This window comes from Chrysemys picta, chromosome 22, assembly GCF_011386835.1.
Source record: "Chrysemys picta bellii isolate R12L10 chromosome 22, ASM1138683v2, whole genome shotgun sequence".
NCBI classification, from domain to species: domain Eukaryota; kingdom Metazoa; phylum Chordata; order Testudines; family Emydidae; genus Chrysemys; species Chrysemys picta.
In genome coordinates, this window is record NC_088812.1 from 20,487,485 (window position 1) to 20,614,012 (window position 126,528).

Genomic DNA, 126,528 nt, shown 5'->3' on the forward strand with positions numbered 1-126,528 from the left:
TGGTAATTCGTCATGAGGCCAAAACCTCCAAACCCCAGCACCGGAGAGAGTTGGCACATAGGAAATTGGCCTCCGGGAGGCACCGTTCACCATCCCCGGTGCCGATTAAAAAGAAGAGGCCGGTGAGGGAACGATCACCCCACCAGGACCCTAAAGGGCCGGCGCCGTCCACATGTGCTGCGGGACAGGCCATGCCACAGGCTCATCCTGCTACTCCGTTGACTCTCGCCCCGGAGAGGTATGGTCGAGTCCGGACAGGCCGACATCCCCGGACCTCGTTGAGGAAGTGCGCCTCCCATCGATGCCGGAGGCATTCGAGGCAGCCTCTGACCTACTAAGCCTCCCGGTGCCGGCGTCGCCGCACCAGTGGAAAGAGCCTCTGACCATGGCCCGGGCCCCTATACAATCACGGGGCAAGCCGGCTATGTTATCATCGCGGTCCCCACACCGCTCCACCCCAGCGGCACCGGAGCAGAGAGAACGTTCTCCAGCCCAGCGGCACAGCTCCCCAGTGACAGTGGGTACTGCTCCCCCTAGGTCCTCCTATTCGGAGACCTCAGACTTCGAGGAGGAGTCGTACTGCCCCAGTAGATCGAGGAGCAGGCAGTCGACCTCGCGGGCAAGCCTCCAGCCTTATCCACCGCAGTGGCAACAGCAGTGGCAACCGCCCTCCCAGTGGCCGTTCTGGACTCCCTGGGCCTACCATCAGTCCGTGGGACAGGCGTATGGCCCCCGCTCAAGGTCCGCATCGGTCTCATCGACGGCGGTGGCTCCGGCTCAAATGCCTCCACCACCGGCACCGCTGTCTGACAGGATTGTGCCACAACAGAACCCGGAACCGCCTAGTCACACACCGGCACCGGCAGGGACCATGGTTCCGACGCAGCAGGCACCACCCAGCACGCCTCGTCGTTTGGTGTCGACCCCGGTACCGGCCGCGGTGCCGCATCCTGCACCTACACCGGCGACGCAATCAGAGTACCGTGTGCCGCAGGCCCCCACGGGGGCCGCGGGTATAGAGGAAGGCCCTTTGCAGGTGATCTCCTCCTCTTCCTCTTCGGATTAGGCGGTCGCGGGAACTTCAGCGGCACCGGCCCTAGAGGACAACAGGATCCTCCAACAGTTACTTACACGTGCAGCCCAGAGTAGGGTTACCATCCGTCCGGGTTTCCCCGGACATGTCCGGCTTTTTCAGCGTTAAATGGCCGTCCAGGGGGAGATTTCTAATCAAGTAGAAATGTCCGGGATTTCCCCCTTCCCCTCATGCGGAGTGCGGCGCGGCTGATTGGACGCCTGGCCTGATTGAAAGCCGCTCGCAGCCACTAGGGCCTCTAGCAGCCAGAGTCCCTCCCCCTCCCCCGCTCCCTCCTTCCCCACAGAGCAGCGCGGCAGTGTTCGAGTCCACGTGGAGCCTGCATTTCTCTCTCTGCCGGGTGAGCGGAGGGAGCAGGGCGGGCAGGCGGCGGGGGGGGGGGGTGTAGAGGCTGCAGGGGCAGGGCAGGCAGGGGGCGCAGAGGCTGCAGGGCGAGTGGGGAGCAGGGGGCACAGAGGCTGCAGGGGCGGGGGGGTGCAGAGGCTGCAGGGTGAGGAGGAGCAGGGCAGGCAAGGGCATAGAGGCTGCAGGGGCTGCGGGGCGAGTGGGGAGCAGGGAAGCACTTAGCAACCCCCAACCAAGATCAGAGTGGGAGGGAGGAGGGGGAATGCGGGGTGCTCAGAGGAGGGGGCAGGGACTTTGGGGAAGGGGTTGGAATGGGGGCGGAGAAGGGGTGGGGTTGGGGCGGGGCCGGGGTGGAGTTGGGGCGGGGGCGGGACCGGGGCCCCGTGGAGTGTCCTCTTTTTTAAATGTTTGAATATGGTAACCCTAGCCCAGAGCCTCTCGATCCAAGCTGAGGAGATCGAAGTGGATCTGGATCCGGTGGTCGACATCCTGGCCCCATCTGGCCCGTCCAGTGTAGCCCTACCGCTGATAAAAACTATTGCGGACACATCCCGCACCTTGTGGCAGACGCCCCAGCCTCATTAGCCCCCACGGCTAAGAGGACAGAGAGGCGATATTTATTTTGTCCCCTCCAAGGGCCATGAACACCTTTATGCCCACCCTCCCCCGGACTCCCTAGTGGTCGATGCGGCCAACCAAAGGGGGCGTCAGGGTTTCCCAGGGGCTACACCAAAAAACAGGGAGGCCAAGAAGTTGGACCTGTTTGGGAGAAAGGTGTATTCCACAGGGGGGCTGCAGTTGCGTATAGCCAACCAACAGGCTATAGTGAGCTGGTATGGTCACAACACATGCTTGGCACTGTCTAGGTTCACTGAACTCCTTCCTCAGGAATCGCGAACCAAGTTCTCAGCCCTAGTTGAAGAAGGGAAATTAATTACCCAAGTGTCCCTCCAGGCGGATGCAGCCTCTCGTACATTGGCAACTGGGCTGGTCATGAGGCGGGGAGCCTGGCTTCAGGTCTCAGGCCTTCCACATGAGGTCCAACAGACCATCCAGGTCCTCCCCATGTTCTTCTCTGAAAAGACAGATAAGAGGCTGCATAGCCTAAAGGACTCGAGGGCTACCCTTTGATCATTGGGCTTACACACCTCAGTTACCCAACATAGGCAGTTCAGGCCGCCTCAGGCCCCGCGGCCATCCCAACCTCAGAACCGCATGGACGCATTGTGCAGGCGGGCCAAGACTGGCAGAAGGAGGCAGCAACAACAGCCCTCCGGCCCGTCATCTGCCCAACCAAGGCCACCACCGGGGCCTAGGCCCCCATTTTGATGGGATGGTCAGGGACGACCTACCGGTCACAACTCTGGATCCGTCCAACCCTACCGTTTTGTCACGTCTGTCCTCCTTCTATCGTGCTTGGGCCAGAATCACATCGGACATTTGGGTACTCCGCACGGTAGAGAGGGGATATTCTATCCAGTTTTCCTCCATCCCGCCCCACCAGCCCCCCACCCCGTCCCTCTTCAGGGACCCCTCTCACGAGCAACTTCTAATTCAGGAAGTGCAGTCCCTCCTCGCAGCAGGGGCAGTGGAGGAAGTTCCTCAGGAGTTCAGGGGCAGGGGCTTCTATTCCCGCTATTTCCTAATACCGAAAGCGAAAGGGGGCCTCAGACCTATTCTGGACATGCGGCGTCTAAACAAGTTTGTAAAAAAGCTCAAGTTCCGCATGGTCTTCCTATCCTCCATCATACCTTCCATGGATCCAGGAAACTGGTATGCGGCATACTTAAAGGACTTAAAGGACGCATACTTTCATATCGCAATAATCCTTCAGCACAGGCGTTACCTCAGATTCGTAATAGGCAACGCCCATCTTCAGTTTACAGTTCTACCCTTCGGACTGTCAGCAGCCCCAAGGGTCTTCACAAAGTGCATGGCAGTCGTGGCAACCTTCCTGCACAAGCAGGGAATTCAGGTGTTTCTCTACCTGGATGATTGGCTCATCAAGGGCCGTGCCAAGGAACAGGTGGAGGCTCAGGTGGTCTTCATCAGGAAGACTTTTCTCGAGCTCGGCCTCCTACTAAACGAGGCCAAGTCCACACTATCTCCAACCCAAAGAATAGAGTTTATAGGGGCGATTCTGGACTCGACAGACGCCAGAGCGTACCTCCCAGAGACTAGGTTCCAGACCATGTCCAACATTATTCTCGGTCTCCAATGTTACCCTACCACTACAGCAAGAAATTGCCTCAAGTTAATGGGTCACATGGCAGCGTGCACCTATGTGGTGGGCCAAGCCAGGCTCAGACTGCGCCCGCTCCAGTCCTGGTTGGCGAAGGTGTATCGGCTGGCCAGGGACTCCCTAGACTCAGTAGTAATGCTCCCTCGACCGGTGCTGGATTCCCTCCACTGGTGGCTCGACCCACGGGAGGTCTGCGCGGGAGTACCCTTTCTCAGCCCCCAGCCTTTTCTATCCCTGGTAACGGACGCGTTGGATCTGGGGTGGAGAGCGCATCTGGGGAACCTCAGAACCCAAGGTCTTTGGTCACGAGAGGACCTATCTTTACACATCAACGTCAGGGAGCTACGAGCGGTGCGTCTGGAATGCATGACCTTCAAACCCCACCTAGCAGGCAGGTGTATTTCTGTCCTTACGGACAACACACCAGCGATGTTCTATATCAACAAACAGGGTGGTGCACGCTCCTCTCCCCTGTGCCGGGAAGCCCTCGAGTTATGGGACTTTTGTGTACAGAATGCAATTCACCTGACAGCATCCTACCTACCAGGGAAGCAGAACGGGCTGGCGGACACTCTCAGCCGCTTGTTTGACGGTCACGAGTGGTCTATCCGCCGGGATGTAGTACTCTCAATTTTCCAGCTCTGGGACCATCCCCAGATAGACCTGTTTGCCTCGAGAGAGAACAGGAAGTGTCAGCAATTCTGCTCCCTCATGGGACACAGTCCGGGGTCCCTGACGGATGCCTTCCTCCTCTCCTGGGAAGACGGCCTACTTTACGCTTTTCCCCCGATTCCCATGGTTCACAGAGTAATCCTCAAGGCTCGCAGGGATCACGCTTGTGTCATCCTGATAGCGCCAGCCTGGCCGCGCCAACACTGGTACACATTGCTCCTGCACATGTCCATACGGGCGCCCCTCAGGCTGCCCCTGCTCCCAGACTTGATCACACAGGATCGGGGTCGCCTACATCACCCGAACCTAGAGTCGCTCCATCTCCCAGCCTGGATGCTCCATGGCTAAACCCTGTCGAGATGCAATGCTCTCATCAGGTCAGGCAGGTCCTTCTCAGTAGTAGAAAATCCTCCACAAGGACCACGTACATGTCCAAGTGGAAGCGCTTCTCCACCTGGGCCGAACAGCAGGGACAGGCTCCTTTGCTCGCCCCGATCCCTCTCACACTGGACTATTTGCTTCATCTGAGACAACTAGGACTCTCTCCCTCTTTGGTTTGAGTCCACTTGGTGGCTATCTCAGCGTTCCACCCTGGAGCGGGAGGTAGCTCAGTCTTTGCAAACCCATTGGTTGGTCGCTTCCTCAAGGGCCTGGACAGACTGTTCCCGCATACTAGGGTTACCATACGTCCGGATTTTCCCGGACATGTCCGGCTTTTTGGGCTCCAAATCCCCGTCCGGGGGGAAATCCCCAAAAGCCGGACATGTCCGGGAAAATCAGGACATGCGGTGCCCGGCCGGGGGCTCGGGGGCCGGGCCGGCGGAGCGGGGCCGGGCCGGGCCGGGGGCTCCGGGGCCGGGACGGCGGTGCGGTGCCGGGGGCTGGGGGACGGGCCGGCGGTGCCGGGCCGGGCCGGGGGCTCGGGGGACGGGACGGCGGTGCCGGGGGCCGGGCTGGGGACTGGCGGTGCGGTGCCGGGGGTGGGCCGCGCCTCCTCCCCCCACACCCCCCCTTACCTGCTTCAGGCTTCCCGCGACTCAAATGTTCGCGGGAAGCAGGGGAGGGGGCGGAGACTTTGGGGAGGGGGCGGAGTTGGGGCGTGGGCGGGGCTGGGGGCGGGGCCCTGTGGAGTGTCCTCCTTTCGGAGGCACTAAATATGGTAACCCTACCGCATACTCATCAACCAGTCCCGGCTTGGGACCTCAATTTGGTCCTGTCCACCCTCACAGGGCCACCTTTCAAGCCTCTGGCTTCGTGCTCGCTGTTATATCTTTCGTATAAGGTCGCGTTTCTAGTGGCTATCACATCGGCCAGGAGAATCTCGGAGCTCAGAGCACTGTAACGACACAAACAGCTCCCTCTCCTAATTCCCTACTGTGGCCTAGTGCTGCCTGCCGGCAGTCGGGGGAGGAGGGGCGGGGGAGGCGGAGTGCCGAGAACAGCCAAGTGCTGCGGGCAGTCAGAGGAGATTATGCACCCTCCCTTAGCTATGCATACCTTCAGCCTCAGGTTTTCAGGAGAGGGGGAAAAAAAACCAACCGAGAACAGCTGAGTGCTGCCGGCAGTCAGAGGAGCTGGAAAAAACAAACAAAAAAGCCGAGAACAGCCGAGTGCTGCCGGCAGAGAAAAAATAAAATAAAATAAAAAGCAGCGGAGTGCAGCGTCCCGACCGAAGATCGATCGGGACACGGGACAAATACCTAAATATCGGGACGGTCCCGATTTTATCGGGACGTATGAAAGGGCTCCCGGTCTCGTCACAGCGGATCTCCTCTTGGATCAAAACCTGCATCCGAGAATGCTACCATTGAGAACATACCGGCCCCGCCTATCACGCCCCACTCAACAAGAGTGCAGGCCTCCTCCGCTGCGTTCCTGGCACAGGTCCCGATGCAGGAAATTTGCAAAGCGGCCACGTGGTCCTCAATCCACACTTTTACGGCGCACTGTGCCATCACGCGCCAGGCCAGAGATGATGCAGCCTTTGGCCGCGCAGTACTCTAGTCTGCAGTGACCTCCGACCCCACCACCTAGGTTTAGGCTTGTGAGTCACCTGCTTGGAATGGACATGAACAATCACTCAAAGAAGAAAAAACAGTTACTCACCTTTTTGTAACTGTTGTTCTTCGAGATGTGTTGTTCATGTCCCACCCTCCTGTCCCTCTGTCGGAGTGCTGGCAAGAAGGAACTGAGGGGGTGGAGGGTCGGCAGGCCATGAAGTCGTCACTCCAAAGGGCGCCGAAGCTGACCCTACGGGCACTGCTATGGTAAAATCTTCCAGCTGGCGTGCACGCGGCACGCACACACCTGCTTGGAATGGACATGAACAACACATCTCGAAGAACAACAGTTACAAAAACGTGAGTAACCGTTTTTTCCTGGGTGCTGGCTGGTGAGTCTTGCCCACATGCTCAGGGTTTAGCTGATCACCATATTTGGCTGGCTGCTCTCTGTCCACATGCCAGTCCTGCGCTGCCAATAGTTTAACATGCGACTGCTACAAAACTCCCTCCCTTCCTCCCTGTCTCACTTTGTCTCTCTCTCCCCTCCATTTACACTCCGCTTTCCTGTCCCTCCTGCTCCTGTCTCTGAGATTTCTTCACGTGAAAGACCTGCTAGGTACCGACGCCTCTGCCCACTGGGGAGAACCCACCTTTACACGTGGTTTGGTTCTGGATGCAGTGCTGGGAAGAGAAGGGGATTTTCCCCCAGGCAGGAGTGAGTTGATATGAAAATCTGATATGAAAGCTCTAACGTCTGCTCCTCTCTTCCCATCGCTCCAAGTCCCAAGCTTTAACTCCAGTGCTGAGTTCGAGGGAATCAAAGAGACGTGCAGGAATTTCTCTCTGCAGGTACATTTGAACCCATCATTCATTTGTTGGGGATTTTGCCCTCTGTTTTTACCACCAATATGGAAATTCCCAGACAAAAACCTTTGCTGTTGGTATTATGGTGACCCCTGTAAACCCCATCCAAGATCAGGGCAATACTGTGTTTGTTCCTTTCATCGCTGGGACTCGATCCTCCTCATCCTTCTAGGCTCATCCCATCTACATGCGATCAAGTTCAAGTCCTTCTCCATTCCAGTTTGTCTTGAAGCAGTTTCTCGGAAACTCCACAGCTCATCAGATCCTTTTGTATGACAGCCACCCATCTAGTTTGGGGTCTCCCACTCCTCTTATCTTCTGCATCTATGTTTAGCACCTTGTTTCTTGTTTGTTCTTCTGACCTTCTTGTCACACGCCCACACCATCTGAGCCTGGTTCCCTCAACTTTTCTATAATTGGTCCTACTTTCACTCTTGCCCTAATTCGCTCATTTCAAACATGGTCCGTCCTTGTAACTCCAAGCATCCATCTTAACATTTTTCACTTCCTCCGTCTTCAAGAATAGCTCCTGGCTCTTCATCAGTCCTGGCTTTCAGACACATACAAAAGTGCAGGCCTGATCACCGTCTTCTAGATCTTACTTTTCTGTTTGACAGGTGTTCTATCACAGAGAACTCCCTCGCTTCTCTCCCTTTACTCCAGGCCTTTCCCAGTCTGCTGAAAAGTTTGTTGTTGAGTTCATCGTTTTCCTGAGAGGCCATCTAGTCCAGTCCCCTGCACTCATGGCAGGACTAAGTATTATCTAGACCATCCCTGACAGGTGTTTATCCAACCTGCGCTTAAAAATCTCTCAGTGATGGAGATTCCACAAACTCCCTAGGCAATTTATTCCAGTGCTTAACCACTCTGACAGTTAAGAAGTTTTTCCTAATGTCCAACCTAAACCTCCCTTGCTGCAGTTCAAGCCCATTGCTTCTTGTCCTATCCTTAGAGTTAAGAAGAACAATTTTTCTCCCTCCTCCTAGCAACAACCTTTTATCTACTTGGAAACTGTTATCATGTCCCCTCTTAGTCTTCTCTTCTCCAGACTAAACAAACCTAATTTTTTCAATCTTCCCTCATAGCTCATGTTTCTAGATCTTTAATCATTTTTGTTGCTCCCCTCTGGACTTTCTCTAATTTGTCCACATCTCTCCTGAAATGTGGCACCAGAACTGGACACAATACTCCTAATCAGCATGGAGGAGAGCAGAAAAAATATTTCTTGTGTCTTGCTTACAGTACTTCTGCTAGTACATCCCAGAATAATGTTTTTTGTTTTTTTTGACAACAGTGTTACACTGTTCGCTCATATTTAGCTTGTGGTCCACTATGACCCTCAGATCCCTTTCCGCATTCATTTCCCATTTTGTATGTGTGCACCTGATTGTTCCTTCCTAAGTGGAGTACTTTGCATTTGTCCTTCTTGAATTTCATCCTGTTTACTGCAGATCACTTCTCCAGTTTGTCCGAGTCGGCCTCAGTGGATGCCCTTTGTAAAGGGCTCCCCCTCTGAGAGTACTGCCGCCCTCTGACCTGGGAGAGGTTGACACGCCTGATGCCCCCTGGGAACACACGGGACATGGCACCTAAACCCCCGGACTCCTCACTCCCAGGGCTTTTCCTTTCCTGTCCCCAGGAAGTGAGTCTCCATTTCAACACCCTCTGAACAGCAACTCCCTCTGGGACAGCAGAGACGAGGGGGAGGTGGGGTCAGCTGTGATGGTCCTGCTGCAGTGTGTGGAACTGGTCGCACTGCGCTCCGGAGAAGACAACACAGAACGTGATGACAGAGTCTATGGGTGACGGGGGAGGTGTGGCTCTCAGCGCCACCTGCTGGCTGACATGAGATACCGGGTTATACACTGTGCCCCAAATCCACTGTAAGTCTCATTAAAAATGTAGTGGTTTCCTTTGGCGCCCTCTGGTGGTGAAATGTGACATCTATTTCTTCATATCAATTGGGGGTAGCCGTGTTGGGCCTGGTCTACACTACGACTTTAATTCGGATTTATCAGCTTTAATTCGAATTTACCCTGTAACCGTCCTCACAACGACGCTATTTATTTCGATGTAAAGGGCCCTTTAAATCGATTTCTGTACTCCACCCCGACGAGCGGAGTAGCGCCAAAATCGATTTTAACATTTTGAATTAGGGATAGTGTGGCCGCAATTCAATGGTATTGGCCTCCGGGAGCTATCCCACAGTGCATCATTGTGACCTCTCTGGACAGCAATCTAAACTCGGATGCACTGGCCAGGTAGACAGGAAAAGCCCCGCGAACATTTGAATTTCATTTCCTGTTTGCCCAGCGTGGAGAGCACAGGTAACCACAGATAGCTCATCAGCACAGGTAACCATGCAGGCTGATCATCGAAAAAGAGCACCAGCATGGACCGTGAGGGAGGTACTGGATCTGATCGCTGTATGGGGAGAGGATTCAGTGCTTGCAGAACTTCGTTCTAAAAGACGAAATGCAAAAACTTTTGAAAAAATCTCCAAGGGCATGATGGAGAGAGGCCACAATAGGGACTCTGAGCAGTGCCGCGTGAAAGTCAAGGAGCTCAGACAAGCGTATCAAAAAACAAAGGAGGCAAACGGTCGCTCCGGGTCAGAGCCGCGGACATGCCGCTTCTACGCCGAGCTGCATGCAATTCTAGGGGGGGCTGCCACCACTACCCCACCTGTGATCGTGGATTCTGGGTCGGGGATAGTCTCATCAGCGACGCCTGAGGATTCTGCCGATGGGGGAGAGGAGGAGGATGAGCTTGCAGAGAGCACACAGCACTCCGTTCTCCCCAACAGCCAGGATCTTTTTCTCACCCTGACTGAAGTACCCTCCCAAGCCTCCCAAGCCAGTACCCAAGACTCTGACCCCATGGAAGGGACCTCAGGTGAGTTTACCTTTTAAAATATAAAACTTGTTTTAAAAGCAAACGGTTTTTAATGATTACTTTGCCCTGAGGACTTGGGATGCATTCGCGGTCAGTTCAGCTACTGGAAAAGTCTGTTAACGTGTCTGGGGATGGAGCGGAAATCCTCCAGGGACATCTCCATGAAGCTCTCCTGGAGGTACTCCGAAAGCCTTGCCAGAAGGTTTCTGGGCAGTGCATCCTTATTCCCTCCTCCATGGTAGGACACTTGACCACGCCATGCTTGCAGCAAGTAATCTGGTATCATTGCCTGACAAAGCCTGGCAGCGTATGGTCCCGGTGTTTGCTGGCATTCAAGCAACATCCGTTCTTTATCTTGTTGTGTAATCCTCAGGAGAGTGATATCACTCCTGGTAACCTGGTTGAAATACGGGAACTTAATTAAGGGGACAGAGGTGGCCGTTCCTACTGGGCTGTTTGCCTATGGCGGAAAATAAATCCTTCCCTGCAGTTAGCCAAGCGCAGATGGGAAATTGGCCCTGAGTTTTTCGCGTTTGGCTAGCAGGGAACTTCCCTGTTACCAGCCACGTGGTGGGGGGAGGGGTACCGTGATCATCCCAGAGAATTCATGATGGGAGGGGGGCGGCGGGGGGGGTGGTTAGTTTGGTGCCTGCAGGGATCTTCCCTGATACCAGCCACGCGGTGGGGGGGAGGGGTACAGCGATCATCCCAGAGAATTCATGGCGAGAGGGGGGGGGTGGTTAGTTTGTTTTCTGCTGCTGCTGCTGAATGTTAACAGAAAAACCGCAGCACTCTACAGGCTATGCTTGGTATGTGGGAAAGGAGGGCGCAGAAGCTGTAAAACAATGGCTTACCATGGCCGCATGCAAGCCGAATTCTGTTGCCCAGACCTGTGATCTCTAGCAGCAAAGCCACAGGCACTCAGCATTAAGAGGCAAAATGCGACCTTGCACAGAAATCACATGTGCTATGTAATGTGAATAGTGTTGGTCACCGTGAAAGAGTATAAGCATTGTTCTGCAAAATGTAGCTTTTTAAACAATTCTCTCTTTTTTCCCCTCCCTACAGCAGCTGCAAATTCCTCAAACATCCCTCCTCCATCCCGAAGGTTATCACAGATAAGGCGTCGTAAGAAGAGAACGCGAGACGAGATGTTTTCTGAAATTATGGAATCCAGCCGCAGTGACAGAGCTCATCTGAATGAGTGGAAGGAAACAGTTTCAAAGTATAGGAAAGAAGCCAGTGAACGTGAGGACAGGAGGGACCAACGTGAGGACAGGAGGGACGCTCGAGATGAGAGGTGGCGGCAGGAAGACCAGAGGAGCAAGGATGCAACGCTGGGGCTGCTGCGTGAGCAAACAGACATGCTCCGGCGTCTGGTGGAGCTTCAGGAACGGCTGCTGGAAAACAGACTGCCGCTTCAGCCCCTGTTCCACCCTCCCCATGTTCCGTATCCTCCTCACCCAGACGTGTAAGAACACGGGGGGGGGAGGCTCCGTACACCTTCCCATTCCACCCCAGTAGACAGCCCAAGCAAAAGGCTGTCATTTTTTTAACCTTTTCTTTGTGGCTTTTTCCTTCCCAGCAATCCTCCTCCCAAATACCACCTGGGTTCCCTCCCTCTTTTTCTAATCTATTAATAAAGAATAAATGATTTTTAAATGATAGTGACTTTATTTGGTTTGAAAGCAAGCTGGGGGAAGGGGAAGGGTGGGTTCCTTACAGAAAATGAGTCAATAAAGGGGGCGGGTTTTCATGAAGGAGAAACAAACAGATATTTCACACTATAGCCTGGCCAGTCATGAAACTGGTTTTTAAAGCTTCTCTGATGCACAGCGCTTCCTGGTGTGCTCTTCTAATCGCCCTGGTGTCTGGCTGCGCGTAATCAGCAGCCAGGCGATTTGCCTCAGCCTCCCACCCCGCCATAAAGGACTCCCCCTTACTTTCACAGAGATTGTGGAGCACACAGCAAGCAGAAATAACAATGGGGAGATTTCTTTGGCTGAGGTCAGAGCGAGTCAATAATGATCGCCAGCGACCTTTTAAACGGCCAAATGCACATTCTACCACCATTCTGCACTTGCTTAGCCTGTAGTTAAACAGCTCCTGACTCCTGTCCAGGCTGCCTGTGTACGGCTTCATGAGCCATGGCATTAAGGGGTAGGCGGGGTCCCGAAGAATAACTATTGGCATTTCAACATCCCCAACAGTTATTTTCTGGTCCGGAAAGTAAGTCCCTTGCTGCAGCCCTTTAAACAGAGTAGTGTTCCTGAAGACGCGAGCGTCATGAACCCTTCTCGCCCAGCCCGCGTTGATGTTAGTGAAAGGTCCCTTGTGATCCACAAGTGCTTGCAGCACCATTGAAAAGTACCCCTTGCAGTTTATGTACTCGGTGGCTTGGTGCTCCGGTGCCAAGATAGGGATATGGGTTCCGTCTATCGCCCCACCACAGTTAGGGAATCCCATTGCAGCAAAACCATCCACTATAGCCTGCACATTTCCCAGAGTCACTAACTTTCGTAGCAGCACCTGAGTGATTGCTTTGGCTACTTGCATCACAGCAGCCCCCACAGTAGATTTGCCCACTCCAAATTGATTCCCGACTGACCGGTAGCTGTCTGGCGTTGCAAGCTTCCACAGGGCTATCGCCACGCGCTTCTCAACTGTGAGGGCTGCTCTCATCTTGGTATTCTGGCGTTTCAGGGCAGGGGACAGCAAGTCACAAAGTTCCATGAAAGTGCCCTTACGCATGCGAAAGTTCCGCAGCCACTGGGAATCGTCCCACACCTGCAACACTATGCGGTCCCACCAGTCTGTGCTTGTTTCCCTTGCCCAGAATCGGCGTTCCATGGATAGAATCTGCCCCATTAACAACATGATCTCCAAAGCACCGGGGCCCGTGGTTTCACAGAATTCTGTATCCGTGTCCGTGTCCATGTCCTCATCATGCTTGTCGCTGCGCTGCCACCGCCGCTGCCTCCTCGCCTCGTTTTTCTGGTCCTGGCTGAGCATAAACTCCACGAGAACGCGCAAGGTGTTTACAATGTTCATGACTGCTGTCTTGAGCTGAGCGGGCTCCATGCTTGCCGTGGTATGGAGTCTGCAGTGTTCACCCACCCAGGAAAAAAGGCGCGAAAATGGTTGTCTGCCGTCCGTTGCTTTCATGCAGGGAGGGAGGAGGGAGGGAGGAGGTGAGGCTGTACCCAGAACCACCTGCGACGATGTTTTTTGTCCCATCAGGCACTGGGACCTTAACCCACAATCCCAATGGGCGCGGGAGACTGCGGGAACTATGGGATAGCTATGGGATAGCTACCCACAGTGCAACGGTGCAGAAATCGACGCTAGCCCCGGTACTTGGACGCACACCACCGAATTAATGTGCTTAGTGTGGCCGCATACATTTCGACTTTATACAACCTGTTTTTCAAATCCGAATTATATAAATTCGGATTAATCCCGTAGTGTAGACATACCCTTAGTCTGTATCCACAAAAACAACAAGGAGTCTGGTGGCACTTTAAAGACTAACAGATTTATTTGGACATAAGCTTTTGTGGCTAAAAAACCTCACTTCTTCAGATGCATGGAGTGAAAGTTACAGATGCAGGCATTATATAATGACACATGAAGAGAAGGGTGGAGAACTAGTGTTGACAGGGCCAATTCTTCATATCAATGTTCTCAAGAACAACCCCCATGCTGTGCTAGGGGGTGCTGTGCTGCAGGGAGTGGGGGGCTCAGTAAGAGGCACTCTCCTGTCAGTCAGTGCTGACCCTGGAGGGGCTGCCTTTCTGCTGAGCTATAAAAACCGAAGCTCTGACCCCTCATGGTCATTAAAGACCCCTCCAGTCTTGCAGTGCAAATTCTACTGTCCTGGGCAGATTCCTTCCCGATGCCCTCAGGACCAGTCTGCCCCACCCCCATCACATTTATTTTATTTTCCCCCTTCCAGAACACGGCCAGTTTGACCGAATCAAGACCCTGGGCACGGGCTCATTTGGGAGGGCGATGCTGGTGAAACACAGAGAGACTGGGAATCACTATGCCATGAAGATCCTGGATAAACAGAAGGTGAGACGCCGGGGGCTGCCGCAGAGATCTGGCATGAGGCCAGGGAATCCCCAGTGCGGGGGAGAGATTTGGAGCTGAACCCTGTGTGAGTATGCAGGAAAGGGGAGTGTGTGGGAAGCGCAGGGGGTGCTGCGCCAGCAGAGGACGATCTGATGTTGCTATTTCCTTCTCTCTCCCAGGTAGTGAAGCTCAAACAAATTGAGCACACCCTCAACGAGAAACGGATCCTCCAGGCCATCAACTTTCCATTACTCGTCAAACTAGAGTATTCTTTCAAGGTAGGTGTCCTCTGCTTGCCAGCCCGACCCTGGGGTATGTCTCCCCCCCGCCCCCAATCCCCTTGATTTGTTTCCTATTTAAAACCAAAACTGTGCTGAAGGGGGTCGAAGGGCACAGTCTGCGTCTCTTGTATCTTGAGAACAAACATTCCTGGCGTGACGTCTGGGATCAGGTTTGGAGCTAAGAAAAAATCAGTTTGGATCATTCCCCTTTTTAAAAAAAACACACATACCCCCACACAGGAGTACCTGTGGCACCTTAGAGACTAATAAATTTATAAGTCTCTAAGTGCCACAAGTACTCCTGTTCCTTTTGCGAATACAGACTGACAATGCGTGTGACTCTCCGCTGCGGTGCCTCCCGCTGGTTGTCCAGGGAATTAGCTCTTTTCAGCCAGGATCCCCGTCTGCCAGCTGCCGTCTCGCCTGCCACTGGCCCCGTGTCCCTCCTGGACCCTGGTGCCCTTCTAGATGAGGTGCTGCCCCCTGGCAGTACCCCCTTAGTCTGGGTCTCCCCTCCCCAGGGAACCCCCCACCCCCTATCCCTCCCTTGCCTCACTGGCAACTATCAGTCATCATCTAGCCTCTGCTTACTGAGGCAGACTGCAGTCTGTACCACCCATCATCAGCAAGGGGGGGTCAGACCAGCTGACTCTGCCTAGGTCTGGGCTGCCCCTCTGCAGTCCTAGTACCCTTTTGTGGACCTCATCTCGGCCTGCAGCCTGGAGCTCTGCTAGGCTGGAGCTCCCCAGCTCCCTCTGCCCTCGGTACCTGCCTCAGCTTCCCAGGCAGCCAGATCCTTCTCTCTCAATGAAGTTAGAGAGAGTGTGTCTTGGCTGCTGGTCCCAGCCCTCTTATAAGGGCCAGCTGGGCCCGCATTAAGCCAGCCACAGCTGTGGCTGCTTTCTAATCAGCCCAGTCTTTCCCCTGCCACAGCCCACTCCCAGGGCTGTCTTAAGCCGTTCAGGGCAGGAGCAGGGTAACCACCCCGCTACACAGACTAACACGGCTGCTTCTCTGAAATCCCCTTTTCCAGTCTCTTCTGTTCTGCTTTTGACTCTAGGTTTTGAACACTGATACTTCTTCCCCCCCTGCTCAGTTTTGCTTTCGTTCCTAGTCAGTTTCAGTTTCCGGCTCCCTTGCGCTGGCCCTAGGGCATGAGCTCTGGCTTGCAGGGGAGTCTCAGGGGAAGTCCTAACTTCACGCACAATTGGCTTTGTGGAGACTTTGAGACCATCACGTGGGATCACTTCCTCCTGATGGAGTTTCTGTGAAAGCTAAAATTCAGGCCCCAGCGACATAGGTGCTGACTTTTGGGTTTGCAGGTGGGTGCCCTCCCGAGGCCCCCCTCCCAAGGCCCCACCCCTGCTCCACCCCCTCCCTAGGCCCCACCCCTGCTCTGCCCCTTTTCCCGCCTGCCCACTGCTCGCTCCTCTCCGCCCCCTCCTCCAAGCATCTCTGCCAGTTTTGGAGGGAGGCTATTCACATTAGAGAGACAAGGTGGGTGAGGTAATGTATCTTTTATTGGACCAGCTTCTGTTGGTGAGAGACACACGCTTTGGAGCTTTCACAGAACTCTTCTTCAGGAATAAGAACTCTGTGAAAGCTCCAAAACTTCTCTCTCTCTCACCAACAAAAGTTGCTCCAATAAAAGCTATGACCTCACTCACCTTGTCTCTAATTTCCTGGGAACAGGGCTACAACAGCACAGCATACAAAAATGCAGGATTCACATGACCAGCACAGAGTGACCATCACACCAGGGCACTATTTTCAGGATTCATCTTAGGGGGGGCGGCGCCTGTGGGGGTCGGGTCATTCAGCCCCTGCCCCAGGAGGAGAGTCCCCGTTGCTGATTGGCTGGTGGCCAAAAAAACAGCTAAACAGCCCTGCCGCAAAGAGCTGTTTTGGCCACAGCTGATCACCACAGCAGATGGCAGCTGCTCCCTGCTCTGCAAAAAACTGCTGATCGGTCCCCCCGCAGCCCCACCGAACAGCTGATGGGGCCCGCGGGCCCCCACTGGCCTTGTCAACAGTTGACTGCTGCCAGTGGGTGCAGAGCACTCACTAATTTTTCCCGGTGGGCTACACACTGTGTGTAGGGGGGAGAGCAAAGATAGTTGTGCCTTTGAGCTCCACAGCACCCCCTGTGGCTGGCTTGATTAAAGAGGGGCTGGCTCTGAAGGGAGATCTGTCTCCTGTCTGTCAGCCTGAGGTTAATGGGTTGTAGCAATGAACTGTCGTCAGGTTAGAGGAGGCTGCAGGATAAATCGCAGCCCCTGCATCAGGCTCCCTTGAGACATGTGTAGTTAGCGCCTTGAAAGGGATGGGGCTAATAACGGAGCAGGGGTGTGGGGAGCAGTGTCATCCTGGTATCACAGGCGCTAACGGGGGGCCCCCTTGCCAGGGCCGGCTCCAAGCACCAGCTTACCAAGCAGGTGCTTGGGGCGGCCGTTTCTGAGAGGGGCAGCATGTCCAGCTGTTCGGCGGCAATTCGGCGGACGGTCCCTCACTCCTGCTTGGAGCGAAGGACTTCCCGCCGAATTGCCGCCACAGATCGCAATCCCGATCGCGGCTTTTGTTGCTTTGTTTGTTTGGCTGCTTGGGGCGGCCAAAACCCTGGAGCCAGCCCTGCCCCTTGCACTCCATTGCTGCTGCATTTCCTTCTAGGATAACTCCAATCTGTACATGGTGATGGAACACATCCCGGGCAGGGAGATGTTCTCCCACCTATGGCGGATCGGGAGGTCCAGGTGAGCGTTGCCATGGGAGCTGATGTTGGGGACAGTGTCCCTAATGGTTAGAGCTGGTTGACACTTAGACTCCTGGGTTGTCTCCCTGGCTCAGGGAGGACAGTGGGATCTAGCACTTAGAGCAGAGGGACTGGGAGTCGGGACTCCTGGGTCCTATTCCTGCCTCTGCCATTCACTCCTTGTGAGAAGCGGAAGAATCACTCTGTGCCACTGTTTCCACAGCTGTGAATTTGGGATTTAGTTCAGTAGAGAACTAGACCTTTTATCCACTAGCAGCATCTGCAGCGATGCTGGCTTTGATCCTCATGCTGCAGGACGTGACCTGATCCCCAGCTGGGCTGGTCAGGAAGGGATTCCCCATGGGGAGGGCTGCTGAAGTCTTCTGCCAGTACTAGCCACAGTCAGTGGCAGGGATGCCAGGGCTAGATGGAGTCAGGCTGGATGGAGCTGGGGGTCCATGGGTGTGTGTGTTGAGGCTAGGGGGGAGATGCTGGTCTGGGAGGGGCTTGCCCTGGGTTGCCAGGCTGGATGGAGTCAGGGGTCTAGCAATGGGGGTGGGATGTGTGTGCTAGGGCTAGTGGTCTGGCTAGGGCAGATGGGGCCACCAGGCCTAGAAGTGTTGGGGCATCTTGCCTGGGGTTGCCAGGGTAGATGGAGTCAGGGATCTATAAGGAAGGTGAAGGTGGGGGTGGCAGGGGGCTGAGGGTGCTGGGCTGGCTGAGGGGGCGGATCTGGCCCGGGATGCCCACGTTCTCCTCCCACCTCATTGCAGTTAATCTCATGCCCGGTTCTACATTGCTCAGATAATCCTGACTTTTGAGTATCTGCACTCAATGTATCTCATCTACCGAAACCTGAAGCCAAAGAATCTCCTGATAGACCATCAGGGCTACATCAAGGTGACGCTGCTGCCCCTCCCCCACTCCTTCCCTTCCCCATCCCAGCGCTGACTCCTGGCTCCCTGCAGTGATCTGCTCCCTGCCCAAGTCTCTCTCTGCTGCCAACCCCTTCCCAAAGCCAAGACACCCCCAGAAATGTAACACGGCCAGAATACATCAATCATCTGCTCCCTCCCCTTCCCCTCCTGCTGTCACAGCCTCCAGTCTGATCCAGCTTCTCCCCTCTCTGTGTTTTGGCTCCAGGTGATGGATTTTGGTTTTGCCAAGCAGGTGAAAGGCCAAACCTGGACTCTGTGTGGGACCCCGGAATACCTGGCCCCTGAGATTATCCTCGGCAAGGTGAGCTGGGGAGGGCCTGTCCGCTGCCTGATCTCTAGCTGATCCCTGGCCACCAGGTGGTTCCCCCCACCCCCCAAATGTTCGGTGCGTGATCTTGGCCTGCTTTCCACGGGCAGTGTTATAACAATGCTGTGGACTGGTGAGCCCTCGGCGTCCTCATCTACGAGATGGCAGCTGGTTACTCCCCATTCTTCGCGGACCAGCCCATTCAGCTCTACAAGAAGATTGTCTGTGGCAAGGTATTTGGGCTGGTTGAGGGGACACTTCTGTGATTTGGGGGGGGGGGGGTTCGCCAGCTAAAGGGGGGGTGCCAAGTCTCAGTGACTGATCAGAGAGATGCTCACACGCTGCGCCCCCGACATGCTCACATCCTCCCATACTCCCCCAATCCCCAACACCTGGGCATCCTCCCTGTCATGTACCCCATTCCCCCTGCATCCCAACACATAGACCCTCCCTTGCCACATACCCCTGTTCCCCAACACATGGACATCCTCCCCATTGTGTCCCCCACACATGGACCCTCTCTCACCACATACCCCTATTTCCCCAACACGTGGACTCCATCCCCCACCTCACCACCATTGTGCTCCCTGTAACTCTCATGGGGACTCCTGGAACAGGTGCCTTTGGTTTTCTTATACACTGTTGTGAGATGCAAAGCCCTCCACAACCCTGCTACGTTGCAAGACTAAACATTCCTTAAACACATCAGTCATCTCCAGGCACTGGTAGAGCACTCATCGCCATAGTAACCAAGAGCCCATAATATTCCTCTGCCCAACCCAGCGCCTTCTCACCAAGGATCTCCAAGAACTCGTGTTGGACACGGTCAGCTTTAAAGCTAGTGGGGAACTCAACAGGCCTGGGTTCTGTTCCCAGTTCTCCTACCAGCCTGCTCAGTGACCTTGGGCAAGTCACGTCTCCCTGTGCCTCAGTTTCCCCTTATGTAAAATGAGGATAGTGATGCGGCAGCCCTGCTTTGAGATCTGTGGAGGAAAAATGCTCAATAAGAGCTGGGGGGTGGCTGCTAATTAACCATTTCAGCTCCTGTGTCAGTCCTCAGTAGCACCCCCACTTCTCGTCCACTCATTGTCCTGGAGTGTTTTTAAAGGGCTTGTTATTTATTATTAGGTGTTTTATGATAGTGCCTACAAGCCCCAGTCATGGGTCAGGACCACATTGTGCTAGGTGATGTACATATTAGGTGTATTTTGGTAGTGCCTAGGCGCCCCAGGCGTAGCCCAGAACCCCTTGTGCTAGGGACTGTACATTACTAGGTGTATTACAGTAGTGCCTCAGGACCCAGGCATAGCCCAGGACCCCTCTGTGCAAGGGGCTGTACATTATTAGGTGTATCTATGAATCTAGCCACGAGAGCAGGGCAGGTAAAAGCCAGACCTCTGTCTCTCCTCCCTACTGCAGGTCCAGTTCCCATCTCACTTCAGCTCGGACCTGAAGGACCTGCTCCGGAACCTGCTGCAGGTGGACCTCACCAAACGCTTTGGCAACTTCAAGAACGGGGTCAATGACATCAAGACCCACAAGTGGTTTGCTACCACTGATTGGATCGTCGTCTACCAGAGGAAGGTAGAAGGGCGGTGGCGGGTGGCAGCGGGCAGAGGAGAGCCTGGGTAACTTCCACATGCATGCAGCCTCTGTCACCAGGAATTGAACCTGGGATCATCAGTGCCCAGGCCTCTAGGAGCGCATTGTTACTGGGACTCTGTAGCAGGGTGTTGTGGCTGGGTCCAACCACTAGGGGGAGATTTGCTCACCCAGCATTTGTTTGAAGCAGTTGTCTCCAAAGTAGGGGATGCGCACCCCAGGGGGCATGCAAGAGGATCCTTGGGGGTTCACGGCAGGAGGAGTGCATCAGGCAGGAGTCCAAGCGGCTTTTTTTTTTTTGCTTCGGCACGGCAGGGGTGCGCGATCAAAAACGTTTGGAGACCACTGGTTTAAAGTATGGAGCCCTCAGCCACCTATTTGTAACATGGTGGCAAAAGCATGGTCCTGTCCCCACCCCCTGAGGATAACAGCCTACTACTGTTGTTGCTAGCTTATGGCATTATTCTTCTAGCTCAAGTGGGAAAGGGCTGTGCTGAAGGTCCTGATTAAAACCCTACTGATGATGCAAGTGGGGGCTCTTATGGAGATCCAAGGGACTCATGACCCCCTGCCCTTCCCTGATAAAAGGGGGCTTGAGGAGGCGCTGATTCTGCATCCCTGACTTGGTTGTTAAGGGGCCTGATCCTGTATCCCTTAAGAGTGCTGGGGGCCCTGATTCTGGGCTCTAAGCGCGGTCATGGGCTCCCCCTTCCATGATTGCAAACTCTGAGGGTTCTGGCTGGATAGTGGTGGGGGGAGGGGTTGATCCTGGCCTGGTTATAAAGTTGGGGCCTGATCATGCTCCCCTGGCAGACCCAGGAGTGTGTGTGTGGGGGGGTACAAATGTTGACCCCTCACCTCATCCCTAACCCCCCTTCCCCTCCCCTTTCAGGTGGAAGCTCTCTTTATCCATCCTTCCACAGCCCTCAATTCATCCCCCACCCCATCCCTCCATCCACACCTCTCGGTCCATTCCCTCCCCACCCCACCCCTCCATCCACACCTCTCGGTCCATTCCCTCCCCACCCCAGCTCACCTCCGCCTCCTCCCATGAGCGGGCTGCAGCGTCCTGCTTCACGCCGAGCGCTTGCGCTGGGAAACATCTGTTGGGGGGGGAGGAATGCAGCGCTTGGGGAAGAGGCGGGGCCAGGGCGGGGCTTTGGGGAGGGATCCAAAGGGGCAGGGGGGGGCGGGCGCGAGCACCCACCCGCGCCAGCAAAAGTTGGCGCCTGTGGTGGCGGCAGTCGGCCATTGGTGCGCCAGGTTGCCTTGCTCGGCCAATGGGCGCCGGGCTGGGGCGGGGTCCTGAGTCCGAGGAACAACCACAACCACAACCGCCGCCGCCGCCGCCACTGGGGGAGGGGAGGTGATACGATACCGGTCTCGGCGGCTCCAGTCCAGCCTCCCGTGGGCAACGCGGCCGCGGCCACGGCCAAGAAGGGCGGCGAGCTGGAGAGCGGTGAGTGGGGGGTGGGGAGAGCGTGGGGCCTGGCGGGGGGATCGGGGCCGTGGGGGTGGGGAGAGCGCGGGGCCTGGCGGGGGGATCGGGGCCGTGGGGGTGGGGAGAGCGCGGGGCCTGGCGGGGGGATCGGGGCCGTGGGGGTGGGGAGAGCGCGGGGCCTGGCGGGGGGGATCGGGGCCCCCGGGGGGAGCAGGGAGTGGGGAGAGGGCGGGACCCGGCGGGGGGATCGGGACCCCCGGGGGGAGTGGGGAGAGGGCGGGACTCGGCGGGGGGATCGGGACCCCCGGGGGGAGCAGGGAGTGGGGTGAGTGTGGGACCGGGGGGGGAGCCGGGAATGGGAGGCCTGGTGGGGGGATCGGGGGCTCTGGGAGGGATGGAGAGAGTTCGGGGTCGGGGGGGGAGAGCGCGGGGCCTGGGGGGAGGAGTGCGGGGGGGGGAAACAGTAAGTGCGGGGGATCGGGGATCCAGGGGTAGTAGTGGTGAATACGGGACCCGCCCTGCGTTAGGCTGTACTGGGATGGGGAGAGCAGTGTGCCCGGGCCTGGGGGAGCAGGCCTTAGCAGCTCTGGAAAAAGGCCTGGTGAATCCGGGCAGGGTGAGTGTGGAGAGGACAGGCTGTTGTGAGGACACCAACCCCCCCCCCCCCCCTTCACCCTGCCTGGGACACCCAGCAGCTCTGTGCTGGCCTGGCTGCATTCCCCCCCGCCCCGTGAGCCCATAGCCCTAGAGCCTCTTTCCTACCTGTGTACCCCTGCCCCTGTTCCTCCATGCCCCACACTGCTGCACTTTGCTGTTGCCTGCGCCCCCACCCACTGCACTTCATTATGTGTCTGGAGGGGTCTGTCTAGACCAGTGATTCTCAAACTCCAGCTGTTTAGGGAAAGCCCCTGGCAGGCGGGGCTGGTTTGTTTACCTGCCGCGTCCACAGGTTCGGAGGATCGCAGCTCCCAGTGGCCGCGGTTCGCTGCTCCAGGCCAATGGGGGCTGCGGGAAGTGGTGGCCAGTAAGTCCCGTGGCCCGCACCGCTTCCTGCAGCTCCCATTGGCCTGGAGCAGTGAACCGCGGACGTTGGGAGCTGCGATCCGCCAAACCTGCGGACGCAGCAGGTAAACCGGTCCGCCAGGGGCTTTCCCTGAGCAAGCAGTGGCCCGAGTTTGAGAACCACTGATCTAGGATACCCTTCTCCATTCACATTTAAGGTGTCTCTTTCTGGCCCTATGCCCCAGGGGGAGGGGGCAGGTTGGGGCTGTGGGGACCCTAGGGCAGTGGTTTTCAACCTGTGGTCTGCGGAGCACCAGGGGCTAAAATTTCCAAAGGGGCCTGCACCGCCATTCAAAAATGTTTAGGGGTCTGTAAATGAAAAAAGGTTGAGGACCACTGCCCTGGGGTATTGCACCCTGATCTCTCCAACCAGGTGTTGGACGCATTTGCAGGGGTGGTTTTGTTGGGATCCCCCATCTTCCTTCATCTTCCCACTCCTACACATCCCCTCTTAATTGCTGTTTCCCCTCACGCCTCTCTAGCCATAAGCTGAGAACAGTTAGCTGATCCCATCTCCCTTTGCATTGCCTGAGTGCAAGTCCCACTGGTAGCGCTGCCTGCAACTTGTCCTGCTGGTTCAGGGAGCACCAGCCCTAGGGGTCCTGGGTCTCGGCTCCCCAAAACTTGCTAGTAAATTAATGTTTTGCTGATCGGGGGCTGGTGCTGTAAAGGGAGAGGAGCAGGCTGGCAGTATAAAATGGGACCATCCAGTGGTGTCTGTGAGGGGAAGAGGGCGTCTGTTGCGATCAGACCCGGAGCTGCCACCGCACCCAGCAGCGTCTGTCAGTGTTAGGCCCCAGTATGCATAGGCAGGGTGTGGGGGGGTCAGTGGCTGTTCACAAACGGGGGAGGAGGTTGGGGAAGACTGAGGCTCCCAGGTGCAGTGATTTGCCTGAGGTCAAAGAGCAAGTTGGTGGCAGAGGCCAGTCCCAGTTGGCTGCTAGTTCTGCGCCTCTCTAACCCTTGGACCCCACTGCCCTCCTGTGGTTGGGAACAGAACCCAGGAGTTCTGACCCTCTGCCTCACCCCTGCTCTAACCCACTAGACCCACTCTCTGCCCAGCGGTGATTTTTGAATCGTGGTAGCACCATGCTGAGATCGGTCCCAGGTAATGCACAGGTGCAGTGAGAGGCCTCGCTCCCTGAACCTCTCCCTCCTCGCTGGGGTTCAGAGCCCGGCTCCAGCCCGAATGTCTACAGTGCAGTTTTTAGCCCCTGAGCCAGCTGACCTGGACCAGCTGCGGCTGAGCCACACGTCTTTTATTGCAGTGTAGACACACCCTCAGGGAGTCTGGCGGGAGCTGAGATTCAAACCCAGGTCAGGCAGGGTGAGCGCTCTAACCACTGGACCACCCTTCCTCTGCTCAGCCTGCCTTGTGAGGCACAAGCATTTGCCAAAATGTCAGCGAATTGAAAACTGAGCAAAGAGGGTGTTCTGTTGTGCTATTAACCTGTGGAACTCACTGCCACCTGATTGTCATACCATGTTGTGTTTCTGAGAAAGACCAGGATTCAGAACCCAATAAGACATTTAGGTGGACAGAGTGATAATAGTGAGGGGTAAGAAAATTCACCAAGGTGGCTGGAAAGGCTATTTACCTTCTCTCTTCAGAGCATGAGCCGCCCTCTGACAGAGGCAAGGAGGCATCTCCCCTCTGGCAGGTGATCTCATCTCGACAGGGGTCTTGCACCTTCTCCAAAGCAGCTGGTGCTGGCAGCTGTCAGAAGATCCTGGGCTAGATGGACCTTGGGTCTGAGCCAGTCCCTGTGGTTTAAAGACTCTCCATGTAATGAAGGTCGATTAAGCTCTCCCCTGGCTGAGCCGCCCCCTGGGCTGCCTTGCTAACCTGCCTGTGAGCACAGGTGTTCCTGGCTTCCTCCTTGTGACAGCCAAAATAGAAAAGGTGAAGTTGAGAAGCAGAAGGGCTGGGACGAGGCCTGGACGGGTCGGAGTTTCCCCCCCAAGGCAGAGCACGCTGGGATTAGTGTGCGGCGAACGGTGACCTTGGCACGAGCTGGATGCTCCCATCAGCACCCCTGGGCGATGGCCCGCGCCAGGGCTGCTGGGCCACAGTCGGCTGCTCCCTTGGGCCTGGTGGTACTTAAGAAAACAAAGTTAAGCCTTGGAGATACAGGGCCGGCTCCCCGGCTGGTGCAAATCACCCTCGGGCCATTGGAGTCAATGGGGCCAGATCCTCAGCTGGTGTAATGTAGTTTTCAAGTCAATACAGCCATGCGATTCACGCTACCTGCGCCTCTGGCCCATTGATTCGGTGAAAGCACCGTCTGAGCTTTTTATGTTGTTTTATATCCGTTTTCTGTGAGGAACTTGGGCTCCGATCCTGCAAGGACACAGGGGCGTAACTCTCCTCCCATGAGTAACGCTCCACATGTGGCATTAGGGTTTGCAGAGTCAGGGCTGCGGGCAGTGCCACGCTGGATTGCCCAGTATACCACTGTGCACGTGCCAGTCGCCTATCTCCCAGCTGGCTCAGAGGCAGGTGCAGTAACCCCTTAGTGACTTTCTCTGAGTCTAGCCTCTGCCAGTCTGGGATTAGGGGGTTCCTGTGTCCATTGAGATGCCACTGTTGGTGGAGGGGAGTGACTTGCCCGTCTCCCTAACCACGGGCAACCACCGTCCCAAGAGAACTGAGCAGCATCTGCTGAAAATGTCTGTTTCCTGCCACCGCTGCTCAGTTTCGCCTGGCAGCCAAGTCTGCAACAGAAGCCTGGTTCTAACCAGCTCCCAGTGGAGCGGGCGGGCAGTGGTAAGGAGCTGATTGTGGGGTTCTCTGTGCTGTGGCAGACGGGCTGTGGCACTGCCACCTGTGGGCCTCTTTGCACTGGGCTTGGAGGTCAGTTCCCAGGCTGGTTTCTGACCGGTGAGCCTTGTTTTGTTGGGTGTGTGGAGTCAGGCTGCCCCACTAGATCCAGAGCTGGGGATAGAACCCAGGAGTCCTGAATTTCCCTCCTGGTGTTCAGCACTGCTCACCACAGCTGAGAAATGGCTACTGCCTTCCCTGACGCTGCCATGCTCCCCGTGGAGCCCCCTGCATCACGCCAGGCTCTTCTCCTTGGTGTCTGCACAGGGCTGGCAGGGTCCTTCCCGTGGCAAACAAGCTCTCGGCAGCCGCATTATAGTGTGAACCCGGGAGGCATCTACCATGTGACCATGTCTTTCTGCCCGGAGCAGCTTACCCCGCTGAGTGCCTTGCTGTGCTGGTTGCAGGTCTTAGTCTGTAGGGGGCGCTTTGGGATCAGAAACTCCCAAATTTGGAAGTCTGCTGGAGCCTCAGTGTTGGGCTCGCCTGAGGCGCTGCCTCTGGGGTTTGCACAGTGGAATTTTCACTGGGAAATCGGTCCAGTATGCATGGCCAGCTGGCCAATTTTATGGGCTCAGGGTCATACTGGGTGTCCCATTTCTTATACCTCAGAGGTGGCCAGCCCACTCCCCAGACCCTCTCATCTTGCCGGGGGGCACTTTCACTTTTCCATATGGTCATTGTAGTGGGGAGCATGTTCCACAGTCTTGATGACGTAGAAGAGAACTCCCTGCCAGCCACCCCCTTCCTGATAGCTTGGGGACACTACTGCCAGCAGTTGGAGCAGTATGGAGTGGCGGAGGCCCGCACAGGAAGGCTGGTTCCAGGCCATGGAGGGCTTTTTAGGCCATAAGCAACACTAAACATCAGCTGGAGATTTTAGGAGCTGAGATGCAGGGGCAGATCTGGCACGAAGTGACTCTAATTTCTAGGATCATCCAAGCCTTTCATTAGGGATTGAGCAGGGTGTGTGGGGGAAGCTTCTTTCCTAGTGAAGTGTGTTCTGGGCACACGTGGGGGACATGTGGGGAGGCCTTGGGGCCCTCGAGGGGAGCTGGCCTGCAATCCTTGCAGGGTTTGATGCATGTTGGAGGAGGCTGGGGTATGGGGAGGTCTGCGCTACCTGCAATGTCCCTGTTCTGGGGTTAAATGGGGACCTTCCGCAGCTCTCGATGGGACATCTGTATGTAATGGAAAACCCGCCGGGCTCGCTGCTCAGCTGTGTGCTGGCGGGATGGGGAGGGTGCTCTGGCTCAGACCCGTCGAGGGGCTGTCTCAGCCACAGTGTTCATTTGTCTGAGCTCGAGTGTGAGCGGCCCTGCTGCAGTCGAACACGCGAGCTTCTTCATCCTCACTCGTGTGCGTCTCTAGGACTCCTGTGAGCACCTCCCGTGGCTCTTAGAACTGCAGTAAACTGAGCCGCTGGATGGATTTTCCCAGTGACTTCTTGGAGAACTCGTCTGTCCTCTCTGGCCACCTCTGTCCCTCTGGCAGGAGGGAATCGTGGGACGCCATTGGAGGACTAGTGGCACTCGAGGGAGGTTGGCCTGTGTCTACCCTACAGAGCAGTTGTCTTAGCAGCTGACGAGTTGGGCTAACTCGCACTGTCGCCCTTAGCCTCTCTCGGGCCAGCCGATTTGTGGGTGGACTGGAGGCGACTTGAGTTAAGGGCTGCACCTGAGTTAACCGTGCAGTGAAGACCAGCCCTGAGCATGTATCTAAGCTCTCCCCATCTTGGAGCAGTTGCTTTCAGCTGGGCAAACTGGGCCATATTGGGCATAGATCAAAGATGCTTGCATTGAGCAACAGTGCAAGGGCAGTGGGTGTTTGTCTGCCCCCTGGGTGTAGTGTGGGATTAGTATGGAAAAGGCTGCCCATCCTACTCTGGCTCTGCTGGGATGAATTAGGGTCTGTGTGAGCCTTGAGGCGATTGCTGGCATTGGGCAAACTGAGCCACCAGGGCCTCAGGCATGTCCCGAGAGGTCAGAGCGAGTCCCAGGAGGGATCAAACCGGGGACCCCTCCCCTTTGCCTGCACTACACCTTCCCCCTGCACCCTCTCGCTTCCTCTCTGTGAGCAGCTACAGTGTAACAGGGAATGGGAGGGAGTGGGCCTAGGAATTTAGGACAGGAAGTGAAGATGAAGAAATCCCAGTTGAATTGCGGTGGGTATTTCAGGGAGGCAGAATAGAATCACGCCAGGGTTCAACTCTGACTCTTGAGTGAGGAGGAAAGGTTGATGAGATCTCCGGAGATGCAGCGGAGCAGAAAATCACAAAAAGGGTTAAGGGAAAGCGGAGCTTTTGCAGACCTCAGGAGTAAAATAGGTCCGTAGCAGAGGTGCATTAAGTCTCGTTGATGGATAGGGAGATAAAATTAAGGATCTTAAAATGACTAAGAACTGCTGAGCTGGTTTTTCTTTAATGCTGTCGAAGAAGAAATGAGGGAATAAAAAATGTATGGACAATAAGGAAGTGCGTTAGCTTTCTGTCTAAGATCCTTATCTGGCTACGGTTATTATAGTATCCGAGCGCCTCCCAACTGGAAATATATTTATCTTCCAGTCTTTCCAGTGAGGCAAGGAAGTGCTATCATCCCCCTCTGTAGCATGGGGAAATTGAGGCACAGACTAAGTGACTTGCCCAAGGTTAGTCTGGGGCAGAGCAGGGAATTGAGCCAGGATCTCCCAAGTCCCAGGCTAGTGCTCTAACCGTTGCACCAGCCTCCCTCTATGACGCGAAAGATCTGGTTAAATAAAACTTGAGGGGTAAGTGGATGCTAGAGAGAGAAATCGGCTGGCTTGAGTGAAGCACTTGGTTCTTGGAGGGAGTTTGGTTGAAAGGCAGGGGAAGAATGCCAACCTGGCACGGCTCTTCCTGAGGCAGAGAGCAGCGATCGCCCTGTGGCAAACCCGCATCACATGAGATTGCTGCTGCCGTCTCTCTGACAGCAATGGCCTGTCCATCGGTAGGACAAACACAAACACACCGTCTGGAGGGGAGGGGAAAGGATTTTTTTATGCCACTTGCTGCCCCTGCCCCAAACTGCAGCCTGTGAGGTTTGTGTCGCTTCCAAGGGGTGTCTGCTTGCCCCTCGTATCGCTTGGAGTTTCCTCTGCTTTAAAGCTGTCCCCCTCCCAGCCCTGTGCAGGGGCAGATCCCCTGGCCTCGGCCCTCCAGCCCCCATGGGGCCAAGCCCTTATGCCCACCCCACATTGGCTCCCCTGGGCTGCCCACGCCCGTCTATGGAGTCCCAGAGGGCTCAGATCCTGGGTGGCCCCCACCCTCATCCCCCAGCTACTGGCACTGGTGGAGCCAGTCTGCCCCATGCTTGGCAGTGCCGGGGACCCCCTGCAGTGGCAGGCACAGGGCCCGGGTGGACTGGCCCTGCCGAGGAGCCATAGGCCAAGCACAGAGGAGGCCACAGGCTGGGCCAGCAAGATGGAGGCCAGAGGTGAGCCGGGGTGGGGGCCAAGGTCCTGCTGGGGTGGGGAATGGGACACATATGCGGACACAGGGTCTTTCCCCTCTAGGGGGTGCTGGTTATTCCCATGCCCCAGGTCCTGTTCTGCCCCATAGGATATGGGTCACTTCCGTCACTCGTACCCTGTAGTGGCAGATCATAGCTGGCCCGAGGTCCCCTATGGTGCCCCGTTCACCGGCCCGTGGAAAGGGTTTGGGTCTCGGGTCAGTCCAAGTGGCATGGATATCCAGTGTCACCACCCCATTGGCACTGACTGGGCCCGTGGCTGGCAGAGAGACCAAGGATTGGATGGGCCCCTTGGGACCGAGCCCTTATCTGTGCGCGGGGGTGGTGGGATGCCCTCCTACCCCTGTTTTAGGGGGGACCCAGAAGCCTCATTCTCCAGGGGTGGGAGTCAGGCCCCAATCCCAGCACTAAATCCACTAAGTAAGTAAAAGAAGGAAAATTAAGTGGTTTGGATTTAAAAAAATTGGAATTGGTGGTTGCCATGGGAACATGCTTTCATCTCTGTGATGTCCTGGCGTAGCGTTGTGGGAGGAGCCTCCCAGAAAGGGGTGGGGCCTTGACTCTGAATTTCTTGATGGAGGGTGGTGAGTCTTCGAATGAATTTTGCGGCTCGGGATGTGTTGGGGTACATGGCTGGGGATGGGGCAGGAATGGTCTCTTCTTTCCTCCCGTGATTTGAACCGTGATCTTGAGGGCAGTGCCTTCCAATGGGATTGTTAAGCGCCGGTGGTCTGTATTGGGGGTTGGGAAGGTGTGTGTGTGTGTGTGTGTGTGTGTGGACCGATCTAGGGGTTTGTCTGGCTCCCATTAACGTAGGATCTGAGCCCCTCACGGTCATTAACAGACTTGATCCTTGCAGTGAGGCAAGAGAATATTATCCCTATTTCACAGATCTGGACACTGAAGCACCATGCAGGGCGAGGGAAGTGACTATCCCAAGGTCACACAAGGAGCTGTAGGCAGAGCTGGGAATTGAACTTCGGTCTCTTGAGTCACAATCCAGGTCCCATCCTCCCTGGGACTCAACCACCCCCAGCTGCTTCCTCCTCAGGGGTGAGCAGGATGTGAGGGGAAGTGTATGAAATGTGTGGAGTCAGGGGCAGGAACAAGGAACTGACTGATTTGTGGGGGAGGCGGAAGGGAAAAGGGACAAGAGACTGAATTGTCTAGAGGAGATGAGTGCAGCTCTTAGTTATGTTGCCTCCCTGAGGGGTTTGCTTCATGATCTGGTCTCAGTTAGTAAATATCAAAACTGCGGGTTCAAATTCTTTTGTGGCACCTGTGTAACTCTGCTGGGGTGCCTCTATCGCCCTGGTACCTTGGTTGTTACACCAGCGTGACCTGTGGGAGAATTTGTCCCCTGTAACTACTCCAGTGTGAGAATTTTGATTTCTGGGACGGTCTTTTAGTTCTCAGCCTGGGTGATATTATAGCAAACCCCGTCCTGGCAGGGTTTTAACCCAGGATTCTCAGTGTTCAAGTGAGGTCTCTACCATGTCACCTGAAGGGGTGATAGCTTACTAGTGCTACCAGCTAATAGCTGTCATCCTCTATGCGGGCCACATGCTAGATGTGATACCCTTTTCACAAGCATCAGGTTTCAGAGTAGCAGCCGTGTTAGTCTGTATCCGCAAAAAGAACAGGAGTACTTGTGGCACCTTAGAGACTAACAAATTTATTAGAGCATAAGCTTTCGTGGACTACAGCCCACTTCTTCGGATGCATATAGAGTGGAATAAATGCATCCGAAGAAGTGAGCTGTAGTCCACGAAAGCTTATGCTCTAATAAATTTGTTAGTCTCTAAGGTGCCACAAGTACTCCTGTTCTTTTTTCACAAGCATGTTATGCTATTACTTAAGATCATTTTTCCAGCCCCAGTGTAAGAGGATTCTGGCTCCTACGTCTCTTACAACAGGCAGGCTGAGGAAAGTCAAGGGACGCTGTCAACATAAAACTCATATACATGTGTCCTAGTGTCTAAAAATGTTACCGATGTTCACAGTTGATGCTGTTTGGTTAATGTTCTCTTGCATCTGACTGAGCGTGGGACAGGGAAATTCACCTGGCCAGTTGCACAATCTGTTTCTAGCCTCTCACCATCAAACTGTGTCCCATTCTGGTGTCTGTGCTTTAAATCAGATGTGGGGTGAGGAGCAGAGTGGGCTCAGAAAAGATCTACTAGGTCTGAGTGAGAGAGGTAAGAGGCTCAATTTGTTCAGCCTAACAAAGAGAAGGTGGCTTGATCACTATCGATAAATACATTAGGAGAAGATTTCTGATAGCAGGGGCTCTTTCATCTCGTAGATGAAGGCAAGACAATTCATCCTTTGGAAGTTGATGCTTGAGAAATTCAAACTGGAAATAATAAAGAGCAAATTTTTAACAAGGAGTGGAATTGACCATGGGAACTGCTTACCAAGGGATGCAGTGAATCTTCCATCACTTGGAGTCTTTAAATCCAGGCTAGATGTTTCTTTCTAAAAGATCTGCTCTTATTCTACTCCAATTTGTTGGGCTGGATTCAGGTGTGACTGGGTGGAACGCCCTGGCCTGGGTTCTGCAGGAGGTCAGTCTAGAATGATGATGATCATTAAGGCCAGAAGGGATCGCTAAACTCAGTGCACCTATGAATTTTCTCGCTGCAAGGAAAGATTTTTAGAGAGATTTATTTGAAGACCAGTGAAAATTCCCCCTCCCCCCCCAACTTTTCACTGGTTCTGAAAAGTGGCTGGAGTCCTGGCACGGCCCAGGCCCACCTTAACCGATGGTTGGAGCTGTCGGAGCCTGGTCAATGCTCTGGCTCCAGCTGGTTTTAAAACTGGTTAGAATTTTTTGGGTGGGGTAGAGGAGGGGGCATATCCCCGTGTAGACAGGGCTGGGGTTGATTTAGACCTTGAATTTAGGGGCTGTAAAACAAGGCTGTTACATACCCCAAAGTCCCTAGAAATTAAGAAATTCCAAAGAGAACAGTTTGTTTTTTAAACCTTCCCCTGCAAACCAAACAGTGCAGCATTGTGACCTTGCAAGCTGCTTTGGCAGGCAGTGCCACCTAGTGCATAGGGGACTTGGGAGACTTGGGTTCTATTCCCAGTTATGACCTTTGGCAAGTCCCTTCCCCGTGCCTCAGTTTCCCCATCTGTAAAATGGGGCTTGTGATACTGAGCCTCCTTTATGAAGCACTTTGAGAGCTGCGGATGAAAAGTGCTAATTAAAGAGCTCGGTGTTACCTCAGACTTTTGATAGTGTGGGGTTGAGGAGATTCCCATGGGCCCTCTGTTCCCATTGTGCCATCCCATCAAGCAGCTTCTCCTTCATGATCCCCTAATGTCCCGGGGCAGCGACAGCCAACGTGGAAAAATAACCTGAATGTAGCAATTGCCAGACTGGGTCAGCCCTGAGGTCCATGTAGCATCAGCAGTAGAGGCTGCAGAGGAAGGGTAAAGACCCCACAGTAACAGTTGGGGGTGGGGCGGGTTACTTTCCACCGCCATAAGTCTCATCCTGATGTCTAGTAGTTCAGCTTAAACTCTGAAGCACAAGGTTTAATATCCATTCCAGAATTATTGTTGTAATTTAAATTCTAGCCCTGGATAGTCTTTATCTACGTGACTGTCCAGGCTGGTTTTGGTCTCAACTTCATGTGGTGGTGAGTTCCACAGGCTAATTGAAAAGTGTTTCCTCTTATTGGTTTTGAATTCCCTACCTTTTAATTCTATTTGAGTGTCCCTTCGCTCTTGTGGGATGAGACAGGAAGAACAGAAGCTCCTGCGTTCCTTCTGGTTAGTCTTTACCTGGTTAAGAATTGGATGGGTTTGTATTATAGTAGCACGTGATGACTCAATCAGAGGCCCTCAGACACCTACAAAGAGTCTCTGCCCTAAAGAGCTTTGAATCTAAAGAGAGCAGACAGACAATGGAGGGATTCATAGCCCCATTGTATAGACAGGGAGCTGAGGGGAAGTCAGTGTCCAAACTGTGAATGGAACCCAAATCCCCCGAATCCCAGTCCCCTGCCTTTACCACAAGGCCGTCTGTCAAGAGATTCCAAAGCCAGCAGAGACCACCGTATTCGTTTCGTCCGGTGGTTTTCAGCCTGTAGTCGGCAGACTCCTGGGGGTCTGACGACAGTGTCTAAGATTTCCAAGGGGTCTGCACCTCCATTTGAAATTGTTTAGGGTTCTGCAGATAAAAAAGGTTGAAAACCACTGTGCTAGTCTGACTTCCAGCATGGCACAGGCCATAGGACTTGCCTGTTTGACTTAGAGCAGATCTCTTAGAAAAGCATCCACGTTTGTTTTGAAAATTGCCTGTGCTGGAGAATCTGCCCCAGCCCCTGGTAAATGGTGACAGAAAGTTGGCTGTAACGAAGGGAGTGGAGGGTTCTGTGCAGAGCCTAGATCTATATTTCATGCTGTCTCTTGCCCGCCCCCCCCCTCCCCTTGGTGTGTTACAACTTCCCTTCTCCCTGCGTGTTCACAGACCCAGCTGGTTGCTGTTGGGGGAGCAGAAGCAGGGTTAAGGGGGGCAAGATGTGTATATTCTCCACTTGCAACTGCTTGGGTGGGCCTCAGTTGTTCAAAGATCATGAGTCCCTGCGGTGGCTTCTAAAGCGGGGTGGCTTGCCTGCTAGGCCAAAATGAACCTGTCTGGGTTAAATGGCCTGTGCTCCCAGTGGTGCCTCCTTGGGTACACAGGGCTGTTCAGGCAATGAGCATTCAACATTTCCCTGATGCGCCCACTTCTGGGGTGAAGCAGGGATTCCACTGCTGAAATGAACGACTAATGAGCTTCAGGCTGCCAGAGCAGACAAGCCCCTGGTTAGACCGGGTGTACCAAGTGGGGCTCTCACTGGTGCTGCACTATGAGGCTGACTGCCCTGAGGTCACCATCTGTGGCTGGGCCATGGTGCTCTGATTGCTGAGGAGGGCAAAATGCCATCTGCTGGGTCCGTTTGTCCCTCCTGCTGCTGCTCGTTGTTGGCTGCAGGTGGATGATTTTTAATGATCACGCTGGAATATTGTAAACCTTTCGTGCTGCACCTGCGGGACCCACCACCTGAGATGGCAGAAAATTCCCCTGGTCCTGCCAAAGCTGCACCTGCACAAAGTTAACCCTTTGGGCGCCGCTCTCGCCAGCCTGTCGGATTGGCACGTGGAGGGGGGCAGCCCCTCGGGAGTGTGGACTCAGTTACCCCCACCCCGATCAGCCAGTTAATTCCCTCTGCTGGTGCCTTCAGACAGGGCTGGCAATGGAATTGTTCTGACCTGAACACCCTGAGCACCCCGGGTTACATGGAAAGGGGTTTAAGCTCCAGCTCTGGAGGAAGGGCACTGATGGCCTGCTCCAGTCCCTTCCATGGAGAGTGGCTTCCAATCAACCCCCTTTTAGGCCTTATAGTGATGGGGGGGCGAGGGAGGGGTGAAGCTCCAGCACAGGTCCCAGATGGGAGGGGCTGTCTCAAGACCCACCCCCGGGGTGCTGAACGTGCAGCAGCTGGTGCAGACCTTCCCGCCCAGCAGTTTAGCTGATCTGCTCTCGTTGGCTGGTCAACGTCAAGGCTTCCGTTCACCCAGGCACAGCTCAAAGAAGCCGATCCTGTTGCACGCGTGAGCAGCACTGACCTCAGCTGCCCCCAACTGGCTGTATTGACAAAGACCAGATGAGCCGGTAAGATCAGACTCAGCCCCCCAATCCGAGAGTCCTGACTCCTAGTAGCCCCACTCCAACCCACTGCAATGTGAAAGGTGTTTGACAGGTGTCAGTCCAATTCCCCAAGGGAGGGGCCTCCCCATCACAAAACCATCTCCCTCCCATGTGGGAACTGTGTGGGGAGACCCCACCCCCAATCCCATGACGGTAAGGCCTGAAAGGGGCTGGAATGGGAGCCCAGAAACTAATCTGCCCTTACCAGCCTCTCTCTTCAAAAGGGATAGGAGCAGTAACATGGCCTTTCCTCTTATGCAGTGAGTGGGGGCTGGGATGGGGCGTGTGTGTGTGTGTGTGTGTGTGTTTAGAACGGGGGCTGGGAGTCAGGACTCCTGGGTTCTAGTCCTGGCTTGGGGATGCAGCATGGTCTAATGATGAGAATGAACCCAGGAGTCCTGGGATGATTCTGTGACGGGGAGGTCTCTCCCTCTGGGAGTTGGATTGAGACCTGCCAAATTAATTTCACATTGGACTGGGTTTGATCTGCTGCCCTAGAGATGCTGTAGATCACACACACACGCGCACACACACCCCTCCTGAGATGAGGGAGCTGCCAGGCCAGGTTTCATGGGATTCCACCCTCCTGTCCTGCTGCATGGGCCCATGTGCTGAGATTCCCGGGGAGCGCTGGTCTGCGGCGGCTGATGGAGCAGCTGAGAGCAGATGTGGAGCAGGGAGCCGATGCCTTTAAGGGCTTCATGTGAACCTAGCGGCGTGCCCAGCCCTGGCTCTCCCTCCCCCTTTGAGGCTGCTCCCATGGGGCGCTTGCTGAAACAATACCTAGCGCGCTCCTCACCGGAGCAGGCTGAGCCCTGAGCCTGGGAAGGGACAGGAGTGAAACTGGCTGCTTCCCACCCTGCTACTGTCCAGACATTTCTCCCCCCGCGCCTGGTCCGGTCCCATCCCCCGTCCCGTTTCTCCCCCCAGCAAAGGGTCCTGGAGGTCTGGTTGGAAGCCGTGCAGCCATGGGTGAGCCTCGGGTGGCGTAGTTAAGGAGGGTAGCCTGAGTCAGGATCCCGGCAGCCAGGAGCCGAAGTCTGCGTCACCGGGGGTGGCGGCATGGAGCTCAGACCCAGCGACCTTCGTGGGATTGAGGAAGGCTCAGATTTTGACTTCCGGTTCTGGATCCAGCTCTTCCTCTGGGTGAACTTGTTCAGCCGGCTGGTCCATTACCTTCTCCATGCCTTTGGGGGGCTGACACAGTAGCCCCCCTCTTCCGTTGCACCCACAGTGAGCAATTTCCTTTCTGGATTCCCTCCTGCCTGTGGAGTCCCGGTCTCTGCAGACCCCGGCTGTTTGGAAATTGAGACTCGCAAGGAAGGGCCTCCTCCTTCCCCATCCCACCCTCTTGCTTCTCCCCCAGAGCGCTATCCGGCTCTCTCTGGCTTCTGCTGAAAGTGGCTTCCTGCTCCCAAGGTCAAGGAGCGCAGCAGCGCTTGTTTGGTAAAGTAAAGAAATCTCCAGGAGACGAGTCCTGGGTCCCTCCCCTGCTGGCGGTCAGTACCACCTGGAACTGCACGACACGAGAGTCAAGCCCCGTGATGCTTCGAGATCTCCTCCCTGGGGTGCTGCTGCAGAGTGCTGCCGAGGGTTTCCGAATGTGGGTCTCTTTGAACGCCGCTTGGAGAGCCCCCTTGATGCGCTGCAACCCCCTGCTGTTCGTCTCTGCGAGCAGAGCCCCCAGCAGTGGATTTAAGGACCTGCACCCCTCTGACTCAGGCATCACGTGAGCCACAAGCCCACCCCCCGATTTCCTTTGCAGCCCTAATGGCTTGGCCCGGGGGGGCACTGTACTTGTAGAATGGTGTTTTTTCCAGGGGTCTGTCCGCCAATGCATGCAGGATCGGTAGTGAAGCCAGAGGGAGCCTCTCCCACTGCTTTCGGCCAAAGGATTTGAGAGGAGCGGAGAGCCAGGGCGCTGTTTTAAGCCCTGCTGTGTGGGTATTTTCCCCTTGTCACTGGCTATTGTTCTGGCAAACCCGTCCCATCAGCTCTGAAGCAGAATCTGTCCTCCCCTCACCCTCCAGGAAGTGAAACTGACTTGGCTGGCTGCGTAAGTGACTAGACTCCCCTACTCCAGCTCCATTCCCTTCACCAGGGAAGCCAGCTCTCCGGACAGATGTGGGATAGAAGAAACTGTTTCCAAGTCCCTGGATCTTCCCTGCCTCTCGCTCGAGGCGGGGAGGAGTGTGCATGGATGTGACTGGCCGGCCCTGAAGAGTCGCGCGCCGGTCTCTGAGTTGACAGCCACGCTCTGAGGCTGCTGCAGGGCGGGGGAGCTGTTGGATGGAAATTCTCTCTCCCGGTTAGAAGTCAAGAGCAATCAGCTCAAGCCCCCTGTCTCTGTCGGGAGTGGAGGAGTTTTGCTGAGGCTTGGGGCCGTTCCTCTAGTACCTGATCCTGCTGTCTTCTCCGCTGCTGGGAAATGGCTAAGGCTGGAGGATTCCTGGATCGGGGCCAAGCTTCGCGTCGACTCTGGTTGTGAGGGCCGGGGAGAGAGGGAGATAAATAAATGAAGGGAAACATGAGCCATGGAGCAGAAATGACCTGCCCCAACCCCAGTAGGAACAAAGGCGCTAAGATGTCACCGCTTCAGAAGCTGGAGAGTCTGGCTGGGCGGATCTTCTACTGGGGGGCCGCGCAGCAAGACAGCCCATGTGTCCGAGCACACTGCCGCCTGGAATGAGCAGAGTGAGTTGGGATGGGAGCCCTGGGGGTAGGTAGGACCACGTGCAGCCCCAGATCCCGGGGGGTCGGGCTGCTGTGATTCGGTGCTGGGGAAAAGAGATGCAGCATCTGAGTCCTACTAGGGATGCGGGTGGAGGGAGTCTCCTGTGATGCAGGCGCCATTGAAGTTTGTGGTGGCTTCTGTGGGGAGACCACGGATTGAGTCTGGTCTGCCCAGCTCCCCCCCCGGAAAGGTTCCCTTTGGGGCAGGGTCGAGATGAGGGGGAAGCTCACCCAGCAGATGAGGCCTTAGGAGCTCTCGGTTCCCAGTCACCGCTGGCAGCAGCTTGATGTCAAGGGGCTCGTCTTCCTGCCAGTCCTGAGCCATCGGCCGTGTTGCGCCGGCCACGTGAGCCTCTTGCCATGCTGAGCTGATGGTGGTGCCGTGGAGGCACGGGGTGGGACGTGGGCTCTGGAGATGGCAGCTCTTATGTCAGGAGGGCTAAACCCGCCAAGCCGAGTGTGACTTCTCTCCTCGCTGAGGGTCTGCACCAGGGGTCCAAACCAGTTTGTGGGGCATGTGCTGCTCCATTGGCTCTCGATGGTAGCTAATCTCCCCACACACACAACCCCTCTGAAGGGAGAGATTGTCTTTGTTTTGTGATTGGGGGGGGGGGGGGGAACTGATGCGCACAGAGGGGGGTCTGTGTCTAAAGTCTCGCAGGATTGGGGGCGGCGCTGGCTATGGAACCCAGGAGTCCTGGTTCCCAGTCTTCCATACTGGTTTAATGGTTAGAGCAGGTGCCTGGGCGTCAGGACTCCTGGGTTCTGTCCCCAGCTCTGGGAAGGGAGTGGGTCTATGGATTCTTCTCTTCCTCATTACTCCCTCTCTGTCTTTCTTCCCCTCTCTATTCCCACTCTCCCTCCATTCCAAAGGCCAGTCCCTGGTGTGTGGCACCTCCCGTTCCTCCCACTGCGCCTGGGAAGCTGCAGGCCAAACGCCTGGTCCTTGATCGCTGCAGATCTTTGGTGTGGGTGGGAGGCTGGGAGCTTGGATCTCTTTGCCCTGAGTGGGACAAGGACCCACTGGCTCCCCTCCGTGCGATAGTCATGGCTACTTCCCTGTGCTGCTGGGACAGATTTGTGCCCTCTCATGTGTCACTTACACTTCCTCTCTGACATCCTGTCTCACTCTTTCCTTCTCATCCACTTTCACTTCCTCCCTCTTTCATGCTCCCTCTTTCTTTCCCTCATTCCCTCCTTTTATCCCCCCCCTCCCTATTTGCAGCCTGTCAAGTGTTACCTGGACGTTGATCAGCTCGTACTCTTGAATTAACTGCACAGCCGCTTGTGTCAAGGTCACATCCCGACTCGGTGGCCCTGGCCATAGTTTTGGGTGTGTGGGATTCCCATGGGGGATTTGGAAGTCCCCACGCGACGCTAAGTGGCTCTGCCGTCTGTACTGGGGGCTCTGGGATAGCTCGGCGGGGGAGGGGAGGGAGGATGCAGGGATGAGCTATCTCTGACCCGCCCGCCAATCCCAGGCCCTGGGCTGGATGTTCAAACAAGATTGTAACAATAGTGCCTTGGCAGGGTAGCCAGGATTAAAATAGCAGATTGTAAAGCACCTGGTGCCAGCAGCTTCTCTGGCACCTTTAACCCTCTGCTGTCTCGGCCTTCCGAGCGCTGCCTCCAGATCAAGCGGGCCTGGCGTGGGGGGGAAGCCTTGACTTCTTGATAGCCTAGTGAGGGAGGACCACGTGCCACAGTTTGGTAGCACCAGGAGTTGGGACTCCTGGGTTTTCCTCCCTGGCTCTGGGAGGGGAGTGGGGTCTAGTGGTTAGAGCAGAGGGGCTGGGAACCTGGACTCATGGGTTTATTCTCTTGATCTAAGGTACTTCTGAGGGCCCATCACTGTAGCATCTGAGCACCTCAGTCAATGCATTTATCCTTAGAACCTGCCTGTGAGGCAGTGCTATCATCTCCAGTGTACGAATGGGGAAACTGAGGCACAAAGGGACCTCTCCAGGGTCTCATGGCAAGTCAGTGTCAGAGCCAGGTCTAGAACCCAGGTCTCCTGATTCCCAGGCCAGGGTCTGATCCACTGGTTAACGCTGCTTCTGCCCACTTCTCTGACCCAGCAGAGCAAGGCACTGATACCGGGCAAGGCATCAGGGGTTTGCTCTGCTTCACCTTGTGGGCACCGCTGCAGAAGCTCCTGGGTGGAGCATCAGCAGTTAGCAAACCCATGCTGGGTCTGGAAACTGTCAGGAGGGGCCTATGGGGGTGTTGCCTTCTTTGCTAGCTGCTGCCTGTTAAAGGGGACGGACCCTCTGTGTGTTAGTTACACCACAGCCGCCCATCCAGCTGTGATCTGGAGTAACTATTGACTGGCTGGAGGTGAGCAGACTCCTCATAAATCACTGCCCAGTAGCAACCAAATCTCCCTCTGCTGATTCCCACCCACCTCTTTGTCTCAGACATCCAGGCTTTGTATTGTTGCCCTAGGTTAATTTCACACTAGATCAGCAGCCCTGGCTCTCCCAGCCGAGAACCCAGCAGGTCTGCCATCCGTGCGCTGTCTGCCCTGGAGGGACCCTCCCGGTGGCTGGGGTGAGGGGCCCCTGGTGCCAGACTCTGCTTCCTCCTCATCTGAGGCTGCTACTGGACTGGCACTAGGAATCTGGGCAATTCCCACTAGGAACCAGGCCAGCAGCCCCTGCGTGAAACCAGTTGGCATCTCAAAGTGCTGTGGAGTTAGAATAAATTGCTCTGCCGACCTGGAGCCTGATTCCCACCTACGATCTGTGTCACAAAGATGTGCAACCCCCTCGCTCCCCCTACAAGCTGACCCTCCTGGTTTGCGCTCTGTTTACCCGCTGCAGCTAGGTGGTGCTGTGGGGGGGGTCTCACAGGACTCTAGCTGAGAGGAGTTTTAACCATCTGAAACAGAGCTGGCTCCTCTCTGACCTTGGGTAACCGAGACTCTGCTTCTTCGCATTAACCCCTTGCTGCCTGTGATCGCCTCTTTCCTCGCCCGCAGGTGGCAAAGCACGCTGGTCTGTTGCCTTGGTGAAGAGAGCTGAGTCTCCTAATCAGAGGGCAGACTGCTCTTAAAGAGACATGACAAGTTTTAGGCCTAACTTTTGTGATTAGAGAAACCTAATGCACACCAGCTTCTGAGTAGCAGTTTCCAACCTCATGCTTCACCTCAGAGCCTCTGCCTTTCAAAGCAAGTTCAAGTTCTCGGTCCCCATCTTCAAGGCACTCCGTGGCCTGCGCCAAGGGGGATCTAAATGAGCGTACGACTTTGGCAGAAAGATAATGGCTGACAACTCTACTTCTTCTTCGAGTGATTGTTCACGTCCATTACACATTAGGTGTGCACACGTCACGTGCACGGACGTCGGAAACTTTTTCCCTCAGCGGCTCCCGTCGGGCCGGCAGGGTCCCCTCCCTCCCACCAGAGCGGCGCCCCACTCTAGCATATATATAACCCTGCGGGACCGACCCTCCCTCAGTTCCTTTTTACTGGCGTTGGAACAACTCTGTCTCTCTTGAGAGTGTCCCTTAGCGTTAGTAGTTAGTGTTACTCTTAGCAGTTATCAGTTCTTTAGTAGTAGTTAAGCTCCTTTGTTTTAGGTGTTTGGTCAATCCCGACACCGGCCCTGGGCGGCGGGGATGCCGCACACCCAAGGCTTCAAGGCTTGTGCCACGTGCCACAAGCCTATGCCGATAAACGATCCCCACGACTCGTGCCTCCGTTGCCTGGGGGAAGCACACCAAAAAGAGCGCTGCAAGATCTGTAAGGCCTTCAAGCCCAGGACTAAGAAAGAGAGAGACTTTCGCCTTAAGCAGCTGCTCATGGAGGCTGCATTACAGCCCTCCACTTCGATGCATCAGGCGTCAACTTAGGTGCGGAGTGCCCCGGCATCGGTTCGTGATCCGGCACCGGCGGGGCACCCTAAGCCTACGGCACCGACACAGCAGGACCGCCCCCGGCACCGGTCATCTTCGCCGGCAAAATCGAAGGGCCAACCCAAGGCCCGAGGACGCTCCCCACATAAGAGGGTAGCGCCCGCGAAGACCTCGAGTGCGCCTAAGGGCATGGCAGCCCCGGGACAGATCTCGGTGCCAGTGGCTCCAGCGCCGAAAGGCCCATCGAGCCCCGGGATAGGCATATGGAGTGAGGAGGAAGGGCTGGAGGAGCTTTTGGAACAGCCCTCCATCCCGGACACGTTTAAGGCAGCAAAGGATCTCATCGAATTGTCCGCTGAGGGCCCCCTCCAAGCCAAAGATAATCCGCCAAGACTGCCATCCAGAGGCAAGCCGGCAATGGTGCGCCCATCACGGTCACCATCTCAGCACCATTCACAGCGCTGATCCCTGTCGAGCTCCGCCTCGGTGGACTCCCGGCTACCCTTGGTGCAGAGGGCCGCACAGCCGTCAGGCCCCAATAAGCGCCCGGCACCGACCCAGCAGCCCTACTCGAGTAGGCACCGGGACGTGTCAGCCACGCGATTCCCCAAGACCGACCACTCGCAGTCGTTCCCGGTCCCGAGGTCACCGGTACCGGTCCAGGTCCAGGTCGGCAAGACGCTACTCCCAGTCCCAGTCACGGAGGTACTACTCTCCGACCCCGGACCAGCACCGTCCCACGGCACCACCGTGGCCATCCAGGTCACCGTCTGTGGTTTCGGAGGCAGACTCGGGCCAGTCCAGCAGATTTACCTACAGGGCACCGGCCGGTAGGGAACACGAAGCCGCTTGGCACCCACAGTGGGGCCATCCAGGACAATGGCCGTTCTGGACCCCTTGGGCCTACCACCAGCAAGGCCCCCCATCCAGGACCTCGAGATCTGGCCCCTCAGGACACCGGTCCCGCTCCCCGCAGGGGCGCCCCTTCTCTCGCAAGGAGGCCACGGTTTCCAGACCACCGGAGCGAGAAAGAGCCAACTCGGCACCATCTCAGACCCACACTATAGGACAGACCCCAGAGGAGCGCCCAGTCGGTGAGGAGTTGCAGGAAGAGGAGGACGCACAGAAGACCCTAACCTCTTCCTCCTCACCAGATGAAGCCGTGGCGGGCACGACAGTGTCCGGCCCTCCCCCGATTAACCATCGGGCGCACCAGGAACTGCTCTGCCGAGTAGCCCTCAATCTGAGGTTGCAGGCGGAGGAGATGGTAGAGCAGGAGGACCCCATGGTTGACATCCTAAGCCCGGAAGGCCCCTCCAGGATCGCACACCCGCTCATAGAAACAGTACAGTCTAACTATAAGACAGTATGGCAAACACCAGCCTCCAAACACCAGCCTCCAGTGCGCCAACTGCGAAAGGCGTAGAGAGGAAGTACTTCGCCCCCTCCAAGGGGTTCGACTTCCTCTTTTCTCACCCAACACCCTGTTCGCTGGTCGTTTCTGCGGTCAACGAACGAGAGTGGCATGGCCAGCAAGCCCCGGCCCCCAAGGCCAAGGGGGCAAAGTGCTTGGACTTATTTGGTAGGAAGGTCTACTCATCCAGGGGCCTCCAGTTGAGGATCGCTAACCAACAAGCGATTCTGAACAGACACAATTTCAATTCTTGGGCATCAGTCTCCAAGTTTAAGGACTCCCTGCCCCAGGGTTCACAACCCAAGTTCGCTGCCTTAGTGGATGAAGGGAAGGCAGTAGCCAGATCCTCTCTGCAGGTCTCTATTGACTCCGCGGACGCAGCTGCCAGGACAATCGTGTCAGGAGTGGTGATGAGGCACTCAGCATGGCTACAGGCTTCCGGCTTTCCCCCAGAGATGAAAAACACCTTGCAAGACCTCCCGTTCGAGGGGTCAGGCTTGTTCTCAGACCAGACGGATGCCAGATTACATAGCCTCAAAGACTCTCGAGCAACCCTCAAGTCATTGGGAATGCACACCCCAGTGACCCAGAGGAAACCCTTTAAGCCCCAACCACCGCAGAGGCAATACCACCCTCGTCCTAGACAGGAACCATACCGCAGAAGGGGCAGGGATAACAGGTGTAGACGGAACAAAACGCCTAACCAGGGCCAAAGCCAAGGCCAAGGCAAGCCGCAGCCGGGAAATAAGCAAGGGTTTTGAAGCTGCAATCGAGGACAGCGTACCAACCCTTATACCGGATCCTCCCCTACGTTTCAGGGATCGCTTGTCCCATTTTTACCGTGCTTGGTCTTGTATAACATCGGACCGCTGGGTCCTTCGCACGGTGGAGGCGGGATACACCCTTCAGTTCTCCTCGCCCTCTCCCTCCCACCCCCTATCCCCGTCCCTCTTCAGGGACCCCTCTCATGAGCAACTCCTTATGCAGGAGGTGCGGGCCCTCCTCAAAGTAGGAGCAGTGTAAGAGGTCCCTCCGGACCTAAGGGGGAAAGGGTTTTACTCCAGATATTTCCTTATTCCCAAAGCAAAAGGGGGCCTCCGTCCTATCTTGGACCTCCGCAAACTAAACAAATTTTTGGTCAAGGCACGTTTTCGTATGGTCTCCCTTGGCGCAATTATCCCATCCCTGGATCCGGGGGATTGGTATGCTGCCCTCGATATGAAAGATGCGTACTTTCACATCGCCATTCGCCCTGCCCACCGGCGGTTCCTGCGCTTCACCATCAACCAACACCATTTCCAATTTGCGGTCTTATCCTTCGGCCTAGCAATGGCCCCGCAAGTGTTCACGAAATGCATGTCCGTGGTGGCAGCCTTTCTTCGAAAAAGAAAGATGCGGGTATACCCGTACTTGGACGACTGGCTCCTCACGGGCAGGTCAGAGGACGAGGTCCGCTCCCACGTGGCACTGGCGTTACAGGTGTTCTGCAAGCTCGGTTTACTGGTCAATGTACCCAAGTCCTCACTGATCCCCACGCAGAGACTGGATTTCATAGGAGCAGTCCTGGACTCGGTGATGGCACGGGCAAGTCTTCCAGATTCCTGGCCATTCAAAGGGTCATAAGCTCCATCTAACAATTTCCCACGGCCAGATGCTGTATTCAACTCCTGGGGCACATGGCGGCTTGCACACACATAGTCAGACATGCCCGTCTAAGACTCAGACCGTTACAGTTGTGGCTAGCCCAATCGTATCGCCCCAATAGAGACCTCTTGGACCTAGTAGTGACAATCCCAGCTTGGGTGTCGAACTCCCTCCACTGGTGGCTCAATCAGCAGCAAGTTTGCGAAGGGGTCCCTTTCACCACACCACAACCCACCCTGACGTTAGTGACAGATGCGTTGGACCTGGGCTGGGGGGCGCACCTAGGGGACCTGCAGACCCAGGGCTTATGGTCCAGGGAAGAAAAGTTGCTCCACATCAATTTGAAGGAGTTGAGGGCAGTTCGCCTCGCCTGCCATACCTTTCACGCTACCATAGAAGGCCACAGCGTGTCAGTTCTGACGGACAACACTACCGCCATGTTCTACATAAACAAGCAGGGCGGGTCCCGATCCTCTCCCCTCTGTCACGAGGCGCTCCTCCTATGGGACTTCTGTATAGCCCATTCAGTCCAACTACTGGCAGCATATCTCCCAGGGGTCCAAAACGGGTTAGCAGACCACCTCAGCAGGTCGTACCACATACACGAATGGACGCTGAGAAAGGACATCCTGCATTCAATCTTCCAGAGGTGGGGGTTTCCCCAGGTGGATCTCTTCGCCACCAAGGAAAACAGCCAATGCCCTCAGTTTTGTTCATTCCAGAACCTCAGCCCGGGCTCACTGGCAGATGCCTTCACTATTCAGTGGGGCGGGAGCCTGAGTTATGCCTTCCCACCATTCCCGCTCATCCACAGGGTCCTGCTCAAGACCCGCAGAGACAAGGCAACAGTCATCCTCATCGCACCGGCGTGGCCACGCCAGCATTGGTTCACGACCCTGCTGGAACTGTCCTTGACTGCCCCAATTACCCTACCCCTCCATCGCGACCTCGTCACGCAGGACCGGGGTCGCCTACTCCACCCGAACCTACCATCGCTACATCTCACGGCATAGTATCTCTCTGGCTAAACGATACGGAGCATAGGTGCTCCCAGCAGATCCAGCAAATTCTTCTTGGTAGTAGGAAGCCCTCCACAAGAGCGACCTACCTTGCCAAATAGAAGAGATTCTCTCTCTCTCTGGTGCGAGCATAATCTCATACAGCCTCTCCGGGCCTCCATCCCATCAATACTGGACTACTTGCTGCACTTCAAGCATCAAGGGCTCGCCCCCGCCTCAATTAAAGTGCATCTGGCTGCCATATCGGCGTTCCACCCGGGAGAGTTGGGGTTTTTGGTATTCTCCAACCCCACAGTAATTCGATTTCTCAAGGGGCTGGAGAGGGTGTTTCCCTACTCGCACCCGCCGGTCCCTGCATGGAACCTTAATCTGGTCCTAACTAAACTCATGGGACCGCCCTTTGAACCCCTAGCCTCTTGCTCCCTCATGCACCTCTCATGGAAGGTAGTGTTTCTAGTGGCCATCATATCGGCTAGGAGGGTATCGGAATTGAGAGCCCTCACTTCGGAACCCCCTACAGTTTTTTTATAAGGATAAGGTGCAACTGAGGCCACACCCCAAATTCCTTCCTAAGGCGGTCACACAATTTCATATGGGGCAGGACGTTTGTTTACCGGTGTTCTTCCCCAAGCCCCATACGGACCCAAGCCACCGCAGGCTGCATACCCTCGATGTCCGTAGAGCCTTGGCATTCTATCTGGAATGGACCAGGCCATTCCGCAAGTCAACACAACTGTTCATTGCCATTGCGGAGAGAATGAAAGGCCAGCCTATCTCGGCTCAACGCTTGTCAGCATGGATTGTGCTTTGCATCCACGCATGCTATGAGCTCGCCAACATACCAGCCCCGGCGATCAGGGCTCACTCGACTAGGGCCCAAGCATCCTCGGCGGCTTTCTTGGCGCAGGTTCCACTCCAGGAAATCTGTAAAGCGGGCACCTGGTCAAAGAGGATGCGGTGGTTGGCAGGGCTGTGCTTCAATCAATTGTTCCTTGACTCCTATCCTCCTCCAATGGTAAGCTTGTGAGTCACCTAATGTGTAATGGACGTGAACAATCACTCGAAGGAAAAAACGGTTACCTACCTTCTGTAACTGTTGTTCTTCGAGATGTGTTGTTCACGTCCATTACACTTCCCACCCTCCTTCCCCTCTGTCAGAGTCACCGGCAAGAAGGAACCGAGGGAGGGTCGGGCCCCCAGGGTTATATATACGCTAGAGCAGGGCGCCACTCTGGCGGGAGGGAGCCGCCCCTGCCGGCTCGACGGGAGCCGCTGAGGGAAAAAGTTTCCGACGTCTGTGCACGCGATGCACACACACCTAATGTATAATGGACGTGAACAGCACATCTCGAAGAACAATAGTTACAGAAGGTAGGTAACTGTTTTTTCCTTGGTACAATGGCACCTACTTCCATGATGAAGTTCATCTGTGCAGGGTCTGGTTATAGACTGTGGAACTACCTGCCACATGAACCAGGGACCATCTCAAATCCAGACACCTTTCTTTGACCTACCAGAACCTCTCAAACAACAAGACACCCCACTTCTCCTTCCAGGGAGAAGATGAGAGAACAAACCACGTGACAGATGTGCAGTCACATTGCTTAATGCACGACTGGAAGGCATTCAGATACTGGGCTGATAAGAGCAGAATAAGAACCTAGCGAGAACAGAATAGCCTTGTTTTTGAAAGCCTGTTGCAGGATCAGGGCCAAGTCCCTATGAAAAACAACTGTGTTGTACGAAGGCCGGGGTTACAAAATGTAACACCATTTTCCCCCTATTTGGGGGAGGGGGGCTAGTTTGACAAAACTTTTTAAAGGCCCTGCTTTCTTCCCCGAGGGTGGGCTCGATGGCGGGAGACAGTGGCTGGTGAGCCAAGCCTGTTTCTATAAATAATCTGGAGAGAGTAGGAGACAAAGTGAAAGTCGGTCAGACAGACTGAGCCGCGTCTCCTGCGCGTGGCTGGGAGACGCAGATGTGAATTCAGTCCCCCTCTGTGGGGCTCCATGGGAGATTGGGTGTGGGGGCGACAGGGTGAAGGGGTGTGTGGGCAGGGGTAGTTAGCCAGCAAATAGCTGGTCCCTGGAACCCTTTCAGGGCTGCCCTGCCCTATCCTGTGGGGTCAGGGGAATCCTCATAATCTTGGTCTCCTTCCCTCCGGCAGTGAATCAGTCATGTCTGTAGGATGTTGTCCTGCTTTGCTGGTGCATTTCAGGGCCTCGCCTGGCCTATTTCTCAGCCCTTTCTTTAGGGTAGGGACAGGACTGGAGCACGTTGGTGCCAGGTTTCCACAGAAGTGTTGCAATTTAGTGATTCAAGTGGGGGGCTGGGAGCAAGGGCGCCTGGGGTTCTCTCCCCAGCTCTGGGAAGGGAGTGGGTTGTCGGTGAGAGTGGGGCGGCAGGGAGATCTGGAGATCTAGATCTAGGCTTTTAGCTTGTCCCCTCCCTGGCGTCTGAGCACCAGTGATCCCGGGGGAGGAAATTAACTTTATACATCTCTGGTGTGGGGGAGACTTGCCTGTGACAGTGGGGGCAGGGGGGTGAGCTCTGGGTTCAAAGCCACTTCCTGCTGCTGCTCCCTGCTTGGCCTCCTTGCTGCAGCCATTCAAATCCCGTGGGCATCTCTTGCACTATTAAGAGCTGCGGGACTTGTCCCTGTCGGGAGCAGCAGGAAACAGTGAAGATACAAGGGGCTCTCGGTACCAAATATCCCTCCAGATGCTGCAGATTGCTCCAATCCCCCTCCCCCCTCCCATGGTTCTGGGATCTAGCCGCAAGGACAGGGAGCCCGGTTGGCGAAGGAAGGATCACCTGGTTGGATGCCAGAGAACGGGGCACTGGTTGTTCCCAGGATGCTGCTGTGGAGGCTGTGGCTGGTTGTTTTAACCCCTTTGTGGGCAAAGCCCAACTGGGGTTTGTGACTTTGTGTGTGTGTGTGTGTGTGTGTGTGTGTGTGTGGCACCCCCTTATGGGTTGTTGGTGTCATTGGTGGGTGCTGCCTGCATGGTTGAGAAAAGGCTACACACAGGCCTCTGCCCTTTGAGCTAAAGGGGAATCTCCTCCCCCTTCACCCCTTTTCCTGGCAGCACAAGTAGATCCCATATCCTCCCATTAGGGCAATGTGATCCACGCCTCTTAACGTCATTTGACTGGAGGGTTTTATGAGTGTCTCCTTGTGGGGTGCAGGTTGTGTGTTGCGGGCGTGGAACAGGCACCCCCGAGTGGTATGTTCAGCGGGGGGGTAGAGGCACAAGTAGGCCCCCTTTCGTAGGCACTGGAGGCTGCATTACCCCTCCCTAAAGGGGCTGTTCGGTGTGTCCAGGGGCAGGCCTGGGGGTGGGGGTGTTGCGGGAGTGCCCCCACATGGACCTCTCTCTAGCCATTCCCCAGCTGAGCCGCCCTTTGTGGCCAATCAGGCACTGCCATCCTTCTGATATGCTTAAAATCCCCACCCCCTTTGTACCTGCATGCCTCTTTGCTGAGCGGGAGGTGGCAGGGGGGGCTGAAAGGGGAGCTCTGTCCACCAGACTGGGTGCCCACCCCTCCTGGCTCCTCACGCTGCTCCCTTTCTGTTTCCCTTACAATGCAGGAGTTCCTAGCCAAAGCCAAAGAAGACTTCCTCAAGAGATGGGAGAACTCCTCCCAGGTACTGTGCCCCCAACCCAGATCACCTCTCACCCCCCCAATCAAGGCATCTGCAGCCCCAGGCTGATTACTCTGCAGTCACCCCCCCCCCGGATCTCTTTCCCCATCACTGAGCCACCTTGCCACACAGCCTCCGCTGAGGGTCTGGGGTTATTTTTGCTCCTGAGGGGAAGGGCTGAATTGCTCTTTTCCCCTCCCCCAAATCTTCCCTCTGGTAACTGGAGGGCCAAGAACTCTGTAGGTTCAACTCCTCTGCTGGGGAAGGGGGACACTAACCATGTGGGACTCCTGATCCAGCCTCTCTCCCCCTCCCCCATCCTCCTCCCAAGGCCCCAGCATGGTCGTCCAGCCCAGCCCCAGATTGGCTCTCGGGGGGTTGTGTTAACAGGACCCTGTTCAAAGGGCCTCCATTTGCTGCCTGCGCTTGAGCGCAGTGCCTCAGTTTGTAGGTGCCGGAAAAGCTTTTGGGGGTCAGCCCTGGGTCTGTCCCCACTGGAAATGCTGCCTGGGGTGGTTCTGCAGCACTGTCACTTTGCTAGTCCTCCCGCACACCCTCTGTCATTAACTCCATGGCACAGATGGGGAAACTGAGGCCCAGAGGGTCAAGGGTATAGGAAGTTGGTGGCAGAACTAGGAAGCGATCTTTTGACTCCTAATCTCCTGCCCTCTGACCAATACACTTCACTCCCTCTCCTCCCAGATCGAGGGCTCGAACCCAGGAGTCCTGACTCCCATCCCCTCCCCTGCCTCTAACGTTCACCAGCCCCCTCTGAATGGAGTTGGGTTGGTTGCCTGTCTGGAACTGGATTTTGGTTCTGCCCAAGGAGCAGAGAATCCCTTGTCTGTGTCTCATTAAAAACATAGCGGTTTCCTTTGGTGCCCTCTGGTGGTGAAATGTGGCATCTACTTCATATCAATGTTCTCAAGAACACCCCCAGTGCGGTGCTAGGGGGTGCTGTGCTGCAGGGAGTGGGAGGCTCAGTAGGGGGTGCTCTCCCATCACAGTCAGTGCTGACCCTGGAGAGGCTGCATTTCTGGTGAGCTATAAAATCCGAAGCTCTGACCCCTCATGGTCATTAAAGACCCGTCCAGTCTTGCAGTGCAAATCCCACTGTCACAGGCAGGTTCCTTCCTGATGCCCGCAGGACCAGTCTGGCCCCCCCATCAGGTTTGTTTTTCCCCTTCCAGAACATGGCCAGTTTGGATCAGTTTGATCAAATCAAGACCTTGGGCACGGGCTCATTTGGGAGGGCGATGCTGGTGAAACACAGAGACCGGGAATCACTATGCCATGAAGATTCTGGATAAACAGAAGGTGAGATGCTGGGGGCTGCCATGGAGATCTGGCCTGGGGCCGTGGAATCCCCACTGCGGGGGAGGGATTTGGAGCTGAACCCTGTGTGGGGATGCAGGAGAAGGGGAGTGTGTGGGAGGTGCAGGAGGTGCTCTGCCAGCAGAGGAAGATCTGATGTTGCTATTTCCTCTTCTCTCCCAGGTAGTAAAGCTGAAACAAATTGAGCACACCCTTAACGAGAAACACATCCTCCAGGTAGTCAACTTTGAATTCCTCGTCAAGCTAGAGTATTCTTTCAAGATAGGTGTCCTTTGCTTGCCAGCCCGGCCCTGAGTTGTGTCTCTCCTCCCTCCCCCCCTCTCCCCCCAACTCCCACAATCCCCTCGATTCTCTTCTGATTTAAAACCAAAGCTGTGCTGAAGGGGTCAAAGGGCACAGTATGCATCTCTTGACATCTGGGATCAGGTTTGGAGCTAAGAAAAATCAGTTTGGATCATTCTCCTTTTTCAGTCTCTTCTGTTCTGCTTTTGACTCTAGGTTTTGAACAGTGATACTTCTCTCTCCTCCCTCCCCCCCAACCTGTTCAGTTTTGCTTTTGCTCCTAGTCGGTTTCAGTTTCTGGCTCCCTTGCGCTGGCCCTAGGGCATGAGCTCTGGCTTGCGGGGGAATCTCAGAGGAAGTCCTAACTTCACACACAATTGGCTTTGTGGAGACTTTGAAACCATCACGTGGGATCGTTTCCTCCTGATGGAGTTTCTGTGACAGCTAAAATTCAGGCCCCAGCAATGTGGCTTGGACCCTCTTCTCTGAACCTAGATCTTGGGGCCTGTGAGCTACACCCTGTGTGCAGGGGGGAGAGCAAAGATAGTTGTGCCTTTGAGCTCCACAGCACCCTCTGTGGCCGGCCTGATTAAAGAGGGGCTGGCTCTGAAGGGAGACCTGTCTCCTGTCTGTCAGCCTGAGGTTAGTGGGTTGTAGCGACGAAGAGTCGTCAGCTCAGAGGAGGCTGCAGGATAAATTGCAGCCCCTGCGGCAGCCTGGAGGCCAGGGTGATGGGCGTGTTAGGTCTGGTCTATACTACCCGCCTGAATCGGCGGGTAGAAATTGACCTCTCGGGGATCGATTTATCGCGTCCTGTCAGGACGCGACAATCGATCCCCGAATCGGCGCTCTAACTCCACCAGCGGAGGTGGTAGTAAGCGCCGCCGACAAAAAGCGGCAGAAGTCGATTTTGCTGCCGTCCTCACAACGGGGTAAGTCGGCTGCAATATGTCGAATTCAGCTACGCTATTCACGTAGCTGAATTTGCGTATCTTAAATCGACTCCCCGCTGTAGTGTAGATGTACCCTTAGTGACAGGCAGTGCTGGCAGAGTCGTTTTCTTGGGGCCCCTCATAGTTCTAGGGTTAAATAGCTTTGATCTCTGGCCCCTTGTCTGCAGAAGCTGCTACAAAGGAAATGTCACCCCTGCTCCGTGCCATGTAGCTCTCTGGTGACACAGTAGCAGTGGGGCCAGCGGCCTCTGTTACACAGGCTGTCTCGCAGAGCCAGTCAATTCTCCTACGACAGCGTAAAATAAATACCTGAATCCGCGGGTGTAAATGTGGGAGAATTTTGTTGAAATCAATGCGACTGCTCTGGATTTACCCCACTGAGCTAGGAGTCTGGCCTGGTACGTGCTGACTGGGCCCCATCAAGGTACCACTAGGGTGTTGGGGCCTGTTTAGTTGGTAGAGGGTCAGAAAGGTCCATGTCACACAGACCAGAACTGCCTGAGCAGGGAGACCAGGGACGGGCCACGCTGCCAAGTCTGAGCTCCCTTCATCCTCTGAGAGACAGCAGGGTTCAGTCATTGTTCCCCATAGGCTCTAGGGCAGTGGTCTCCAAACTTTTTTGATCGCGCACCCCCTATGGCGCCGAAGCCACACAAAAAAAGAAGCATTCCTCCTGACGCGCACCCCCAAGGATCCTCTTGTGCACCCCCTGGGGTGACCACTGCTCTAGGGCACCCACCTTTACCCTGCTCCTGGGGCTCAAGGCGTAACCCTCTTAAATTAGGCACCTAGCCTCACCGTTCGTGGGCTCAGGGCGTCACCTCACACTCTGCGGGTTTGCAGGGTCTTTTCCCAGGGAAAGAACCTCACACAGAAATATCCTTAACCTCTGTTTATTAACAGTTACTGTCACGGACTCACAGGTCGTGCCCACTCTTGGCCCCGTGCAGTCCCTGGGGAACCCCCTTCAGTGTGACAGCCCTTCTCGGGGGTCCAGTCTCTCTCGGGGGTTAAGCCCTTCCACCTCCTGGAACCACACCTCTCTGAGCCTTAGCACACCTGTCTCTCGCCGTGGGCCCCCTCAGGGAGTCCACTCGCTCTGAACCCCCAGGGCCTCCACTCCCAGAGGGAATAATGCAACCCTGTTCTCTAGACCGGAGTGACTCTCGGCCAGCGTAAAACAGGAGGGTTTATTGAGCGTCTGAACATGGCATAGGAAACTCTCTGGGCCCTCAGGCCTGCCCTCCCTCAGCACAGCACATCCAAGTCTCCCCTGCATCCAGGTGGGCTCTGCCTGCTCTCCCTCTCCAGCCCAGAGCCCCCCTGCTTCCCAGCTGGGCATCTAATATCACCTCCCCCAAGTTCCGCCTCTGTCCTTTGTCTTCTGTCCTGGTAAACATGGTCGCCTGGGTCTCCTCTCCTTTCAGCTGTACTGTGGCTGGAACCGCCTGGTCAGGTCACTGGGGTCCTCTCTTCACGGCCCATTGTCTTCCCACCGGCCAGAACCAGAACTCCCGAGCTGGGACTCCTGGTCACCAGTCGCTGGGGTATCCATTCTCCAGGCCATAGGCTGGGGTCCCAAGTTCTGTCCCTGGTCCTCTGTAACAACAAACTCCCTCTCCTATCACCTCGTTAAACCAGTAATACCCAGGGAAACTGAGTCCCACCCCCTCTACATGCAAACCATTGAAAAACCCAAGAAAACCCCCCACTTCGTCACAGTTACCAGAACAGAATACACACGCTACTCGTACAAAGCCCATCACTCCCAATAAGGCAGATGAATTTTCCCTGCTGGCCAGTCAGGATCAGGTCGTCCTGGTACTCCAGCTTCTGCATGGTGTCATTGGCAGGGTGTTGAGGTCTGGCAGCTCTGGTCTTGGGCTGTGTCCTGGAGTTGGTTCCCAAGAACTTCCTTTGATATCCCAATTTATATAGTGAAACTTGAGTCCTGCTTAGCTCTACCTTAACCAATCAAGTATTACAAAATAATTCTCTGACCAATCCTAACGTAGTGTGAAACAATTCTTTACCCAGTTGTACGCCACCACCTTAGCTGATGTACACCTGGCAAAACTAGTTATGTAACAGAAACAATCAAAGAACCAGACAGATAAACAATAGAGAAGTGGGGACTAACAAGGGAAAAAAATCAAGAAGTAGCGATTTCACACCCACACTGCTGCTAAGTGATTCCTTTGAGCATCCTAAGATCTGTTTCTTTGTCTGGTGATGCTGGGCACTATTAGGACAGGAGCCTTCTTACCAGCCCGGTATTCCATTGTTCTGATATAATTTAGCTGGAATGTGAGGATGTGACTTTCTGCTTCTTGGCTCCTGCTCTCCTAATCCGGCTGCAGAAAAAGGTCTCCGACCGTACAGCATAGGGTGCTCAGCCCATGCCCCACCTGGACCCTCGCTCCAGGGCTAGCTGGAAATTCACCCTGGGCCTGAGGGCAGGGGCAGTGGTCTCCACTGGTGCGTGCGCGGGTGCTGAGTCAGGTAGGGTCTCACTAGTGGAATGGCTTTGTTGGGCTCAGCGGAGTTACTTCGGAGGCTGCTCTTTGACTTTGAAGCCTTGAGGGAGGATGAAGCCAGCCTGGTCAATTTCACACTCTGCTTTTGAGAAGTTTCACTTCCTGCTTCTGCTCCTCTGGGGTGTCTGACCTGGCGGCAGGTTGGGTTTCCTCTTTGATCATAGACGTCGCAGCTGGGAAATCCCTCTTGGGCCTGCCCGTCCCTGTCCCTAGACCAGAGGTGTGGGGAGGGGTTGGATTTCCTAGGGCTCTAGCACTAAATACTCCAAGCAAATAAAACTCGCGACCTCTCATTAATGAGTCTATTCCCCAGCCGCATCTGTGCAGCAACTCCCACTGCAGGTGTGTGCCTGGGATCTTCGGCACCACAGCACAGCCCCTCTGGCCCTTGAGCTAAAAGAGTAACAGCAGCAGCTGGCGGCAATAGTAGGCTGTTATCTCGCAGGCAGCGGGTGCAGTGCATTGTGTGCTATGTGGAAGCCAGGCCAGTGCATCAGGCTCCCTGGAGATGTGTGGAGTTAGCGTCCTGAAAGGGATGGGGCTAATAAAGGAGCAGGGGTGTGGTGAGCAGCTTCATCCCGGTGTTGCAGGCACTGACGAGGGGTTGGAGTGGCTCTGTCCTTTGCACTCCATTGCTGCTGCATTTCCTTGTAGGATAACTCCAATCTGTACATGGTGATGGAATATATCCCAGGCAGGGAGATGTTCTCCCACCTACGGCGGATTGGGAGGTTCAGGTGAGCGTTGCCACGGGAGCCAATGTTGGGGACAGTGTCGCTAATGGTTAGAGCTGGGTGGCGGTTAGACTCCTGGGTTGTATCCCTAGCTCAGGGAGGACAGTGGGATCTAGCACTTAGAGGAGAGGGACTGGGAGTCGGGACTCCTGGGTCCTATTCCTGCCTCTGCCATTCACTCCTTGTGGGAAGGGGGTAGACTCACTCTGTGCCTCAGTTTCCACAGCTGTGAATTTGGGATTTAGTTCAGTAGAGAACTAGACCTTTTATCCACTAGCAGCATCTGCAGCGACGCTGGCTTTGATCCTCATGCTGCAGGGTATGACCTGATCCCCCAACTGGGGCTGGTCAGGAAAGGATTCCCCATGGGGAGGGCTGCTGAGGTCTTCTGCCAGCACTAGCCACAGTCAGGGGCCAGGGATGCCAGGGCTAGATGGAGTCAGGCTGGATGGAACTGGGGGTCCATGGGTGTGTGTGTTGAGGCTAGGGGGGAGATGCTGGTCTGGGAGGGGCTTGCCCCGGGTTGCCAGGCTGGATGGAGTTAGGGGTCTAGCAATGGGGGTGGGATGTGTGTGCAAGGGCTAGTGGTCTGGCTAGGGCAGATGGGGCCACCAGGCCTAGAAGGGTTGGGGCATCTTGCCTGGGGTTGCCAGGGTAGATGAAGTCAGGGATCTATAAGGAAGGTGAAGGGCGGCAGGGGGCTGAGGGTGCTGGGCTGGCTGAGGGGGCGGATCTGGCCCGGGATGCCCACGTTCTCCTCCCACCTCATTGCAGTTAATCTCATGCCCGGTTCTACATTGCTCAGATAATCCTGACTTTTGAGTATCTGCACTCGCTGGATCTCATCTACCGAAACCTGAAGCCAGAGAATCTCCTGATAGACCAGCAGGGCTACATCAAGGTGATGCTGCCACCCCTCCCCCACTCCTTCCCTTCCCCATCCCAGTGCTGGCTCCTGGCTCCATGCAGTGATCTCCTCTCTGCCCAAGTCTCTCTGCTGCCATCCCCTTCCCAAAACCAAGGCACCCCCAGAAACGTAACGTTGCCAGAATACATCAATCATCTGCTCCGCCCCCTTCTCCTCCTGCTGTCACAGCCTCCGGGCTGATCCAGCTTCTTACCTCTCTGTGGTTTGGCTGCAGGTGACTGATTTTGGTTTTGCCAAGCAGGTGAAAGACCGGATCTGGACTCTGTGTGGGGCCCCGGAATACCTGACTCCCGAGATCATCCTCAGCAAGGTGAGCTGGGGAGGGACTGGTGAGCCTAGGATGACCAGATAGCAAATGTCAAAAATCTGGATGGGGGTGGGGAGTAATAGGTGCCTATGTAAGAAAAAGAGCCAAAAATCAGAACTGTCCCTATAAAATCAGGACATCTGGTCACCCTAGCCTGTCCACTGCCTGATCTCTAGCTGATCCCTGGCCACTAGGTGGTTCCTCCCACCCCCCAAGTGTACGGTGCGTGACCCTGGCCTGCTTTCCCCAAGCAGGGTTATAACGAGGCAGTGGACTGGTGGGCCCTGGGCGTCTGGGCATCCTCCCTTTCATGTACCCCATTCCCCCTGCACCCCACACATAGACCCTCCCTCACCACGTACCCCTATTTCCCCAACACATGGACTCCATCCCCCACCCCACCACCATTGTGGTCCCTGTAACTCTCATGGGGACTCCTAGAACAGGTGTCTTTGGTTTTCTTATACACTGTTGTGAGTTGCAAAACCCTCCATAACCTTGCTACGTTGCAAGACTAAACATTCCTTAAACACATCAGTCATCTCCAGGCACTGGTAGAGCACTCATCGCCATAGTAACCAAGAGCCCATAATATTCCTCTGCCCACCCCAGCGTCTTCTTGCCAAGGATCTCCAAGCACTCGTGTTGGACACGGTCAGCTTTAAACCTAGTGGGGTTTAAAAAAACAAAGTTGTGTGGTCTAGTGGGTTCTGTTCCTGGTTCTCCTACCAGCCTGCTGAGTGACCTTAGGCAAGTCACGTCTCTCTGTGCCTCAGTTTCCCCTTATGTAAAATGAGGATAGTGATGCGGCAGCCCTGCTTTGAGATCTGTGAAGGAAAAATGCTCAATAAGAGCTGGGGGGCAGCTGCTAATTAACCATTTCAGCTCCTGTGTCAGTCCTCAGTAGCGCCCCCACTTCTTGTCCACTTGTTGTCCTGGAGTGTTTTTAAAGGGCTTGTTATTTATTATTAGGTGTATTATGATAGTGCCTACAAGCCCCAGTCATGGGTCAGGACCACATTGAGTTAGGTGATGTACATATTACGTGTATTATGGTAGTGCTTAGGTGCCCAGGGGTAGCCCAGGGCCCCCCTGTGCTATGGGACTGTACATTACTAGGTGTATTACGGTAGTGCCTAGGTACCCAGGTGTAGCCCATGATCCCCCTCTGCTAGGGACTGTACATTATTAGGTGTATCTATGAATCTAGCCATGAGGGCAGGGCAGGTAAAAGCCAAACCTCTGTTTCTCCTCCCCACCCTGGGTCCCGTTCCCTTCTCACTTCAGCTCGGACCTGAAGGACCTGCTCCAGAACCTGCTGCAGGTGGACCTCACCAAACACTTTGGCAACCTCAAGAACGGAGTCAATAACATCAAGAACCACGAGTTGTTTGCTACCACTGACTGCATCGCTGTCTACCAGAGGAAGGTAGGAGGGCGGCGGTGGGCAGAGGAGAGCCTGGGTAACTTCCACATGCATGCAGCCTCCGTCAGCAGGAATTGAACCTGGGATCATCAGTGCCCAGGCCTCTAGGAGCGCATTGGTTACTGGGACTCTGTAGCAGGGTGTTGTGGCTGGGTCCAACCACTAGAGGGAGATTTGCTCACCCAGCATTTGTTTAAAGCAGTTGTCTCCAAAGTAGGGGATGCGCACCCCAGGGGGCATGCAAGAGGATCGGATCCTTGGGAGTGCACGGCAGGAGGAGTGCATCAGGCGGGAGTCCAAGCGGCTTTTTTTTTTTTTTTGCTTCGGAACGGCAAAAAAAATTTTTTGCATGCTCAAAAAAATTTTATTGATAGGGGTGTGCGATCAAAAAAGTTTTGAGACCACTGGTTTAAAGTATGGAGCCCTCAGCCACCTGTTTGTAACATGGTGGCAAAAGCATGGTCCTTCCCCACCCCCTGAGGATAACAGCCTACTACTGCTGTTGCTAGCTTATGGCATTTATTCTTCCAGCTCAGATGGGAGAGGGCTGTGCTGAAGGTCCTGATTAAAACCCTACTGATGATGCAAGTGGGGGCTCTTACGGGGATCCAAGGGGCTCATGAGCCCCTGCCCTTCCCTCATTGCTAAGTGAGAGGAGGGGATTCTGGCTAGATAAAAGGGGGCTTGAGGAGATGCTGATCCTGTGTCCCTCATCTGGCTAAGGGTCCTGATCCTGTATCCCTTAAGAGTGCTGGGAGCCCTGATCCTGGGCTCCTAAGCGGGGTCATGGGCTTCCCTTCCATGATTGCAAAGTGTGAGGGTTTCTGGCTGGATTGGGGGGGAGGGCTGATCCTTCTCTGCCTTGTTACAAAGTTGGGGCCTAATCGTGCCCCCCAGCAGATCCAGGAGTGGGGGGGGGGATACAAATTGATCCCTCACCTCATCCCCAACCTCTCCCTCCCCTCCCTTTGCAGTTGGAAGCTCCCTTTATACCAAAGTGCAAAGGCCCCGGCGACACGAGTAACTTCGACTACGAGGAAGAGGCGATCCGGGTCTCGATCACTGAGAAGCGCGCCAAGGAGTTTGCGGAGTTCTAGGACCAGTGTCCCCTGGGAGGGCACAGGCAGGGCGGGGTTGGAGTTGATCAGCAGAAAGACCAGAGTTCCTTGCCTATGTGTCTTATTTTTGTGGGTGGAGGGGTAGGGATTTGCCTGGATCTGGTTTGGGGGTGTACTGGGGTGATCACCCCACTCTGGCCCTGAAAGGGTAAAAGCGGCCCTGGACAGGGCTGCAGCAGGGTAAAAGGGATTAAGAACAGCTGGGGAGGCTGAGTGGGTAGCTGACCACAGCTGTGGCTGACTTAATGAGGGCCCAGCTGGCCCTTATAAGAGGGCAGTGGGCCAGAAGGACAGAGACTCTCTCTAGTCTGTTGAGAGGGAGAGACCTGCTGCTGGGAGCTGAGCAGGTACTTAGGCTGGAGCAGGCCTAGGGGAAGGTCATAGGAGCTGGGGATCTCCGGCCTGGAAACCCCCCCCAGGCTGCAGGCCTAGTGTTAGGCCAAATAGGTACTGGGGTTGCAGGGGCAGCAGGTCCAAACCCTCCTTGCCAATGATGAGTGGCAATTATACTGCAGTCTGCCCCAGTGAATGGGGCCTAGATGATGACTTGCAGTAGCCATATACTGAGGTGAGGTGGGAATAGTGGGTTGGGGGTTCCCTGTGGAGGGGAGATCTAGCGAGACAGTGGGGTACTGCTAGGGGGAAGCCTCCAAGAGAAAGGGGCACTGGGGTCCAGGGGGGGCCCAGTGGCAAGCAGGACATCAGCCTGCAAAGGGTGCACTGACCGCTGGAAAAGCTAATTCCCGAGACGACCAGCAGGAGGCGCCGCAGGGGTGAGTCTCACCTCGCTACGGGGGGAGCAGGAAACCCCTTATTCTAAACCTAAATTCTAAATTCTAACTAAATGATAGTAGAGAAGGGCAGGAGACTAATTTATCCCATTTGCACCCCTGATCTCTTCTCCCCCCCCCCCCCCCCCCACACACACACTTGCACATGCTTCCCCCCCCCACCATCACAAGCCTGCAGCCCCCCCCCCCTCCCCCAAGCAGCTCTCCTCATCCCACCCCCCCCCCCTCACCTGGGGTTTAAACAGATTCCCCCCCACACACACACACACTGCTCCCACTGGTTACTTTCCACCCGCTCACACTGATCTGGTTACCCCCACACTGCTTCTCAATCCACACATGCTGCACCCCCACCATCCTGGCCGGCTTTATTGGTGGCTTTTTAGTTTTTGAGGGGGGTGCGGGGGGCGTATTTTGCCATCAAATCCCGCCCCCCCCCCCCCCCCCCAGATCTTCATGGCTATTTGCAAAGGCTTCTGTGAGCAGGGTGTGGAGCAAAGATGCCTCAACACCCACTGACATGGCAGATCAACATCCTGGCTTCCGGAATAGCTTTGAATCTCCCCACCCCCCAAGGGGGAGACAAAATCCCGGCCCCCCACTTCCACTCTGAAAAGAGGAAGAAGGAGGGAAATCTCATTTTATAAACGTGGGGGTTGGGCTTTTTTATTATTTATTATTAAAAAATAAAGTACATTAAACCTTATTTTCCGTTTGGGGATGTGTGAGGGGGAGGGGGAAGGTTTTAAAAATCCAGGCGTGGGGCTGGGCCGGGCTAACTTACCCTACATCAGCCCCCACCATCCATGGTGACACCTCTCTTCTCCTCCTCCCCCACCAGGAATTCTTACTCTCCAAGCTTTGAATGTGTCCAGGTTTTAGCAAGGAAAAAAGAGAGATCTGTTTTTTTCAGGTAGAAACTGACAGTATTTCTCTCCTCCCCCCCCCCCCCCCCCCTGTGAGGCCGGCGGGGGAAGATCTGGGGGTCGGTTATGGGCTGGAATGGAGGTGCTGGGAGAGGGAATCTCGCTGGTGGGTTTTGGATTTTTAGCTCCCTTTGGAAATAAAATGCTGCCTTTTGAATCTAGGCTGTGAATGTGAGCTGCCCCCAACCCCCACCCCCACCCCTTCTTTGGCCTGTCCTCTTGTGTGTCGGGGTGGGGGTTGCAGGTAGGATCTGGTTCTGGGGCACTTGGTTATTTTCCCCCAGGTCAGTGGGGGCTTATACACTCTTCTCCCTCCCTCCCCCCATAACCTTAAAGGATTTTCTGGTGGGGGGAAGGGTTCCCCTTACCCACAATCCTCCTGGGGCTCCATTCTGCACCTCTGATTTTATGCTGTCGATTTACATTTTAAGATGACAAGGCGGGAGGAGAAACCAGAAAATGGGGAGGAGGCAAGGAACACAGGATACCAACTAGACCCTGATCTCTCTTCCCCCCCTCCCCCACACCTGACTCTGAACTGCCCCCCCCCCCCCCCCCCCCGGGGAGTGACCCCATTCGATCTGTGGTCAGGTTGGAGGGGTGTTAAGCCATGATTAGCCCATCCAATGAGAGATCAGCTGGGAGGGGGGTGCTGATACCTAGCCATGATCCTGCTTTATTTATATTAATCTATTTAATCTATTCATTACTGACCTCGGAACCAAATGTAGGAGTGGGCTGATAAAGTTTGTGGATGACAAAGTTGGGAGGTATTGCCAATTCGGAGAAGGATCGGGATATCCTGCAGGGAGATTTGGATGACCTTGTAAACTGGAGTAATAGTAATAGGATGAAATTTAATAGTGAGAAGTGTAAGGTTATGTATTTAGGGATGACTAACAAGAATTTTAGTTATAAGCTGGGGACGCATCAGTTGGAAGTAACGGAAGAGAAGGACCTCAGAGTCCTGGTTGATCGCAGGATGACTATGAGTCGGCAATGTGACGTGGCCGTGAAAAAAGCTAATGCGGTCTTGGGATGCATTAGGCGAGGTATTTCTAGTAGGGATAAGGAGGTGCTGGTTCCATTATACAAGGCACTGGTGAGACCTCATTTGGAGTACTGTGTGCAGTTCTGGTCTCCCATGTTTAAAAAGGATGAAATCAAAGTGGAACAGGTATAAAGAAGGGCCACTAGGATGATCCGAGGAATGGAAAATCTGTCGTATGAAAGGAGACTTGAGGAGCTCTGTTTGTTTACCTTAACCAAAAGAAGGCTGAGGGGGGATATGATTGCTCTCTTTAAATATATCAGAGGGATAAATACCAGGGAGGGAGAGGAATTATTTCAGCTCAGTACTAATGTGGACACGAGAACAAATGGATATAAACTGGCCGTGGGGAAGTTTAGGCTTGAAATTAGACTAAGGTTTCTAACCATCAGAGGGGTGAAGTTTTGGAACAGCCTTCCGAGGGAAACAGTGGGGGCGAAAGACCTCTCTGGCTTTAAGATTAAGCTTGATAAGTTTATGGAGGGGATGGTTTGATGGGATAAAGTGATTTTAGTCAATAGGTCAATAACATCCCATCGCTGGTAATTAGTAACAATGGTCAATGATGGGATATTAAAAGTTACTACAGAGAACTTTTTCCATAGGGTCTGGCTAGAGAATCTTGCCCGCATGCTCGGGGTTCAGCTGATCGCCATATTTGGGGTCGGGAAGGAATTTTCCTCCAGGGTAGATTGGCAGAGGCCCTGGAGGTTTTTCACCTTCCTCCGCAGCATGGGGCAGGGGTCGCTTGCTGGAGGATTCTCAGCGATTTGAAGTCTTTAAATCATGATTTGGGGACTTCAACAGCTGAGTCAAGGGAGAGAATTATTCCAGGAGTGGGTGGGTCAGCTTTTGTGGCCTGCATCATGCGGGAGGTCAGACTAGATGATCATAATGGTCCCTTCTGACCTTAGAGTCTATGAGTCTATTTGAGAGGGGAGGGGGCTCTTGTTCTATTCATTTACTTTTCCTCCTGTTTGATTCTTTACTTATCCTCCCCGCCCTCCCCCCACCCCCAATGCAGTGCATCAGTGTGGTGGTCCTGTTCTAACCCCCCAGCCTGTCTCACACTGTGTGTATTCACCAGCTGGTTGAATTTCTTGTTTCTCTCCGGGGTGGAGGTGTGTGAGCTTCTTTTGGTTTCATAGATAAATTATATATATATTATAAATACATGAGCACTGTCAGGGGCGGGGGAGCCCTGTGGCTAGTCCTCCCCCTAAAATCCCCCTTTCCCACAAAGAAGCTTGAGAGTCCCATCTAGAGGGTGGGGATCATCTGCCCCGTCCTGGGAAACACGTCTGTGTCCTCCGACAAACCTTGTTTCACTGGAAAAAACAAAACAACCCCCCCCCAGCCCCCATTTCCTCTCTAACAGTGTGCTTTGTTGTAAACATATTTGAAACAATTACCAATAAAGTTTTGTTTAAAAAAATAAAATCAGACTGGCGTGTGGGCTGTTCGGCTCTAGGGGACAGTTGTTGCTGTGATGAGCCAGGAGCTGTTCCTCTCCCCGGAGGCCCAAGGAGTTCAGGGATGTGGCGGGGGTGGGGGGCTGGCGGCTGCCATTAGTGGTACCTGAACTTGCCTTGAGTTGGCAGCCCAAAGGAACAAGTGTCCGCGCTTAAATGGGGAGGTGGCATCTGGTGGATGGATAAACGGGCATCGCAGGCAGCTGGGGAGAAGTTATTTTATCGCTGTGTCTGGCGGGGGGGGGGGGGGGCGGGCGGCGACAGCTGTTGGAATGCCATGGCCAGGTCAGTGGTGCCCACAATTCGAGAAGGAAGGTGAAAAAATTGGAGAAGGGCAGAGAGTTGCCATAAGAATGATTAAATGGGGGGAAACCTGCCTTATCCTGAGACACAAGGAGCCGTGCCGTGCCGTGATCCCTGTCTCGAAGTACCTAGGGGAATAACTCTGTGATAATGGGCCAGTCCCGCTAGCAGACAAAGGTCTAAGGAGAGCCAGTGGCTGGAAGCTGAAACTAGAAACATTCAGACTAGGGAAAAGGGCAGATTTTTAACCGGGGTGTAATTAGCCATTGGAACCATTCACCAAGCATCGTGATGGATTTTTCATCACTGGCGCTGTTTAAATTGAGATGGGAGGTTTTTCTAAACTATCTGTTCCAATTCCAACAGAAGTTGATTCAGGGAAGTCCTGTGGCCTGTGTTACGCAGGTCAGACGAGGTGCTCGCAGTGGTCCTGTCTGAATCGATAATCTAGCCATTTCTGAGGCCAGTGCAGGAGAGTTGAACAGGCAGGCCGACCCCGGTGTGCAGGAATGCAGTGCGCTAGCAGCGGGGGGATTGCCAGAAGCAGAATACTTCCAACTAAATGTGGATATGTGCACACCTTCCTTATTGCAGGGAAACTCCTTCCGTGTGTGAATCTGCTTCCAAAGAGGATCAGGTAATGAGACACCAGCTAATTCCGGGGGGGGAGGGCGGGGAGAGAGAAGAGAGGAAACCCCTGTGAATGAAAGGCAGTTTATCAGGAATAAAATGTAAATGAGCCCTTCTGTACAGCCCCTTGCACAAGGGGGTTCCAAGTGCAATCGGGCTGGAAACAGATTGTGTTTTGTGAAAGAATTGGAGGGTTTCAAATTTGTTCCCATTCTACATTGGAGTGAGTCAAAGCAGGACCTTGAACCTGGGTCTTCTACAGCAGAAGTGAGTACACAAATCACTGGGATACTGGGGGGGGGGGGCTCATTTTGACCTGAGAAACCTTTAATTGAAACCAATCTGTCCTTGAAAAGTTTTGTTGTCTATAAATCCGCATTTTTCTGGCATAAAACTCCTGCCCAGCTCTGCCTCGAGCCGCCACTGCCTGTACAAAGGAGCACGGCTGCAATTTTTTAATGTAACCTTCATATTGTTACTCGTAGCAACCTTTGTGCTTTGGGCACTAGGCTGACACTATTTGTGTGTGGGGATTTTTTTTTTTCCTTAAAGTACCAGTCACCAAATCATGCAAGTTTGATTAAAAGGCAATTAGGGCTTGTCTGCATGGGGAAATTTGACTGGAGTCGCTATGTGCTACTGTAGCTCTTTCAGTTAATTTCCTCAAGTGGAAAAACCCTCCCTGTCTCACCCTCTTCACTGCAGAGGAAAGCTTGAACCAGGTGACCTTTTAAAAGTCCCCATAGCAGGAAGTGAATAAAAACACCCTGCCAGGTAGTTATAAAATCTCATGATTTAGACACCAATCTCAAGACTTGGTTTGAGGCCCATCATTATTTTTTACCAGTTGGGGTTGGCATCACTGCAACTACGGGAGCAAGGCAAATAGCCTTCCTAGTTTGCTCAGTTTACGCTTTGCAGCATTTTCTCTGGTCTCTGTTGCTGTCCGTCTATGGGCAGATCCCCGTTTGTCTGGTGTGGGTCTTGAATGAGTGGGGGGTGCCTAAAAAGGGAAACATGGCTGTAAAAATTGCCAGAGGATTTTGGGTTGGGGGCGGGCATTGGGCCTAAACTACTTCTAGTTCCGTTTTTAAAAATCAGAGATTGCACTTTGACGGTCTTTAATGTGTGTCAGGTATTATCCCCCTCTTACAGCGTGGAGCATACACAGAACCCAGGCGTCCTGGCTTCCAGCCCCTCCCCAAACCACTAGACACCACTCCTCTCCCGCTGCTGGAAATAGAACCCAGGAGTCTGGATTCTTCAAGTCCTTTTCTCCACCCTGTCTACGTCAGCTACATCTCTGCAGACTGTCCCTCTCCACCATTTTGGATGCCTTCCATGATTAGCCCAGCAGGGCAGCTTCAAGCATGGCCACTCCTTAATCCACCCCCCATGTCAGAGGGCATAGGACTGATCATGTGACTGGGTACTATTTCCAGCAATGCCAAGGGACCATGTTCTAGTGGTTAAAGTGGGGTGCATGAGTGTGGGGGTGGGGGTGTGTGCTGGGACTCCTGGGTTCTATTCCCAGCTCTGTGAGGGGATCTACTGAGTAAGGCCAGGGCTGTTGGAGCTGGGAGTCAGGACTCCTGGGTTCTAGTCCTGGCTTTGGGAGGGAAGCGGGCTCTGGGAGTTAGGGTGAGGTGGGACTTGGAAGTCAGGACTTCTGGGTTCTGTGTCACCAACTGTGTGACTTGAGCCCTTCTCTCTGCCTCATTTCCCCATCTATAACGTGTTGATAAACAAGGCTGCTGTTCTCACCCCAGCCCCCAACTTCCTTCATCGTGCCTGGCTGGAGCCTCATACCCCAAGCTGTCCTGCACGGAGCTGTGCCTGGCACCATCCCTCAGGCCACGGGCCATTGGTTGAGGCTGGTAGCCAGATAAGAAACTAGATCCTCAGCTGGCATCAGTCTTTCATCTCTGTTGACTCTAATGGAGTGGTGCCGCTTGACACCAGGTGATGCCAATGGCATGATGTCAATTGGGAATCTAGGCCCCGGCTATCTGAAAGCCAGGTCTGGCTGCCAGGTAGCTCCAGATCTGCAAATCCAAACCAACAGCCATGGGGCTGCACCCTCATGGTGAACAGCTCTGTGGCGTTTTCAGCTGTTGCCGGCCAGCCCTGGAGAGAGGCAAAGCGGCTGATGCCGGTCTGCCAGCTGTGCTGCGAAATCCTGCCACCAGGGGAGTGGGCAAGCAGCAAGGGCCCTGCAAGGGCTTTCAGGCTTTTGCTGCTACAGTCCTGGGCCCTGGCAGCTGTTTGGGACTTGGGCCATGTGTCTCACCAGAAGGGTTCTCTCCCCCCGCCCTTGGGAGTTCAGGCTCCCTGGCTCATTTGAGCCTGTGTGTGACTAACCAGGCTGCAGCCAAGAGAGCTAATGTGAGTTGCTTGTATCTGAGGCTATGGTGGTTCCTCTGCTGGGAGCCAGAATGAATTGCAGCAAGGGGGCCCCTGAAGGAGCAGAATGGGGGGCAGCGGGTAAGAGTTCAATTGCTACCAATACTGTCCCCTGGGGGAGAAAGGCTCCTGTGTCCCATTCCTGTCCCCCACCCACTGGGCACCCCCTAGAGGAATAGAGCACCTCTGTGCTCTGTTCCCCACCCTTCTGAGCCAGCCTTGCTTAGCTGCACCCCTGCTAGATGAACCCAGGGTTACTTCATCTGAGCCCTGGGTTGTTGGGGGGGAGGTATGGAAGCACCCCATGACTCCCCCATACCCTAAAGGGGTGACCAAGCCTCCACCACTGCTGCTCTGCAGTGCCACCACAGCCAGCTGCAAGCAGGGACATGGGCCCAGCTCCCCCGTGTGGGAAGTGGGGTGATGAGGACTAGCTCAGCTCGCCGGGAGGGGGGCAAAGGGGGCAGGGACTGCGGTGCGATGGAGGCAGGTGTGGGGAAGTGAGCAGGAAGGGAATGGGGAAGAGTTTGCTGTCGGTCGGGGTGAGGGGACGTGGTGTGGATGAATGCTGGGGGGGCGTTGAAGAGGGAGATGGGTGAGCAGTGGGGACTGTTGTTGGAGGTCAGAAAGGCAGGGGGTGAGGGGCCGGCCTGGAGGGCGGAGTGCCGGGACACACGCAGGACTCGGAACTCGCCGGCTCCACCTTAAGCGGCCGGGGGAAGGGAGGTTGCGGACAGCGGCGCCTCCTTAAGCCGCGCGAGGGGCTGCGGGTCCCGGGCGGCGGCGCGTGCGGCGGGGAGGGAGGGGCTCGCGCTGCCTGCCTGCCCGGGACCAGCCCGCGCGCCACCGACTCCAGCTGCAGCCGCGGCAGCGCCCGGGGAGCCCGGCCGGGGGATCGCGCCCGGGGGAGGAGTAGCGACCCCGCGCGGGCAGGGGGCGGCGCGCCGAGCCGGTGCAGCGGGGAGCGCCAGAGGCGCCGGGACCGTGCAGCCGCTCCCAGAAGGCCCGCGGAAGGAGCCGGTGCAGCGGACGCAGCCCCCGGGGGAGGGGAGGCAGCGAGGCGGTAGCGGCCCCGGCCGGGCGAACAAGGAGGCGGCGGCGGCATGGCCGGGCCCCCGCCACCCCCGCCGGGGCAGGAGGCGCCCCGCTACCAGGAGTGGATTCTGGACACCATCGACTCGCTGCGCTCCCGCAAGGCGCGGCCGGACCTGGAGCGCATCTGCCGCATGGTGCGGCGGAGACACGGGCCGGAGCCCGAGCGCACCCGGGCCGAGCTAGAGAAGCTGATCCAACAGCGCGCGGTGCTGCGAGTCAGCTACAAAGGCAGCATCTCCTACCGCAACGCCGCCCGCGTCCAGCCGCCCCGCCGGGGGGCCCCGCCGCCGGCCCCGGCCCAGCGCCCCGGGGGCACATCCCGCCCCCACCGCGCTTCCCCGCCCGGAGCGTCCCCCGCCGCGCCCCGCTCCCCGCGGGCACCGGTCCCCGCCGCGCCCCGCTCCCACCGGGCAGCGCCCCGCGCCGAGCCGGCCGCGCCGCCTCGTAGGACCGGCCGGGAGCGGCCGCCGCCCCCTGCGCCCCCGGCCCCAGAAGAGGCGCCCCCCGAGCGCAGCTCCCCGGTCAGCCTGCGGGAGATAGTGCGCTACCTGGGCGGGGATGGGAGCGCGGCCGGGGGCGGACGGGTGACCCGGGGCCGAGTCCAGGGGTTGCTAGAGGAGGAAGTGGCCCGCGGGAGGCTGGAAAGGACCCGCTTCGGCAGCATCGCCCTGGCCCGGGCGGAAAGGGGGCCCCAGGGCCGCGCCCCCCACGCCAGGGCGCACCGGAGCAAGGTGAGCGCGGGGGAAGGGCCTGGGGCAGGTGGCACGAGTGTCGGGGTGGGGGTGAGCGGCGCCCCGACCCCCGGAGGGACAGGCAGGAGTTGGAGGGTGAGTGGTGACCCGGGAGGAGGGGCAGTGGCTGGGGCGGGAAGCCTGGGGCAAGTCGCACGCGAGTACCAGGGTGGGGCGAGGGGGTGCGGTGCCCCGGAGGGGGAGGAGCAGTGTCTGGGGGCGGGGGGAGTGATTGGTGCCCTGGTCTGGGGGGGAGGGGCAGTGTCTGGGGGCGGGGGGAGTGAGTGATGCCCTGGTGGGGGGAGGGGCAATGTCTGGGAGGGGCGGGGGGAGTGAGCGGTTCCCCGTGTGGGAGGGGCTGTGTCTGGGGTGGGGGAGTGAGCGGTGCTCTGGTCCCGGAGGGGGGGGAGGGGCAGTGAGCAGGGGGCAGTGCCCTGGGCCCCAGGGCAGGTTTAGCTCAGAAAAGGGTCGGCTTTGGGTGTTTGGGATAGGACCTGAGTGTGGGGTGGAAAGGGCTGCCCAAGATAATGATGGCTGGGCGGGGGTGGGGTACATAGGAAGGGGCTGCACATGGAGTAAAGGGATCAGGGCTGCTTGGGGCAGGGATGCCTGGGAGTTAGGGGTCAGGCAGTACTCTGGTGCTTGTTTCCAGGGAAGGCACCAATGACTAGGCCCTGGGGCTGCCTCTTTCACTCCTGTACAGGCACATGCCTGGGGAGTCACAGGACATGCAAGGTATCGAGAGGCAGGACTGCCTGGCACACCGTGGGGCATCTGGGGTGGGAGGGACCATGGGTAGTACCAGTCAAAGGAGCTTAGAATGAAAGCAGCTGTGGGAAGCGAGTTGGGTGAGGTCCAGGATTGTTCCAGCTTAGGGTGCGAACGCTGCTGTAGCTTCTGATCTGCTGGGGCCTCCTGTCCCAGCGAGATCCCTGGTGGTGACGCCCACCCTGGCTGCGACGCGTTGGGCTGGACGGTCTGTGTGATGGATGGGTCTGTTCATACAGCCTCCAGGAGTGCTACTCTCACAGCAAAGCATCCAGGAACAACCCACCTGCAAGCAGCTTCCCGGGACGGGCCCAGCCCTGCCGGATAGCCCCCTGGCAACCAATGAGGGGCCGAGCACAGCCTTACGATAAGAACAGCTTTCCTGGGTCAGCCCAGTGTTCCATCTAGTCCAGTAACCTGTCTGAAGGGAACAGGGCAATTAGCGAGTGATCCATCCCTTGTCTGCCGGTCCCAGCTTCTGGCAGTCAGAGGCTTAGGGACACCCAGAGCATAGGGCTGCCTCCTCGACCATCTTGGCTAATAGCCATTGCTGGACCTATCCTCTATGGACTTATCTCATTCTTTTATAAGCCCAGTCACAACATTCCCTGACCACGAGTTCCACAGGTTGGCTGTGTGTTGTGTGAAGTACTTCCTTGGGTTTGTTTTAAAGCTGCTCCCTGTTAATTTCTTTGGGTGACCCTTGGTTCTTGCATTATGTGAAGAAGTCGATAATACTTCTGCATTCACTTTCTCCACACCACTCCTGATTGTATAGACCTCTATCATATCCCCCCTCCCCCTTAGTCTCTTTTCTAAACCGAACCGTCCCGGGTGTTTTAATCTGTCATACAGAAGCTGTTTCAGCCCCCTAATCATTTTTCAGAGGGGTAGCCTTGTTAGTCTGGATCTGTAAAAAGCAACAAACGCAGTGGGTATTCACCCACGAAAGCTTATGCTCCAATACGTCTGTTAGTCTATAAGGTGCCACAGGACTCTTCGTCACTAATCATTTTTGTTGCTCTTCTCCATGCTAAAGAATCTTTTTTGAGATGGGGCAACCAAAACTGCATGCCGTATTCCAGGTGTGGGTGCACCATGGATTCATATAGCGGCGTTGTGATATTTCCTCTCTTACTATCTTTCTCTTTGCTAATGGTTCCTAACATGCTGTTAGTTTTTTGACAGCCCTGCACATTAAGTGGATGTTTTCAGAGAACTATCCACGATGTCTCCAAGATCTTTCTTGAGTGGTAACATCATTTTGTATCTGTACAGTTGGGATTGATTTCCAATGTGTTACTTTACATTTATCAACATTGAATTTCATCTGCCATTTTGTTGCCCAGTCACCCAGTTTTGTGGGATCCCTTTGAAACTCTTTCCAGTCAACTTTGGACCTTGAGTAATTATGTATCATCTGCAAACTTTGCCAGCTCACTGTTTGCCCCCTTTTTCAGATCATTTCTGAATATGTTGAACAGAACGGGTCCCAGTACAGATACGTGGGGGACCCCGCTATTTACCACTCTCCACCGTGAAAACTGACCATCTGATCCTATCCTTTGCTTCCCATCTTTTAACAATCCAGGGCCCCTGATGCAGCCCTGCCAGGCAACCCTAAAATCTCTGCCTGTGTTTTGGGGTGGCTGTGTTCTTTGTGCAGTGCCCAGCCCAGTTCTAACTGGGACCTTTGGGCACTACCATAATATAACTATAATGAGAGCACTCCGCATGGGCCTGGCTGGCAGCCCGGCAATAACAAACCAGGCATCTCTGGCATGGCCTCCTTGTGCAGGCAATGTGCGGGGGGAGGCCGCTGATGAAAGGAGAGACAGATTTTGCTGAAGAACTTGGACTTTCACTCTGTTTTTGCCGCGATGGTTGTAAAAGAACAAAGCGGGGGGAGGTTTATTTTCTATTTAAAAAATATATATTTTTGTTCCTTTTAAAAGCAGAGGGGTGTGGGGGTGTAATTATCTTCTAAATCCTAACGAGCTATTTTAACAGGCTCTGTTAAAACTAAATTGGGAGCTCCTGATTTTGCTTCAGACGTTTTTTGTTGGAGTTAGATTAGCGCCTAGATGCCTCAGCTGAGATGGGCAGGGGGAGTGGGTTCCTTCAGGCTGGGTGCTGCACAGGCCCCCATCTGAGATTAGAGAGCCACCATTGTGCAGAGTGCTGCACAGGCCTGTGGGGGGAGAGAGTTCCTGCCCCTGAGAATTTATAATCTAGACAGACAAAGGAAGGATTATCCCTGGTTTACAGCTGGGGAAACTGAGGCGCAGGGCAGTGACTTGCCCAAGGCCACTTGGCAGGCCAGTTTCAGAGTTGGGACTAGAGCCCAGGTCTCCTGACTCCTAGGCTGGTGCCACATCCACTGGACCATGCTGCCTCTGACCTATTTCTACCCCCAAAGCTCATGTTAAGTCCTTTGTCTACAACAAACTCTTCCCCCAGTCCAGTGCTGCCATGTGTCAAAGTGGTCCTGGAGCTTCTAAGAATGGGTCCAGCTGGACGTGCGCCCGGTAGTCTGCTCCGGCAGAGGGGTTGCCGTGGCAGCTGGCACTCTCCAGGAGGAAGTCTCTTCTGATGAGGTAGTTTGTTAGCCCAGCAGCTTCCTGTTTGAGGGTCGATTTTTATGCTGTCACCATCTCGCTGTAGTTAGATGCTTAGCCCTGTACCCTAAGAGCAGGGCCGGCTCCAGGGTTTTTGCCACCCCAAGTGGCGGGGGGGAGGGGGGAAGCCACGATCGGCGGCAGCTCCAGCGCACCACTTTCTTCTTCGGCGGCAATTCGGCGGCAGGTCCTTCCCTCCAAGAGGGACAGGGACCCACCGCCGAAGAGCCCGACGTGCCGCCCTTTCCCCTTGGCCGCCCCAAGCACCTGCTTGCTCAGCTGGTGCCTGGAGCCGGCCCTGCCTAAGAGTTGCCTAACACTAGAGCAGGCAGAGTGCTAGAGAAGGAAGTATGGGGACTGGAATAGTGGGGGTGGAGAGCTGTGGGGGTTGGGATCAAGGAGCACCTCCAGAGCTGGGGGGGACCCAGATTTGGACTAGCAGGGGGCTGCAGGCAGGATTGAGGGGCATTGGCGGGGCATTGGCAGAGCTGTGGCGGGGGGAACCCCATGGTTGGGATATCAGGGGGCTGTGGATCGAGATTGAGGGGCGTCGGCAGAGCTGATGTAGGTGGGGAGCCCAGGGCTGGGTTACCAGGGGGTCCCGAGTCAGGAAAAGTGGCTAGATGGGGCCCAATGGTGGGTAAAACCAGGAGCCCCAACTGTGCCCAGAAGATGCCCTGTGCAGGGCACAGGGGAGCAGCTTCCTGGGGTCTCTAACTCTGGATTCTTGGTGTCCACAGAAGGCCGGGGAGGAGCCATCGGAGGAGAAGGGGGAGGAGGAAGAGGAGGATGACGAGGCTTCCACCATGTCGGAGGGCTCTGAGGCTCCGGACTACGAGGGGGCGGGCGCCGGGGCTGGGTTGGAGAGTGACGGCAAAGCAGCCCCCGCTGAGCAGAGCCAGATGAACGGGGACTGTAAGGACAGCAGGCGTGGTGGGAAGGACTGTCCCACGGGGGGTGGCCACGCCAGGGACTTGCACCCCCCGGAGGAGCACTCCCCGGACAAGGGCTCCGAGCGCCCCCACCGCGAAGGCAGCGAGAGGCGTCATGCCAAGGCCTGCTCCCCTGGGGAGAGCGCCTGCCAGCAGTTCGGGATGGGCAAGAAGGAAGGGGGCTCCTACGGGCAGCCAGACAGAGCAGGTATTGGAGTGGGGGGACCCCAGGGGCTGGAATTTCTCTTAGGGAAAGGGGGTAAGAGTGAACCAAGGGTCTGTTGGGGTGGGGTGAGGCTGATGAGGTGCAGTGGCTGAGATCACTCGTGAAATGAGTTTGGCAGGTCTCAGCCTTGGGGATGTTGTGAAATTCTGCTCAGCTGGGCTGGCTTACTGCATTTGGGGACAGCTCTGGAACTGGAATATCCAGGGGGCTGCAAGATGGGATTGAAGGGCATTGGGAGAACTGTGGGAAGGGGGAGCCCAGGGCTGGGATAGCAGAGACTTGCAGGTCAGCATTGAGAAGCATCAGCAGAACTTTAGGGGCGGGAGGAAAACCAGGACTATGGGACAAGATTGCGGGGCATCAGTTGGGCTGGAGGAGATAAGGGGAGCCAAGGGCTGCGGTGGGCCAGTTTCCTCATTTTCCATGGGGAGGTGAAAGCCCTGTCTGATTGTGCCATGCCTGACATCTCTCTCTCATTCTCTCCTGCTTGCAGTCTCTCCAGCCGTTGCGGGCGCGGACCCCCCTGTGCCCTTGTCCCCCGGGCGGCCCGGTGTCCAGGCAGCGGATGGGACACTGTTCAGCTGCGTGTAAGTCCTGCGCTCACTGGCTTCTTGCCTGCCCGTCCCCCTCGCTGCCACCAGGGGGTGCTCCTTCTGCCCAGTGCTGGGGCTGGTACTTAATCTGTGAGCCCTGTGTGAGCAGGTCAGACTCTAAGATGTCCCCGTCCCACTGGTTATCAGCCCCCCCCTGCGCGGCTGGGTCCTTAAATCTCCACATGTGACATGTTTCCCTGTTGCTTCCGCCAGCCCCAGCGACTCCTGGCTGCACCAGTGCCCCAACCCCAGTGGGAGCCTTCAGGGCCTGCCACTCCCATGGCAGGGCCGAGGCCCTCCATGCTCTGGCAGCTCCCCCATTCCCTTCCTGCCTCCATTAACCCTTGGCTGCCTGGGGACCCCTGTTGCAGAGAGGGACTGGCTCTCAGCCCCCTCCCCTCGAGATGTCAGGGGACTCCCCCTGGTGCGGGTGTGGGAGGGGATGGGGCCAGGGAGCTCAGGCCTGGTGATGAAGGCAGGTCGGGGACTGTGTCTGCCTGGGAGGTGAGGGTTGTGGCCGGGACCCTGATCACTCTGTTCCCCATCCCCCGCCCAGCTCGGTGAAGAAGGAGAAGCCCTCAGACCCCGTGGAGTGGACAGTGATGGACGTGGTGGATTATTTCACAGAGGCTGGATTTGCAGAGCAGGCATCTGCCTTTCAGGAGCAGGTCAGTGCAGGGCTGATGGATTCTTCCTAAAAGTGTGTGGGAGTGTGGGGGGGCTTGTGGCCCCTCCCCCTTCGTGGCCCCTCCCCTTCCCCCTGAGGACCCACCCCCCAGCCAAGCCAGAAGCTGGAGCCGGGCCGGGGAGCGTGAGCCCCTGGTTTCAGGCCTGGCCTGGGGGTGGCGCCTCGGGGGCTGAAGAGCTGCAGCTGGGCCTTGATAACAGCTGTCTGGGCACGGACCCTCCATTTGCTCTGGGCGGGGGGCCCGGGGGATGGGGACACGGGTCGGGTGCTCCTCTTGGGCCCCCCCACTCTGGGCAGGTGGAGGGGCCCAGGTTCCCCACAGTTGCCCTGGGGCCGCTCTTACCTGGCTGGGCTCTAGCTCCTGGCCTGGTCAGGGGGCAGGGCCTCAGGGAAGAGGAGGGGCAGGGAGCTGGGCCTGTGGTGAAAAGTGGATGGGCCTTGGCCCCTCCTGTTCTGGCACCCCTGGGTCAGTGCTCAGGGGTGGGGGCAGCTGCCATCTCGGAGGCAGGGAGCAATGTGTGGAGAGAACCAGTCCCCTAGAGGAGAAAGGCCCCATGTCCCATTCCCCAGCCCGTTAACCTTTCCTCTGTCACCCCTTGCAGGAGATCGACGGGAAGTCCCTGCTGCTCATGCAGCGCACAGACGTCCTGACCGGGCTGTCCATCCGCCTGGGCCCCGCGCTGAAGATCTACGAGTACCACATCAAGGTGCTGCAGCAAAGCCACTTCGAGGAGGACGAGGTGGATTCCTTCCTGGGCTGAGCAGGGAGAGGAGAGTCGCAGCTGGGGCCGAGCGGGACTGTGCCAGCAGCCACTGCCTCCTGCCGGTCCCCTCCCTGCCTGCTGCACCCCTTCCCCGGGTGCCTTGGGAATCAGCCCTCCCAGCGTCTCTCTGTCTCCATAGAAACAGATGAATGGGGGAGTGTCAATCAGCCTGGGGCTTTTGGTGCAGGGGGGAGGAGATGGAAATGACCCTGGCATCCTAGCTGCGTCCTCCCACCTCTCGTGATTAAGCCCCAAGTGGTTGGGGAGGGGTAGAAAAAACTGTGGTGGGGAGGGAGTGAAGGTGTAGGCTTCGGAGGAGGGGTTTACAGGGGTGTTTTTTAGGGGGAGGGGGGAATCAGTGCCCAACACTGCCCCCTGGCTCCTCCACTGTGTGTTTATTCGCTTGGTTAGTCTCACATCGTAGCATCGTTGGCCATTTCAAGCTGGGGGCAGGTGGGAGAGGTGGATTTTTTGCTCATTTCATGCCCAGGAGATGTCTGAGGACTTTGAGGGCCTCTTTTAGCTCTGCCCCTCCCCCCACCCTCAACTCAGGACATGGCACTCTGGTTTGATCTCCCCTCCCCCTCTCCCCCCCCAACATCTGGTCTCCCTGCCGTCTGGATGGGGTGGGTCAGGGATTTTTGGAGGTGGGTGGGGCACTGGGGGGTGCCCTGCATCAGGGGAAGGTTTTAACAGGGGATCCTTTTTATTCTCTGGTTGGGGTGGGGGGTGGGGTAAATATATATTTTTTTTTTTACACACATCAATGGTTGCTACCCAGAGTCAGTCGCTTTTTAATATCGCACCCTCCCCTCCCCCCACCTTCCTTTTTTTTTTTTAAATAAAAAAAAATCTTAAAAACAAGAGAAACACCAATCGGTTCATATTTCTGGACCCTTTCAGCATGGGAGGGGGAGGGCAGAGCTTAGGACAGCCGAGAGATGAGTAGTGCTTTTGGGAGGAGGCTGGGAGTCAGGACTTCTGGGTGCTGTGCCTGGCTCTGGGAGGGGAATGTGGGCTAGTGGTTAGGGCGAGAGCTGGGGGTCAGGGCTCCTGGAATCTGTCCCCAGCTCTGGGAGGGGAGTGAAATCTAGCAAGATTATTCCCACTTTAGAGCGGGGATGTTCAGTGTTAGATCAGTAGCATAGAACCTAGGAATCCTGACTTCCAACTGCCCCCCTCCCCACTCGACCCTACTCTCCTCCCAGAGCTGGGAGTCCTGTGCTTTGGCACCTCCCTTCCCCCCCTCCCCAGCCTTTGGGGAAGCAGGTTGTTAAGTAAGGAATGCTGGCTTCCTGTTAGCCCAGCACTGAGGGTCCAGTACCCAGAGGATGGAGGTGTTTCCTCTTGTGCTGACCCCATCCCAGGTAAGAGCTTGGGGGTGAAGGGTTTGAATCTCAACTCACCTGGCTTTGCTCCTGGGGAGTGGAGTGGGAGTGCTTGGAAACCCCTTGGGGCCAGAGCCCTTCCTCTCCCCATGCTCCTGAGGGCTACTTTGACTGCCCCAACCAGTGCCTGATTGTTGGAGGTGCTCTCTCCATTTTGTGCTAACCCCAGTGCCCCATGAGGGGGTGCCGTACTGCAGGGTGGGGGCTCTGTAGGGGGCACTCTCCCCTAACAGTCAGTGTTGGCCCCAGTGTCACACCAGGGGCTGCCTTGCTGCAGGGAGTGGGGCAGGAGCTCAGTAGGGGGTGCTGGCCCCAATAGACAAAAGCAGGATCATTACTCCCATTGTATAGGTGGGGAAACTGAGGCCCAGAGCATTAGTGACTGTCCCAAGGTCCCAGGTGGAATCTAGCAGACCTGGGAATTGAAAGCCGATCTCCACAGGCCCCCTTGCATGTCTGATTCCAGGGGGCTCTGCCTAGCCCAAAGGGCAGGCAGAGCAGGGGGAGTTGGTCCCTGTGGCTGTGGGAAGAGGGGCCATGGAGAAAGGGTGGCTGCTGGGCACAGCAGCCAATATTTGCTGAGCTGGGTTTGTCCATTGGCACCCCCAGGGCAGTGTCTGTGCCCCCCCCCCCCCCCCCGGCAAGGCACGCGAGCTGCACTCTGACAGCGATGGCGTGGGACAGAGCCTGCCCTGTTGTGGAACGGCAGCACCGCACCTGGAGCAAAGCTAGAGCCATTGACCACCCATCACAGAGTGGAGGGAAGATGAGCTGGGGCTGTCCCCTGGTGGAGGTGCGGGCCAGGTGATTCTCTGTCCCCACTGAAGGGGGGAGAGAAAGCTTGTGCCTCTTCAGCTGCCCCCTGATGGCAGCTGCCTTCTGGTGGGAAAATAGAAATTGCCAGCCAGGGCCTCTGCCCCCCTGTTCCACCGAGCCTGTATCACTGCAGTGGGAGCACCCACCAGCTACTGCTGAGGAAGGTGGAAGAACCTGGCAGATCTCAGTCTGGTCTCCGGGGGAGAGTGGTTTAAACCCTGAGGTATAATATCCCTGCCAGAGGAGAATTACAATTCTGTAAACATCCAACTTGGGGCTTGTTGACCTTGATTCCATGGAGGAGGACAGGACTAGCGGGAGGGGACTTCAAAGAGCAAGAAAGCAAAAATCTGCTGCAGAAGGGATCTAGGCCCAGATCCTCATGGGTGCATAACTCCCATTGATTGCAATGACTTCCTGTTGATTTCAAAGGGAGCTAAATCCTTCTGCCCATCCAATTTATCCAACAATATCAGCTAGGAAACAATAATTCTTAGCTCTCCCATAGCACCCTTTACAAAAGTGAGCAGTATCAGTATCCTTACTTTAGAGCTGGGGAAACTGAGGCACAGAGCAAGGACAGGACATGCCTGAGGTCACCCAGCAAAATTGGGACTAGAATCCAGGTCTGTTGGCCAGTCTAGCGCTTTGTCCCTGGTTAAAGACTTGGAGATCTTTAGCTGCTTTGGCAAAGCTTGAGTTGTCTTTTTATGTATTTATTTAAGTGCCCAACTTAAGATGCTGCTGTGGCCTGTATCAGTGAGGGGATGCTGAGACTTTCTGAAAATCAGATCCTCCCCTCCCCCACCCCCCTCTGCTTCCTCTTTAAGGCACTGTTGATTAAATCCCCATCCCAGCTGGGAGTGTTCCCATGTCAGCTGTGGGCCACCCAAACTGCCTATGCAACAAGAAAGAGATGGGAGATCATTACTAGCTTTAGGGGAGGCGGGGGAGTGGAAGAGCCACTGCAGGTTTGGGAAGCATCAGAGGTTGAAAATTGTATTACAGAAGGTCTTTGCTTTTAAGTCACTTATTTGCAGTTACCCTCTCCTCACTGAATTTGGAGGGTGGGGGTGGGAGAATGGCTGTATTTTACTCTCACTGTAAAGAGGAGGGTTTGGAGATTCTTGGATTGGGAATTAAGGGATCATCACCAACCTAAAGAGAAGCAGCCCCACTCTAGTGTAATTCTACAACCCAAGGGGGATCCCATTCAGCAGAGTGTGACCCCCAGAGAGGCAGGGGGTTAGAGCAGGCGTCTAAGGCTATGAGGTGTGAGGTCACGTTGCTGCTCAGCTGCCAGCAGCTGTGACCCTGTGGGAGTCGCAGCAGCCCAGCTAGCATGGGTGTATTTAGCTTCTAAACTTGCTGGAGAGAGATCTTAGCATCAGTGTGGCCAGTTCTCTGAAAATGTCAGCTCAGGACCTACTAGGACAGGGACAGAAAATACCATGAGCCTATGCTATAAACCCATGGGGGCACCCTCTCCCCTCTTGTGTGTGGGTCTAGCTGTCCCATCTCAGAAAGGATCCAGGGAAACTGGAAAAGTTTCATATAAGGGAAACAAAGATGCCCCAGGATTGGGAATGGCTTCTATACAAGGGGAGATTAAAGCAAGTTGGCCTTAGAGATAGGTAAGGGGGGGGATATTATAGAGGTCTATAAAATCACGACTGGCAGAAAGGTCTCCTTTTCCACATTACAGAAGTGTAGGGGAAGGGGGGGTGTGTCAGCTGATGAGATTAAGAAGAAGCAGGTTTAATACAAAGATGAGGAATGCAAAATAACTGTCTCAGAAGGAATTCTTTGGCAAGGGAGCTGGGGGTCATAGTGGATCAAAGAAAGCCAACATCATTGTAGGATGTATTAGCAGGAGCATTATAAACAAGACAATTCTGTGCTGATTAGGCCTCAACTGGAGTATTGCATCCAGTTCTGGGTGCTGCATTTCAGGAACAAGGGGACAAATTGGAGAAAGTCCAGAGAACAGCAACAAAAATTATTAAAGGTCTAGAAAACATGACCTACGAGGGAAGATTGAAAACATTGGGTTTGTTTAGTCTGGAGAAGAAAAAATGTTGGGAACATAAGTTTAAGTACATAAAAGGTTGTTACAAGGAGGCAGGTGAAGAATTGTTCTTCTTAACCTCTTAGGATAGGACAAGATGCAATGGGCTTAAATTGCAGCAAGAGTAGTTTAGTTCAGACATTTGGAAAAAATTCCTGTCAGGGTGGTTAAGCACTGGAATAAATTGCCCAGGGCAGGGGTGGAATCTCCATCACTGAAGGTTTTGAAGAAGCAGTTAGACAAACCGCTGTCAGGGATGGTCCAGTTCTTGCTTTGGGTGCAGGGGCCTGGACTAGACAATCTACTGAGGTCCCTTCCAGTCCTGCGAGGTCTTTTTTCCCCCACACAATTAACCTGCGGAACTTACTGCCAGGGTGATAGCCCACAGCATAACTGAGTTCAAGAAAGAACTAGACTGGTTCATGGAGAATAGGGTCAGTACTGGCTCTTGGCCAGGGATACAACCCTCTGCTTGCATTGATGTTAAACCTCTGACTGCCAAAGCCAACATCCAATCACACTTGCCTTGGTCTATACACTCTCCCTGAGGCTCTGTCTCCAGGCTAGTGGCCAAGATGGATCATTGGGCTGACAGTAGCTCAGCTCCATGCACCTTGATTGATTTAAAGTGACAGCACTGGAGGGACTCAGCAGCTGCAGCTTAAGACCCTTGTGTGTGAGTAAAGTAGGAACAATAGCACCTCACAGAGGTTGTGTGACATGCTTGGATACCATCAGGCCAGGGCCTGTGTAGTAGGGCATAGGAGGACCACACAGAGGCAAAGGGACTTGGTGTGTTGGCCTAGACTAGTGATGCTGGCCTGTTAAAACAGTAAGGGGCTGGTACATGAAAGGCCATGGGACCTAGAGTAATCAGAATCAGCATTTTCCATGGGCCCAGCCCTAGCCTTGCACCTTCCCTGCCTCAAGACAGTGCTTGGACAAAGAGGATTATTTGATGGAGATTAGTAATAGCTAGTTATTACTAAAGGCTGCTGCTTGTTTGCAAAGTCTCAACTTCCTCTGGTTGAGTTCAGGCCCAACCTTTCAGCAACATGGTGTAAGACAGTTCCCAAGGAGGTGGATTATCCCATTACTGCTCCCTTCCTTAGGCACCAGTGAGTGGGAGGTAGTTCTTGGGTCAAGCATGGCTCCTGTTTTCACCTTGGTCATGTGAAATCATCTACCACAGCTACTACTGGCTTCTGGTGAAGCCAGTGACCTGCCTAGAGCCTGCTACATCTTCAGAGAAGCTGCAGTGGTGAATACAGCCCATGCATCCTCCCCCTCTGCAGCCAGCTTCTCCAAGCCTGGGTTCAAGACCTCTGGAAGCAGAGAGGTGATAGAGCCTGCAAGTCAGGACACTGCATTCTCTTGCAAGCTCCATCCAGTCTCTTCCCTTCTCTGGGTCTCAGTTTCTCCTCCCACCCTTCTCAGGGTGTAAGCTCTGAGATGGGGCTGGGTGCTGCCTATGGGGCTCACTCTCAATTGGGGCCTGTTGGGAGTATCAGACTTCGTGAACCAAGGTTTAAACTTTAGATACTGCCATGCAGTGGTACAGAGATCCCCTTCTCCACTCTCCCTCCCACTCCATCCTAGGTCACAAAAGGAAGAGCCCAACACTTAAGCAACTTTTAATTCATTTTTATTAAAAACCTAGAGTGTCTCTTAAAAAAAAGCCACTGCTATTGTTTAAACGAGTTTCCGGTTCACAGTTTGCTATGTTAGAATGAAACCAGCAGGACACACACTTCATCGAAAAGATCACTTGTTCACCGCAGTCACTTGCTCCACTACAGCTAGGAACGCAGCTAGATTCTCTACAGTTCACAATGACACTGTTACACACATTAGCAGGCTGTGGCTTCGGGGAGGTAGGCTAAAGAACCTCTCCGCAAGATACAGCCTAACCGCACGGATGCCCCTTGACTGGGAATGGCTGACAAGCTGGGCTCGGCTACCCCAGTGCTTTCCCCTTTGAGATCCAAGTGTTAGAGAACACAGGCCCATCCCCTTGAAGTCTGCCAAGTCCAGCTGGCTGAGGGGCAGCAGGCTGCACCAAGTTGCATGGCTGGGTTGACATCTGGCTCCTCTAAACTTCAGTAGTGAGTTGTGCTTAGGCCATGGCAGGAAGCCTGCTGCCACCTCTCCATGGGCTGAAGTCATCCGGCAGCATTGGGGTTCCTCCAGTGAGGAGCTTCCCAGTGGAACTTTATGGAAAATGCTCAGAGAGTTTGGTGCCAGCCGTGGTGCACCTGAGGACCTCGGTGGGCATGGAGGAAAGCACCAGAGAGGTCCCTGCCATTGCATCCAGCCCAGTGCTCCCCTGGAGCCAAGCAGCACCAAAGAGGGACTGAGCTGTTATGGTGGAGATGGCACCATGGTGCCTTCCTCTCTGCCACCAGGAGTCTGGACCTGGGCAGAGTCTCCTTGTAACCCAGCCTGCCCATAGACACAAGCAGCTAGGGATTGCTAGGATGCATGGCTACCACAAAACATGCCCCCTTGCCACAGGCTCAGCCCCTGCAGGAGCAGAATTCCCAGCCCCCCCTCCAAGCCTCTCCACCCCACTCTGCCTATGAACCTCCCCAACCCCCTGCACCCAGCCCCGACCTGAGGATCCAAGCCTTCAATCCACCCCCACCCCCCGGGCCTCTTTCAGCTACTGGAGTTGCAGCTGGCCAGCGGCAGTTAACTGAGACAGCAGATCTGTGCATAAAGGCTACACCCACAGCAGCAAAAAAAAAAAAAGAAACTAAACAGCCACCCCATATCCCCACAATGTAACAGCTGGAACATGAGCCAAGGCCTCCGCTCTCTTCCAACGCAGCAGGCAAATCATGTCAGAAACCACCCCCCATGCATGCAGCACCCCCCCTTCCCCATCGTCCATCAGCCCAGCTCCACGAGCACAGGAGGAAATTAGAGAACATTCATTGAAGAGTTGAGTCCAGTTTTAAGGCCATGTCATTCTTCCTCCCCTCCTCCTGCCACAGGCTAGACAGATCATGGACTCAACTGACCCACCATGGCCCTGAGAATGTCTTTGAGGGGGAAGAGCCACTGGGCAAGGAAAGCCCTGCCCCCCATGGCTTCGATTCTTCCAGCCACACCATAGGTGGTTGGCACTGTTCTCCTGAAGGAATGAGGCCTCCTGTAGCAGCGGGTGGGAAGGAGGTGAAGAGATGGGCTTGGCTGTTTGAGAACTGGCTGGGAACTGCCAACCCCTCTTCCAAAGAACCTGTAGATTGTAGATCTGTTATGGAGGTCACCAGGGCTAACAAATTAAAACGGTCTCTTAGGGGACCAGACTCAGGAGGTATATGGAGGACTGGGGGGGGAGGGTTGCAAGAGAGAGTTTTGCCCATCCTGCCGTTAACCCTCCACTGCTTTGGCTGCAGGCTCTGGGAGCTCCATGGAGTTGGGGAGGGGATGAGATCAGAATTCAGAAATTTGAAACTGAAGTCAAGGACTCAGGGGAAGCAGCCAAGCCTCACCCCAGCACAAGTTCTTCCAGTTGCTGCCTCTGCCTGGTTACTTAGCCTCAACTTGGGAAGCCACTTGCTCCACTGTGGGCTAAGAGGTAGAAGGAAAGTTCTGCATGGCTGGAACAGAGACACTGGCCACCCCACCACGCTTGGTCCCCCAGAAAAGCCAAGTGAAGGAGAAGAGCAGATCACAGCAGGGATCTAAGCCACAACAGGCAGAGCCTTCACCCAGAGGAGGTGAAGCTGGTGCAGGTGGGGGAAGTCAGTGGAAGGTCTCCACCTCCACCACCGTCCAGTCGCCCTGGGGAGACGAGACGTCCTCGGGGGAGAAGCTGGTGACTGAGGTGATGCTGGCCCGAGACTCATCCAATGGTGACAGCAGGTCTGTCCACTTTCCGAGCTCCACCTCACTCATGACAGGGGCCCCTCTGCCCCCCACAGGTGCCTCCCCAGTGGAGGAGAAGAGCAGAGTCCGGCTGATCAGCTGCTGCATGACAGTTGCTTGGAGGCTGCCCAGATGCAGGGGGGCCTTGTCATGGGGGACAGCAGGGGGGAGCTGGCAGTTCCCATCCTCCTCCTCTTCTGGCACCTGCCCAGGGGTCTCTGCGCCTCCTTCCACCTCGTAAATGGTGGAGAGGATTTCAGGGGGGTAGGGCCCCCAGGAGAAGGGCACCAGGCCAGCCCCGCTCTCACCTACAACAGGGCACAGGAGCATGGGTTGGAGAGAACTGCCCATGGGAGGGGTATCAAGACGGACGAAGGAGAGACAGGGGGCACCAACAGGACAGACTGGCACAGGCACACACAGACAGGCAGGGAGAAGAGTCCAGGCAACATCCAGGGTTAGCCCATTCGATACCACCCCGGCCAGGCAAGATGCCCAAAGCAGATTCAACTAGGAACTGGCTCCTGCTTCCCTGCCTATGGCTAGATCTTCAGGATGCCTCCATGGCAGAGATACCCAGGCTGCCAGCAGCTGCCCAGGAGGGAGGCATGGTCTTGGGGGCAATATCCTAAGCAGAGCAGCTAAGGAGAAGCCTAGATTAAGTCTATCTCCTACCAGCCATGAAGCTTTGATTTAAGCACAATGCAATGGGACCAACCTAGGCACGGCATCCTTTGGCTGTTAAAAAGTCATCTACTGTCTCCATAGCAACCACATCACGGAGGGTGGAGCTGCCCATAGAACTGGGCCTCAGATCTTGGCAGTGGCCTGATCTCTGGGCTAGATCTGTCCAAGGGAAGGTACTAAAGCATCAGGTGCTCTAGTTCTCAAAAACTTCCGTCTGTGGACCTAGGAAAGTTCCCTTGGACCAAAAGGTCCAGGAGATGAGGGCTGGTGGGGTCTAGAAAAGTCCACCCACCACATGGTGGTCCAGGGAAGGCTTGAGATGCTCTCAGCCCCATGAAGAACTTCCATGTGATGGCCAAACTATCTCCTGTAGAACCCATGGCAACAGAAGGACTGTGGCTAAGGCCAGATGTTCTAATCTGCTGCAAGGCTACAAACCAAGCGGTAAGATGTCAGCCATGACAGATGGCCACCCCCTAGCCCCCACCCCAAATCTACTTGGCCCTGCTGCCAATCAACCCCCTCCTTCCCCCCCGATCTGCCCTCCACAGTCCAGGCTAAGGGAGGGGTGGTAAGAGTCCTGCACAAAAATACAAAGAACAGGCCAGGAGGTCAGATCCAGATAAGTGACTCTTTATTCAATGTACTGAAAGGCTAAAAAGTTTGGCCCCCAATCCCCCACCCCAAAAGGGAAGAACATTAAAACACAGATGTCTTCCCCCTAGGTGCCAGTGATCATGGGGGAGAGCCTGGTATTTTTGATCTAGACACAGAAAAATGTAGGCTATGACTGAGGGACTGTACAGAGATGTCAGACCCATCCGGCTAGGTGGGAGATACACTAGGAGAGGGGGGGGGGGGGGGGAGACCACTGATGGGGGGATTCCCTTCAGCAGGGGACACTATTGCACATGACTGAGTTAAGCTTTAAGGTACCGCGGCGTTGGCACTTGGACACACACGGCAGGCTCCTCTATACATTACCTGCCGCCGGGCCACGGGGAGTGGTGCCATAGGGCTGGGAGGCCAGCTCCTCCTCGTCCGCCGGGCCCATCTGCAGGGGGCGCTCCAGCTGGCAGCCCCAGTCCCCGGGGAGGGAGATCTTGCCATGCTCTTCCGCTTCGGGGAGGCTGGCCGGCTCTGAGCCCTTGGGGATCTGGTCTCTGGTGCTCTCGGCCGAGTGCTCTTCACTTTCCAGGGAGGAGAGGCCCGGGCTCTTCCCGCAGCTGTCAGTGGAGTGGAGGTGGAAGACGGCGTCGAAGGAGGTGGCCGAGTTGGTGGAGGCTGGCGTCCCGGTGCCGGCGTCACCTGAGCCCAGCTCCTCCAACTCCTCCAGGGATGGCTTATGGGGTGAGGACGGCGCCCGGAACACCAGGGGCTTGCCCATGGCAGGGAAGCCGGGCTCCTTCAGGAGGTCTCCATCCAGCTCCCCCTCCTCCTCGGAGGACACTGTGGGCTCGGTGGGCGGGTCACCTAGGAGCTCGTCTGCTGGGAGGGTCTCTGCCTCGTCATCCCCCTTGTCCATGTGGATCCCCAGGTCCTGCTCCCCTGGCAGGTCCTCCAGGGGGCTGCGGGGGAAGCTCTGTTCTAGCTTCTCGTCCGACTTGGACTCCACGCCGGAGCTGCTGTCGTAATCCCGCAGCTCCTCTGGGGTGCTGGTCTCGCTGCTGCTCTTGCCAGCCAGGTCGGGGCCGCTCAGCGTGCTGGACTTGGAGCGGCTCTTGGACGGCCCCTCTGACTCGGCGCTACTGGACGACAGCTGCCCTGGGGGAGGGGGGCGTTGGGCCGGCTCCTGCAGCAGCTCCAGGCTTTTCAGGGGCAGGCTCTGAGGCTTGTGCACAGTCACCTCGGGACCCAGTGGTAACTCCCGCTGGGCATGTGGCTCCAGATCCTCCAGCACATCAGCCCCACCCTTCAGTGGGGGCTCCCCCTCCGTGGGCCCCACCTCGGCAACGTCTCCAGGAGAACTTAGGCAGGCGCATTGCAGCTCGGCTTCCTCAAGGCTTCTTAAGGTGACTCCGGCCAGCTCAGCACTAGGGAGGGACGTGCCAGGAGAAGCGACACTGGGTTGGTCTTCAGGGCCCTTGATGTCCTCAGGGAGCTGTTCTGTGGGGGGAACAGCTTCCTCTGGCTCATGCCCTGCACGGACAGGCTCTCCGCTGAGCCCCTCTATCCCCTGGGAAACCGCCGCTGCCTCCTTTGGACTAGTCACTCCTTCGGGATCCAGATCCCCCATCTTCCCAGAGCCCCTGCAAGCACCCTGGGTTCCTCTCTCCAAGGGAAGAGCATCCTGGGTCTCCTGTCCACGCCCTGGCGGGGTCAGAGAGACACTCCCATCCCTCTCCTCTCTCAGCTCCACGGCTCCTGGCTCTGCCACATCTTCTGGGGAGGAACCCTCCAGGCCAACCCGAGGAAGCGAGTCTGTCTCGTGCGTCGACCACTCTGCCTCTGGCTCATCCAGCAGCTCTTCCTCCCACTCTCCCCCTCGCAGCAGCTCTGCCGGGTGCTTCGGTGACCCACAGGGAGATCGCTGTCCCCCTGTGCCACCCCGAGTGTCCTCTTCGCTGAGGGGCAGCATCTGGGAGGCCCTGGCTGGGCAGGAGGAATCCAGCTGGGCTGGGGCCAGGCAGGTCACGTCTTGAGCTGCTCTTCCTTCGCCTTCCGGCCACAAATCTAGGTGCTCAGCCGCCATTGGGGCTTCCTGGCAGGGCAATGGTTCCCCCTGGGCTGCTGGGCCAGTCTCACAGGGGTCTAGAAGCATAGACGGGGTGTCCACCAGGCTCTGCTCTCCCTGGGGTTGGAGTGTCACATCAGGGAGCCCTGTGCCTGCTGGGGGTAGCATCTCCCTGGGAGGAGAGCCCACCCCTTGTGGTGGGGAGAGACTGGTCAGCTGCTGTTCTGCAGGACAGCTCTCTTGGTGGGATAGAGGGTTGGCAGCCACCAGCTCTGGGCCAGATGAGCCTCCTCCTTCCTGGGGTGCTCCACCTCCAACCACCCCTTCCATGTCCCTGGCAGGTGTTTGTTCCGCTCCCAGCACCTCTGGCCTATAGCTCTCGGGAGCATCCCCATCTGCAGGGACCAGCTTGGGCAGGACCGGGCCCACCTCCGGTGTTAATCCTTTCTCATCCAGAGGCCTCACATTGCCCTCAGGGGCTGCCCTTTCTGTACCAGGCAGGATATCAGGAGAGGCCAAAAGGACATTGGCAGCAGCTTCCTTGGCCTCTCCCTGTCCTGGGGAAAGCAGCTTTTTCCTGGGCACAGGCACTGGCTCCAGGTTGTAGCTAGCCTCTTTCTTAGGGGGCTTCTTGCCAGGGCTCCCAGCGGATAACCTCTTCAGGGTGGAGGCTGCTGCTCTCTGTGGGGTGGCAGGATGGCTGCCCCCTGCCTTGGGAGGTGTCTTTGGCCCCTTTGGCTTCTCCAAGGCCTTGGGAGTGGCAGGAACTGGGTGGCTCTTGGCCTTGGGCTCTGCCGGGAGCTTGGCCTTGGAAGTCTTGGCCGGGCCAGCAATCTTGTTGAGGGTGGGGTTCGAGCCAGACAGCCGGGCCCTGGAGACGGGGGCAGCTCTGACGAGGTCTGTAAGGGACAAGAAAGAAGCCAGGTCTCAGGGCCAGGCCCTAGATTTATAGCCAATTGGAAGTGCCTTCTGGGGTAACAGCCAAGCCAACAGAGAGCACTGTGAGCTGCTGCAGCACCCTGGGAAAGCCACTGGCTCCCGCTAGAGTGGCCCAATTCCCACCTCACTCCATGGGGCAAGGATAGAGCAGGCTTTAAGCCACCTTGGTGGTGGTCCTAGTGATGGCCCTGTCCCCAGAGTAACTGGGAGCAGCCACAGGGCTGCTCCAACTCATGCACTGCCTTTGGAGATGAGAGAATATCCCTAAGTGCAGTGCACTCCAGCTGCATTCCTAATGCCCAGGGCTGGGCGCAGAGCCCTGGGGTCTGCTCCATGCTGGCTGGGGTCCCCATGCCCCCAGCATGGTGGGCGGGGGGAGAGACTCTCCGAGGAGCTGAGTCCTGAGCAGCATGTAGGGGCACTGGGGTAACAAAGTGCGGGGTGGAGCTCGTTCCTCAGACGTCCCACCACCGGTCGAGTGAATGGCAGCAACACGCTGCCCTTTGCTACAGCAGATGGGCTACCCCCACTTCTGCCCAGAGTCGGGGCAGCCCGGTGTCCAAAGCAGGCAACCTACGAATACACCTCGCTCCTTTCCCCAGGCACCCTCCCATGGGATCCAACCAGACAATCTCAGATGCCCCGGCTGCCCATACTGTGGAGTCACCGTAGCTTGCTGGTGTCAGATCTAAGCCACCAACCAATGCTTAGTCGTGAGGCACCTGCACCTTTCTTTGCAGAGGCGGTGTTTTTCTGCTGCTGTGGTACTGCTGAGGCCTGGCCACCAGGTGGTGCCATCTGTTTAGGTTTGGCCATGGCTGGTTTGTTACTGGTCAGGGCTCTGGTGGAGACCTGTGTGGTGTCCTTCGTCCCTGGAGCAGGGAGTCTGAAACCAGAACAGAGAGGGGTGAAGAGATAGAGAAGCCACTATGTGTTTGTCTCATGCAATCAATAGAGACGGGTGCATGTCATACCCTGAATACCTAGCTCTTCTACACACTTCTCCCACACAGAGCTCGAAGCCCTGTTCTCCCCACTCTACAGATGGGGAAACTGAGGCACAAGGCAGGGCAGTGACTTGCCCAAGGTCACCCAGCAAGTCAATGGCAGAGCTAGGAATAGAACCCAGGTGGCCTAAGAGCCAGTCCTGCGCTCCATCCACCAGAGGGACCAAGCTGGTACAGCCCAGGGGATGCCAGGACAAACTCCCCCAGTGCACACACTGCTGTACCACAAAGGGACCGCACAGTACCAGCCTGCAGGGCTTGGAGACGGATATTCCCCACCCTGACTGGCTGACTCCTTGCTCCCCAACTAGCTCGAGCAGAGGTTCCTGTCACTGTAGCATCTGAGCACCTCACCTTCTTTACTGCTGTTACTCCAATGTACCCAGGAGGGGAAACTGAGGCAAAGGGGACAAAGTGACTTGCTCAATCTCACACAGGGAGACTGGTGGTGGTGCTGGGAATGGAACCCAGGTGTCTCGAGTCCCCAGCTAGCGTTCTAGCTACTGGGCCATCCTTTCCTTTCTCCACCTAGAAGCACTTGGTCACCTGCCAAACAAATCCAAGCCATCCAGGCCCTTCGCCAACACAGCCCGGAAGCTTAGGGGATCTGAATGGAGGCCACGTTCTGCAAGTAGAGGCTCACCCTCTGGAGAGCTCTGACTGGTGCCCCTCATCACCCCCTTTGTCTTCCAGCTGCAAGCCTCCTCAGCAGGCAGGACCTACCGCTGCTGCAGCGCCTCTGAACAGCTGCTGAGTCCATCAGTCTCAGGGTTACACTAAAACCCCTTCTGAACCACAGCCCATTAGCCCCACCAAATCCACACTGAAGGGTAGCTTGCCAGGCCTCCCCGCAGTGCTGGGCTCAGGATTTGAGAGAGAAAAACGTGAAGAATGTTTGAAGTCACAGTCAAAGCAGAGTTTCCTGCTAACCTGCCGGGTGCAGTGCTGAAAGCCCTCTAGCCCAGGGGTGGATAAACTACGGCCCACAGGCCGGATCTGGCCTGTCAGGGCTTTGGATCCTGCCCCCGGGATTGCCACCCCTGTGGTACCGCGGGTCCTGCGCCGCTCCCAGAAGCGGCCGGACCACGTCCCTGAAGCCCCTGGGGGAGGGGTGGCGGCAGAGGGCTCCGCATGCTGCTCTCATCTGTGAGTACTGCCCACCCAGCCCACCCCCAAGCTCCCATTGGCTGGGAACAGGGAACTGTGGCCAATGGGAGCTTCGGGGGAGGGACCCACAGGCAAGGGCAGTGCCCAGAGCCCTCTGCCCCCTCTCCCCCAGGGGCTGCAGGAACATGGTGCTGGCCACTTCCGGGAGCGGTGCGGGGCCAGGGCAGGCAGGCAGCCTGCCCTGGCCCCATGTGTGCTGCTGCTACCCCGGAGCTGCTCCAGGTAAGCGGCATCGGGCTGGAATCTGCACCCGAACCCCTCCTGTACCCCACACCTCAACCCCCTTCCCTGAGCCCCCTCATGCTCCCTGCAGCCCTCCTGCACCTCAACCCCCTGACCCGAGCCCTTTCCTGCACACCTCACCCCCTCACACACCCTGCACTCCCTCCTGCACCCCAACCCCCTGCCCCAGCCCTACATTCAATTTCCCCACCCAGATGTGGCCCTCGGGCCAAAAAGTTTGCCCACCCCGCTCTAACCCCACCAGTGCACTGGGAAACAAAACTGACTATCCACTCAAGTGAAACTGACAAGCTTGACTCATCTCAGGAGAGTGAAATTGAGCAGCCAGCACTAACTGCAATGAAAGAGACACTCACCCCAGTCATCCCAGATTAAATGCCACACCTGTGGTCCTTCACACCAATGCAAGAGTGCTACCAGACTAGAACGGCATCTGGTCTGTCTGGCAGTCCAGAACCGCTCGAGTCTCACTGAGCTTCCCCCAACCCCCATCCCTAGGCCCACAAAGCTGCAAGACTCCCTCATCAACCTCCTCCTGGGGCTGACCAAGATCATAGAATCAGAGAATCACAGAATATCAGGGTCGGAAGGGACCTCAGGAGGTTTTAGTCCAACCCCCTGCTCAAAGCAGGGCCAATTCCCAACTAAATTATCCCAGCCAGGCTTTGTCAAGCCTGACCTTAAAAACCTTTAAGGAAGGAGATTCCACCGCCTCCCTAGGTAACCCATTCCAATGCTTCACCACCCTCTGAGTGAAAAGGTTTTTCCTAATATCCAACCTAAACCTCCCCAACTGCAACTTGAGACCATTACTCCTTGTTCTGTCATCAGGTACCACTGAGAACAGACTAGATCCATCCTCTTTGGAACCCCCTTTCAGGAAGTTGAAAGCAGCTATCAAATCCCCCCTCATTCTTCTCTTCTGCAGACTAAACAATCCCAGTTCCCTCAGCCTCTCCTCATAAGTCATATGCTCCAGACCCCTAATCATTTTTGTTGCCCTCCGCTGGACTCTTTCCAATTTTTCCACATCCTTCTTGTAGTGTGGGGCCCAAAACTGGACAGTACTCCAGATGAGACCTCACCAATGTCGAATCGAGGGACGTGATCCTTCCCCTCGATCTGCTGGCAATGCCCCTACTTATACAGCCCAAAATGCTGTTAGCCTTCTTGGCAACAAGGGCACACTGTTGAATCATATCCAGCTTCTTGTCCACTGTAACCCCTAGGTCCTTTTCTGCAGAACTGCTGCCTAGCCATTCAGTCCCTAGTCTGTAGCAGTGCATGGGATTCTTCCGTCCTAAGTGCAGGACTCTGCACTTGTCCTTGTTGAACCTCATCAGGTTTCTTTTGGCCCAATCCTCTAAAATGGCCCTGAATCAGCCCAGGAGGAAGCTGGACAGGGAGGTGCACTGCAACAGTGGGGCCTATTTCCACTCCCCCTGGTATCCTGTCTCCAGGCAGAGTTGCTCCTTCACAGAGCAGCAGGTGCTGGCCAGGGTTCTCTGCTCAGAGTCCCTGTCGGGTGCCCTCATTTTGACCTTCCCCCCCCATCCCTGTTTTCACAGGGCTGGAAGGGAGCTCAAGAAGTCATCAAGTCCCTGCCCCAGTGTAGGGGGCTGACCAGTACATCTAGACCATCCCTTACAGCTGTTTGTCCAACCTGCTCTTAAAACCCTCCAGTGACATGGATTCTACAAACCTCCTTTGGAAGCCTGTTCCAGATCTTTAATCTAATTTTCAGCATAGTTAAGCTTTTCCTAATATCTAACCTAAATCTCCCTTGCTGCAGATTAAGGTAATTACTTCTCTTCCTACCTCCAGTGAACATGGAGAACAATCGATCCCAGTCCTCTCTATAACAGCCCTTCCCGTATTTGAAGACCATTGTCTGGTTCCCCCTCAGTTTTCTTTTCTCAGACTAAACACGTCCAGTTTTTTAACCTTTCCACACACAGCAGTTTTCTAAACCTTTGATCATTTGTGTTGCTCTTCTCTGGATTCTTTCTAATTTGTCCACATCTTTCTTAAAGCGCGGTGCCCAGAACTGGACACAGGACTCCAACTGAGGCCTCCCTAGTGCCGAGCAAAGCTGGACAGTTACATCCAACACTCTTGTTAGTACACACCAGAATGATATTAGCCTTTTTTACAACTGCATCATATTGTTGACACACTCAATTTGTAATCCTCTATAAGCCCAGATCCTTTACAGCAGAATGACCACCTAGCCAGTTATTCTCCATTTTGTAGTTGGGCATTTGATTTTTCCTTCCTAAGTGAAGTACTTTGCATGTGTCTTTACTGAAATTCATCTTGAATTCAGACCAATCCTCCAATTTGTCACGGTCATTTCAGACTCTAATCCTCTCCTCCAAAATGCCTGCAACCCCCCGTTTGGTGTCATGTGCAAATTTTATAAGCTTACACTCCCCTCCATGATCCAAATCATGAAAATACTGATGAGTACCAGACCCAAAACTAACCACTGCAGGACACCACACCATTGGAACTACTCTGAGTACCATCTTTCAACCAGTTGCGCACCCACCTTTCCCTAGTTTGCTTATAAGAGAGGATCACATGGGACTGTGCCAAAAGCCTCACTAAAAATCAAGATACACCATGTCTATCCCACCACCCACTAGGCCAGAATGGGTTAATGGATTTTAAGTGAGGGGGATGAACCATTGGTACAGCTTCCCAAGGGGTGTGGTGGCTTCTCCATCACTGGAGATCTTTAAAAAAAACCAAGCCTGGATGTTTTTCTAAGGACGCTCTCTAGTTCAGCCACAGCTACTGCATCCGGGGACTCCTGTGTTGTGCAGCACATGAGCACAGCGGTCTCCTTTAGCCTTCCATGAAGAAAAGCAGCAGCTATTTCTTGTCATCTCTTTGGCTTGTTACACAACATGAAGAAAGCCACCGTTGGGTCCCAGATAAGCCTGTTTCCCAACTATGAACACAACATGCCAGGGCTAGTCACCTATGGCCTGCTGCTCTAACAGCTTTCAAAACCTTGGACACCATGGGAGCCAGTAGTCCAAAGGGATACTGTCCTGTTCCCATATGCTACAATTACCACCATCTAGGCTGCATAAACGCAGGCCAGATAACCCACTTGGTGCTTTGTGCATCAGGCAGGTTCGTGTCTATCTGAGCCAATGCATCTCTTGTAGAAAGACATCCAGGCTCAATTTGGAGGGATGGAGAATCTCCCACAGCCCTACATGAATGGGCCCTGTGTTCTCAGGGCTAAAAATTCACACTTCATGGCTAATCAGAATTTGGCTGGCTTCAGCTTCATTGATCTCATTCGGACTTTGGCTGCTAGATTAGAGAGTCGTCTACTACCAGAAGTCTCCTCCCCGCTTAGGGCCACTGGAATATTTGTCTCATGATATGCAGAACCACAGTTCATCTCCAACAGGAGGCATTTACTGAACTGCAGACAAGCCTTCACTTAGCTTGTGTCCCACTTCTGTCTCCGTTGTTTACCAGGGACCACTCCCTGCCTGGAACACTGTGCAGTTCAGGGACATCTAGTGGCTGAACAACATACTGCCAGCGAACATCCCACCACTCACTAATGAGAGAGAAAATTCAGAAAGGTCTCTAACAGAGTCTGTTTCCGTCTCATCTCAGGCTCTCCCAGGAGCTGCCTCTGATCTGAGACTGTTTTCCTCTGGGAGTTCCCCTAGTTTCAGTGACTCCTGCTACCATCCCTTCTCATGCTGTTATTAGTGTGATTACATCTGATCACATTAGATCAGGTACCACACACACCCTGCACATGCCACTGCTTGCTCCAAGCGGGCTGGGGGTCCCAAGGGCAGTACCTTGACTGGTCAGGAGCCATCCCACATGGAAGTTTCATCCAGACCCCAAAAGCCAGCCTTCCCAGCCCCACCATATGCCCCCTGCTGGGTATCCTGGGGCAGGTTCTTTACCCAGCCCCTCCCACATCTATCCCCATAGTATCAGGAGCAGCCAGCGTGCAGCCGCAGGCAACTCCATACCATACCTGGAAGGCTTGGCCGATTCTGGTTTCTCAGGCTTCACTGAGGCCGACTTTGGGACTAGAAACAGGAAGAGAGAGATACTGACAGCTTCAGCGCCAGGAGACGGGAGGTTACTGACGAGGCAACTGGGCAGGTAGGTTAGTGCCAGGGGAACGGGAGTCCCAGCTCTGGGATCCAAGGAGTCAGGGCACACAGGAGGGGGCAGCGCCAGCTTCCCCATCAATGCAGTTCTACCCTCCCTGGAATGGGATTCAGTCTTGGCCCCTCCTAAGACGGGCCTCTCTGGCAGAGGGGCTGGACCCCATGGCCATGGGAGGACAGGCACCATGACCTGCCACACTCGCTGCATGCAGGGGCCTCTCAACCACCCTGGCTATCACTGGTGCAGGGGAAACCAGCAGTTCTATCCTGGGATGTGTGTGGGGGGGAGAGACTAAGGGGACCCTCCCCTGCTAAGTGCTTTACCAATCGTGCCATAGCAGGGCATTGCCCTGCCCCTAAAGCCGGACAGGATGCCACAGCCTGGCTCCCTTATCAGCAACACCAACCCCGCACCCCAGTCTCTCAGAGTCCTGCCAGCTGTTTTATCAGGGGGTTCCCATCACAGCCCAGCACGCTCCTCCCCCCTTCACTATAGATTCACAGTGAGATCCCCCCCTCCAGCCACTCTTCCCCCCCCCCACACCTTAGCAGGGGAATCTCCCTACAGCCTATCAGTCCACAGGGGCCTTAACCACCCTGGCTCAGGACAAGGGGCTCAGGAACAGGCCCTAAGGCACCTGTAGGCCTCAGGGATGCCTGGTGCCACCCACTAGGGTTGCCAATTTGGGTTGGACGTATTCCTGGAGGTTTCACCACATGACAATCTTTAAAGATTGGACTTTTTGTGTCCTGGAGACGCCAAGACAATCCTGGAGGGTTGGCAACCCTTCCTGCTGTTGGCGGGAAGGCGAGGAACATACCCAAGGCCATGGTTGGAACCGGCGTCTTCCTCATGCCCTTCGGCTGCCCGGCCTTGCCCGGCCCAGCCTTCTCCGGAGGCTTTGCCCCGCTCTCACCCACTGGCTTCCTGGCCACTGTTTTGGCCGGAGTGGGCTTGGTAGAGGCAGCACCAGCTTTGGGTGCTGATGCTGCCGCTGGCAGCTTCCTCTGCGAGGCTTCGGCCCTCGGGGGCACCCCATTGCTGAGCAGCTTGGAGCCACCACATGGGGCCGTGGGCGGGCGGGCGTGGTCCGTCACAGGCCGCCTAGCTCCAGGGACGGGGGCTGATCTCACAGTGTTCTTGGCAGGCTTGGGTTTTGCTGCAGGCTGGCCAGCTGCTGGCCCTTTCCCAGCGGTTGCCGTGCCATTGGTCTGGGGAGGGGGGACCCCATTGGCAGTAGCTTTGCCATCCATCTTGTCCCAACCAGGTGCTGGGCAGACCGTCTGCCCCCTCCGCGGTGATGGAGAACAGCCAAATCCTCTTCTGCCACTGAGCTAGAACTGAAAGAGACAGATGTTAATTGCAGAGGGACTAATTCCACCCCACTCTGCAGCACCACCAACTAAAGCTTTGCCTCCCCATTGCTCTCTGGGAGGGAAATCGCTACTAGTCCAGAGCTCAAACCTACTAGCCAGGGACAGAGCTGAAAGATCAGCACCCAACAGCACACCAGGTCAGAAGCCCTGACCTCCCCAGACCTGATGGGAAAGGCCCATCCCCGCCCTTTGTCCATTGATCCCCATCTTCCCTGGCCACCTCTGGCTAGTAGCATCTGAAGCATTCCAAGCACCAGGAAGAGGGGATCTCCCCCACCAGGTCTCTTAATAGTGGAGTGTCTTATACCCTCCCCCTCCCCCATGAATAGCTCCAGCCCTGACATCCTCCTCCTGCTCAGCCTTGCCAAGGGGCACAAAGCAGAGAGTGCCGGTCACTTTCATGGGTGCTCATGGGCAGAGCAGCTGTGAAACTGACTAGAGCCCACACAGGTCTCTATGGTTAGGCAGAACCATGAACAGCAGAGGCGGCACAGAGCTGCCTGAAGGTTCAGGAAGGTAGTGCTGCATTGGGAAAGACTTACAGCCTTAAGCACAAGATTCACTTAAAGTACAAAATTAAATTCGACAGCAATTGATGTCTCAACTGCCCGTCCCTCCACACAGGAAGGGTTCCCACTCTTTTGGAGCTCTGGACTCCGAGATCTCAGAGCATTTTACAGATTGAATGCAATTTATCTGCAAACCCCATCCCCTGCAAGACAGGCCAGCTTCATCCCTATTTCACAGCTGGGGAAACTGAGGCACTGCCAGGGTGGGGATTTGCCCTGAACAACACAGCCAGTCCATGGCTAGCTGGGAATACGCCTTTGCCCAACCTGCTTGGATGGGGAGATTTTTCCCCAGAAGGACTCAAGTCCCTAAATCCCCTTGGATTTAAAGGGAACCCAGATCTCCTGGGATGCAACTCTGATAGCATCCGACCCCAAAACTCACAAGGAAATCCACAAGCCCTTGTGCTTACCAGCTATTATTTACCTCCCCAGAAAACTCTGGAGCTATTAATTCTACTAAGTGGCTGGAATACACTTGAGCAAGAGCAGTTACATAAGAGCAGTTACGTTATAGGCAGGGAGCCCGTTCCCTATTTGCTGCCTGGGCTGCTCAGTTCTAACCAGTGCTCTGTGGACCCTCAGCCAGCTGGTCTCCACAGCGCACACCCGCACTCCACGATCACAGCTTTCAGCCAGGAGCTCAGACTCACATTCAAGAGGAAATAACCACCCAGGAGATGAGTGGTGCTGGCCCCAGTCCAGTAATGAGCAAACTAAGAGCGGTTACAGCCAGGGCTTCTTAGTCATTGGTGGCCAAAACGGGGAGATCCAGTTTGAAAAGGCTCCTGAGAATAGAGTATTTCATGCCCTGAATCCCAGGGGGTTTCCTGCTCTGTCTAAACTAACGCTTAAAGGTGCAATGCTGGGATGTTGGCCCCAAATATGTCAATATCAGACCTCTTCAGTGTTGCCAAGCCCAAGTATGCAGAAATCATGAGATCAGCTTAAGAATTTACACATCTGAGGTGGGATCTGGGTCTTCTGGTTTGAGCCTGTAGTGCTACGGTTGCCAACTTTCTATATCGCACAAAACCCAACACCCCTTCCCCCATGGCCCCAGCCCTACTCACTCCATCGCTCACTGTCCCCCACCCTCACTCACTTTCACGGGGCTAGGGCAGGGAGTGCAGGCTCCCAGATGGGGCCAGGGACGAGGGGTTTGGGGTGCAGGGGTATGGGAGGGGATTCTGATCTGGGGCACGGGGTTGGAGTGCAGGCTTCAGCCAGGTGGTGCTTACCTCAAGCGACTCCCAGTTGGCGGCAGAGCAGGGCTAAGGCAGGCTCCCTGCCCTGACTCCAAATAGCTCCCAGAAGCAGCTGGTGTGTCCGGCTTCTACATGCAGGAGCTGGGGGCTCTTTGCACTGCCACACACCCTCAAGCGCCACCCCCCACACCTCCCATTGGCTGTGGTTCCTGGCCAATGGGAGTTGTGGAGCCAGTTCTGGTGGGTGGGAGCAGCACGCTGAGCTTCCCTGATTGCCCCTCCACCTAGGGGTCACAGGGACATGAGGGCCGGTTCCGGGAGCCATGTGGACTCAGGGCAGGGAGCCTGCCTTAGCCCCGCTGTGCCACTGACTGGACTTTCATTGGTGTTGACCGGAGCCGCCAGGGTCCCTTTTTGACCGAGCGTTCTAGTCAAAAATCGGATGCCTGGCAACCCTATGCAGCCCTCATGACAGCAGAGAAGAGCTTGATGTGTGACATCTAGAGCAGTGGTCTCCAAACTTTTGATCACGCACGCAGGGCCGGTGCTACCATTAAGGCGAACTAGGTGGTTGCCTAGGGCACCAAGATTTGGGGGCACCAAAAAGCGGTGCCCCCAATTTTTTTTTTTTTTTTTTTTTTTTTTTTTTTTTAAAAACAGCGTTCCTCCCCGAGCATGTGATCACCACTCCACTTCTCCCCCCTCCCAGGCTTGCAGCGCCAATCAGCTGATTGGCACCACAAGCCTGGGAGAGGAGAAGAATTAGAGCAGGGGCGGCGTGCTCAGGGAGGAGGCGGAGCAGAGGTGAGCTGGGATGGGGAGCTGCCGCACGGCACCCCGGGCTGGGGAAGGGGGGTGCCTCAGGGCGGGGGGGAGCTGCCGCAGGGCTCCCCACCCCAGCTCACCTCTGCTACGCCCCCTCCCCGAGCATGCCATCGCTGCTCCACTTCTCCTGCCTCCCTGGCACCACAAGCCTAGGAGGGGAGGAGAATTAGAGCAAGGGCGGTGTGCTCGGGGAGGAGGTGGAGCAGAGGTGAGCTGGGATGGGGAGCTGCCGCAGGGCTGGGGTGGGGCGGCGCGCAAGGTGGAAAAAAGCACGCTCCTCCTTCCGTGCACCTCCAAGGATCCTCTTGCACACCCCACTTTGGAGACCACTGCTGTAGAGCTTAATTATAAATGAGAGCTGATATTTGTACCCGAGGCCACTAGCTGAGGTTTTAAGCAATGCCAGTTGTCACAAAGCCTTGTCATCAAATCGCAAGTGTTGGCAACCCTGTTATCCAGGGACAGTCTTGAGTCAGGGGGTGGGTCTCAATCGGGTTAACACAAGAGTTCGCTCAGTGATATTGAAAAGCCACGTCAAGGCACTGTCTAGTGTGTTTGGAGGCATGTTAGTGGCTTATGCAGGCTGTGTCTGGGCCTCACCCGACCCTGTCTGCACAAAAGCTGCCCCTGGACGGGTTAGCTCAGCAGGAGGCTGATAAATGTCAATGGCACACGTTCACACGACACCACTTGAACCAGTGTATTTGGATCAGTAAGGTAGGGTTACCATATTTAAAAAAAAAAAAAAGAGGACGCTCCACCAGGCCCTGCCCCCCCACCCTTTCCCACCCCCAGCCCCGCCCCAACTCCGCCCCTTCCCCAAAGTCCCCACCCTAATTCCCCCTCCTCCCTCCCAACCACGTGAAAAGGGCTGCCCAAGCACTACCGGCTTCACGGTTTGCCGGGCAGCCTCCAGACCCTGCGCCCCCGGCCGGCGCTTCCCCCGTGCAGCTGGAGCCCGGGAGGGGAAGCGCCCAGTTGGGGGCACAGGGTCTGGAGGCTGCCCGGCAAACCGTGAAGCCAGTAGCGCTTGGGCTTCGGGCAGCCCCCATGCCTCCGGACCCTGCGCCCTCGGCTGGGCACTTCCCCTCCCGGGCTCCAGCTGCTCTGCTCCTCCCCTGACTCTTCGGCTCTGTTTAAGAGCCCAGCTGCTGGTGCGCTACCAGCTTCGGGCAGCCCCCTTGCCTCCGGACCCCAGCCGCCGGAGCAGAGCAGCTGGAACCCGGCAGGGCAAGTGCCCGGCTGGCGGCTGGAGGCAAGGGGGCTGTCCGAAGCCGGTAGCGCTCGGGCAGCTTGGCTCTTAAACAGAGCCAAAGAGTCCGGGGAGGAGCAGAGCAGCCGCAGGAGGGGAAGTGCCCGGCCAGTATTTTCCCAGACATGTTCGGCTTTTTGGCAATTCCCCCCGGACGGGGGTTTGATTACCAAAAAGCCGGACATGTCCAGGAAAAACCGGACATATGGTAACCCTACAGTAAGGAGAGTGGTGCACTGTGGGTATAGTCCAGCGTTCTCCACTCCCCCTGCAGGCTCCCTGACTTAGCTGAATGTGATTCAAAGCCACAGCTTTCTACCCAGCCTGGCCTGGCCCTAGAGGAATGCCACACTGATGGGAGGGGAGTTTACTTCAATTCATTCTGTCCTTGCTGTCCCCTACTTCATGCACAGAGGACCTCAGGCCAAGAATTTTTATGATCTGGGTGCCCAGACTGGCTAATCAGTTTCAAGGCAAGCAGCCAACAATTTGGGGGGGGGGGGGGCAGGGCGTGCACAGAAATCACAACACACGCAAACGCCACTGAAATTCCTGGGAACTGCAGACGGCCACCGGAATTCATTCTGGCCCAGAATCTGCAAGATTCAAAAGAGGGAGCAGATATTTAAGTGGGTAAGAAGATCCAGAGTTCATTAATGCCAACAAATTATGGAAGGATATTAAAACTCCTGTTTGGGGACTTAACCCAATTTAACTAATAGGGATCAGCAGCCAGGGGGAGGGGTAAGGTCACCCCCACACCTGCTGCTGCAGGGCTCACTTCTTACACTTTCCTCTGAAGCAGTTGGAGACCAGATAATGGACACTATAAACCTCCAACTGTCTAATCACAAATGCAAACACCCTTGCCCCACCCCTTCCCTGAGGTCCCGCCCCTTCTCCAAGGTCCCCGCACCCTCCATCCCCCTCCCCCCATAGCTCGTTCTCCCCCACCCTCACTTACTTTCACAAGAAAGAAGCAGGAGGGTGGGGTGCAAGCTCTGGGCTGGGGCCGAGGGGTTCAGAATGGGGGAGGGGGCTCTGGGCTGAGCCTGAGGCAGGGGATTGGGGTACAGGAGGGGGTCTGGGCTCCAGCCACACGGCACTTACCTCGGTCGGCGCAGCGGGGCTAAGGCAGGATCCCTACCTGCCCTGGCCCTACACCACTCCTAGAACGGCTGGCATGTCCCTGAGGGTGGAGGGGGGGGGGGCAGGTGTGCAGGGGTCTCCGTGCACTGCCCATGCCCTGAGCACTGACTCCACAGCTCCCATTGGACGGGAACGGCAGCCAATGGGAGCTGTGGGGACCGAGCCTGTCTTAGCCCCACTGCTTCACCACCTGGGAGCCGCCAGAGTTAAGCGGGGCAAAGGATCTGTGTGCTGCCCCCTCTATGTACCACTCCCGGAAGCAGCCAGCACATCCCTGTGGCCCCTGGGAGGGGGGCACCACACACTTCCCCTGCCTGCAGGCACCACCCCACCCCCAGCTCCCATTGGCTATAGTTCTCAACCAATGGGAGCTGTGGAGTCAGTGCTCAGGGTGCAGGCAGCCCAGACAGGCCTAGCCCCATAGGCGCTGACTCTGTGGGTGCTCCAGGGCTGGAGCACCCACAGGGAAAAATTAGCGGGTGCTCTGCTCCCACCTGCAGCCAAGCTCCCTGCCCCACCCCTCCCCTGAGCATGTCGCTCCTCCACCTACTTCCCAGCTCTTGCCACTGCCAAAGCAAGCTCTGGGACGGAGGGAGGGAGGAGCGGGAACATGGCGTGCTCAGGGGAGGAGGCGATGCCAGGGCAGGGATTTGGGAAAGGAGTCGGCATAGGGGCAGGGAGGGGGCGGAGTTGGGGTAAGGACTTTGGGGAAGGGGTTGGAATGGGGGCGGGGCAGGGGTGGAGTCAGAATCGGGCCAGAGGCAGAGGGCAGGTTGAGCACCCACCAGTGTGAGCAGATGTCAGTACCCGTGCCTGGCCCCACCCCAGGGGCTGCAGGGACGTTCTGGCCGCTTCTGGGAACGGCACAGAGCCAGGGCAGGCAGTGAGCCTGCCTTAGCACTGCTGCGCTGCTGGACTTTTAGGACCTAAAATCTCCCAGTTTGGCTTCAGTAGCCTCTGGGAGATAGAGCCCAATTCCGGGAGACTCCCAGCCCGACCGGGAGGGTTGGCATCCTAGATCTCCAGTCTGAGCAAGTCTGACAGGCCCCTCCTGTTCCTAGGACCAGTGACGAAGATCCAACCATTTCTACCGATAGGGCCCCAAACCCATATTCAGCCACTTCCCTTTAGCTCTCCAGCTGTGAGCGTCTAAGTTGTGTTCACTGCGAAGAGAAGGCAGGTGTTTTTACACAGCATGCTGAACTCAGCGCAAGACTGGAATGGAGACAGGGCCCCCTAGACCAGTGGTCTCCAAACATTTTTGATTGCGCACCCCTATCAGTTAAAAAAAAAAATCACGCACCCCCTGCCACGCCGGCTCTACCATTTTTGCTGAAGCAAAAAAAAAAAAAAGCGTCATCCGGACTCTGGCCTGACAAGGAAAGAAAAGAAAAAGCGCTCCTCCTGCCACGCACCCCCAAGGATCCTCATGCGCACCCCACTTTGGAGACCACTGCTCTAGACATAGCTAGGCAGGGTCAGTCAGAGCTGTTGGGGGATTTTGCCAAGGAGACATGTTGGAAAATGCAGATTTGTCCAATCTGAAGTGTCGCAGAAATAGATCAGGTTTGATGAAACTTTGGTTGGGAAGGTTTCTCAGGCCCAGGATGGACTCTTCCCCACCCCCAAACATAGTCCAGTGGGTAGGACGCTCTTGGGACATGGGAGACCTGCTCTGCTTGATTCGGAGCATAGGCCTGACGCTGGGTGTCCCACATCCTAGGCCCTGCCTCTCTTCCCTGTTTTCAGGACTCTTCCCTGTTTTCAGGAAAGTCGGTCATTTTTGTTTTGATGTGGAATAAAAACAAAGCCCAAATCCTCCCGTGTTCCCACACTAGGACTGGCTGGAAAATAAAAATTCCATAAAGTCAAATCTCGAGATATGAGAGGTTAGGAATTACTTATCCCTTGTCTCCTAGGATTTCACATAAAATTGGCAACTTTTCCCCCTGCTCCTGAGCAAAGATGAATCTTGAGCCTTCAGCCTCAGATCATTGAGTTGGGGGTGGAAGGGAGGAGGTTTAAAAACACACATCTTCTCAGATTCACACTTCCCCCAGTTGGAGTGTGACAATCCCTCATAGTACAAGGTCGGACGCTACCAGCACTAAAACATCCTTGGAATGTCTAAGTATTCTAGATGACAATTTCCTAACTCACATACTAAAAACTATTTCTCTGTGCTAATTTTTCCCCTACTCACACCTTCTTGTCAACTGTTTGAAATGGGCCATTCTGATTATCACTACAAAAGATTTTTTCCTCCTGCCCACCTTAATTGGTCTCGTTAGACTTGGTATGGCGACCCCCATTTTTCCATGTTGTGTGCGCGCGTGTGTATACACACACACACACACACACACACACCCCTTCCTACTGTATTTTCCACTGCATGCATCTGATGAAGTGGGTTTTAGCCCACGAAAACTTATGCCCAAATAGATTTGTTAGTCTCCAAGGTGCCACAAGTACTTCTCGTTCTTTTTGCTAACTCACAGTGTTGTATCCAACCCAGGGGACTTCTCTATTAGACCTTGTCCTGACAAATAAAGAGAAACTGATGACACAAATAAAAGTTACATGGTAGCTTAGATACGAGTGATCATGGTAGCTTAGATACGAGTGATCATGATTTCATTGCATTCATAACGTGCAGGCAGAATAAAGTCCAGACCAGTGATATATATATACACACACATACACATGGTGTTTTAGGAGGGCCATTTCAGAAAGCTGAAACCAATTTGAGCCAAAATCAGCTGGGAGGAAGAATTTAATCAGAAAAATAAGAATCATAATTGGGAATGTAAAACACTACTAGATTCCCCAAAAAGCCACAGTAGAGGAAGGAGGCCACATTGATTAGGGAGAAAAACAAACAAACCTGGTTTAGAAGGCAGCCATAAAAATATAAAATGGAAAAAAAAAAAAGAGGGAAGTTGATAACTATAAATAAGAACAGGTTTCAGAGTAGCAGCCGTGTTAGTCTGTATCCGCAAAAAGAAGAACAGGAGTACTTGTGGCACCTTAGAGACTAACAAATTTATTAGAGCATAAGCTTTCGTGGACTACAGCCCACTTCTTCGGATGCATAAGAAGTGGGCTGTAGTCCACGAAAGCTTATGCTGTAATAAATTTGTTAGTCTCTAAGGTGCCACAAGTACTCCTGTTCTTTTTATAAATAAGAAATCAGGAATTGTAGAAAACTGGTAAGGGAAGCAAAGGGATGCAAGGATAAATCTATGGTTAGAGTTAAGGACAATAAGGAGGGTGTTTTTTGTTTCTTTGTTTTTTTTAAAGTATATTAGGAACCAAAAGTATCCTAAACAAGTGTATTGGTCCATTGCTAGATGCAAATAGTATAAATAAGAATAATAATGCAGAAAAGGCTGAAGTGTCCAATAGATATTTCTGTTCTGTTTCCCCAAGTAGAAGTGATGTGGTCATCACATAGGATAACACTCTTTCCAGTCCACTAGTATCTCTCAGGAGGATGTTAGACAGCAGTTACTGAAGTCAGACATTTTAAAAATCAGCAGGTCTGAATAATTTGCATCCAAGAATTTTGAAAGAGCTGGCTGAGGAGCTCACTGGACTGTGAACGTTGATTTTCAATAAACCTCAGAGCTCTGGGAAGAAAGCGGATGTTGTGCCAATATTTAAAAAGGGTAAATGGGATCACCTGAGTAATTATAGGCCTGTCAGTCTGACATTGATCCCAGGCAAGATAATGGAGTGGCTGATATGGGACTTGATTAATAAAGAACTAAAGGAAGGTAATGTAATTAGTGCCAGGCAACATGAGTTTGACAGGATCCATTCCCCATAAACTAAGTTGATATCTTTTGTTGATGACGGCAGTAGTGTTGGTGGAACATGGAAGGCATTTGATTTGGTACCATATGTCATTCTGATCAATCCACTGAATGAGTGCCACATCAATTTCATAATATTCTCGTTTTTAAAAAGCTGGCTAACAGATTGTCTCAAAGGGTAGCCGAGAATGGGAAATGAGCATCAAACAGGTGTGTTTCTAGTGGGGGCTGCAGGAACGGTGTCTTGGCCCTACACTACTTAAAATTTTTAATCAATGAGCTGGGGGGAGGGGAAGGCATCACTGATGACTCACAGATTGGAGGTGTGGTCAGTGAGGAGGAGGACAGGTCACTGATACAGAGCGATCACTTGGTAAACTGGGTGCAAGCAAAGAATCTGCGTTTTAATCTGGCTAAAAGTAAAGACATCTAGGGCCAGCCTTACAGGGTGGGGGACTCTATCCTGGGAAGCAGTGACTGAAAATGACTTGGGGGTGGGGACAGCTCATCAGCTGAATGCGAGCTCCCAGCATGCTGAGGCCAAAAGGCCTAATGAGATCCTGGGATGCATAAACAGGGAAATCTTGAATAGAAGCAGAGGTTATTTTACCTGTGTTTGACACTGGTGGGACCATTGCTGGGACCCCGTGACACAGATGCAGTAATACCCTGGGGGACAGAAGATCATTGTCTTACGAATGTTTAAATACCAGGGAGGGTTTGTCCGTACTTCCTTGGGGGAGGCAGAACACACGCAGCTCTCCGGGAGCTAAGAACAGTGAGGTGGGGGCGAAGCAATTTCACTCAGCTTGTAACGCCTCCCCAGAGCTACCCCCACCGGGGAGAGGCTCACATATACTGCTTCAAACTGGATTCTGCAGGGACCAAAAGACAGAACAGCCTGAATCCAGGCTGACTTCCAGTAAACAGGCAGGATCTCTCGTCCATGGAGAGCACACCCCCCCCCCCCCCCCCCTGGTCCTTAGGGAGGTGTTGGAAGAATTTTAGTCTATGGAGGCCCCATAAGACTCTGCGTGCTTGTTTGGAGCTAAAGCTGTGGTGAGCTTGTAAGCACAAGAAAGAGCCCGGTGTGGGATCTGAAGGAATAATCCCCAACCAGAGACCCTGTGGGAGTGAGTGAGTGCTCTCTGGTGAGCTTATTAGCATTCATGTAGGTTCTTGTATTGGCTTAAACTCATTTTCTCCAACACCCATCAGGGATGGTCTGGGTTTACTGGGCCCTGCCTCAGCGCAGAACACTGGACTTAGCTTTGAGTCCCTTCCTGCCTGGCATGTCTGATGCTTTTACCTTCAGAATACAACGTGCTTGCTTAGAAATAGCTGAGTGGTGACTTAACTGTGTCAATTATGCAGTTAACTGTCTGGGAAGAGAGAGACAATAAGGCTGTTTAGGCTGCCTGTCTTTTGTGGAGGAGGTTACAGTCTAGTCAGGCTGCTGGGCAATTCTGCAATAGGCCAGTCAGAAGGGATGGGATGTCCACCCAGGACAGGTCGTGAGCCTGAAACTGAGCGGGTGCCCTTCCTGGACCCTAGAGGGGGAAATATAGGTGCAGTTGCATTGAATTGGGGCATGCTGCATCCAGTGCTGGTGAGCACAATGCATGAAGGGGATTGACAAATCAGAGAGGTCGAGAAGAGCTAGAAGAACGATTAAAGGATCAGAAAACATGGCTTAGGCTCAAGGAACTCAATCACTGTATCTGCTTAGTTAAGAGAAGGGGGAGGTGACTTGATGACAGTCTGCAAGTACCCACACAGGGAACAAGTGATAACGGGCTGTTCAATCTAGCAGCGCAAGATCTAACCAGATCCAATTCAGGCTGGAAATAAAGCACAAGATTCTGCACAGGGAGGGTAATTTTCCCCTGGAACAATTTACCAGGCTCATGGTGGATTCTCCAGCACTGACCATTTTTAAGTCAAGTTTGGATGTTTTTCTGAACACACTGCTCTAGCAGGGCTGGCCCTAGGGGGGGTACGGGGCCTGGGACATAGGCATCAGGCTTCTAATCTGCCAGGGGTGCTCCCCTGGCCCTGCCCCCACTCCAAACCTTCCCCCAAGGCCCCACCCCTGCCCCACCTCCCCCCGCCCAGTTCTGCCCCCATCCCCCTAACGCGCTGCACCCTTGTTCCCCTCCCCCCCAGTACCTCCTGATGCCACAAAACATCTGATCCACAGCAGGCACTGAGCGGGAGGCGGAGGAGCAGATTGGCGGGACCTGCCGGCGGGAAGGAGAGAGGTTCTGGTAGGGGGATTCCTCCTCTCACACCCCCCAGCCGCTCGCCTCCCCGTTCACCTCCTCACCCTGCTCGCTTGCCCGCCCGCCTCACCTCCCCGCCCAATGCACAGGGTGGTCACCCCAATTCACCATACCCAAGGGATGGCTCTGGCTCTAGGCATGGTTTGGGGGCAGTTCTCCAGCCTGTGGCATATAGGAAGTCCGACTAGCCAATCACAGCGATCCCTTCGGGCCTTGGAATTAGGCTTTTTACAAGCAAAATGTAACCCCCTTGAGCGGTCGCTGAGTCAGCACAACGGGGGGTGGGATAGCAGTAGCCTGCAGGGGGAGAAGAGAGTTCTGAGGTTCCTTTGCCAACTGCAAGGAACTCGGATATTTTCTAACCTCCAGGAAGGAGCTCTGCCCCCCTCCCCTCCCCGAGATGCCTCGGCAGGCCGAACACGGGTGGCTTTTTTAATTATTGTAGGATACACACTGCTGGCTCTTGCCTTAATCTGCTGCCCATTGAAAAGAGCTTGGCCTGCTCTATCCTGCTTTTGTACTGGTATAACTATGTGGGCTGAGGCTGGGTGATTTTTAACATTTATATCAGTACAACCCCTAGTGTTGACAATTATACTGGTATAAAGATGTCAGTGCTGCCTAGTGGCTACAGCACTGCACTGGGACCGGAGTCCTGGGTTCTATTCCCCACTTGGCAACCTCAGCCAAGTCACTTCTGCTTTCCTCAGTTTCCCCACCTGAAAAATGGGTCTAGTGACACTGACCCCAAAGCACTTTGCAAAGGAGACCTACTGATGAAAAGCTCTAGGGATTATTATTCCAACATGGTTTACTCCCCTTCCTGTACAGTATAACTATCAGTATAAGCACCTCTAAACAGATATAACTGCATCCACCCTAGGGCTTTATCTAAGCACAAGATGTGTAGTCAAAGCAGTGCAATCCTTAATCTCTAGATAGCTTGGGGATTTATTTTACTACAGTAGCTGAGCGTCTCAATCTGGAAGGTATTTACTCCTACAGTAAAGGGTTATTATCCCCATTGTACTAGTGGGGAAACTGAGGCACCAAAGGGCTCCCCCAAAGGTCACACACAAAGGCTATAGCAGATGTGGCATGTCAGGCCAGGTCTTCTGAGTCCCAGGCTAGCGCTCTAACCATTGCACTATGCTTCCTCTCTGCTACCGGGCTCTCTGCAGCCCCAGTCTACGTAGCTGTGTCACACGGGGTGACAGATTAGAGCCAAGAGCCCATTCTGCCAGCACAGGGACCTCTGAGTCAGCCCAATGGAGCATGTGGGGGGTCCACACACACACACACACACACACCCAGGAGAGGGGCCTCTGCCTTTGTGTCAGAGGAAGGAGCGGAGTCTGGGAAGGGCTCCAGGCCAGTGCTGGTCACAGGCACAAATTGTCACTAATTAAACATTACATAAACCCCACCCCCAAGCCACAGAGCAGCCTCACATGCCCTCTGTGCTGGCTCAGCAGCCTGATGCCAAGAGCCACTCAGAGGCTGTTCCTAGTGAGCGCAAGGTCCTCCTGTTTGTAGCCCCCTCTCCCCCCCCGCCCACCATGCCTTACCCTGCCCTGGAGGAGACCCCACCACGCTACGGAACTGGGGGGGGTTGTATCCATGGCTCATGCAAAGGCCAACACCGGGCTATGTGCAACATTACCCTCTACTGGCTACAATGAGGACTGGTCAATTGTGTGCCACAGCCCCTGCACTGCTGATGGAGATTTCCTGCAGCCCAAGTGCGCTGGGCTTTAGGAGCGGGAGAGTTCTTGCCCCGCTGATGCCATGAAGTTGCGAGCAGCCATGACGCAGTGGGGTGGGAGAGCTCATGAACCACAATCTGTCTACACACACACACACACAGGCTGGGAGAAAGAGGCACATTCACAGCACCACAGGAAGAGCCGCAGCGGCTGGGTGGAAAGAGGGAAAGGAGATTCCTCGGGAGCAGCTCACGTCTCAGTCCGAATGTTGCTACAGACTGACCCATGCACAGATCTAGCAGCCCTCCCCTCCCCCTATGCCCAGAGATCTCTGCTTGTGCAGAGGGGAGAATAGATGTGTGCTAGTGCCCCAGTGCACCCCCCCTGCCCCAAGCAGAGACCTAGTCACCCTGTCAATCCCTACCCCCAAATCCAGTTAAAGGCTCCAACAGCACTTCTGGTGGCTTAAGGACACAGGGATTTAACTGCAACATCCCTTCCCAGAGCATGCTGGGAAGGATGAGAGAAGTTCAGGTGGCATAGCATCCCTGCACAGCTGGCCTGGGAGTCTGCCCCAGAGAGTGCACTACACGGGTCACAGCAGCCTCTGCCGGTCATATGAGCCACCAAGGAACCTACATGGGTCTGATGATCCCATTTGCTCACCACTGCCCTGTGCTACCTGGAAGCAAAGTTGTTCTGCTGTGTGTCATAGGCCTTGTACTGCTGAGGGAGGTTCCCCATGCTTGGGGCAACCAGCAGTGGTGGTGCTTGTGGGGCAGGAAGGGAAAATCAGAGTTGAGCCCCTACTGGGGGAGTTGCAAGTATTTAGTGGAGGGAATCCAAGACTTCCCCCACAAACTCCAAATGGGGTGCAGTGCCCGGGGAGCTGCCTCCAGGGAGAAGGCATTTGCCCCCACACCCTCCTCCTATGGCCAGTAGCTGCTCCTGTTCTGGTGACCAATAGCCCCAGAGGCATCAATTCTGCTGTCCCCTCCAGGCCGGCATGAGGTGCCCTCCCACCCACAGAGCTGCAGATCCTTGCACCTGGGGTCACGGGTGCAACCCAGTGGTACATTATGGACAAATACAGAGGCCTAGTGCCTGCCCCAGCTACCCCTGCAAAGCCAGGAGAACCAGCCCACAGGCTCCAGCTACTAGAGCAAGAGCAGCTCTCCTATGGCTGGTAGCAGCAGTAGGTCCCTTGTGCTCTGGGCAAAGCCTCCAGTCTATAGGGTCTATTCATCCCTAGATCTCAAAGCTCTGGCAGAGATGAGCCCTGTTTAACCATAGCTGGGGAAATGGAGGCACAGAAAGATGAAGCAACCTGGCCCAAGGCCCTACAGCAGGAGCAGTGGCCAAACCACATTCAGAACCCCAGAGTCCTGACTCCCAGCCCTGCCCCCTGCCCCCTTCCCCCATGCTCTAGCCAATAAACCCCCCTCCCCTCCCAGAGCAGGGTGTAGGACCAAGGAGTCCCAGCTTCCAGGCCTCTTCCTCTTCCCACTGCCCTATGCTGGCCCCACTCTGAAAACAGATCTGGCTCCAGTATGGCCTGGCTGGGAGCAAGTCAATAGACCCCAGACCCTGTTAGCCTAGCCCACTCCTCCCCCCAGCTCAGTGCTGGGAGGCACCATATGGCTAACAATAGGGCCCCTTAACCAGCTCAGTGGCTTTATTAACTGTCTGAGTTTAGAGGAAGTTAATCAGACCCAGAGGCCTGTGGGGAGGGGGCTACACCAGCTGGACAGTCCCCCCCACCACAACCCCCCAGACCCCAGTCTGCCAGTCACTCCCTCCCCAGCTGGACCCAGAGGGCAGAAGACCCACTGCTTTCCCCACCGACAGGGAGCTAAGCAGCAATAAGCCACACTGAGATCCTGGCAAGGTTTGATTAGAGAGGGCAGATATCAGCCACCGGCCCACACTGAGATCAGGACCAGCTCCTGGGGGCTCTGTGCCGAGTGCTAAGCCTGCCACAGCTGCGTCTTTCCGAGCCACCGTGGCAGGAGGACTCACACCTAGCGAAGGGCCAGAAGCAAAACCTACATTCAGCCAGGGAGCTCTGTTTTGTCAGTTTCAGGAGTCTGGCGATTTGCTTTGTAAACAGGGCCGGCTCCAGTCACCAGCTTGTCAAGCAGGTGCTTGGGGCGGCCGCTCCAGAGAGGGGCGGCACGTCCAGGTATTGGGCGGCAATTTGGCGGACGGTCCCTCACTCCGCCTGGGAGCGAAGGACCTCCCGCCAAATTGCCGCCGATCAGGATTGTGGCTTTTTTTTTTGGGCTGCTTGGGGCGGCCAAAACGCTGGAGCTGGCCCTGTTTGTAAAGCAGCCCCCACCCAGGCCCCTTTAAAACACGGAGAGACCAGCATCCCGCAGGTCATGCTCATGCCTACTGCACGGAAATGCACGAGCAGCCAGAGTGCACAGGGAACAGTTCCCACAAGTGGAGATGGCGGCTTCCCTGCCCATTGGTCTAGCTTCCTTAGCATGTCCAGGCCCTACCTTACAGCTCTGAGCCCCAGTCATTCTGCTCCCCGAGCTCCCCCCACCCCACTCCTCAAGATGGCAGCTGCCCTCTTTGTTTATTTCCCTCTCCCTGTGGTTTAAAGATGCCGGAGGTTGCTAGTGATTAACTCCTCATTAGGTGCAGCAATCAGCATCTTTAAAGCTCAGACACAGACGGCGCTCTGCCAGGCCAGCCAGGGGCGGGCCAAGAGCCTGATCCCATTTCAGGGGAAGCTAAGTAGTGTTGCATAGCCGTACCCCCAGTTCTTCACCCCACCTCCAAAGCTGCAGATCCCCGCAGATCCAGAGTTTGCAAGGCAGCACCAAGCTAGAGAAAGGACAGGGCCGCGGCTGAGGCACTGGGATTCAGGAGATCAGGGTTCAAATCCCAGCTCTGCCACTGACTGGCTGGGTGACCTTGGGCAAGTCACAGCAGCTCTGTGCTTCAGTTTCCCCACTTTAAGCCAAGGTGGATGAGAATACTTCTTTCATCCTATTTGAATAGTGAACTTTTGGGGGCAGGGACCCTCTCATATTGTATCTGTGCGGGGCCTAGTACAGTGAAGCCTGGATTCAAAATGGTCAGTGATGGAGAATCCCACCACGACCCACAGTAAATTGTTCCAATGACTAATTGCCCTGACAGTTAGAAACATACACCCAGTTTCCAGTCTAAATTGGTCTTGTCTTGCTTTAGCTTCCAGCCATTGGATCGTGTTAGATCTTGGCCTGCTAGATTGAAGAGCCCAGTATCAAATGTTTGTTCCCCCATGTAGGTACTTCTAGATTAATCACTTCACCCTTCAACGGCGGCCAACCTAGGGCAGAACCATGTCCCTGGGGTCAGGATGGATCTGCATCTATGTAGATATATGGGAGAGCAGAAAGTGTTAAATACCCTCCTTCCTCCAAGAGGAATTCCCAATCCTGCCTCTTTGAAGATGGAGAATTCTTCCCCTCCCAGGTCTAAATGCCACCAGGCCAGCTTCAGACATAGATCAGAACATCAGTTTGCAGAGGGTTTGGCTCAGACCCCATTGACACCAGCACACTCCACGCCTCTGACACTGTATCAGCAGTATTGCCTAGAGCAACTAATTTCCAAAGACCATGGGTTCTATTCCTTGCTCTGTCACTGACCTGCTGAATGACCTTGAGCATGTGTGAAAGTCTGTACCCCTCTTTTATAGAACTATGATAGATCTTGTACAGAGTATGCCTTGTGAGGTATCATTTGAAAACTCATAATTTGCTGATCATTATTGTCCTGGTGAAAAGTGCAGCAACACTGTATGCAAAGTTATAAGTCTACTGTATGATGTTACTAAGCCATATTCCAAATCTGGAGACCAGTCACAAACAGTTCCCCAAAGACAAAAGGCTAGCCCATACCACAGCCAGATGTCAACAAAATCAAATGGACCATTACCTGACTAAGTGGCTATTCTTTGGCAGGAAAAAGGATGTGGGCGAAAATCTACACCTTGACAAAGGAACACTGGGGGGTTTCCTGTCCACACAGATGGTCTCTTGAACCTCAGCTGGAGAGGATTCTCAAAGAAGAGAAATGTATAAAAAGAACACCCCAAATTCTCTCTCCCCCTTCATCTCTACCCACAGCCTCAATAACACCTGAAGAACAAAGAACAGCGTTGGACTGGGGGAAGGATCCTGTCTGAAAGACTGAGCCAGTAAGACTGTTGGAGCATGCAGTGAGAGACTGAATTCACTTAGCTTGTTAAGTTAGGCATGAGTTGTGTTTTACTTTCATTTTCTTGTAACCAATTCTGACTTTCATGCCTCATTACTAGTAATCACTTAAAATCTTTCTGTGATTAATACATTTGTTTCATTGTTTTATCTAAACGAGTGTTTGGATTGGAGTGTTTGGGAAACTCCATCTGGGATAACAGGATTTGCACATATCACCTTTTATTAACAACATGACGGACTTTATACAAGCTTGTATTGTCAAGGAGGGTGCTGAGCAGTGCAAGATGCACATTTCTGGGGGAAGTCTGGGACTGGGGGTTTGCTGGTGTTGCCCTGCAGCATAATTCACAAGTGGCTGCCTAGAGCCCACATGCAGTACAACTGGAAGCAATGCACATGCAAGAGGCTGTGTGTGAGCAGACCAGGAGTGGCTACTCTCAGCGAAGCAGTGTTGGAGAATTGAGGGGACACAGCTGTCCATTGGTCTGGATTGTACCCTGGTGATGTCCCAGCATGCCCCTTTAGGCCTCAGTTTCCCCACCTGTAGAGTTGAGATAATGAGACTGGCCATTTTAAAGCCCTTTGAGATCTACTGATGACAAGAACTATAAAAGTGGAGTTAACTTTAGTAAAGCATTAGCTCTACTAGGACTTTCTGGTTCTGTAGGGGGTCTTTTGAAAGGATACTCAGGGCATTCCTGGTGTGCTCTGACTTCAGCAAGTGAAACCCAGCGAAGACAAGTGCAGAGTACTACACCTAGAGAAGCAGAATCAAGAGCACGGTTACACACTGGGAAGTAACGGGCTGGCAGTGGTACTGCAGAAGAGGATCTGGGGGTTAGAGTGGATCACAAATTGGACACAAGCTGACAATGACATGGCTGTGAAGAAGCCAGATATTCTGGGGTTCATCCACAGAACCTGTGCACACAGCAAACAGGAGGTAACTGTCCCCCTCTACTCAGCACTGCTGAGGCCTCACCTGGAGAACGGCATCCAACTTTGGGTGTCCCGCTTTAAGAAAGATGTGGACAAACTGGAGACAGTCCAGAGGAGAGCAGTGGAAAAAAAAAAGTTGTAAAAGCTTTAGCAAACCTAAGCTGTATGAGGAAAGGTTGAAAGAACTGGACATGTTTAGTTTAGAGAAGAGAAGGCTGAGAGAGGGGAGAACTCATAACAGTATTCAAATACATTAAGGGCTGTTATAAAGAAGACAGTGATCAATTATTCTTCAAGTCTACTGAGGGAAGGGCGAGAAGAAACCAGCTTAATAAACAGCAAGAGAGAGATGTAGCTTAGATATTAGGAAACATTATCCTCGCCGCTAGGAAGTGAAGTATTGGAACAGGGGACCAAGGGAGGTTGTGGAGTCCCCATCACTGGAGGGTTTTAAGAAGAGTTTGGACAAACACCTGTCAGGGATGGTCCAGGTTTCCTTGGCCCTGCCTCAGCACTGGGGGCTGGACTAGATGGCATTAGAGGTTCCTTCCAACCCTCCATTTCTATGAACTAGAAAAATCTGCATGTGCATCACTGCCCATTAGTGGACAGACTCAGAACAATGTGTCCTAAGCCCTATGCTGCAGACCACAGAAGGGTGATTTGCCTCCAGCTCAGTGGCCAGACGTTTCAGAGCAGGGGTTCTGTTCGTGAAACCCCAAGCGGCGCTTTCACAAAGGGACCCATGACACAGCTTGGCTCTAGCATGTAGCTCCATTTCTGCTGTGCCTTCCAGCCTAAAATACTTTTGGAGATGCAGCCAGCTCTGGGGCATAGCGCAGCTGTAGCTGCTTTTAACACCACGTTTCAGAGAGGAAGTGAAGACGATTGCATTTGCAGGTGGAGAAAGGAGAGGAAGGGGAAGATTGGGGAGGCAGAACGGAAACGGCTCAAGTTGGAATGTGGCCAGGACATCGCAGGATCTTGAAATGGGTCAGGATCTCTGCTGAATGAATCAGTGTTTTCCTGGCAGAGACTTTCCAAGCAAGTCAGAATCCTGCTGTTACTAACACGCTGCCAGTTGAGCTCCTACACACGGGGGAGGGAATTGGTACTTTCAGAAACTTGCTGAAGCAAGATCTTCCCTGGAAGCTTGTGCTAACACCCCACCTTCCCCATCTGTTTGCTGTCTCCACCTGCAGACTCAGCTTATAAACTCTTTGGGACAGAGACCATAGTCATTCTATGGACAGCATCAAGCACAATGCAGCTCTGATCCCTGTAGCACCCCTGTGCACCTTAGTGATAGCTTGCGAGCTACCTCACAACACAGGAATCCTGCTGCTCAACCCCCCTGCTCTACCCACTACACCCCACTAGCTAGAGTTTATGAAGTTGAGCATAGGACTCTTCATTCACAATATCTCTCTCCCCCCACCTTTTCCGGATCCCGGGTCTCCCCCCTGCAACCAGTGACCCCAGACCTCACTCAAGCCCTGCAGAAAGACACCACTCTCCACCCCACGTCCCAGTCCCAGTCCCCCCGAAGAGACATCTGCAGCCAACATGCCTCAGCCTCTCAGGGCAGCCATAAGGGGCTGCCGCCTCCCAGCTGAAGCGTCAGGAGACACCAGCCCTTCCGCCCGGCTGTTTGGATCCAATGTGAGCCCAGAGGGGGTTTGGGGAAGGGAACCCAGCTTGCCAGTCACAGCTCTGTACAGCTGTCTGCATTCCCATGGAAACACCATGCTTTGGGCACACAGACCTGCTATTGGACTGGCCTTGTGCAAACACAGACCATCTGGAGTGAGCCGCGTCATACAGCTCACACCCCAGGTACGGGCTGCCTGGGCACTGCCCACTCCAGGCCTCCACACACCCTTTGCCCCCACGTACAGCAGCTGTGAGACCTTTGCACAGAGCTTCTGCCCCACTCCCCACAGCACCCCCTGCTGGGAGAGGCTGGGGAAGTGGGAGCTCCCCCCCAAAGCCAGAGTTAGAGAGGATTAAACAAGATCTGTGCCTTTCTTCTCTTTCCGAAGGCCTTCTAGGCCAGTGCATTTCAGAGGCAGAGTCCAGGCTTAGTGCCTGCTTCTCCACTTGGAATAAAGGGGGCCCGGCCCCTTTAAGAACTCTCTATCCCAGCCCTTGTTTGCATAAGAATGGCCCCAGCTGGGGGGGGGTGGTGAAATCCATTGAGAAGGGGAAACAAACAAAGAAAACATCCCTGGATCAGAGCTGAGCGGGGCAGCTGCTGCCAGATGGGAGCTGCTCCCCATGCGCCAATCCATCCTCCACACCGTGTCATGAAGCCCAGTCCTAGAGCCAGCCCCACATATCCATCTCCATCCCAAGGGTTGCATCTCATCAACATCTGCTCAGGCTGCTGCCACCCAAAAGAGACACCCCTCTCCCAGGCTATTGCTACAAACTGACTGGTGTTTCCTGCAGCAGTGACCTCTGCTGGCTGGAATCTGAACTGCATAGCCAGGTGTCAGACGGCCTATACTGCTAACAACTCATGATTATTTCCCATTAGCAAAATGCCTGCTGTTTAAGAATGGGAGGATCATACTTCTATCCTCCCATGGATGCCATTGAGTCACAAGCACAGCACAGGGGAAGGCTTAGGAGTTGCTCCACGGATTCATGGCTTTGCTTTGTCCTGGGAGAACAGCAGTAGTAGTGCTCTGCCCCCATCCTCCTCAGCAAAGTGAGCTTTCCCCAGCCCTCCCAAACACCAATGTCAGCCAGCGAGAAAGCCCCGAGACTCCTTCGTTCCACCCCACCCCCAAACACTCCCATTTAAGTCTCTGCATGGCACGTTCATGCAAGACACTCCCCCACCCCCCTCCAGTAATAGAACCCAGGAATCCTGGCTCTCTAGCCTCACCCTGATCTAATCCACTAGACCCTGCTCCCTGCCCAGAGACCAAGAATCCTGCTGCCCCCAGCTTCAAGCCACTAGATCCCCCCCACCCTGCTACTCCAAGCTCTGGGAGAACCCTGGAAATGCTGGCATGGGTCAATATTCCCCTGCTGATCCTCAGCAGCATCTCACATCCTCCTGGGAGCTTTGACTAGGCAAATATCCTGCCAGATTGTTTTGTTTATTCAAATAACCACAGTGACACTGCTGAGCTGTCTCTCCCGCACTTCAGATTGTGTGCTGGACACGCACCTGAACTCCCAGGGAGCAGCCCCTTGCCCAGGCACCTGGCCTGCTGGGGAAAGGTACTCAATGATCCCTGAGAAGCCATCTCAGCTGCAGTTAGCAGGGAGAGGGGTGAACCCCTGAACAGCCTACCTAGGGCCAAGGCAGATGCTCCCCTCACTGCAAGTTTTTACATCAAGATTGGATGCTTTCCTAGAAGGTCTGCTCCAGCCCCCGCAAAGGCCAGGGAAGGCCTGTGGCCTGGGTTAGAGGCCACACTAGAAGATCCCCAGGGTACGTCTCCACCACATTCTGGACCCTGCCAGCCCGTGTCAGACTCCGCCCAGTGGGGCTCATGCCAGATTATTGTACGTGGCTCAGAGGGTCAGTGTTTGGCCACTCCTGGTGTAGACTGTGCTTTGAAGTTGCAGCTCGGGCTCTGAAGGCTGGGGAGGGAGCTTCTCAGCTGAGCACATGGCAGGAGACTCTGTTCTGTCTGGGGTGAGCCCCCTGTAAACATGCTCAGGTTCCTGGTGCTCCCCCCCTCCCCCATCATCAGGGGATCTCCAAACACCTCCCAAAGCAGGTCAGTGTCATTCACCCCCTTTTTACAGATGGGGAAACTGAGGTACAGAGGGGGAGAGATTTGCCCAGGGCAAGCCAGTGGCAAAGCCAGGGCTAGAACCCAGACTGCAGCAGCTGCCTTCTCCTGAGACACTGGTTTCCAGTTGACGGGGGAGCAGTTTTAGGCCACATGCGTCTCTAGTGAGGTTGATTGACCCAGATGTTCCCAAAGGCTTGCTAGCAACCCAGCCTGCACTACCTAGTATCACCACTGGGGGTCCCCCTAAATCCCAGCCTGAGCATGCATGGGAGTGGCTGCTGTCTACACTAAGCAGCTGACTGGGCAAGTGGAGCAGAGGGAGAGGATTGGTGACTACACCTGGGTGGCTGGGACAGAGATGCAAAAGCCGGCCAGGCAGGTTCTAGAGCCGGCAGAGTGCCTCCCAGCTCTGCTCCCACACGTGGCTGTTCCGAGCAGCATCGGGCGTGCCGATTCTGACACACCAAGGGGAACCAAGAGAGCCCCAGATCCAGCACACCCTGCTCGGAGAAGGGGCCTGCTCTGACTCAGCACTGTAGGGCTGCTGTGCAGTTTAAGGGGGCAGGCAGCCTCTCCCCCATGCACTGGGGCCTGGCATCTCAGCCACTCTAGAGAGTGGTCAGGCCTGGGCAGCATCGGGTACAGCCATTGCACCATGCTGGGGGAAGCCTCAGACCCAGCAGGGACTTGGATATGGGGCAGGTGCAGCAGACATGCCCTAGAGAGGGGCAGCAGAGAGGAGCCCCACCACACCTGGAAGCAGCTCAGCAGTTTCTCCTCTAGCTCACAGCTCCCCTTTCAGATGGGGAAAGCCCCACCCCACTGCAATGAAGGGGTCAGTCCCCACCTCTTGCAGGATGGTTTGGAAGGGGAGCCCGGATGCAACCCAAGGTGTGGCCCACTCCAGACAAGAGTCATCATAGGATGAAGTTGTTCCCATTCGGGTTGGGAGGAGGGGATCATTCCCACCCCACCAACAAACCTAGTTCTAGACCAGGCAAACAGCTGTAAATCACAACACTGAAGAGCATCAAGTGCCTGAAGATGCCAGGGGATGGTGTGGAGGCAGAGCAAGGGGGTCTCCTGTCCCCCTCCCCCACACACCTGCCTCCAGCTACTGCTGTTCCCCTATGTGCTGGCAATAGAACCCAGGCATTCTGCCACACCACCCCCAGAGGTGGCTGCATCTCAAGACCTAGACCATGCTGGGAAATATTTAGTTTCTGGCCCTATGCAGCTGGTAAGTCCCCTCCCCCCCCCCAGGACCGGGTGGGGGGAAAGCACCATAATGTGTCAGCCTATGGTATTCTAGGCAGCTCCCCCACCCAATGATTGCATGGAAGGTGGGGGAGGAGAAGAGATGCTAGTCTTGGAGATCCCTGTGTAACCACAAGTTGGATAGAAGTTGACCAATGGTGGGATAAGTTTCCATGCACACCCCCATAGGAGCTGAATCTTGATCTGGAGTGACCCCTAACCCTGGCGCAGGGGGGGAAGGTGCTGTCTGACACACACCCTGCTGCCACCAGCTAGATCCCACCTAATCCCCAGCCCGTCCAGCAGGTTCCAGAATGTCAGACTGTCCGGAGGCCAGTGGCCCAGGGCCAGACATTCCTGCATTTACTGTGGGCTCCCAACGCCCCCTCCCCCCCAGGGGCAGAATGTGCCCAACAGATCAGGATATACCAGCCATGCAGGGGCTGGAGACACCAGCTCCTCTTGCTCCCCAGGCGCCGCTGCTCAGAGACACAGGCTTTGAGCAAGAGCCCTTCACATCAGGAGCCCTACAAGAGGGCAGCTTCCCTGGCATCCAGGGACACAATGTGTGTGTGGGGGGAGGGAAGACCTGTCTCAAAACAGGACCTTTCTCAGTCTCTCTCTCAGCAGCAGGGTTGAAATTAAACAATCCCATTCCAACCTGGCAGCTACTCCCTTAAACCAATCAATAAGCTAATTATTCATGGATCAGCCAATTAGTTTATCAACTGGATGTAATCCACTGACAGAATCCAGGGTGGAGCATCTCTTACTCATCCCAGCAGAGAGATACCAAGACCCTTGTGAATTCACAGAGCAAGATGAGTTAGGCAATTCCCCTCCCCCCAAAGAGGAGCATTTGTCCCAAATGCAATGACCAGACATTGGAGACCACAGCAGGGGGGAGAATCCCCTTCTGTACTTAAAACAGTGATGACGTGCAATGAGGATTTGCTACCGCTCTAATTTAATCCAACTACCTACAACCCCAGCCAGCCCACACAGCGATTTTAAGACCAGAAGGGGCTATTGGACATTTACGCAGCCCTCCTGTCTAACCAGACCAGAGAAGGTCACCCAGTTACCCTTGTATTCAGCCCAGTGAATGCACAACTTTAACCAAGGGCTCCGCTACATGAGGTAGGTTAAAGATGGTGCATCTCAGATGTTAATTTAAAACCAGTTTAGTTAGTGTGTTCCCATGGGCCTTCACCAGGTGATTTGTTTCACAGTCGCTCGGGACTGTGTAACCAGGCAGTTGGGTGTGTGTGACTTTTTAAAGTCATCTCATATCAGCATAACCCCTAGTGTAGCTGCAGTTATACATTCACTGATGCTGGTCTGGCTTATTCCCGCTCCCCTATGGAAATAGCTTGACCAACTGTGGAAGTACCACAGATACTGGACATTAGGTTCCCTGGCACAGACTCTGTGGGGAGTTAAGCAACAAAAGGGTCTGGGACCTCATTTCTAAAACAGACAGGAGGAATAGCTCAGTGGTTTGAGCATTGGCCTGCTAAACCCAGGGTTGAGAGTTCAATCCTTGAGGGGGCCATTTAGGGAACTGGGGTAAAAAAATCTGTCTGGGGATTGGTCCTGCTTTGAGCAGGGGGTTGGATTAGATGACCTCCTGAGGTTCCTTCCAACCCTAATATTCTATGAACTCAGCTGATCTGTTCAGCATCCAGCGAGAGGATGCAGAGTTTGGAACCCAATGGGAGGAAGAGCAGGTTACGGGACACAATAGAGGCACCCTGGGAACTATTTAGAAAACAGATTATGGGATGGAACTAAGAATTGTGGGAACATAACACCCCCAGCTCCCACAAATTCTACGAGAAGAGCAGATATCCCACAATGCACTACAAAATGCATTGGGACACCTACCCAACAGGGCAGGTCTGTCTTCTGCAGACATGGCCTTTCACAGCAAGGTTGCATGGCCCCAGCCAAGCACACACCTGTTCCAGGATCATTGTCACACTGGCAAAAGTGCTACTGGTAACGTTCGGGGGTGTAGATGTGGCATAAGGCACCTTTATAGCAGTATAACTGCAACCCCACTGCCGGGGCGGGGCAGAGGGTGCCCAACCATTTTAAGGCCTGGTCTACACTTAAAAATGAGATGGACCCAGGTACATCACTCAGAGCTGGGGAAAGTTTTGCACCCTGTGCAACATAGTTAGGTCAACCTAGCCCACCCTGGAAACATAGCTGCCATGTCTTGGAAAGGGGGGGTTAATTACATCAATGGAAAAAATCCCATCCCTTGATGAAGGAAGCAGCTACGCTACCGTGGTCCAGCTGCAGCACCCTAGCTGTGCAGCTGTAATGTAGACATGCCCTGTGTCACTGCCAACCCAGGTAGAGCATCTTATTTAGATTTAGTTTAAGCCTGTTGCCTTGGGACACTTCGCTGGTGGGAGCTGTGTCCACACTAGGAGGGTCAGCCCTGGATGGCTCTTCCAAGCACCTCTCCTAGCCAAGGTTCCACACCCCACCCACCAGGGTTGGCAGTGAGGAGTTTAAAATTCACCCCTTGAGTTAAAGGTAGTACAATTTTCTCCTGGAAAGAGCCCCAGGAGGGGTTAAGCCAGAGCCACTTTGGGTGTGGATTTACCCCAGCTCAGGCCTGCCAGGCCCATCCCCTAAGCCTTCACACCAGTAAACAGCCACAGGCAGTGCGCACCTGCCCCCCCCCCCCCCCCCATCATCCATCGCATTAGTGACCCAAACCTCCCTTGCAAATCCCATTCCCACCCCCGGGCCTCTCTGATGAGCAGAGTAGCAGCCCCAAGGAGACCTAGGAACCCCCACCCAGCCCCGATATCAGTCAGCTGTCAGGAACCCACAGGGCATGACTCCCTGAGCCATCCGTGGTGCACAGGGATCGTAAAATATACAGGACCCCATTGCCAAAGGGGCTCAGAGCAGTAGGTGACACTTACAGCCCTATCGCCCCACCCCCGCCTCCCACCCACGGCCAGCTCCAGCCAGACACAGCTGGGGGGGGGGGTGGAGGAGAGAAGAGAGAAAGCGAGGTGGGTCAGATCGCCTCGGCTAACAAAGGCGTTGGCTCCCCCCCAAGCCCAGCTGGGAGATTTGCACCTGCTGGGCTATTAACATTCACACCCGGCTGCATCCAAACAAACCTTCCCCCAGCTCCGCTCCAGCCGGGAACCTGGGGGGGGGGGGGGCGGAGAGAGTGAACCCGGGGCTGGGGTATTGGGGGGGGGGCGCGCAGAGAGAGCCCGGGGAATAGGGAGGGGGCAGAGATAACTGGAGCTGGGGAATGGGGGGGGGTTGTGTGTGCAAAGAGATAGCCGGGGCTAGGAAATGGGGGTGCAAAGAGATAGCCGGGGCTAGGAAATGGGGGGGGAGGGAAGAGAGAGCCCGGGGAATAGGGAGAGGCCAGAGATAGCGGGGGGGAGGGGGGGAAGGGAGCAGAGAGAACTGGGGAATTGGGGTGGGGTATGCAGAGAGAGCCCAGGGAATGGGGGTGGGAGGCAGCTAAAGCCAGCGGGGCCGCAGGGAAGGGGCCGCCCGGCTGTTACCTGCTGCGATCTGCGGGGAACCGCCTCTCGCCACCTGCTGCAGCCCCGCTCCGAACCCGGCTTTGTCTGGCAGCGCGGGGGGCGGTGGCTGCTCCGGGCCGGGCGTGCGGTGCCGAGCAGCGCCCCAGCCCAACTGGGTGAGGAGGGGAGCGGGCGGGGAGGACACACACCGCCCCCCCCACCCCGCTCAATTAGCTTGTTAGCCAATGGCAGCGCAGGCTGGGGTTTAAAGCGATGATGTCACCCACTCCCCACCCCCAGGGGCTGGTCAATTGTCTTCGCTAGCCAGCGGGTGCTGCTGCTTTGTGCCCCTGCGCCGGGCAGCTGGTTACCGGATCGATGGGCCAGGGAGGGGAGCGGGCGTGTAACCATTTCACTGCCAGGGCTCCCTATCCTGTCCCCACACACAAACCTCTGTCTGTCTGTCCTTCCCCGTCCCGCCTTTGTCTATCCATCCCTGCACACAAATCTGTCCTGTCCATCTCGCTCCCCCTCCGCACCTGGCTCTGTCTGATGCTGTAGCCGGGTTGGGTTTGTTAGCAGAAGAGCTCTGTGTGGCTGGAAAGCTGGGCTCTCTCACCCACAGAAATTGGGCCAACAAAAGACATTCCCTCCCCCACCGTGTTTCTCTTGAGTGATTGCTCTACGTCTGACCTCTCGGCCCTCCGCCTCATGAGAAACCTGCGCTACCTTCGAAAGAGGAGCCTGGGAGTATAAATTCATAACTCTGCTAGACACCAAAAATCAGGGCCTGCACAGACTCTGCCTTTATGGCTTATCACCAGGGCCAGCTCCAGGCACCAGCTTACCAAGCAGGTGCTTGGGGCGGCCACTTCGGAGAGGGGCGGCACGTCCAGCTGTTCGGCGGCAATTCGGCGGATGGTCCCTCATTCCTGCTCGGAGCGAAGGACCTCCCGCCGAATTGCCGCCGCAGATCACGATCGCGGCTTTTGTTTTGTTTTGTTTTTGTTTGGCTGCTTGGGGCGGCCAAAACCCTGGAGCTGGCCCTGCTTATCACAACAAACTGTAACCCAGGAACACCCCCTCTTTGTCTTATGACTGCAGAAGGGTTAATGGGCCATGCTACCTTGAACAGTCCCTTACAACGGGGTAGTCAATTATTTTTTGTCAAGGTCCAAATTTCTTGGTCAAGGTCCAGACTCCATAGAAATATTTTTCACACTGCAATAATAATAAATAAAAGATTTGAGGGTCTGTTCAAAAGCGTCTGGCGGTTTGGATTTGGCCTGTGGTCTGCCTATTAACTACCCCTCTTTCCAGTATGTGCTACCTATCTATGCTAAACAATCTGTTCCACCTTGTATTTCGCTGTGACACTCAGAGGACCTTTCCCAGACCCAAAGAAGAGCTCTGTGCAGCTTGTCGGTTTCACCAGCAGAAGTTGGTCCAATAAAAGATATTCCCTCCCCCACCTTGTTTTTCCTCTCCTGGGATCAACTCAGCTACAACACCACAGCAAATATCTCTCTATCCATCCCCACACTCACCCATCTGTCTGTCATGCATTCTCTCTCTCTCCCTGTATCTCTCAGTTTAACCACCTTTTATACTAATATGCTGAGCCCTTTGGTGTCAGAGGAAGTGGTAAATCCAGCATTGCCTGGTAAATCCTGTAACATTCAATATTGCCCCATATTGCCCAGTATGTTTACGACTGTGCTGCAAACCTGCGCCTTGTGGGCTGGTCTCTCCTTGCTCCCCAACCTCCAGGGGAATTTGGAGAGACAGCCCCCCCCCCACACACACACACACACACACCCCGCTGCAGGTTATGTAGGGCTAGGGATCTAGAGAGGGAACCAGCACTTTGCTGTCTTGGTAAGGGCTCAGCCCCATGGCATCCTGCCAGCTGGGCTCTGCAGTGGGGGCCAGCAGGGTGGGAGCATAATCTGCCTGGGGGCTGCAAACAAGGTGAAACAGGAGTGGGTGGATCTGAATAGGGATGAGGGCGGTGAAGCACTGGAATAGGTTCCCTAGGGAGGTGGTGGAATCTCCTTCCTTAGAGGGTTTTAAGGCCCAGCTTGACAAAGCCCTGGCTGGGATGATTTAGTTGGTGTTGGTCCTGCTTTGAGCAGGGGGTTGGACTAGATGACCCCCTAGGGTCTCTTCCAACCCTAATCTTCTATGACTCTATGAAATCAGGGAAAATAAACTGGGTGAACCCTGGGCCCTGAAGTGCTGATCAGGATGATGCTTCTGGGGGCAGGATCCTATGCTATGACTTGCCCCCCCCCTTCCCCAGGGCAGGGCCAGGGCTGTTAGGGTTGGCTTTGCCCCCCCCCCCCCCCCCGTTCCCAAGCAGTCCCCACCTACACCCTTATTTCTGAACAGCCCCAGCTGTGTCAGAATGGAACCGCTGGCCTGCTCATGAGGTTGTGCCCCCCCAGTGGTTGTTCTGTGCAACTACAGCAGGAGGCAGGGGAGGCCCCTCCATTTCGAGCAGTAGGGGGCTGATTATAGGTCACAGGTTCGAGCCCCACCCCAGACATGGGAGACCACAGGCAGAGGTATTGTGGGATGTACCCCAGGGGGCACCTTCTCTGCTGCGCACTTTGTTCTGGAGGCTACTCCTTCAATCAGCTGCCTCTGCTTCTCCAGATCTGACAGGGGTACCCCACAAGGAGCTGAGGGATGGGCAGAGCTGTGTGCCAGAGGGGCCCAGGGCTGGGCCAGCAGGGGGTTGCAGGCTGGGACTGAGAGGCACCAGCAGAGCTGAATGTGGACTTGGGGACACACAGCGCAGCAGGGCTGGTAATATAGGCAGCCCTCCCTGCCACACCCCCTCTCTCCCCACAGATGTCTCAAGGCAGAACAGTCCAGATTTGCCTCCCTGGGGTTCAGTGGGAGAGTGTGTGGGGAGGGGAAGGGTTGGAATTCAGAATCACTGGGCCCCTCGCATGGTTAGGTTTGTAAAGCGACAGCGCCACCTGCTGTCAGATCCTGCAACACAGACACGTGTGCACACAACACGCTGCAGGACTGCTCAGTGAGCCACACGTGCACACACACGGACATGCAGCACATGCATGTGCAAATCCACATACTGCAACATGCCTGTTGTGGGCGCTGGCCCTCACTGCACTGGTAGGTCAGAGTGTAATGTGACTGTGGCCCCCTGAGTACACGTCACGGCTCTAGCTGGAGTTCCGTGGTGCTGACAATGCTGCTGACATTGGAGTTAGTGGTGGGGGAAGGCTACTTCGCTACTCGGCTGCTCCCAGATTGTTTTGCAGTGTCACACACACACTCCATCTCCAGGTCCTGGCACAGTTGTTCTCCGTCCACGGGGTGGAGGAAATGCCCTGGAGTCTCAGGGAGCTGCTGCTTGCTGAGCCCGTTGGGAACGCCAGCCCCACACAATGAGCATCTCTAACACAGGGCACTACTCAAGCAAACAACAGCTCATCCCCATCCAAATGTTCTGATGAAATGACCGGCTTCTCCCCTAGCAGGCAGCTGCTGCGGCAGCCCCAGAGCTGTCAATCCATCAGTGGGTCCGTGAGGGTTGTAACTCCTGCCTCAGTGGTTGGTCTGCACAAGTGGGTAAGCGCCTACTGCTATTGCCAGCTAGTGGAGCTCCTCCTTTGGCTCCTTGGGCTGGGCCTGGGCTTCGGCGCCAAGGTTTGTGGGTTCACTTGGGGTGTGTGTGTCATCGTTGCAGGAGCAAAGCAGGGGAGTTGTAGTACAAAAAGGTCCTCTCACCTTCACAAGCAAAGGCTGGGCTGTGGGATCCCTCCCTCCTAACAGAATACCACCCCTTGGGAATGACCTAGGCCAAGCCATGGGGCACCTTCCCCCCGGGCCTAAGCTGGGCCATGGCCTCCCTCAGGAGCTGAACCTAGGATCTCTGGCTCTTAACACATGAGCCTCTGGGGCCTGGGCTAAGAGCCAGGTTTGCTGGCCAGGGCTGCATCAGGCACAGCACCACCACCACTAGAGAGGGCCAGCAGACCACACTGGGAGGGGGCGTTACAGGGCTAAAATAGTGCTAGTGGGAGCTATTCCCTCGTGGGGGGAGGGGTCTAATCCCACCCCCAACTACCCTAGCTCAGGCCCAACCCGAGAAGGACTCTAGTCTTGACAGGTCCTTATACCAGGCCCATCACCATGGCATTGGGGCGTCCCCCAGCCGTGCATCGAGCATCTGTCCTGCTGGCTCCATTCTCCAGCTGGGTGGGTGTGTGGCGGGGAGGAATGATACGTTCCTCATCTCTCACTGCCGAAGCGTCCCCTCTGTGGGGGAGCGTTCCTACTGCAGGAGCTGCTTAGCAAAGAGCATGGGGGCCCTGCCCTAAGCCAGGTCTATTGTAGGAACGTATGCCCATATAGCATCGTCGGTTGGTGGGGGGCGGGGTTTGGGGAGGGGGGGGTGTTTCTAGACCAGCAAATGCCCTAGTGTAGACACAGCTATGCCAGTGTAGCTGTGCCGCCTGTTTTGCTCACTGACAGGGTACAAGCACTTTGCCAGCGAGCTAGCTACCTCCATAGCACTGGGATACAACTTCCCCCAGTATGGGCCCAGCTGTACCCGTGGGGTTGCCAACCCTCCAGGATTGTTCTGGAGTCTTCAGGAAAAATTATATCATATAATAAAACCTCCAGGAATTTGTCCAACCAAAGTTGGCAACCCAATGCACCAGTATAGCTTAGCGCGTTCTTTGGGCTAGTGCAATCCCTTGGCTGTGTAAACAGGAAGTATTGATCCATAGCAAGGACATTCAATTCCTGTGTTTGGCACTGGTGTGACCGCTGCTGGAATAACATGGCCAGTTCTGGTGGCCCCCATTTGAGACGGCTGGTTGTGGATTAAGGGAGGAGGGTTCAGAGACGACCCAGGAGAACGACTAAAGCAGTGGGCTCCAAACTTTTGAGGGTCACACCCCTCCTTACCCGTCCATGCCCCCCGCCCCAGGCCTGGGTTGGGAGTGGGGCCGCGGCTGGGGACCCTGGATGGGGGAAGGGGATGGGAAAGGAGCAGCAGCCAGGTGCAGCTCCACTCTTGGCCCTAGGCAGGAAAAGGAGCCATGGCCAGGGGCTGAGGCTGGGGGCAGGAGTAGGGTCACAGCCA

The 126,528-nt window shown here is 55.1% G+C and overlaps 2 protein-coding genes, 1 long non-coding RNA gene and 1 pseudogene across 5 annotated transcripts; 2 read left to right on the forward strand and 2 right to left on the reverse strand.

Moving 5' to 3' along the window:
• Positions 1-31,542: 31,542 nt before the first annotated feature.
• Positions 31,543-38,725, reverse strand: LOC135977016 (uncharacterized). The gene is made up of 2 exons (XR_010594322.1): positions 38,555-38,725; positions 31,543-34,518 (listed from the first exon to the last, which is right to left on the reverse strand). It is a non-coding gene; the product is annotated as an uncharacterized LOC135977016 (long non-coding RNA).
• Positions 34,506-62,720, forward strand: LOC101953143 (cAMP-dependent protein kinase catalytic subunit alpha-like; annotated as a pseudogene).
• A 4,031-nt stretch (positions 62,721-66,751) lies between these two features.
• On the forward strand, positions 66,752-81,535 carry LOC101941026 (sterile alpha motif domain-containing protein 1-like). The gene is made up of 5 exons (XM_065575486.1): positions 66,752-67,914; positions 72,041-72,440; positions 72,952-73,045; positions 73,608-73,719; positions 74,342-81,535. The coding sequence occupies exons 1-5, from the start codon at positions 67,192-67,194 to the stop codon at positions 74,498-74,500; spliced, it is 1,488 nt and encodes a 495-aa protein (XP_065431558.1). The 5' UTR covers positions 66,752-67,191; the 3' UTR covers positions 74,501-81,535.
• On the reverse strand, positions 80,405-121,639 carry PRR36 (proline rich 36). Of its 3 annotated transcripts, XM_065575484.1 has the most exons (7): positions 121,440-121,639; positions 105,893-105,963; positions 94,350-94,869; positions 93,390-93,444; positions 87,671-87,834; positions 84,320-86,908; positions 80,405-82,956 (listed from the first exon to the last, which is right to left on the reverse strand). In XM_065575484.1, exons 3-7 carry the CDS (start codon positions 94,780-94,782, stop codon positions 82,526-82,528), a joined length of 3,672 nt encoding a protein of 1,223 aa, XP_065431556.1. In that variant the 5' UTR covers positions 94,783-94,869; positions 105,893-105,963; positions 121,440-121,639; the 3' UTR covers positions 80,405-82,525. The 3 variants fall into 3 exon arrangements, with proteins under 3 accessions (XP_065431556.1, XP_065431555.1, XP_065431557.1); XM_065575483.1 differs by lacking the exon at positions 105,893-105,963; XM_065575485.1 differs by lacking the exon at positions 105,893-105,963 and having other exon boundaries at positions 87,677-87,834; positions 121,440-121,637.
• Positions 121,640-126,528: the final 4,889 nt, after the last annotated feature.

Bases quoted from the DNA above. Each gene is read 5' to 3' on its own strand.
- LOC101941026 (XM_065575486.1), top strand. From the start codon at position 67,192: ATGGCCGGGCCCCCGCCACCCCCGCCGGGGCAGGAGGCGCCCCGCTAC. The intron at 72,441-72,951 runs GTATTGGAGTGG...TCCTGCTTGCAG, and splicing joins CGGGCAGCCAGACAGAGCAG to TCTCTCCAGCCGTTGCGGGC. The intron at 73,720-74,341 runs GTCAGTGCAGGG...CACCCCTTGCAG, and splicing joins CATCTGCCTTTCAGGAGCAG to GAGATCGACGGGAAGTCCCT.
- PRR36 (XM_065575483.1), bottom strand. From the start codon at position 94,782: ATGGATGGCAAAGCTACTGCCAATGGGGTCCCCCCTCCCCAGACCAAT. The intron at 93,445-94,349 runs GTATGTTCCTCG...TCCTGTTTCTAG, and splicing joins GGTTCCAACCATGGCCTTGG to TCCCAAAGTCGGCCTCAGTG. The intron at 86,909-87,670 runs GTGCCTCACGAC...TGTCCCTTACAG, and splicing joins CTCTGCAAAGAAAGGTGCAG to ACCTCGTCAGAGCTGCCCCC.